This window comes from Mytilus galloprovincialis, chromosome 1 (genome assembly GCF_965363235.1).
Source record: "Mytilus galloprovincialis chromosome 1, xbMytGall1.hap1.1, whole genome shotgun sequence".
NCBI classification, from domain to species: Eukaryota; Metazoa; Mollusca; class Bivalvia; order Mytilida; family Mytilidae; genus Mytilus; species Mytilus galloprovincialis.
This window is the reverse complement of record NC_134838.1, coordinates 23,495,574-23,618,898: the sequence shown is the minus strand read 5'-3', so window position 1 is coordinate 23,618,898 and position 123,325 is coordinate 23,495,574. Positions and strand designations below refer to the sequence as shown.

The 123,325-nt window shown below is 31.7% G+C and overlaps 3 protein-coding genes and 1 long non-coding RNA gene across 18 annotated transcripts; 2 read left to right on the top strand and 2 right to left on the bottom strand.

The window, feature by feature from the left end:
• Positions 1–5,860: 5,860 nt before the first annotated feature.
• Positions 5,861–82,635, bottom strand: LOC143070043 (uncharacterized). Of its 11 annotated transcripts, XM_076244702.1 has the most exons (27): positions 82,606–82,635; positions 78,331–78,850; positions 41,367–41,495; positions 38,901–39,002; positions 37,998–38,040; positions 35,799–35,874; positions 35,099–35,143; positions 33,873–34,061; positions 32,987–33,074; positions 30,479–30,631; positions 29,680–29,777; positions 28,931–29,109; positions 27,263–27,465; positions 25,015–25,224; positions 24,262–24,327; positions 23,461–23,505; positions 22,743–23,198; positions 19,360–21,630; positions 19,068–19,109; positions 18,309–18,371; positions 17,335–17,616; positions 15,937–16,041; positions 14,950–15,105; positions 13,783–13,986; positions 10,811–10,906; positions 9,056–9,168; positions 5,861–7,815 (listed from the first exon to the last, which is right to left on the bottom strand). In XM_076244702.1, the coding sequence occupies exons 2-26, from the start codon at positions 78,823–78,825 to the stop codon at positions 9,070–9,072; spliced, it is 5,895 nt and encodes a 1,964-aa protein (XP_076100817.1). In that variant the 5' UTR covers positions 78,826–78,850; positions 82,606–82,635; the 3' UTR covers positions 5,861–7,815; positions 9,056–9,069. The 11 variants fall into 11 exon arrangements, with proteins under 11 accessions (XP_076100817.1, XP_076100827.1, XP_076100825.1 ...); XM_076244712.1 differs by lacking the exons at positions 78,331–78,850; positions 82,606–82,635 and adding an exon at positions 75,642–75,667; XM_076244710.1 differs by lacking the exons at positions 78,331–78,850; positions 82,606–82,635 and adding an exon at positions 66,032–66,184.
• Positions 22,102–65,814, top strand: LOC143070160 (uncharacterized). Of its 2 annotated transcripts, none has more exons than XR_012976522.1 (6): positions 22,102–22,146; positions 50,720–50,825; positions 51,533–51,650; positions 55,772–55,865; positions 63,316–63,404; positions 65,547–65,814. It is a non-coding gene; the product is annotated as an uncharacterized LOC143070160 (long non-coding RNA). The 2 variants fall into 2 exon arrangements; XR_012976523.1 differs by having other exon boundaries at positions 51,533–51,866.
• Positions 82,636–86,129: 3,494 nt separating the features above from the next.
• On the top strand, positions 86,130–102,827 carry LOC143069981 (uncharacterized). 3 transcript variants are annotated; one of them, XM_076244697.1, is made up of 9 exons: positions 86,130–86,207; positions 86,307–86,390; positions 89,074–89,122; positions 89,767–89,819; positions 90,472–90,546; positions 95,696–95,764; positions 96,136–96,264; positions 98,136–98,222; positions 102,080–102,827. In XM_076244697.1, the coding sequence occupies exons 1-9, from the start codon at positions 86,151–86,153 to the stop codon at positions 102,743–102,745; spliced, it is 1,269 nt and encodes a 422-aa protein (XP_076100812.1). In that variant the 5' UTR covers positions 86,130–86,150; the 3' UTR covers positions 102,746–102,827. The 3 variants fall into 3 exon arrangements, with proteins under 3 accessions (XP_076100812.1, XP_076100814.1, XP_076100813.1); XM_076244699.1 differs by lacking the exons at positions 86,130–86,207; positions 86,307–86,390 and adding an exon at positions 86,701–86,742; XM_076244698.1 differs by lacking the exons at positions 86,130–86,207; positions 86,307–86,390 and adding an exon at positions 86,777–86,874.
• A 71-nt stretch (positions 102,828–102,898) lies between these two features.
• On the bottom strand, positions 102,899–119,328 carry LOC143070017 (uncharacterized). Of its 2 annotated transcripts, none has more exons than XM_076244701.1 (5): positions 118,965–119,328; positions 107,623–107,736; positions 106,900–106,959; positions 105,276–105,482; positions 102,899–103,831 (listed from the first exon to the last, which is right to left on the bottom strand). In XM_076244701.1, the coding sequence occupies exons 1-5, from the start codon at positions 119,014–119,016 to the stop codon at positions 103,599–103,601; spliced, it is 666 nt and encodes a 221-aa protein (XP_076100816.1). In that variant the 5' UTR covers positions 119,017–119,328; the 3' UTR covers positions 102,899–103,598. The 2 variants fall into 2 exon arrangements, with proteins under 2 accessions (XP_076100816.1, XP_076100815.1); XM_076244700.1 differs by lacking the exon at positions 118,965–119,328 and adding an exon at positions 109,002–109,105.
• Between the last annotated feature and the right edge of the window lie 3,997 nt (positions 119,329–123,325).

The following is a 123,325-nucleotide window of genomic DNA, read 5'->3' as shown; positions in this document are numbered from 1 at the left end:
AAAACCGGTGGCAGGGCTAAACATACAAGAGACAAGTGCGTGTGGGTAAACTGACGTGTTTGTCAGCGCTTTTAATATAGGCTCTCAGTCCCCTAGAGGATAGTCTGTTTCCCGGCCGTTATTGAAATTCTTGATATTTGTATATATTCCGAAGGCATACTGAATGTTTTACGGAGGGGACCAACCTACCTAGAGGACAGATGTGTTACAGCACAACTGAAACTTACTAGGTCTGTTCTGACGGTGACTATTATTCTAACTATGAGTATAATATAGTCCCTGGCCTCACGGTCATAAAACTTTCAAGCATGATTTTTGTACTCAGGCTCGAAAATCAACCAATCAAATTGCTGGATTTCATGTTTCGATCATGATTTTTGTGCTCCGAGCACTGAGCAAAGTTTTATGCCTTCAGGTCTGTTTAATTTCATCTCTGGGTTAAATACAAAAGATAATTATCGTTTTTACAAGTATAGAAATGTGGGGTTTTTTTTGTGGATCGAGTCAGTCAATGAAATGGTCCACATTTGTTTCACTTTAAAATAAATGTTGACATTCTTTTCCTTTTAATGGCTGAACAATACTTTTTCATGCATAACCAATTGATAAATAATGGGTTTTTTGAAGGTCACATGAAAACGGTCTAATTATTTACTTGCATGTGAATAATTCACCAGAGATCTTTTTTGCTCATTCAGACAAAAATGAACCAAATTGGCCTCTAACAGCGAATTATTATTTTATTATTTCACTTTTATTAATGATTGAAATAAACAAAATCACATTCTATTTTTTCATATCTCGTAGCTAGTGCCCCTTTATGGTCAGCAAAACAAGATCAACAGAAAAGAGGGTTTTGTCATGAATTCTACCTATTTTCATCTACAATGTTGGAGAGTGTCCTTGTTTAATATGCACAAAGACCAAGGTGAGCGACACAGGCTCTCTCCAGACTCTAGTTTGTTTCCTTTAGTAAAATAAAAAGGGTATACAAAAAAGAAATTATACAATCTAAGGATTTTAAGAAAAAAAATCTATTCTATAGATGTTACAGACTACCAAAACAGAGTTGCAAGTGATGAACTTTTAATTATACTCAAAATGACTGACTGAAAGCTTGCTTCTAGAATTAAATCTGCGAATATAAAATGCACTTAATATGTTAAGCGTCTAATATCGGTCGTCTTTATTCCAATTTGGATTCTTAACACAACGACATTCTTTGTTTGCAATGCTTCTACAATAATTTGTCATGATCTACTAGACAAACAACTATTAAACATGACCTCATACATACACTAAATCATGCTCATCACAGCTTTAAGAAGGCCTCTTCTGAACATTTTAAGGCTCTTTCTATGAAATGTCACAGAGTAAAACTTTATTTCGTCTCGGCTTCAGGTAAGTGTTATTTAACTCATCTTTCGGTACTTTTAGCTAGTTCCTTATAAGATCTTATAACTGCTATTAAAGAACTTATCATTAACTTTTGTAATGAAATATATGAAAAAAGTGGAATTAACTACTTTTTGAGTACTAGTATACAAAATTCGCTGGATGTGTTAGATAAATTACGTTCTTTTGATGGTCCATTTGGTTCTGTTGACAGTTGTGACTTTTCAATTCTTTACACTGCACTTCCACACAATCTTCTCAAACACAATTTTTACTATTTGATTAAAAATTCGTTTAATAAATCTGAATGCAAATGTATTTAATGCAACTCATCTAAATAGATATAAAATGATGGGTGCCAACCAGACAACTCTCTATCCACGTCACAATTTATAAAAGTAAACCTTTATATGTCAAAGTGTGGTCTTCAACACGGAGCCCTGGCTCACACCGAACAGCAAGTTATAAAGGGCCACAGAAATGGCTAGTGTAAAAACATTCAAACGGGAAAAACAACGGTCTGATCTATATAGAAAAAAAAACGAAAAACGAAAATCACTTAGGAACCACATCAACAAACGACAACTTCTGAACATCAGATTCCTAACTTAGGACAGGTGTAGGCCTTTTCTCTAATACCAAATGTAAATATGATAGGTATTCTTACTGGAGCGATGATGTGTTGATTGAAGCAATTAACTTTCTCCTTGATACTATTTATGTACATTGTTGTAATACATTCCGTCGACAGTTTCGTGTATTCGCATTGGCATATCAATTGCACCCCTTTAATGGTCGACTTGTTATTGTACTGAATCACAGTTTATGACCAAACTCAGTAAAAGACCCGTCTAATTGATAAATTCAACAACATGTACTGCCGAAATTTACCCAAAGTAACTCACTTTAAAATAAATCAAATATAAACTGTAATAACTGTCCTTTCCTAGATTTAAATATTTCAGGTTTACATGGGAAATTCTCCACTAAAATTTAAGATTGTTTTTTTATGATTTTCATTTCCTATTGTTAATTTTCCTTTTTCAAATGGTGATGTTCCTTTGGCACATCTAACCTTATGTTCAGTGGTTGTCGTTTGTTGATGTGGTTCATAAGTGTTTCTCGTTTTTTATTTGGATTTGACTGTTGGGTTAACACTATTCATATTTGGGCCTTTTATAGCTTGCTGTTCTGTGTGAGCCAAGTCTCTGTGTTGAAGACCGTACTTTGACCCATATAATGGTTGATGCCACACAAATTCAAACTTGATCTGTTTTTTTGCGGAAATAAGCATTATGTATAGGTTTCATAACATTTAATTGAGGCAAAGTAAAGTTAGAGAACGGAAACCAACTTTGGCATAACGGACAAGGGTAAAACTTAATGCCTCCCAGTGGCGGATTCAGAAATTTTCATAAGTGGGGGCCCACTGACTGCCTAAGAGGGGGCCCCGCTCTATTCACGCTTCAGTGATTCCTTATATAAGCAACCATTTTTGTTCCCAAAAAAAGGGGGGCCAGGCCCCACCCCCCTAAATCCGCCTCTGCCTCTTCCGCTACAGTGGGGGTATAAATATGCACGTATTTTACCTTCAGAAATATAAGCTTGTACAAAAAGATAATACCACCACTTTATTAGGGACGACATCAAAAGTTCAACGAAGGATAAAAAACTTAATTTAAATAGTTTTTTCACTGACCCCCCTAACCCCCTATTAACTTAATTTGGGAAAAATTGATTGACCCATATGGATATATGTAAAAATCAATGTCGGATAACCAAATCTTGCAGCAGTCCAACCCCCCAAACTATTTGAATTAAGTTTTTTTTATCTTACATTGATCTTTTGATGTCGTCCCTTAGAATCTGCATGTCTCACATTTTGTGACAAAAATAAAATGCTGTACATCAGATTTAGCATTAAAACTGGTGTGGACCGTTTAGATCCTTTTCTTTGTGAGAATGTTAGACAACCAAAATACCCTTAAAAAGTTACCAGCCTTTGTTTTATGACAATGTACATTGCATTCAAACAGGATGTCAATTGTAACTTAAGTTATTGTGGAAAATAGATTGACAGAGATGACAAGTGACAGACACACTAATGCCCTTGTTAAACAGCAAAAATCTCTTTTCAAATTTGTTCAAATTTTCTGCTTTTTTAGCTCACCTGGCCCGAAAGGCCAAGTGAGCTTTTCTCATCACTTTGCGTCCGTCGTCCGTCGTCGTCCGTCGTTAACTTTTACAAAAATCTTCTCCTCTGTAACTACTGGGCTAAATTAAATAAAACTTGGCCACAATCATCATTGGGGTATCTAGCCTTCAAAAAATGTGTGACGTGACCCGGCCAGCCAACCAGATGGCCGCCATGGCTAAAAATAGAACATTAGGGTAAAATGTAGATTTTGACTTATAACTCTGAAACCAAAGCATTTAGAGCAAATCTGAAATGGGGTGAAATTGTTTGTCTGCCCTAAAATTTTCAGACAAATCAGACAACCGGTTGTTGGGTTGCTGCCCCTGAATTGGCAATTTTATGGAAATTATACCGTTTTTTGGCTATTATCTTGAATATTATTATAGATAGAGATAATGTGTAAACAGCAATAATGTTCAGCAAAGTAAGATCTACAAATAAGTTAATACGACTAAAATAGTCAGTTGACCCCTTAGGGAGTTATTGCCCTTTATAGTAATTTTTTACCAATTTTTTTCGCAATCTTTTACAACAATCTTCTCCTCTAAAACTACTGGACCAAACTTAACCATACTTGGCCATAATCATCATTGATGTATCTTGTTTAAAAAATGTGTGTGGTGACCCTGTCAACCAATCAAGATGGCTGCAATGGTTAAAAATAGAACATAGGGGTAAAATGTAGATTTTGGCTTAGTCAAGATCTATCTGCTTTATATATGAAATTTGCAGATGAATCGGACAACCAGTTGTTGGGTTGCTGCCTCTGAATTGGTAATTTTTAAGGAAATTTTGCTGTTTTTGGTTATTATCTTAAATATTATTATAGATAGATATAAACTGTAAACAGCAATAATGTTCAGCAAAGTAAGATCCACAAATTAGTCAGCATGACCAAAAAGGTCAGTTGACCCCTTAAGGAGTTATTGCCCTTTATAGTCAATTTTTAATAATTTTGTAAATATTACCAAAAGTTTCCTCTAACTAATTGGCCAAGTTCATTATAAATTGAGATAATTGTAAGAAGTGAGAATGTTCAGTAAAGTAAGATCTACAAACACATCACCATCACCAAAACACAATTTTGTCGTGAATCCATCTGTGTCCTTTGTCTAATATGCACATAAACCAAGGTGTCAGAGCGACACAGGCTCTTAAGAGCCTCTAGTTCAGCCTTAGGATAATTTTTGTACATTTATTCTCCAAGGATACATATTTTTCGAAATCTCACCAAGATTTTCTCAGAAAAAACATTGAACAAACTGGACATTTATGGTGACTTGACAAAATTTGAGATTTATCAGTTTCTGACACTACAATTTCAACAAAAGGAGGTTGGACTCTATTCTGTGTGACTAACTTTAAAACTCAATTTGTCTGTTTTGGTTAAAATGAAACTTCAGGTTTAAGCAAACTGAGGCTCAAGTAAAGTGGAATCCACCGCATAACTATGGTAGATTGTGTTATGAATGGTACTTGCTTCATTGAACCTAGATCACATGAACTGATCAGGAAAAAGATGAGAATGACAACTATCAGACACATACTGTGGATTCATTATCATTCTTTGGATACCAATTTTCGTGGATTTCGTGGGAACAAGTAAACCACGAAATTAAATATTCAGCAAATGTCAAATTTTCTATAGGCTTGTATGCAGACCTTGGCAAAAAGACGAAATTAAATATCAAAGAACATGCAAGTTTTCCTTTATTCACGAAAATTGGTACCCACAAAAATAAGTGAATCCACATTAGTTGTCTAAATGTATGTACTTTTTGGCAAACTACATTGTGATTGTTAGGTTAAAATTATGACAGTACATATTTGATTTTTTTGCCAGATTTATTTTATGGATGCTACTCCATTTCTTTGGTCTTTAATTAACAAATGTTGTATGATTGTCAGTTTGCAAAGAATTCTGCTCAAATAGGTTCTTAGGGCTGTCTAAAACTTGCAGTGAGGTGCAAGTTTTTTTGGTGTTGTTGCTTCAACTTGAAGGCCTCACTACATTTTGAGATGAAGAAGAGTTCCCTGCACATTGCTTTATGTGTTTTTTTGTAGTGCATAAACTGATTTTTAGTCATGGATACTTTCTTTCTATTATGCTAGGGTAATATGTGCTTCACAGTAAAATCTGGTTTGCAATTACTTGTATCAAAACTGTTCAAGTCATTTATTATCACTAGATGTCATTTGAATTCACATTGAAGTGACAATTATATTGAACAAACTTCTTGAATTCATAAGGCGCAATGAAAATCCAAGTGTCATTTAAAAATTTATTAATATGCTTTTAAGAATAAAATGATGTTCTGAACAGCTGCTATAATATGTGGGAAACAGACAAAATAAATAATGCCTTTTCAAGGCTACAATTAAAACAACCATAAAATGTGTGACAACTACAGAAAGTTTATGTAAGGACAGTTTAGCAGAATGACTTTCATTTCATCACACTGATAATGATTAAAATCTGAGATTACTCGTTACCATGTATCAAAAATATCAATTACTGTAACTTTTTTTAGTATAGTATCCACGCATTTTATGAAACATAAAAAAAATAGCAAAAGTATTTTGATGTGATTTTATAAACAATAACTCAATGATGACATGGGTTTGAAAATTTGTCATTCTGCTACTGAAGAAATACATTGTTAAATGTTATTTGTGAAATATACTCTTTTATGTAAAAACAAAATGTAATGAGTAAAATTAGTCCCCACTTTTCCCATAACAAAAAGAATACAGACTGCTTCAGGATAACCTGTATTAGATTCAATGATTTAAAATTAAATCTTGACAAAATTTCATAAAAAACAAATTTTTAGGAGATCAAAAGAATGGCGCAGACTTATCACCTACAAAGACAGCAAGATAGAAGGCTTTATCTGTTTTCAAGCTTCAAAATCTATGCTACATCTATTTTAAAACATAAAGCAAGTCGAAGTGAAACAAGCATTGAGCAAAATGCAACATAAAATAGTCTATATAAATAGATTTGTCAATTTACTTGGTCAAATAATTTCTTGTAGTAAAAAAAGAAATATTTTTTGACCAAAGACAAATTTACAAATTCATAAAAATTTGTTATAACTACATTTTTATACAAAAAGAACAAATTTATTTGTATAATAATAATCAACTGTGTACCGGCTGCCTCCCACACAACATTAATTCATAAATAAAATAAGCATTTTCATATAGAATTTATAAAACAGATAAGAAAATGCACTTTTTTTGTAAAAAATTAGAATTTAATAAAAACTATAAAATGATATATTCAGTAACAATATATCTATGTGTAATATTTTAATGTTTTATCATGTATTATTATTTCATTATTAATTCCATTTTCAGTGGTCTCTCATCCCTATTATCATCACAATTTTGTGTTTAATTATAAAAATCCTCATTTTTCTAAATAAATTTAACAACAAAAAATAAAAAGTTCTCAATTTTCTTTTAAAATTTAAAAAATAAATTATTTCAAACCTAAATGACCTTTGCTTCATGGATAAATGTAAACTAATGAATATTCAGGTTCAGAACCTCATTTCTTAAAAGTATCATCATATATGTCTTCTTCACAAATGTGTTGATCAACGAAAGATAAAAAATAAATGGACTAACATATATAAAACAAATGCATGATAAAAATGGATTTTTCTTTACAATTGATGAGCTATACAAAATATGTCATGATTTATCTATAATGATGCTAAAACAATAAAACTAAACACTTTCACATATAAATTATTGCATTTAAAACCAGACTGGATTAGAAGAAAATAAACAAATGAATGTTATTATGAAAAAAAATGTATATAACAATCCTGAATTATCCCCCAGAAACCACACTATTCATAAAGAAATGAAGAGAATTCTAAGCTACAGAAGGCAGTTTATATAAACAACTACACTTATGACAGTCCATGTATACTCATCAAATGAAAATATCAAACAATCAAATCAAAATGTAAAACTGCTTATAGTTTGGAATACCCATTAAAATAACACTAACTGATTATAATTAGTTTGGGGAGGGGAAGGTTGTTATCACATTTTACGATATTCTTTCTAAACCAGTCTGGCGCTGTGGTTTAGTACCATCAGTACAATATAACAGGCCAACGTCTTTATAAAGAGCAATAAAACAAGTCTTTAGGCACTAAAAGATCATCTGTCTCTTCTGAAGCACTCCTTTCAACACTTGAAACCTAAAATATAAACATAAACATTGAGTAAATGTATGTCCCTTCAAAGATCTTTAATAGAAAGGCTTACTAAAATATAGATTTTATAAACATTGAGGTAAATGTATGTCCTTTCAAAGATCCTTAATAGAAAGGCTTACTAAAATATAGATTTTATAAACATTGAGGTAAATGTATGTCCTTTCAAAGATGTTTAATAGAAAGGCTTACTCAAATATAGATTTTATAAACATTGAGGTAAATGTATGTCCTTTCAAAGATCTTTAATAGAAAGGCTTACTAAAATATAGCTTTTATAAACATTGAGGTAAATGTATGTCCTTTCAAAGATCTTTAATAGAAAGGCTTACTCAAATATAGATTTTATAAACATTGAGGTAAATGTATGTCCTTTCAAAGATCTTTAATAGAAAGGCTTACTAAAATATAGCTTTTATAAACATTGAGGTTAATGTATGTCCTTTCAAAGATCTTTAATAGAAAGGCTTACTCAAATATAGATTTTATAAACATTGAGGTAAATGTATGTCCTTTCAAAGATCTTTAATAGAAAGGCTTCCCAAAATACAGCTTTTATAGGCATTTAGGTAAATATCTGTATTATGTAATTTCTTCAATAGAAAGGCTTTCCAAAATATAGCTTTTATAAACATTGAAGTAAAAGTATGTTCTATGTATAATTATCAAAAGAAATGCTTTCCCAAACAAAGGCTTTTGTAAACATTGATCCACCAACAGCAAGGTATACTACTTGAGATTTTATTTTCAGAAGATGGTATATACAAAACAGGAGTTATTGTAAATAAATATAGGTGAGAGAGTGCTTACAATGCAATGTTCAATAAATATTACATTTCAAAGAGACATTACTACTGTAAAATTACTTGATTAGCACAGATTTTCAAACTTTTCCATAACATTGCTGATATAAACCTTTGATGAAAATTTCATAACAATCCTATATAAATTTAGTTGCAAATGTTCTTACAATGCAATTAGCATATAATCTAGATTTCCAAGGGGATTAACTCCTTAGTGGATTAGTACTGATTTTCTAACTGGTCCAAGATATTGCTTGATCTATGATTCATTTACAAAATATCTTGAAAGGTTTATTCACTTGTGAGCACTAACATTGCAATTTTATATAGAATTTACATTTTCAAGGGACTTAACTCCATTTAAAAAAGTTATCAAAACTATTGTCTATTATCAACAGATATTGAGTAAATAACTTACATACCAATGATAATGTTTCTATTTTTCCACTTCTTCAATCTGTCTCATGCATTCTATTCTTTCTACTGACAAATCTGGATTCATTTCTGTTACAGAACGGATAGCTTCTGCTAAGAGCTAAAATGAAATAATATTAAAACATCAGTTTATCGTCAGAAAAAAACCCACTAAGAAATTAAAAGTATAGCATCACCTGTAAAACAATGTGTATAAAATACATACATGATACAGTACATTTTAATCCCATTTTTTTTAAATATCTTGCATTTGAATAAGGAGTTTGGGCTACAAAAAGTTTGACCACATCATTTAAATAATTTATGAAAACATTGATACTTGTATTGAAATCCTGTACCCAAGCACATGTAGTAATATTGATAAAACCAGGGACAACATTGTATTTAAAAGTCATATGAAACGAGTGACTGGTGAAAATAATGTTTATCCAATTCTTGAACCAATGCATGTACATATCATAAACTTAGTCTTCTGTGCATGATTTTATCATTTTTGACGCAAATATATGGTGCAATTGTCAATTTTTTTTCTTCTCTCTGTCTGTTATGTTTAACAAATGGCAGCTCAATAAATGCCGTGTTTTGACTCCGAAGTTTACCAATTGTCATCTTATAGTAAACAATCAACAAAAAAGCATGGATATTAAGCATGTGTTTATAACATGTACAATAAGATGATAGTTTATTTCAGTGACAGACCCATGCGTATTGCGATCACCGGATTTTGACGAGAAGGTTCATGTTATGGGCACTTTGAATACTGAAAATATGTCAGTGAATTGCTTCCCTGGAAGCAAGCAATAAACAAGAGGCTGTCACAACGACAGCAAACCGGATTTATTAACATTTATTTGTGTCCTGGTAATATCACAAGAACCATTACTGATGAATGGTGAAAATGAAAATCGTCAATATCAAATTTGACCTCCATTTTGTCATCAGTATCAACATATTAAAATTTGAAAAGCTTAGATTGAATGGTTCATGAGTAAATGCAATAAAGTGAATGGAAACGCCATTTTACGATCTTTCAAGAACCACAACTCCTGAACGGTAAAAGTCAAAATCGTCATTATTGAACTTGACCTCTATTTTGTCATCAGTAACAACATATCAAAATTTCAAAAGCTTTGGTTGAATGGTTCATGAGAAAATGCACGGACACAACTGGAAACACCATTTTTCAATCTTTCAAGAACCATAACTCCTGAACGGTAAAAGTCAAAATCGTCATTATTGAACTTGACCTCCATTTTGTCATCAGTAACAACATATTAAAATTTGGGAAGCTTTGGTAGAACAGTTCATGCGTAAATGCACGGACACGACTGGAAAAAACATTTTTCAATCTTTCAAGAACCATAACTCCTGAACGGTAAAAGTCAAAATCGCCATTATTGAACTTGACCTTCATTTAGTTGTCAGTAACAACATATTAAAATTTAAAACGCTTTGGTAGAATGGTTCATGAGTTAATGCACGGACAACATTTGATTGTCGGCCACCCGACTGCCCTGCCGCCCGCCCGACGTACATCCCCAAATCAATAACCGACATTTTTGTCACAAAAATCCGGTTAAAAACAATAAACTTCTTTTAAATGTGGATAAATTAAAGAACTTTCTTCAGAAAAAAGTATATGACCATAAGTTAAATAATGCAAACTATCCATTTTGTTATAAAAAACATGTGCATCATTTTTTTTTATTTGAGGTTTCATATGACCTTAAAGTAAATCTTACATCATCATGATCTAAATCATCATCATCTCCTTCATCTGTTATCACAACCTTTTTCTCCACCCGTGTTTCTACTTTGCCATCTTTTTCTGTTTTATACTGCAACAAAATTATATACCATATTACAAATATTGTCACAATATAATAAGAAAATTCTCATTAAAATATACAGCAGGAAATTGTTTGTATTTCAATGTTAATTTCCACATAAAATTGAAATGGTAAAATATCAAACACTGCAAATATAGGTGGCATATAAATATAACAGTTCCTATCAATTGATATATATGACAATTAAATATTAACATTGTTATCAACATAAATATTTTTAATGATTTTTAAAATGTAACTGCTTTAATGAGGTCTGTCTAGTAATTAAAATTTTGTTTTAAAAATCATACTAAAGTGTATCTGTTGAATTTAGTACTCCAAGACTAAAACATTTTTTTAGATGGTAATGGTGTTAGGTAGAAAGGCAAGAAAGTTTTAAATAAAGTTTAATTTTCAAAATGTGAGTATTTCACATAAAACAAAACCTCATTAGATCATTATATGGCAGGGTTATATCTATTTAGCATGCTAATATGGTTATACAAAGCAATTAGCTACTAATATCTGAAAAAAAAGGAAATTTTCAAGACCTAAATCATTTGGTAAATGCATTTATAGTAAAATAACTTGAATTCTCACTAATCCTATGCAAAATAACTTTAATTCTAACTTATCCTCCGTAAAATTATTTTTCTTTTTCAATTGATAATACATAAGGTTATTGATCTTCAAAATTTTAAACATTTTTTTTTTTTATATGTTTTAATTGAATTTAAGTTTAAGTAAAATGACTAAAGCATGTAACAATAATACAGTATATTCAGAAATATCTTAGAACAACTGTTCTGTGAAATTCATGCAATATTCTGCAATACTCTATGACTGTCACATGGCAATACTTATTTACTACCCATGACAAATCAATCATGGCAGAAAAGATTATTTTTTAGAGCAAGTAATAGCATTTATCGCTATTTTGTGCATTTTTCCTTTGATCTTTTTTTGTGATAATTTTCATATCATGCTTCTCACTTGAGATGGAAAAATTATCGCTAGAAACTAAGGAGGCCACGTGGCGTTGCTAACCAAATTGACATGAAATTGACAACGTCGTCATAGGTAAAATAGCGATAAACAGATTATCATTGGTCATCTCAACTCGATTGCTTTTCTCACTTTCGCTGTACCAGCTCAAGCGAGAAAAATCAATCTCGTTGAGATGATCAATGATAATCTATAATTATTCAACATTTTCCTTGTATCTTTAAATAACACACTATATTAAACATAAGAAAATCAAAGTGCTTGTAAGCACTGAATGGTAAAGATTGCTTTAATTTATCAGTTGGAAGTAAAATAAAATATTGCATTGGTTGTAGTTGATTTAACAGCAATTCTAGACAAAGGAAGATAACTCCAATTTTTTAATTGAGATGACTTTAACAATGACATCATTTATAATTTTAGATCAGATATTATATTCCTGCACCTTGCAAGAGTAATGTTATTTTCTTGACAAGTGTAACAGCATTTTGTGCCTCAAATATCTGAGCATACATTACATTGATAATTTCTGGAAATGTTCAAGGATAGGATGTATAGAATGTTATGATGAATGCACTATATTTTGTGTATCAAAAACTAGTGATAAGTCTTGGAAGATTTAGATATCAAGTCAGTCCCATAAGGTTTTGATTGCATTTCATGCAATCTTTACCTTAAAAAAAAATATGCAATATCTAACGTTTCCATTATTTAATAATTATTTTTTAACTTTTAAAATAAGAAAAGAAAGAAGCTGCAAGTCTCATTATCTAGCATAAATGCATTTCACAGATTCTAAGAAACTTTTAAAGGAGCCAAAGAAAATAGGTATAGAGAAGGTTCTACTGTTAGCTGACCTAAATGCATAATTGAATTTTAAATATAATATAAAATGTCCAAGATATTAAGAATAGTGTCTTAATGATAGTCATTACAAATGGACTCCAAGATATAGTTTTCAAAAGTTGAGCACCTTAGAAAAGTTTCGTTGAAGCCTGATTTAAATTGCAGAAGCTCAGGCCTTTATTTTTTAAATTACAATTCAAGCTAATAAATATAGTTCTAAAAAGGAACTGCTGCAAGTTCCAATTGTTTAAGGTGTTTTACTGGAAGATAACATCATGAAAGTTTACACATGAACAGTGCTGCAAGACTATTAATTGTGGTTTTAAGTAAAATAATCAATGTCAATTAAACAGTAGTCATAAATTACATAATATTTTAAGAAACCTCCTTTATATAGAGCCTAAGCCATGTGTTTAATGTCTATGAAAAAATGTACAAATTTAAAATTCTTCCCAAATTTTACTCTTGATTAATAGCCTATAATCAAATCGTACTTTATATTTCATTTTATATTATGGTTACTTTAACCTTTAACAATGATCTAGCGACTTTAACCTTTAACAATGATCTAGCGACTTTAACCTTTAACAATGATCCATTTTATATTATGGTTACTTTAACCTTTAACAATGATCTAGCGACTTTAACCTTTAACAATGATCTAGTGACTTTAACCTTTAACTTTAACAATGATCTAGCGACTTTAACCTTTAACAATGATCTAGTGACTTTATAATTTTGAGAGATAGAAGATACCAAAAGTATTTTATTAAAGAAGTCAAGGTCATTGCTTCAAAAGAGGCAACGTCCAAGTTTGGTCAAGATCTAACAGATGGCACTGGAAATAAATGAAAGCTTAAATGCCGATGCTTTTTTAATTCTATATATATAAACATTCCAGTTTGCATAATCCAACATGCTAATTTTGTAATTGCATTCTCCATTATACTATAGGTAAAGAAAATATAAACATTCAAAGAGCAATTAAGAAATGTTAGTAAATAAGAAACCACAGTCTGCCTATAAGAACTTACTGTGGTAGTTTCAATGGTTTGTGATCGTGTACTATGGGACTGTGAACTTATCAGGATTCCATCTTCCGTTTCATAAGGATAACCGTCTTTTTCATATGTAACTGTTTGTGTTTTTGTCTTTACAAAAGGAACATTTTTCGTTGAAATAGGGATGTCATCCGTATTATTTTCATAAGTAAAACTTTCTGTAGGAATAGTTGGTGGCTGAAAAACAGAAAGATGGAATCTGCTTGAAGCTTTCAGAAGCAGCGCAAGAACCTTCACCTGAAGATAAACAGATGTACGCGGCAGAGAGACAGAAATTGTTTAATCTAAACACTGGCAACAAATGCTCATGAAGAAATGCAACTTGTAAAAGCCAAAAACAATGCATAACACTAGCCGTTAAAACCTGAAATATAAAACCATTCCAACAGCAAAAGTCAGGGCAAAATAAAACATTCCTCAAAGGGAAATAACTCTCTTTGATTAAAATCACACCTTTCATTAATTTTGTAAAACTAATTTAATTCCTTTTTATAAAATGTCATTTAATTTTGAAGGTCTTCCTATAAAGATTGAACAACATCCTATAATATTTTGTTTATTGACTGTGGTACCTAAACAGAGACAACCAATCAGGCATATGACAATACAAACATTGTGTACATTAGAAGACATGGACAGGACATGATGTCACATTAGAACATGGACAGGACAAACATTCTATATGTTATTGACATATTTAGACAACATATACATCAGAGGTTAGTGTTAATAAACATTAAAAGATCTACCTAAAAAGTAGGTATAAAAAAACAGATATTTTTTTCTAATTTCTAAATGGAAATAATAGAAGCAAATATTTTTTTTTTAATATCCCAAATAATTCATTGTTTTTAGCTCCTAAATTAAATTTATGAGGCAAGTACCGCTGGAGTCGGCTCTATGATTTTACTAATGGCTGAAAGATGGTCTTTTGATTTCATATAAATCTGCATCAGGAAGGAAAAAATGATTTATCAGAAAATGAATCTAGCTGATTCAACTAAAATAGTGGTTTAATTAGTAGACTGAAATACAATAACCTACCATCACCTTTCCAATAAAGAAACACCAATTAAAATAAACTTTACACCTAAATATGTAGAAGAAAAAGAATTGTTAATAAAAAATTAAAAAATTTACCATGTCTTGCATTGATCTGTCTTCTTCCGAAAATCCATTCCTCATGCCTTTTGGAGGAACTGGGGGTGGTACCTTTTTGCCAAGGGTATCTCCTGACGCAGAATCGAAAAATGGCATTGTTGAATTGCTATGGCCCTTCAGCGAATCTTTAGTCTCCTGAAGTAGAAACAAAAAAATCATTTGTACAATTTCAGAGAGCTTACTCTGTGATCAAAAATCCAATACTATATCAATTGTTTTAATTGTCAAATTTCACTGTGTAGCCTCACTAGAAGCTTTGCAAAGAACAATGAAGTGTTCATCTCTGTCAATATAAAATATCAAAGTTTAAAAGATTAAAAAAAGTCATTTTCCAAAAATGATATTATCAATAGTAGTTTAAGTTGTCAGCAATAATTGAAAGAACTAGAAATGTTTCCCAAAACTTGTTAGCAAATATCAATTGATAGGTTTTTACTTAAGGTAGAAAATCTTAGTAAATTTTGTTTAAAATGTTTACGATGTTGTTTTTGTTTGCTGCATGCTGAGATCTAAACAATTTCTTCTACATAGTATAATCATAAAACCATACATGTCAAGTGACATGATATTCGCGTGTAATACACGCTTTTTCAACGGTTTACACGCGAGGATTTTGTTTAAAATGTTTACGATGTTGTTTTTGTTTGCTGTATGCTGAGATCTAAACAATTTCTTCTACATAGTATAATCATAAAACCATACATGTCAAGTGACATGATATTCGCGTGTAATACACGCTTTTTCAACGGTGTAGACCCTTTTCACCACTTTACACGCAAATTTCCCATTGTCAGAGGTTGACATGTATGCATAAAACCACAGTAGGTCAAATCAGTGAAATTTATATATCAATTGCAAAAGCTGGACAAAACACTTGAGTCTTGGGTCATCAAGTTTAAAAACTGACAAATATCTTCAAGAGGAGTTGTTTGCAAATGTTTTAACTGCATGAAGTAAAATATTAACCTGTACTGGAGGTGTTACTGGGATAAATTGCATTCTTCTATCTATAGAACCTTCTCCCTCAGGTAAAACTCGGTTGATCATATCTCCATCCATACCAAGTCCGACCTAGAAAACACAGTAGTTCATTATTATTGGACGACAAGTAATGCTTTTTACTTCACAAAATTACTAATTTATCTGATCTTTTGTAATAAATCAGTCCAAAGAAATACTAACTCTTGCATGATATAACCAGTCCAAGACAGACCTTTTTCTTCATTTCCATTTAAAATATTCAAAAAGAAAGTGACTCATTTATCAATTTTCAATTAACAATTCATGGAAAACTGTAAACCCAGAAGCATATATCTTACTGCATTAAAGAATGCATTGACTAAAGAGAAAGCTGCACTAAAAAGCAAACTACTTATTTCTTACATGATGACTGCAAAAACACAAATTTGAACATTATGCATGCTTAGCAACATTTATGTTGGAGTAAAAATGATATAAATGATATACAAATATGTTTTACAAAATCTGTGTAATAAATCTGTGCAACTATTCTGTAAAATATGTTTTAGCTTTTTCAACTGTAAAATGTAATGCAATTTTTAAAGTACACATTTACAAAAAAGATATGCACAGTTTTTTCATGAGATTAATTATCATCTTATCATATACACTGTATATATTTGAGTACAATAACTGTTAACAATACACATACAAGCAAGAGATTGGTCAGGGTAATATAAGATGGTTTATAGTACATAAGCTTATATTTTAGATTTATTTGGCAAAGTAAATAGTTGGATAGTAGGAGAGTTCTAGTAATGATAAGTTTCTGCAATATACTGAACATCAAATATTCTGGATTTTAAATTAAACAGCACCATTTGTTCAAAATTTTTAATTTGAAAATTTGCATATTCTGTTAAAAATAAAAAGTTGTAACATTTTTGGTACATGTACAAATATTGGTATAATATTTTGATATTCATTATATTACAACTAGTCATATCTTATGACCAGTCAAGTCTTGTACTTGAACTAGTCTGAAAACATATATACTGAGTACTGAAAGAGCTCTCAGATTTCTCAGCACCTATTTTGACTAGAACATTTTCACTTTTTTTCATGTATGTCCCTAAAGATGTGTTACAATATACATGCAAACAAATAAATAACAGAGTTCTTACATTTATAATGTATACGTGACTTCACTATTCAAACATTTTTTTTTAAATCGGTCACAAAATTAAGACACATTTTTTTCTAAATTTAACAATACATAACTCCACTCTGAAGGATCATGCATTTCCTTTTTTATAACAAATCAATTCAATCATTCTGGTAACAACAAGCAATCTGAGGAAAACAGGCAACATTCAAATCACTCCCATGCACCATATTCCAAACCTCTGGAGTTGTAATAGCTGCTTCAGTCATAACATTTTCTTTCTTCTCTACCACATCAATTATTTCCCGTACTTCCTCAACCTCTGTCGCACATGATTCTGGAACTTTCTTTGGTGCAGATTCAGTCATTTTTTCTTCGTTCATACTGACTGGTTCCAAATTCTGCATATTTTGATCCTGCATTTCCGTGAGGTCAGCTATAGGTGCTTTGGCGTTGTCATCGTGAGTAGAGTGTGTTGAATGGGATGAGGTAGTACTATGTCGTTTAGTCTTGTCTTCATGCTGCAGGATGAATTTTAAGCTACTGACTAAAAGTTATCACTAATATTTATACTTAATACTGTCTAATGACTAAAAACAGTAAATCAGTAATAACAGAATAAAATCTCTATTGATCTATTGTGTATCAGCCGAATGCATGATCAGTACTTCATGCTTTGAGCAACCAACTACAAATATCTTTTTAAAGCATGTAATTTTTATACAATTCAAAATCAAGGATAGGACCTACCCATTCAATATAAAATTCTCCAATAAACCATTCAAGAAATGCAATGTAAATCAAAATCTACCACAGAAAAGCATTACTACAGCGGAAAATGAAAACAAAATTGCTCTCATAAAACTATTTCATGATAAAAAACCCTACAATTCATTGTCAAATAATACTGCACCCTTTATAAAAAAATAAATATTGATCAATGATTTATGATTATATCTTAATACCTCCCTAAAAATGCACTGTGACATGCAACATAACAAAATGAAATAAATTCCCTGGGAAAAGCCTTCTAATATGAAATCCAAAAGGCAGAAAAAACACTGCCACAAAATAAACAAAAGCTATGAATCCTGGTATTTGAAATGTCATGCTAGGAAGTGAATTATCAATTTCAAAACCCCAAAACAAAAACAATTGCAAATTGACAGAAACAAAGTTACTGGCTGCATGCTTTGTAAGAATGAGCTCAAACCTTTGTTCCTTTCTTCTGCAACTCTTCCATCCCTGGTAAAGCCCAACCGAGACCTTTCCCTTTCTGAAATAATATATTATATTTACATCCTAATGTATGAATATGTTTACTAAATATCCTTCACGTATTATTACTTTCCAATTAATAACAGCTACTTTAAATCAGACTTTCCTTGGAGACAAATCAAATTATAAGTATCTTAACTACTATCTAAAATTATCACAAATTAAACTGATTTCAACTGACAATTGAACAATGATGAAAAAATAAAATAATAAACAATGTCTATTTTATAAATAGATAATTCTATATAAATAGAAATGGGTACAAATTTTATATGGTGAACCATGTCGTTCATATATTACATATTACACATTATGGTATAAGCAACATAGAGTGTAGGAAAAATGACTCAAGACTAGGGTACTAATTCATTATACTATATGTTAAGACATATAATTTTAGTAAGTGGAATGAAATAAAGCAAACAGGCAAAAAGTATGGACATGAGAAGGTGGAGGGGTAATTGACAGAAAAGTGTATGTAAATGATTATAAACAGAATTAGTGCAGTCACGAAAAAGAATCAAATCAACAATGAACTTTACAAGAAAGTATTAGTGAAACAATCAGTATATTGTGAGCTCATGAGCAATATTTAGTACAATGTAAAACCCTAATAAAGGTTTGTTATACAACTATTTATTAGTAATGATTGACAAGTTTTAGTATGACGTTTGTCATGCTTGTGATAGAGCACCTGTTTGGGACTGACTTTCACCTCTTCTACTGGTTTCACTTCCTATATAATTATACACAAATACGTAATAAACTGTATTTCTCAGATAAATAAATAAATGCAGAAAACAGAAACAAAAAATTACTTTACAATTAATTTACATCATAGAATAATTTGAATAAAAAAATGTTAAATCAATTATTTCCTTTTCCAAAGTAGTACTATTTCAAAACAAAATTCAATTATTGTCAATGAACATTTTTTCACAATATTTTACGATTTTTACTATTTTCAAGAATTGAAATATAAGAACCTCCTCCTGAACTATTTCTTCTATTACTTCTTCAGGTGGTTTCTCCTCAACTTTCTCATCTTCATCAGAACTGAGTTCACCAGACGCTCCAAAACAACCCGTAGATTTATGTTTTTTCTTATTTTTGGGTGTTTTCTTTTCCTTTTCCTTTTTACTTTGTTTTTCTTTTTTCTCTTTTTTTGGCTTTTTCTGTTTTTTATTTGTTTCTTCAACTGGTTCTTCTGGTTTTGGTGTTTCCTCTTCAGCTGGTTCATCTTTCAGATTTATTTCCTCCATTTTTTCGTCTTCCTTCTGTTTTGCCATGACCATAGCTATAGCTGTTGGTACACGTTCCTCTACAACTTCCTCCACAATCACTCCCGTCTTTTCTTTTTCTGATTCTTTCTTTTCAACATTTGTATCTGGTACTTCTTCTATGCCTTGTTCTACAACTACCACAGTCTTTTTGTTTTTCTTAGCTTTTTTCTCTTCCTTTTCCTTTTTTTTCTTTTCTTTTTCTGCTTCCTTTTCCTTCTTCTTCCTCTCTTTTTCTTCCATCTTTTCCCTTTTCACCCTCTCCTTTTCTTCCTGTATTTCTCTTTTCTTTCTTTCTTTTTCTTCAGCAAGTTCCTTCTTTTTCCTTTCTTTTTCTTCTTTTTTCAATCGCATGCTCTCCTTTTTATCCAACTTTGGAGCTACATTGTCATTCCCAGCCTCCTCGTTAACTACCTGTTTAACAACTTCAGGTGTTTCATCATGTTCCTTCACCTTTTCACTGACACTATCACCAGAGCTTTCATCAATATATTTCATCTTTTCGACATTTTCCTCTAATGTATTTTCAGATTTCACAACTTTGACCTCAATGACACTCTCCTCTTTCTTATCATCTGATTCAACAGGTGCTTTTACCTCCTTTGGTTCTTCTATTTCAGGTTTTTCTTTTCTTTCCTCTGATACAATATTTCCACTATCGTTTTTAATATCTGTAACTACAACAGTTTCTATGACTTGTCTAACTTCCCCTAATTCATCTTGTAATCCCATTCTATTCTTCTTGTCTGCAGCTTCTATTTCTTTTTTGTATTTCTCAAATTCTTCAGGCTTCAGTTCTCTCCGGGTATGCGTTAAAACCTCTTTTTGAATGGTTTCAGTCTTTCTTTCAGAACGATGTGATATAACTTGACTACCCTCAGGCGATACACACTTTTGTTCAGAAACTACAACATCAAAATCCCTTTTTTCATCCACTTTTCTCTCACAATCATCCTTTTTATCATCAACCAATGTCTCTTTATTATTTAGTGTTTCACCCCGAACATCATTTGATACATATAAATCTTTCTGAACTTCAGTTTGGATGTCCTGCTTTACTTCAGATACAGTTTCTGTTTCAGTAACTTTGACACTATCAACTATATCTTTCTCATCTGTAGTCACAATTTCTGTTTCGTTCTCCATTTGTTTTTCTCTTACTGATATAACAGGACTATCTATTACTTTAATTTCTGTTTTTACTTCAAGTTGAGTTTGTTTTACTGGAATAGCTTCTGTTTCATTACAATTAAAAACTTCAACTCTACTTTCACTTTGTTCCTCTTCTACAATAGTTTCTACTTTCACTTTAGGTGGAGTTTCCTCCATGGGAGATTCTACATGATAAGAGCCACACACCTCCTCGTCATCACTACTATCGCTACTTAAACTACCAGTCTCTGATCCAACGTGATTACTGATCATTGGGAGACCAACTGATTCGGTTTTATGTACTTCTGTAGTAAATACTTCATCTTCAATAGTCTCAATTAAAGGACCATTAGAGGTTTCTTTTTTAACTTCCTCTTCGTTGTTAACTGTCTTATCCTCTATTACAATCTCCTCTTCTACAATAATCCTCTCAACAGTTCTATTTTCCTCAGACTTAGACAAATCTGCTAAGTTTTCTTCCACTTCTTTGTTCTCCATTATTTTCTCAACGTCTTTTGTTTCTATTTCAGCAGTTATTTCCTCAGTAACTACTTTTACTTCCTCAATCTCATTATTAGCGTTCCTTCCTACACAACAACCATCCACTTCATATATAACCTTTTCAGAAGCATCTTTGTTATTGACAGTTTCTACAATTTTTTCTTCAACTTTTACTTCTGGTATCTCTGTTTTCATTTCTTCTTTAGCCACCACAGTTATCACTACCTCTCTAACTTTTTCAGAAGTTTCATTAACAGCAGGTTGGACAATATTGCTGATTTGTGTTTCTTCCACTATACTGGTTTCCTTTACAATTGTCTCTTTCTAAAGAAAAAGATAGATATAATTAGCCATACAGCTAATATCATTTGTTCTATTATAGTTGAAACTCATGCCTTGAGTATTATTTCCATGCCATGCTGAATTACAAGTATGCAAATGATCATGAGTCTTTGATAGATTTTCCATTTGATAAATCTAATAATAAATTGCTATTAATTTAGACCATGCTTTGGTGTCACTTTGAAGTCCATGCTGAATGGTAAGATAATTTCTTGCTGCTTGGCAGCCAGTAGATTTGTCGTCTTGCTTTAAGTGTCCATGCATAATTTTACCTTTGTAACTCCACAGTGGTAGGTTCATTACTGTTTCAAGCTTGTCATGCTTACTCTCAAATCTATAATTAGTTGTGAAATTCTTCACATAAAATCTATGATAAAAATATACATAGTCATTGTCATATTACTTCCTTTTAAAAGTACTTTGTGATATTTCAGGAAACACGTTATCTTGTCACCATTGTTGTACTTTGTCAAAGGAAGTAAGATCATGCCAAAAACTGTAAGTATTAAAACATGCTTATTTCTATAATTAAAATCTATAAAAAAAATTAACAAAATGCTCATAACAATTATTTCTATTTTGAAATGTACTTTTCTACTGAAGAAGCAAATCTATAGGACTTATAATACACCGAGTTCCCTGCTAAGCACACTTCAAATACAAGCTAGTCAAGTAGGGGAAGTCAAAATAGATAATACTTTCAAATCTTAATACACTCAATATAATGTATCAGGAAGTCACCAACATTGATAGAAACAATTAAACAATTGCAAAAGTTTTAGAACATCTTTATAAAAGCAAAGGCATTTACAAAAACTAATTTCCCCAACAATAAAAGCAACATGGCATCAACTATTCTACAATGCAAAATGTAATATAGAATATTGAAAAGAGAATTACCATATATATCTATATATCTATATATATTGCTAGAAGCTATATCTTATGAAAAAAGTTTTAGAAATTAAAATTATAGATTTTTATGAATATAAAAAATACATGTCAAAATTATTTAAATAAAATGGTTTTAAGCATATAGCACATACATATGCATTGCCCTAATACAATTTGAAGCAAGCAGGTGTGTTTTTAACCTGATATGCTGAATCAGGGCTGGTTGGACTTCCAGGAGCAGAATCAATGTCAGTTTCCTTCCCCTTTCCTTTCTTGGAATCTTTGTCCTTTGAAGACCTGAGTCGTCCGAAGAAACCAGATTTCTTGTCTTTAGATTTGTCAGACTCTTTTCTTTTAGATTTGTCACCCTTCTTTTTGTCGTCATCAAATTTATCTGACTTTCTATGACCATCACCTCTATCCAATTTAGGATCATCATCTCTATTCATTTTAAGATCATCATCTCTATTTAATTTATTATCATTCTCTCTCTTCCTTCTTTCAGCATCATCATCATCTATGTCAGTTTCAGGGGAGGCAACAGACCTTTGTTTTTCTGATACCAACGGGGCTACAATGCCAATACCAGGCCCAGTACCCATATTGTTATAAGAATCATCAATTGTCGTCTCAGCCTTTGGCTGTTGATCTAAATCCTGTTTTGAAAATTATTCTTGAAATTACAAAATCAGGTTTAAAGAAAAATATATAGCTTTCTATGTATTTTTTTTAACTTGATGTAAAAGTATTTGAGAAAAAAAAAATGGTTTTAAATAATGACAAAATATAAATTATAATTGATGTTTTCAAAATTGCACAGAAAATTAAAATTGAAATAATAAAATGAGTTCCATCAAACAAAAAGGAAATTACTGGACTATTATGCTTGATATAATATGGGAATAAATGAATTTTAACCTTTCTTGAATCAGCTCCATCTGGTGCTAATGCAGTTATCTTCCCCTGGTATAACATAAATACATGTTAATATGATGCACAGACAACATTTTGTTAAAATCACACTACATGCTTCAATACAATTGTAACTATGCTTTGTAATTTAATTAACCTTGATGAAAGCATGTTGTAAAATTACATTACACAAGAAAATAATAATTGCTGCATTATAAATACTCATTAAAATATATCACATTTTCCCTAGATAATACGATATTCAATAAAAAAATGAGATATGATCAGCTAAGAATTTATATTTGTTGCAGCTAATGCAGAATATCTGACACTGGTTTAATGAATGTAATCTCAAATTCTGAAATCCTTTTATTCAGGATATTACTAGCCAGTATATTCAATCTATGCCTTTCCTATTTATCAGACAGAAACTTATATTGCTCACACAAGAGAGTCAGTTTCTTCTCATGCAACTAGCCTAAAAATACAGTTGTGTGTATTTAATTCTCTTTACAGATTTTATCACTGTAACTTGTAATTTTGAACTTGTCTAATTTTAGAATATTTATCAAAAATTCAAATTCTCACTTTTTAATGATTTGGGTCAGCTTCAAAGACTTTCCTTAAAACAGCAATATAAAAACGAAGGAAGCTGTGTATTTAATAAATTGATATTAAATCATAAACAATTGCTGAGAAAAATCCCTTAATAGATTGTCAAACATTTAAAAAATAAACGAACCAAACTAAGAATTTGAAGAGCCTTACAGATTTCACCTTCAATAAAATCTTGTTTAAAGCACTTACAGAATCGAGACCAGCAGATCCTGGGTGATGTTCACCATTCAAACCTAATGTTGCTGATTCATCACCCTGAAACAAATTGTATCATCAGTATCGTTAGAAATCTTAAATCTATAATAATATGCAAATTTTGATACTTTGTTCTATTGTTGTGCTGTTTACACCACTGTCAAAGGTTCGCAGAGAGTTTGGTGCCTGTACATGTCTGTTCAAAGTCAGGAGCCTTTAATCAGCAATTTTTATGTGTTGATGTATTTCATAGATGTTTTTTGTTTTGTAAATAAATCAGGCTGTTAGTTTTCACATCTACATTGTTTTACATTTATAACTTCGGGTTTGTTATAGTTTTCTATGCTGTATGGGTATTTCTTATCTTTAAATGCTGATCAGTGGCAGTTGCTAACTAGTAAATCATATAGTTTCTGGTTGAGATGTATCCATTGGCAATCTTACCACATATTCCTATTTTCATATGCTATTTTTTTCTATCACTTCATCTTGCAGACCAGGTTTGGTGATGGTGAGGAATACAGATGTAACATTGGCCTGTAATTATTTATACTTCAGATGTTATTTGTGTTTTTAAATATCTTGAAATTTACACACACAACAATTTATTAGAAAGGTCTGGCATCATAAAACTATGTCACCATCATCTTGGCAAAAAGAATGTGTTATATATATTCATAACTATTTGAATTATAGACCATACTATTTATATAGTTCATGAAAATAGGACAGCTGATCAAACCTTACCATTTTATCTGTTCTGTCTTCAGCACCTTTTCCTTGTTTTCTTTCTTTTTCTAATCGCTTTCTTTCCTTCTCCTCTTCCTTTTTCCTTCTCTTTTCTTCTTCCTTTTCCCTCTTTTCTCTTTCTTTATCTTCTTTTGACTTTTTCCCTCTTCTTTGAGCTTCTAAAGTGGCTGCATCACCAGCTCCTGGTGACCAATCTTGTGTTGCATCCTAAAATACGCAAATTCCATATAATGTATTCACACTGCGCATTAGACCATTCTAGACTGTCTTTTAGTTTTGTATGTTTAACTGTTTATTTGATAGATAGACAAGTAAAAACCCAGAAAAAATACTGTAAATTAATTTATTTTCTAGATCTTCTCATTTTCTTGTTTTACTTATACAAGGAAAGATCCAAGGATCCAAGTTTCAAATATTCAGGACAATTTAAATTTGGATTATTTTTTCAACTATTAAGTATATTTTGAAACTTTTATTTTTGTTGTAGTTATATTGGTCAACAAAATCACGTCAATACTTTGTCCCCTTAATATAATCTTACTTAAAATTGGGTTTTAGATTCTGCTACTATCAAATGAAATCATTTAATTTAATATGTTTAAAAATCATTTAAAGAACCCATGAATCTTTAAACTTAAACAGTTGCAGAATCTTGATTTCTATATTTATGTTTTTTGGCAAAAGTTACTTCCCTTGGAGAGAAGTAAGATTGTTTATTTGACAACTATATGTATCCATGAAAGATTAAAATACAAGAAAAACTATAAGTGCCCATACCATGAAGTAAGCTATTTGTTAAAGGTCCAGGGGTGAAATTACAAAACAATTTAAAATAAAAAAAAAACAATCAGCTAAAATCAATTTTGTTGTTACAAGAATTTTTCTTTAATAGGGAATTTAATATTTCTTTGCCATAAGTAAAGATTTTGCTATGCTATGTTATGTGTCTGTGTATTGTTTGTTAATAAATGTATGCTCTAAAACAATAATTCACTGTATAAAGTCACCAAATCTCTGACAGCTAATTTCCTATAGCATGTAGATGAAGACTTAGGTTAGCTTGCTTGCTTTGTTTGTATATTGTACAATTATATTGAGAAAATGTCCAACTGAATTTAAATATGATATACTGTAAATTCAGAAATTATTGCGTGCATTTATTATTGCGATTCTGTCATTTTAGACTTAAATGCGATTTTCAGAAAAATCCTGTTAAATTCATATAAAATATTTCAAAATGCGGGTTTAAATTATTGCGTTTACTACGCAGTCGCATTTTTCGCAATAATAAAAACCTTGAAATAATTTTTGAATTTACAGTATACAGGTTTAACTATGTCATATATATTGTTTGGAGATGTCAATCTTAAGGTAGCACAATACAAAGATTTTTCATCCCCAATCAGACATCTTTAAACTGATGTAATTCCACTCATCCTTCTTTGAATTTTATAAATAGAGGTACCAAAAGAAAAAAGAATGATTAATCTTTCAAATTGTGATAATTTCATTATGACATAATTATTACATAATTTATTGTTATGTAATTAGTTGCTATATTGTGATGTCCACACTTGAATGAATTTAGCTTCTTTGTTCTTCATAGCATCCCAAAATATTTTATAGATTCTTGTACAACACAGCTTGACCTCCAAAACTGTGTCTCAGATTTTTCCTATTGTATTTCATTCTCTCATAAATCTTCAATGAAGTTTGCAACATCAATTCACAAGAGACCACTAAATTCAATTGGGTATAAAATTTATTCTATTGATGTTTTTGGAAATCTGAGACACAGTTTTGGAGGTCAAGCTGTGTTGTACAAGAATCTATAAAATATTTTGGGATGCTATGAAGAACAAAGAAGCTAAATTCATTCAAGTGTGGACATCACAATATAGCAACTAATTACATAACAATTGATTACGTAATAATTATGTCATAATGAAACTGTCACAATTTGAAAGATTAATCTTTCTTCTATCTTTTGGTACCTCATTTATAAAATATAAAGAAGGATGAAATGAATTACATCAGTTTAAATGTGTCTGATTGGAAGTGAACAAATCTTTGTATTGTGCTACCTTAATTACAAATAAACAATTATACAGTAAGCCAACCAAAGTTTTACTCTACAAGCATTAGGAAATTAGCTGTAATTACATAAATCAATTCCACTCCTAATCTAGTGAAAATAATAGTATTCTGCATAATAAATCTAATATATAATGTTACAGTAACTGACCTCATGACCTGGAGTTCTGTCTGTTCTGTCCTCTGACATATTACCCAGTGAGTTAGGTTTGTCGGCTGAGGATTCTAGTGTATTGTATCCATCAGGCCCCTGGCTATCGGTAAAATAGGGAGGAGGTCCACTCTCTGTTGAGGGTGTTGTCACACCTTTCTGATCTGTTCTATCTTTCTCATCTGGGTAACCATGGTTATAACCTAGTGAAAAATACAATATTTATTTTGTTTACTGAATAGCAGGGTATTTTTATTTACTGCAATTTGAGTCATAATGAATTCATAATTGCCGAAATGTTCTGTGCTTTTTGTGTTTCCAGCAGAAAATTTGTACACTGAGTGCTGAGAAGTTTTATAACCAAGATCCTAAGTACTTACATAGAAGCCAGAAAAACTTTGAAGAAAGTCGGACAGTCAAGCAGTTATAAGACCTGCTTCTGACTTCGGGGAAACAGATAAAAACAGGACATTATGATCGGTTTTCCTGTTAAGATTCACCAAACAATATTATTTAAACAAAATATCAAGCGGATGAATGTAAGTTAGTTTGGTTCTAATTGCTTGAGGAGAAGATTTTTGTATAGTTTAACAATGAATGCAGACAACTTGCCCTGTGACCAAATGACCTGTAGATTTTAATTTCCTACAGTAAAAGAAATATGCACAACTTAATATGAATTCATCAGGAAGACACATAACTTTCCCAGCAGTCTGTCTACAAAAACATGATGGTGTTTTAACTAACCTTCTGTGTTTGTTTGTTTGTGGCATTGAGCTATATTTGAAGTGTGTTCTGTGATGTTTGTTTGTGGCATTGAGCTATATTTGAAGTGTGTTCTATGTTGTAACTAACCTTCTGTGTTGTTTGTGGCATTGAGCTGTATTTGAAGTGTGTTCTATGTTGTAACTAACCTTCTGTGTTGTTTGTTTGTGGCATTGAGCTGTATTTGAAGTGTGTTCTGTGATGTTTGTTTGAGGCATTGAGCTGTATTTGAAGTGTGTTCTGTGTTGTAATTAACCTTTGGTGTTGTTTGTGGTATTGAGCTGTATTTGAAGTGTGTTCTGTGATGTTTGTTTGAGGCATTGAGCTGTATTTGAAGTGTGTTCTGTGTTGTAATTAACCTTCTGTGTTGTTTGTTTGTGGCATTGAGCTGTATTTGAAGTGTGTTCTGTGATGTTTGTTTGAGGCATTGAGCTGTATTTGAAGTGTGTTCTGTGTTGTAATTAACCTTCTGTGTTGTTTGTTTGTGGCATTGAGCTGTATTTGAAGTGTGTTCTGTGTTGTAACTAACCTTCTGTGTTGTTTGTTTGAGGCATTGAGCTATATTTGAAGTGTGTTCTGTGTTGTAACTAACCTTCTGTGTTGTTTGTTTGTGGCATTGAGCTGTATTTGAAGTGTGTTCTGTGTTGTAACTAACCTTCTGTGTTGTTTGTGGCATTGAGCTGTATTTGAAGTGTGTTCTGTGTTGTAACTAACCTTCTGTGATGTTTGTTTGTGGCATTGAGCTATATTTGAAGTGTGTTCTGTGTTGTAACTAACCTTCTGTGTTGTTTGTTTGTGGCATTGAGCTGTATTTGAAGTGTGTTCTGTGTTGTAATTAACCTTCTGTGTTGTTTGTTTGTGGCATTGAGCTGTATTTGAAGTGTGTTCTGTGTTGTAACTAACCTTCTGTGTTGTTTGTTTGTGGCATTGAGCTGTATTTGAAGTGTGTTCTATCGAATTTTGGTTTGTTTTCAATCTTTTCCACTTCATCTCGGACTTGTTTTTGTGTTCTACCAGAATATCTAAACTTTGAGTTAAATCTAGGAAATGTTGAACTTTTCGGTGGATCTGATTGATGTAATCTGAAAAACAAGGGAACATATAGCATATTTAAAAACATATTTAATAAGATTCAAATTTCATAATCTATATAATAACAAAGAATGAAGGATCCTTGAATTCAAACATTAGAAGATAAAAAAACTTCAAGTTTACAAAAATGTTACTTTATAGGCTTTCTGAAATTTAAATCTGATTAAAATAAGATCTTTTATCGGTTAGAATTTTTAGTACAAAGAGATTGTACAATTGTTTTGGTCGTACAAATACATGTGCAACAAAATGAAATATCTACTATTTTGAAATCTACATCCTCTTCAAATTCCTGCCTTTCCTTTCCATGTAAGTTAAGTTACTTTTGTTATGTGTAAAAAATGCATGTTCTACAACCATTTTCAGAAATTTAGCTACAAAGAATGAGTTCTCTGATATGGGTTTAATCTTTTTTAGAAAGAGACATAGATAGATAAGATGCTAATCTAGTTTCAGACCAACTTTCAATTTTTCCCAAAAGGCTTTAATATCACAATAAATTACTTTTAATATTCTTTATAGTAAAAAATTGTTCATATATTATAAATTTTAATTCTTACCTAAAGAAAGCATGGTGTTCTACACAGGTTTTCCATAATCTTTTTGCCATTTTATGATTTTCTAATTTAAAACCAATCGTTTCACCATCTTTTTCATTCTAAAACAAATATGTTTTATTATGTTTATGCATTTTTTTATAAGCATTCTTGTTATAAAGATTTAATCTTCATAATTCTTATATTTTCTACAAATAACTTACTAATGTCATTCAACAATTACTTTTAAATTATGGGGAAAAATGTTTCAAATTGTGATGCAATATTTTAAGGGAACTTGTATAGAATTAAGTGATGGCAGACAAATTTGTAAACAAGCGTAAATATGCCTGTACAAGACCAAAAAGTATTTATGTTATATTGGCTTCTTAAGATTGATTGTTGCAGTTTGATTTGTATCCATGTGGCAAAAATTTCATGCATATAAAAGTAGGTTGTAAAGGCATAATTCTGAAACTAAGACTTTTAAAGAATGTTTCCCAACTTGCCAAGAAGTTTCTAAAGTGATCTATGATTTTTTTTGGCAACATTTAACTTTCAACCAACATCAGCAGTATATATCTATATATTTTATATAGTATCAAACATCAAATTATGTAAAAACCTCTAATGAATCTCTCTTTTTTTTTTTTTATGTTCATGTTGCTAAGTCTTTAGTTTTTTAGATGTGCCTTGTTTACTGTTGTTTTTTATGCCATGGCATTGTCAGTTTGTTTTCAATGTACGAGTTTGAATATCCCTTTACAGTCTTACCCCTTTTTTCCCTCATAGTATCGTGTAAATATATAATGCATTATCATACCTCTGTAGGTCTTTTCTTTACATAAAAGTTATTCCTTTTGTATGAAAGTTTTAAAATGGCGGGCCACACGAATCTGTTAATTCTTAATTTGTCTTTATATACTTGTATACCACTGGCACAAACTCCTAACATTAACTTTACTCCTGTGGAATCCTGGAAAAGAAATATTTGGCATTTATTAAAAAACACTAACCTTTATAATCTATGGTAATCATTTATTGATAAAACTGAAAATCATCTAAATAAGGCCTTCAAATATTTTGAAACACGATGTTAAATCAGTTTTCAAAGGGTATATAGTTAAACACTGTAGAAGGGGAAAATACACCAATTTTCATTTATAAACCTATGAATATGACACCATCCAAATTCTAACTTGATCTGTGTTAGGTGGTCATAAGTATTGATCTGTGTTAGGTGGTCATAAGTATTGTGCTGTGTTAGGTGGTCATAAGTATTGATCTGTGTTAGGTGGTCATAAGTATTGATCTGTGTTAGGTGGTCATAAGTATTGTGCTGTGTTAGGTGGTCATAAGTATTGTGCTGTGTTAGGTGGTCATAAGTATTGATCTGTGTTAGGTGGTCATAAGTATTGTGCTGTGTTAGGTGGTCATAAGTATTGATCTGTGTTAGGTGGTCATAAGTATTGTGCTGTGTTAGGTGGTCATAAGTATTGTGCTGTGTCATAAGTATTGTGCTGTGTTAGGTGGTCATAAGTATTGTGCTGTGTCATAAGTATTGTGCTGTGTTAGGTGGTCATAAGTATTGTGCTGTGTCATAAGTATTGTGCTGTGTTAGGTGGTCATAAGTATTGTGCTGTGTTAGGTGGTCATAAGTATTGTGCTGTGTTAGGTGGTCATAAGTATTGTGCTGTGTTAGGTGGTCATAAGTATTGTGCTGTGTTAGGTGGTCATAAGTATTGATCTGTGTTAGGTGGTCATAAGTATTGTGCTGTGTTAGGTGGTCATAAGTATTGTGCTGTGTTAGGTGGTCATAAGTATTGATCTGTGTTAGGTGGTCATAAGTATTGTGCTGTGTTAGGTGGTCATAAGTATTGTGCTGTGTTAGGTGGTCATAAGTATTGTGCTGTGTCATAAGTATTGTGCTGTGTTAGGTGGTCATAAGTATTGTGCTGTGTCATAAGTATTGTGCTGTGTTAGGTGGTCATAAGTATTGTGCTGTGTCATAAGTATTGTGCTGTGTTAGGTGGTCATAAGTATTGTGCTGTGTCATAAGTATTGATCTGTGTTAGGTGGTCATAAGTATTGTGCTGTGTTAGGTGGTCATAAGTATTGTGCTGTGTTAGGTGGTCATAAGTATTGTGCTGTGTTAGGTGGTCATAAGTATTGATCTGTGTTAGGTGGTCATAAGTATTGTGCTGTGTTAGGTGGTCATAAGTATTGTGCTGTGTTAGGTGGTCATAAGTATTGTGCTGTGTCATAAGTATTGTGCTGTGTTAGGTGGTCATAAGTATTGTGCTGTGTTAAGTGGTCATAAGTATTGTGCTGTGTTAGGTGGTCATAAGTATTGTGCTGTGTTAAGTGGTCATAAGTATTGTGCTGTGTTAGGTGGTCATAAGTATTGTGCTGTGTTAGGTGGTCATAAGTATTGATCTGTGTTAGGTGGTCATAAGTATTGATCTGTGTTAGGTGGTCATAAGTATTGTGCTGTGTTAGGTGGTCATAAGTATTGATCTGTGTTAGGTGGTCATAAGTATTGATCTGTGTTAGGTGGTCATAAGTATTGTGCTGTGTTAGGTGGTCATAAGTATTGTGCTGTGTTAGGTGGTCATAAGTATTGATCTGTGTTAGGTGGTCATAAGTATTGTGCTGTGTTAGGTGGTCATAAGTATTGATCTGTGTTAGGTGGTCATAAGTATTGTGCTGTGTTAGGTGGTCATAAGTATTGTGCTGTGTTAGGTGGTCATAAGTATTGATCTGTGTTAGGTGGTCATAAGTATTGTGCTGTGTTAGGTGGTCATAAGTATTGTGCTGTGTTAGGTGGTCATAAGTATTGTGCTGTGTTAGGTGGTCATAAGTATTGTGCTGTGTTAGGTGGTCATAAGTATTGTGCTGTGTTAGGTGGTCATAAGTATTGTGCATAAGTTTTATTAGATTCGGTTTAAAGGAGGAAAGTTAGAGAGCGGAAATGGAAAATTCACCAATTTTTCCATTTGTAATTGAAGAGAGGTAAGCCATGTCACCTAAATTGGATATGATCTGTGTTTGGTAAAAATAAACAATATGTTTCAGAACAAATGGTTGTGGCAAAGTTGGTAAACAACTATTCAGCATTTTTTTTATTTATTTATAAAGGGTCATAACTCAATAACGATGAAAATGAAGCTATCCAAATTCAAATCTGATTTGGTTGTAATAAGCATTCAACATATAAGTTACATAACCTTTGGTTAAGGCAAACTTAATAAGAGGAAACCAATTTAAGAAAATATTACTCTCTTGAATGTCTCAAAGTATAAAGAATTTTATTCTATAAATGAAAACTTACTCTAGCTTGATGTAGATCAACACCATACATAGCTAATTTTTTGGCATTTTCTAAATATTGCAATTCTGCTTCTTCTGGTGTTAAACCTCTGAAAAAACAAAAAAAATTACATTATTTGGTTGTTATAATATTCTTAATTCCTTACCTTTTTTTTTTTAATTTAAACTTATTTTTTTCAGAAATAATAATACAAGTTGAAATTAAGATTTTGTTTAATCTTTTGTTTAATGAAATTTATTAATTTTTTATTTCTGAATTCAGAAATTTGAACCACTTCAAATCTTGAAGTTAATTATCACATATAGTGTGAATTTATAAACAATTTAAGATTGAATCAATGACAAAAGATAAAGGTTGTGGTCAATTTAAAAATATGTGAGTCTTCTGCAATCTTAAAATAATATTGCTCAAGTGGCTGTGTTAATGTTTTGTTATGAGAAACCCCAAAATGTCTCCAGTTAAAAATATCAAATTGTAGGTACACAATATAATTTTCTGTGTAAGAATTGACCAAGTCGTGATGAACCATTTTCAAGATTAATATAAAGTGTGGCACTGACAACATGGACAAAATCAAAGTAAGATAAAAGAAAAAAATTCTGAGTGTTGCTAAAGCTGTTGGAAAACACATTAGAAACCTTTTAGGTAGAAGTGTTCTATTGCATATTATTTTAAAATAGCATTCTTGACTTTTTTTACAGACCAAATTATATAAGGTTACAAATCTACGCGAATTTTAATTTAAGTTATCTTCACTGCCTTTTAACCCACCCTTTCTTCAATCATCCGATCAGATCAGATCCATTCAAAAGACAAACACTTTTTTTTACATACAGTATTGACCTACTTACTTATGTGTTTTGTGTAATTCGTAATATTGACTTACTTATGTGTTTTGTGTAATTCGTAAACTTTGGATCTCATTTCTGGAGATTTGTCTGGTGCATATTCTATTTTATCTAAATAACTATCTCCTGGACCGAACTCGTACTCATCAATGTTGTCATAGTCACCAACCTCTGCCTGGACCATGTAAGAGCCAACAACAGCCAAGGTGGTAAAGGAACATGGTAATCTAATAAAATATGATTCTAATCATTAAAATTATCATTACTATAAACAGCAAACAAAATATATTGAATTTATAATCTATGACAAAGCAAATCAATGACTAGTTTGTGGAATGAAATCTTCAATCCAAATTTTACAATTTTTTCTTGCTCAGATTTTTTTTGCCTGGCAAATTTCTTGGTTTTGTTTTTTCTTTATATTGTGCAACAGTGGGTTTTGTTTATTTTTGAAGGCTATGTGGTGACTTATTGTTGCATACATCCACATCATTTGTATTTTTGTGGACAGAAGTCTCATTGGCATTCATTGAACATCTACTTATTTCTATATAGTATGCTAAATTGTTGATATGCATCTTCTGACATCAGACTCAGACTTCTCTTGAACTGAATTTTAATGTGCGTATTGTTATGCATTTACTTTTCTACATTGGCTAGAGGTATAGGGGGAGGGTTGAGATCTCATAAACATGTTTAACCCCACTGCATTTTTGCGCCTGACCCATGTCAGGAGCCTCTGACCTTTGTTAGTCTTGTATTATTTTTAATTTAAGTTTCTTGTGTACAATTTGGAGTTAAGTATGGCGTTCATTATCACTGAACTAGTATATATTTGTTTAGGGCCAGCTGAAGGACGCCTCCGGGTGCAGGAATTTCTTGCTACATTGAAGACCTGTTGGTGACCATCTGCTGTTGTCTTTTCTAGGTCGGGTGTTGTCTCTTTGACACATTCCCCATTTCCATTCACAATTTTAGTTAATAACTTATTTGGTGTCTTAACCTCAAAACTATAAAACTAGCCATTAAGCAAAAAGATGTTAAAATGTGGTCTTTCAAAACATTGGTAGTTGAAAAAGAAACAAAACATCCTTAAAACTACCTGACTTGTCTATAGTAACACTTGATATTGTTTTTCTCGTTATTCTATTTTTTTCTTCTTTCAAGGTTCATTGAATTCTATTCATGTTTGACGCAAATGTGTGTACCATCCATATATTGGCTATAAAGCATGCTATATTGGGAGATTGTTAAAACTACTTACTTTCCATTAAAGATGTCAAATCTGACTTGTAAACAAAGTTGAAATCTGAAACGTTATAAAAAAAATTATGGAATGTCAAAAATGATAGTAAATGTAATATAACATTAAAACTATTTCTAAATTTTACCTACTTATGATGTAAAACTAGAATAAAAATATAAATATAAATTGTTAAATCAAAATTGCACTGTAAACATACAACAAATTCTATAACATGTTTGCATAAAAATGTGTATGATTTATGCAATCCTTTAATGTGAATATGCCTCTAGTGATATTCTCTCATACATAATATATCAAATGTACTTTTGAAATTTGTGTAGGTGTTTGAAGTAAAACATATGTAGTCATGTGTAAATCTAATATTCAGCTGTAGTGTGAAATTATGCACCACCCAATCACATTTAAATTTTTCAATTTTGTATCATTAAAATTACACTAGTTTTCTTTACCTAGGCTTTTTTGTGTGTATGTGTGATCAGTTACATTTAAACAATATAATGATTCTATTAGCAGCTATATAATTGGATTCAAATGAGATGCACTTGTGAGATGAATCATAAACTTATATTACATAATATTTCTATAGCAAACTGCTCTTAAAACTGAAATAAGGCATCTGCATGTTAATTCACTTTTCATGTATGCTTCTCTAGCAGATGATAAAGTTTCTTTTTAAAGCTGATGTAGATTATCTTACCTAGAAAGGTCCTCTAACATAGCCAGGGGTTCTGGGGGATAAAACTTCACTGAAAAGTCAAAGACACTGGTACCGCCTGTAAAAAGTGCAATAATATTAGTACTTTACTACAATTTTCTTTTTCTTTGAAGCTATTAATATATATTATGAAGAGTCCACTTTAAATTTGCAAAAGTGCTGAGGAGAAAAGACAAGTAAGGAGGAGGCCATAGAATCTGTTTTAAGAACAAGGAAGTAATAAATTCAAGTTTAATAGCAGGAAGTCATAGAAAAATTAGTCTTCAAAACACTTGGTTCAAGTAATTTTAAAGTTGAAATAAACATATGGAAGACCATCCAGTTGATACCTTTTAAGTAGCAAACAAATTTAAAGTTAAGCCAGTCAAACTACATAGTAATATAACTTGTCGTCTTTTTAACTTTTTTATATTTCACTTGAAAACCCTAAGTTAATTTATCCAGGACTGGTTAATTTCGATGAAAAATTTTCTTCTTTTTATTATCAATATCTGTATAATTTCTCCCCCTAATTCATATATTTTCTGTCATATTCGTAACTATTTTACATAGTCAAACTTTATGCCTTGTTTCATTACAAGTTTTATCTACCATACTTTATTATTTGTTTTGATACCGAGTGTCATACATACAATTAACATGTCGTTAACCTTATTTTACACATGTATTTTTATACGAGAACACCTGAGACAAAGAAGGTATAATGTCTATTTTATGTACTGTATATAAGACAAAGTAGGTCTGATGTAAACTTTATGTAGTACCGGTATATTACAGTAAGATGATAACAGACAACCAAGGGGAAATGTTTCCAAGTGTTGAACATCGTTCATTCAATAAAGAGATAAGAATATAACACCACCATTTCAGCCTTTGTATATAGAATATAATTGGTAATTACTAATAGGGAATACTATAATGTGACCTTCTGAACAGTCAATATTATTCCTTCAAATCAATACCAATTATCATGGATTTCATTTGGGCTTGTTAAAACTTTTTCTGGAATTCCAATGACATTGCAGCAGTCAATCAAATTCAACTGACACGAAATGTACATATTTCTAGATGGAATAAAACTTTATAATCCAATCATAATAAACACCTAATTTTAATTGACAGAATTTTTGTGTTGTGGTCATTTATTTTATATTTATAAAGGTTTTTTATTTCATCAAGCTAATAAAACAAACTGTTTACTCAATTAATACTTCAAATACAACTGAGACAATTATACCATTAAATGACCTAGATATTATAAATACATTAAAACAATGTAAATATTGACATTATGTGTAGGTCAATACAATCTTGGCTTGAATGAATACCTGTGATCACTGAAGGATGACCATTTACGATTGTATTCCAGACTATAAACAATAGGTTAGGCAATCATAAATAATGTACTGTTGACAACTGATACCCAGGGCAGATTTTAATACACTAATAACAGTATAAATCATACTGTGATCTTAAATCTTTATATAAATCTATGGGAGACCATTCAATATTAGAATACTGTATCTCCTAAGAAGATTGTATTTTAATTGACTATTTCATTTAAATCTGGACTCTAACTGTGATGGCATTTCATTTCATTGAGTCTAGTCTAAATTCAAATGTTCAGATCAACTGGATATTCTGCAAGTCATGTGTTAATAAATAGGTCAACATCAGCATGGTGTCAAATTTTAAATAACACACACTGCAGGACAGCAAATCTGAGCATAAAACTTAATCTTTTCTTTTTCTTTTCAAGAATAATAACTCTCAATTTATATAAAGCAATGTTTTACAAGTTGAACAGTATTGCCAGAAGTTTTTGAACTTTCATAAAAAAACCTCTCTACTAAGTTTTGTTGAAGACGGTTTGCAAATCAGAAATCGGAAAATATCTTCTGGTGTTGTTGGTTTTGTGTCATTGATGGCTCATTTTATTTATCCATCTCTTTCAAAAAGAACTCATCTAACTTATAAGAAATACTTAAAATATCACTTTTTAGTTCTGTCCTTGAGAATTTGAAATGACATAATCAACTTCAAGATCAAGATAAGCTAATGTTTAAAGCTACATGTAGCAATAGTTAATGGAAATATGAGGATGTACTTCACTACCACAGCCACATTTCCTTAAGCTTAATTCTATGCTGAATCTTAAAAATCATAACTTTCTAAACTTACCCTTGACTTGTTTCAATATTTTCTTTTCATTATTCAACCAGAACTGAAAATAAATATTTTTTATCAATTAAAAATATTATTACCGTATATACATATACATTAAAGACATTCCAATATACAAAGAACAAGTCACCTATGCATGAAATATAACTTATGTTGACTTAAGTTTTTTAACTGACTTTGGTTTTTATTCCAAATAATATAAACTGATGAATGTTATACCTCTATGACATAAACTTGAATTAACTTATTAGAACTGTGTCACAAAACAAAACTATGATATTGACATGAAAATAATTAGGGATCTTTCTTTAATGATATGTCCATGACTCCATATATTCAAGTATGGTAAACATTCTAGGTTATGTTCTGAGGTTAATACCATTGTCTGAAATCCCTTTTCTGTTGCATTAATCTTGATTGAAGATAAATGTAGTGATCTCATAATGAGCATGATTAGGAATAAATGTAGTGATCTCATAATGATCATGATTGAAGATAAATGTAGTGATCTCATAATGATCATGATTAGGAATCTTTCCCTCGTTTACATGTGAATATTCATTCATGTAAGGTTCTAAGAGTTTCTTTATGAAGTAAAAATCCTTTCCTTTACCTATAAGATGAAGGGTAGAGATCTAACTCTCATTATATCACCCAGAAACTGTGATGAAAGGAGAGACAAACTGACCAACTGTCAGATAGATGGGTCAAAACTATGTATCACTGCTACTTCACAAGTTTTGCAATGAAAACACAATAATCAAAGCCAGTTTCAGTTACATGATTAGCATGTATGAAAAAAATACCAAAAAAACAACATTCAAAAATTGTTTTTCTCCTTCTAATATCATCAGGCTAGTTCATGTATCTCAGTACAAACTTGTTCTCTTGCATACTTACTTTAACATTGTTATTCTGATACTGTAAACCAAAATAATCTTTCTCTTGTAGTGTTAAATAAGCACAAACTTTATCAAACAATTCTTTGCCAGTTGCATTTTTCTGAAAGGAAAAAAAATATCATTCACATCTAGAAAATAAGAAATATTGTACTTCTAATCTATACTATTAAACGAGAAGACCTCATTTTGTGTGTCGCTTCTCTTCCTTCCACAATAAATTAATCATCATGCCTCTGTGTTCTTTAGGTAACATGCATAGTCGCATTTGTCATCCATTCTTATGATTATTCAGATAGAGTTATTTTGGGAGAAAAACGACAAAATAGGTGTCCGGATATTGTTTCCATTATCAGACTGACTTTTAGTCATAGATAAGACTTCCGGTTTTAAACATGCACAAGAACAACCAATCGTATGATATATTACAAAAATGAAAAATAAATAAGCCAATCAGAGCGTTCTCCATATCATGGTTTTTAGATCGCAAGAACCATAACTATTATACCTCCTTAGAGAAAATTATGTTTTCGCATTTATCTACCTGTAAACTACGATTATAGTACTATAATAATATACAGAGACTCTCTGTATTCTGTCTACTTTTTTCTGAAATATTTACTATCTTAGGGGTCATACCAGTTGCATATATATTGAAATAAATAAAACAAGTGGAAACAAGAATGTGTCCATAGTATACGGATACCACATCGGCACTATTATATACTATGCTTAGTCGACCGTGAAATGGGGTAAAATCTCTAATTTGGCATTAAGATTAGAAAGATCACATCATAGGGAACATATTTACTAAGTTTGAGTTGGTTGGACTTCAACTTCATTAAAAACTACCTCGACAAAAACTTTAAACTGAAGCGGGACAGACGGAAGGACGAACGATAATTTCAGGATGAATTTCGTTAAAATACGCACCTCGGGATTTCATGTTTTTAAGCCCGGGATTTCGGGATCAGGACCCCTCAGACCACCCCTCAAATGAGCCTTAGTCATTTATACGAGATTCAAATCTTACCATTGGCATGTTATCAGGGCTCTCAAAAGGAAAGCACTGATGGATTGTCATAGAAGCACATGTTATTAGAATAATAATGGTCTATAAGCTCAAAAGGAAAAGCACTGATGGATTGTCATAGAAGCACAATTTATTTGAATAATAATGGTCTATAAGCAGTTTCATTTATTTCATGTTTGAAGCGGTGCAAATTTTTAATTTAATTTGACTTTTATCAAAAATGGTGTAGCAAAGGGGAAGAATAATTGTGGTATAAGCCCAGAAACACGAAAAAATATTGAAATTAACAGAATGGAAACACATAACAGACTTTTGAAAAAAGGGAGAGGGCTTTTGATACATTATATGAAATTCTCCAGTCATAATATCTTTTACAAAAATTCATCCTACAACAGTTAACAATCTGTATATGCCCGCGATTTCGCGGGTGTGTTATAGTGTTTTTTTAAACTTTGTCATTTTCTTTTCAAACTATCACACATGTTACATATTTTTTAAGAAATTATACATGTTTTTTCAACAGCTAAAGTGCTAAATTTTAGAACTTTTTCACTACCAAATATTCTGTAATAATAATTTTGAACAGGACAGGCTAAAGCCTCAAATACTATATGTACTACCAAAATTCTTTAAATAATAAACATTGGACTGTCAAAACATTGTAAATTATCTTAAATACAACAAAGTAGGATAATTTTTAATTTTGATGAATGTTATATTTTGGTGTTTTTATTTTGGCATTTTCATCTCAGGCACTGCATTAGCTAAAATATGACTAGATATGTACAGTACAGCAAAATCATCAAAATTTATGGTATGCTACCTCACGTTCATAAGTCATAAATCCTGCATTAAAGTCAGTGTAAAAAAATTAATTCAGAATGAGCAGTTGTAACTTTCTACTGAATCTGTCACACCTGTCCTTCAAATGTACCTTTCACCTGTAGTGAGATGATATATGCTAAAACAGAATTTTCTGAATATATACAATGTACATACATGTATGTTCATTTTTTATGTTCCGATAATTTCTACATACTGGAGATTCATTACTGCCACCTGTAGTGTGATATACTTAAACAGAATATGTACATACCTACATGTATCATTTTATATGTTCTAATAATTTTTACATACTGGGGATTCATTACTTGTGTGATACCAATTCCCATAGATTTAGATGGACTTTAAAGATAAACAACCAATCTGTATGTTCAAAGCATTACCAATTTGCTACAGGATTGTATGCAGACTTTGACTAAACCCCAATTTGAAATATCCATGAAAATATAATTTCCTCAATCCTTGAAAATTGGTATCAACGAAGATAAATGAATCCACAGTATATTTCAATAATAAAACCACTACACATATTTTCCTATGGTTAGTTTTCCATTTTGATCCTTTAAACCAAAGCTAGCTACAAGTACTCACTGTAACATCTGTTTCATATAACTGTCCATCTAAAAGATGAATTTTACAAAACACCATTTTGCCAGATCTTGGCTTGGCCTTTGATGGTGGTTTTGTGGTTTTAGGGCAGACTTCTTTTTTCTCTTCTACCTGCAAAATACAGACAACTTTAAAGTCAATTTTTCAAAATCTGTCAATTCTTTTCAAAATAAATAATTATAATCTCTTAATGCTGGAATGGAAAATAAAATAAAGAAATAAGCCAAGTCATCATGACTTGCATATTTATATTACCTATGATACTACATGTATGTGATTTAAATTAATTCTCAGCAAAAGCCAATAGTCTTCCATGCTAACCTGAGAACACAGATATAATATCCTAGTGCATTTCTTTTAGACAAAAAGGAAATTACAGCCTCATACCGCCCACACTAAGGAGTCTATTTTTTTAGACAAATCAAAAGAAAATAACTATTGTCAGATTGTCCCTGAACCTGCTAAGCCTGTACAACCCTAGGTTTGCCATATTTTCATTGAGCCTGTATTGATTGATTGTTGGTTGCTTAACGTCCAGTGGCAAATATTTCATGCATATTCAGGACGAGAACAAGTTTACAATAAATACAATAGGTAGGTTGACACAATAAAGGCCATCTGGGATGATGGTCGGTGAAATTTGGACTGCCACTAGAAAATATGGATATATTGGATAGGGACAGAAATTTTGCCTTGCAACAGGCCACCTACAGACCCCTCAATGAGTTGTTGCAAGGGTTCTTAACGTGCAAAGAGCGTGGCACTCTCTTTACACGAGGCATCGGATTTAACGTCCCCCTTCTGACCGGACGTGACTGCGAACTTGATACATCCCGCACAGCCAAACGGACGCCCCACTTCGGCAAGCGTTTTACTGCCGGTCGGAAGAAGACCAAGAGACCATATTTCTATACCCCAGTCACCCTTGGGGCCTGTAAGAATTTCTACTACAGGCCCATCATCCAATTGAACCTGTAGAAACTTTATTCTACAGATGATCATTCTACAGATGATCATAGGAGCTTGTGGCTGCAAAAATTTAGCATGAAAACTGCCTAAGGCCACTTTTTTTTATTAGTTGGTTTACAGGATTCTTCTTAAAAAAGGAAGGGTAGGAGGTCGAAAAAAAAAATAAAAATAAAAACATTGAAAAAATATAGGGTAGGAGGTCGAAAAAAAATAAAAAATAAAAATTGGAATTAATACTGTTTTATTTTTTACCAAAAATAGTGAGAAACAAACAATGACATTACTCTATATAATAGTATTATACTAACCATGTATGCAGATCGTTTCATAATTTGGTATTAATTCTTGCTGTTAAAAGTGTTTTAATTTAAATTAATGTGTTACAAGGAGTCCAATGTCAATGTAGATTGATGAAAGCAAATATATATATATATGTTCCTAATGAAAGGGAAGTGTTTTTTCCAATTGCATTTCTCTTTGTTCTGTGTATTTATTTATCAAATTTAGATCAGGGAGTGACAAAATTCCTCATAACACAATACAATCTTATTGAGGAAATACCATATGCGCTCTGCATGTCGTATGCCTTCATATGTGGTACATGAAAACATGTCCTTTTTATGCTTTTTATGCTATTTTACACTGCTAAGTATTAGCTTATATCTTGAAGTGTCCTGTGATTGTCCCTTTTTATAAATGTCGAAGTGATTTTAATTGTCAGGCATTCTATGACAGTAATTATACATGTTCTGATTTTGTGTTGGGATCTTGTTCACCATATCCCATCTCTGTTCCATTAAATCTTAATGGGTACTGTGGGATGGTATTTAGGTATTTATATAATAAGGCCAATTAATCAGACACCCATCCCTGGCAGCAAGTTAAAAGATCCTTCCCTTTGAGGAATCCGGGTCCGTTCGCGCCCATTCACGTTCGCACCCACTCATGTTCGCCCCCTTTCACTTTCGCACCCTACATGTTCGCCCCCAAAGTCCGTTCGCACCCTACATTTCACGCCCAATTTTCTTATAAGTATATTTGTTCAAAATAAAGTGAGACAGCATTTTTTTGTGTTGAATAAATCTTAATTATGTTTTGGATAGTGTATTGTTAAAAAAAAAATAATAATCCTTTCTAAATAAAGTGGGATTCTGTCAACGTTTTATTTTGTGTTGAATAACTCTTAATCATGTTTTGGTTAGTGTATTGCTATAAGTTTGTTTCATTGACTTGTTTTTCATTTAAAATCAAAGTTTTACTCATACCAAGCTAAATACATTCAGTATTTACATCAAAGCAATTTAAAACAACAATCATGATTTTCCAATTATTCAACTGGAATTTAATAAAAATTGGGCGCGAACGTGCGGAGTGCGAACGGACCTTGGGTGCGAACGTGCGAGGTGCGAACGTGTAGGGTGCGAAAGTGTATTGGGCGCGAACGGACGTCATACCCCTTTGAGTGACATCTGGCAAGGCTATTTAAAAACAAATCTGGGATGCCAGAAGCCTTGCCAGACGTCATAATTATTTGGACTATTACCTCATATGTGTAATGGAACAAAAACAGCCCCTTTCGACGGGTTTCAGACTTTCTGATCAACACTTGAACCAAAGTTGACCCGCCGTCAACCTCACTGATTGTCTGAAACAGGGGTTCAAATTAGCAGTGGTCCGACCTTTTAAACCAAAATTCCCAAACGATTTCAAAAATAATTTTCATTTTTATTATTCATGACTGCGATGTTCATTTTGTTCAACCGCTAGATTTACACCGAAAATCTCCAACAATTAATGTGTAAATCTAAGTAAGTATAAGTAAGTATTTGTAAAATCGTATCTGGTCCTCCATTTTCAACTGGTTCCTTTCCACTGCATTAGATCATGATGAAACATTGACTGAACAGGGAACCGACTTTCAACTGGTTCCTTTTCACCACATTAGATCATGATGAAACGTTGACTGAACAGGGAACCGCACAGGATTTTCGAATCCACTCCGAGGGTATTCCGACTGGAAGAAGAAAGACCGATCTTTTTTATTTTTATTTGTACTTCTTCAAACAGAAAAGGGTCGGCGGAATTAAAAAAAATCTTCAAAATCGTTTTTATTTTTATTTTAAAATCGTGAAAAAAAGGGTCGGCGGATCCGTAAACCAACAAATAAAAAAAAAGTGGCCTAATGAATTAGTACCATATACCATTCAAAAAATGTCATGTACTGTACATGTACCATTCCAAAACTTGAGTTCCCCTTTTCCATATAACACCTATTAAATAAACAGACACACAAAATTTTCTTAATAAAAAGTTTAAAAGTGTTAAGGCTGAATATGGCAAAGGTACGCTGTTCATGTAACCAAGGATCCAGAAATTTTTTCACCTTATTTTGGTCATTTTGAGATAACTTAAAAGTTGGTGCCCTTTTTCAAAAAAAAGATTGTCAAAATCACATTACTGGATAAGCTCATACTCGTAGCCTCAACAAACTTGTTTTACTGTCTGGTACATAATCCTCAACTAAATGCTGGATCCTTTATATATTTCAAGTTCTTCTACAGCAGCTGACAAAACTGATTATGAACAATATTTATTTGGAAGAGAGTACTCAGATTCAGGAAATACATGTATATTTGCAGTTTTTGTACTTGCTTCTTTATCAATCTTTTCTGTATTTTTGATACAGAACCTTTTAGATTTCAAAACTGAAAAGTATTGATCGATGAAAAAGGTGGCTTGATAACATTGGACAGCAAAGAAAAGCAAAGAAGACATGCACATGAATGATGAAGTAACAGAAAGGAACATGACTTTTTCACATTCCTGACACAGACATAAACCTGGTTAGGGTCAATCAGTTACATGTATACAGATTTTTTCGAACATGTAAATGAATGAATTCATGCAACCACTCTACCAACTCAGCTTATACACCAGTTCCAATGGTACAGTACTGTAGTTATATGTCATGTGACTTTCATCACAATGTGACAAAAATGTAGGCATTGTCACTTCCAACACATGTTGAGTAAATTGGTAAAAAAAATATTTCTAGACTACCGTGCAAAATGATGATCATGAAAATGCTGATACATGTAGGTGCAAGCTAGGCTACATTGTGTACATGCCCCCTTTTTCTTACTGGTAAATTACAGTATAAGTTCATGTGTAATTGATGATCTTTTCTGGTGAAAGGTACCAACTGAGCTACAATTCTGCTTTTCAAGCAGAAATGCGTAAGATTTAGCAGAAATTGTTAAGAATAAAGAGAAAAAAAAAAAATTGATCACAGGAAAATGTCGGCAGATAAGCATGAAAATGTGTGGCAGCCCTAGAGCTAAGACCAAGAGTAAGCAACCAGTGATATTGTTTGCCTCAAATTACATCCGAAATTCTGCCTTTTCCCCTAGAGAAAATTCCCAATTACTTAAAAAAATGGCTTTGAATTTCTCCCAAAAAGTTTTACATTTTCCCAAAACAGTGATGGCATTGGTAGTAATGTTTGTAAATATTGTATTCATGTTATAATTTGATATTAGAAAGCACTTTTGAGATCCAGTTTTCTGATCAGAATCATCCATGTCATGGTGTTTGTAACACATGTAGTTTTCAATGCATTAAGTACCATCATTGTTTCTGAGTCTTTCCCCTCTCCAAAAAGTACCTTTCACTTCGAATTCAGGATAAAAATGTCTGACAACCAAAATATACATGAAAAAACAGTGTAGAAAAGACAGTAAAGGTCAGCAAAAAAATAGGAGATGTGTTTAAAATAAAATATATAAATTTCCCAAATTCAATAAAAAATATGCATTTTTCCCAATAAAAAACGGTAGAGGTAGTTTTGAAAAAAGACAACAATATCACTGGCAACAGCTCTACATTTTATGTTTTTAGGATGTTTCACAGAGTTATTGTAGACAGTCATTCGGTAGCCTATATTTGCTTTCATCAACTTCAATGTCTTCATTCATCAGGTACAAAGTTACATATGGATAGTCGACCCTCCAATGAAGGTGGTAATGCCTTAATGAAGACTTAGAGTGCATTTGTTTCTAACCCGAAATTTTGTCATCGATGACTATCGTTTAATAAACGTTAAGCTGCTAGAAACAAATACGTCGTTTAATAAACTTTATCGACCCCGCGTAGTCAGACAGAAATAGATTACACTCATGCACTGTAAACAAACAGGTAAAAGTGCGGGAAATAAATAACCAGGACTTTATGAAAACAACACGTGCTCATAATTATTTAAACGACAGATGCAGAAACAAATGTATCGTTTACACGTCTCAACGATAAACGATCAACGACTACGCGACTATTTTGCGCGTACATCGTTTATGTGAACGATGTCAACGTTGACCAAAAACTGTAAGAAACAAATGGATTAAACGACTACGCGCGTAATCGTTTACATCGTTTAGGTTAGAAACAAATGCGCTCTTAATCGTCTCAAACAATGTTTAAATTTTGACGTCTTAGACGTCTATAATGTATTGTCATGCATCAAAAATTAACGTTAAAATTAAGGTTAACGTTAATTGGTAATAATTTCTACGATTATTCTTCATTAACGTATACCCTTACGACCCTCTTCAATGGATAGAAAAAGTGCCTGTTATACATGTGCATGGCCATGGATACGTAAATAAGAAAAAAGGGGGAATATATTGCAAATAATTTGTCAATTATTTCATTCTAAATGGGACATCTTTAACGCTTTTTCAGTTCATTCTTTAAAGGGGCGGTCATTTGGCACTTCTAGTTTTGTTTATCTGCAATAAAGACGAGTAAAAATTGACCTTTTCTGCCGCCATTTCCCACTTTTCAAATTTCTTCAGATAAACTGGGTCAAGTGCAATGACATGTCAAGGAAGAGTTAAATGCTGATTTCCTGTGATACTAACACAATAGTTAGGACATAAGTATGTTAATGTATTACCTATATAGCTGTAACACAAAGTGAAAATACACACAATGTTCCGTGTTCGAAAAAATCATGGAAGCCTCCAGTACACAAATGATATCACACACGCACTTCCTTCCCACAATTCCCCGAGTAGCTATTTTTAGGCGCTCAAGGTAAAGTAAACAAACAGGTGGATGAAAACCCTGTTACCCATAATATAATTTGTTACAAGTAAATTATTGTCGTTTTGATACATTAACAAAATTTAGTTAATTATAAATATAGTTCCTCTTGAATAGGAAATAATTAATTATAGATTATATAGAAATTCAAATAATAAATCAGGATAGTTGTATATTAAATTTCTTATATTTGTTTTAACTGTTTAACTTCAATATAATCAATCATATCTATTGGCATTGACATTAAATTTTGAATGCTCCACAACAAGTAGTGTGTAACAGAGGTGAAAAAAAGGGGGAGGGTCTGCTGGAGCTTAAATGGTTAATTAACACTTAATTAACACATTTTTATTTTTGTTAAATGACCCCAGGTCAATTGATCAGTTCATTCATGAAATGGAAATAGTAAACTCTTCTAAACAGCTATATATATTTCATTAGAGACATTATACCATGTATTATATGTCTCTCTGATGTCTCCTTATTTTATACAAGGATTTGTATTGTCTTACTGTACAAATCCTTGTTTCATATAAACAGATAAAAGTAAACTAGATATACTTTCTTCAAAAAAAATAGTGTGAGGTCATTTCTGTTTGGATTTTAATCAACATGATCAACTTGGTACCAATGTAACATTAGAAGCTCGATTGGCACTAGTTTATTTGTTTTTTTTATGGTTTAGGAAACATTATCATTTTCTTATGATTAAGATTAAGTTTTCTTAAAGTCATATGAAACCTCAAATTAAAAAAAAATATGCATATGTTTTTTAAAACTAAATGGATAGTTTTCATTATACAACTTATGTACATATACTTTTTTCTGAGGAAAATTCTTTAAATGTCCACATTTAGAAGAAGTTTACTTATTTTTAATTGCTTGCTGCCAGGAAGCAATTCGCCGACATATTTTCCGTATGCATAGTAACCTAAGTGTGACCCTCCTCGTAAAAATCCGGTGATAGCAATACGCATGAATCTGTCATTAAAATAAACAATTACCTGATTGTATATGTTAAACACGTGCTAAATACCCATGCTTTTTGTTGATTATTTACTATAAGGTGACAATCGGTAAACTTCAAAACACGGCATTTAATGAGTAGCCATATTTGTTAAATCATAACAGACAGATAGAAAAAAAATTGACGATTATACGATATATTTGTGTAAAAAATGATAAAATCGTGCACAGAGGAATAAGTCTATGATATATACATGCATTGGTTCAAGAATTGGATGAACATTATTTTTCACCAGTCACTCGTTTCTTATGACTTTAAATTGTATTTACAATTTATACTTGACCCTTATACTGTTATAAGTTTAGAAATATTTGTTTTGATGGACATGTAAAGATAATAGAATTTTTTAAATACAAAATATTGGATTACACAACTTACTGTGACAAATTGATCTGTAAGGTTTAAAAAAAAAGAAAGTACATATAGATAATTCAAAGGATGACAAGACAACACTATGTTCATTTTCAGAAGCAGATTTTTAATTTTTTTTTTTTTTGGTGGAGGGGGGGTAATCTGGCCCCTCTGTTGTGGGAAAATTTGGTTGATTATATAGGGAATCACTGAAGCATGTCTGGAGCGAGCCTCTTCTTGCCAAGGCAGTCTCACCCTGTATGAATATGTCTATTCCACCTCTGATTAATTTTAAAGTGTACTTCAAATAAGAGTTTTAAATCTTGCAAAGTTTTAGGGATACAAACGTCACAAGCTTATGATAGGTTGATAAATATGACTTAACATCCTAAGAATCCAATTTTTAAATTACACATCTCCATAATGATTGAAAGAGTTACATTGTCACAATAACGCAGTCATTATTTTATTTTGCCAATGACTTGTTAAGATGTTTAACAACAACTTTTGTGAAGGCATTCCTTTCATTTTCATGTGTCAGGCTAAATTAAAAAGAATTAGAAGCAGAAATAGTGAAGATTTACATGTTTTGCCATTATTTTCATCATTCTGTCAGTACAGAAGCCTTGGATTTTTCAGCAAGTCATTAAGGAATTTGTTCTTGTGTCTGTTTTTTATTTTACGCCCCTCTCTTAAATATATGTATTTTCTGTCAGAATTGATGCAAGTCATGTTGCCCTACTATAAATAAGAATCTATGTACAAAGAATCTTATACTATAAAGATGCTTTCTGAGTGGATCAATAACTACATATATATCTATCAAGTGAACCATTTGGGTGTAACCATTTTGGAATAAAATATTGAAGAGCTGCAAGATTTTTATGACTTTTGCAGAATTAAAAATGTTGTATGATTGATTGATTGATTTTTGGGTGCTAAGCATCCATTGGCAAATATTTCATGCATGTTTTGGACGAAGGTACATTTATAACTAAGCACCAAAGTTGGAATAAAGTTATGTTGATCAAAGGAACATACAATTTAAGCAGAGTACACAATTTGTTTTTTTTTTCAAGTACAATCCTTCTCCAAATTTTATAAATTTCACAAACAGGTGAAGAAATAAGGAACTTGTCGTCTCAATTTTTATGGTTAGATAATAGTCCCAAGATAAAGAGCATTGATAGTTTGTGTAGTGTATCATATCAATTGTCAACACATTGTAATGTTTACTGATGTAATTGATACACCAATGATTTAAGGTAGATCATAAGTAAATATTTTTTGAGACAGAATTTTCTTATTTTTAGCCAGAATGAAGATTTTAATATGCTCTTTTCAAAAATATAATAAAAAGGAGGGGTCACCGTGCTATTTTTCAAGCTATTAGTCGTTAAAAAGTGCCTAAATTTGGTTAGATTGTTCATGGAAAAACACATTTGTGTGCATAAAAAAAAATCTATGAGATAGAATTTTGAAATAAATTGTGAAAAGATAGGTTTTGTAATATGTTTTAAGAAAATAAAAAGAAAAAATGGTGTCACCGAACTTGTTTTCTTGCTACAAGTAAAAAGAAAAAAATTCCCTATCTGTCCAGTATAATTTTTGTACTAAAAGAGTTATCTTCCCTTAAATGACTCGTTTGAAATAAATGATTTTAAAAGCAAGAAAATTGATATTTATTTAAATATTTGGGATTATACAATAAATTGCCAAGTTTTCTTTATATTATTAAACAGTATAACCTTTAAATTGCAAATCTGTCTTCAAATTTGCAGATTTTGGCAAATAACTAGACCGATTTTTTACTGTGATTGTTCAATCCAAGATGGCGGTATACCATGAATCTACCTTAACTGTCCACAGGTATTGTACTTAATCTTTACAGGTAAATTAGACTTCCTACATGGTCATCCTTCAGGGCAGAAAGATGACAAGATGCTTGTCAATCAGAGATCTAAAGAGGAAGTCAACCAGTGAAAAACAGGTTCAGGGTATATACTTATGATGTAAAATATAATTATAAACCTCTTAAGTATGGAAACTATATTTTCTTAACTTTTTACCTTGATATGTTTACATTATGTTTTATATGGGCATTCAAATGAATTGATGTATATCTTTAGAATAACAATATGTCATCTATTTAAACATATTACAGATCTATGCTAAAAATATGCCATCACGATCTTCAAAAAAAATCTACAGAAGTATTTTGTATAAATATAACACATTTATTTAAAGCAACTCAAGTAATACAATAAAATGTCTACTCTCACACATAGTTTTAGAACTAACTTGCTTTTATCCTCATTTTAATGACAATTGGAATATTACAATATAATGAGATACAATTTTATAATTTAGTCAATTTAGTGTTGAATAAGAAGGTCACAGTAATTTGAGGGTCCTGAAACTTGAGACACACTGTAGTGTATACGATTTGATTTTGGCAAATCTATGTACCATATTACTGGTAATATTTTCTTGTCCAAAGAGCTGTATTGCCACGACTAAAAAGAAGTGACTATTTTTATAGGCAATCTTTACTTAAGACAATGGTTGTTACAGAAATATATATATGGGTTTCAGAAGTATGAGAGTAAACTGAAGAATGATGTTTACAAAAATCCAACAGATGTAGAGACAATTTGTTTTTTGTATTTTTTTTACCATCTTTTTCATATTGTTTCCTCAACAGAAAATAATGGTTTTACATGACAACATCTTTAAAGTACATTGTCTGATGATTTGATAATAGTGAATCTGATGAAATAAATAGAGCACCACTGGCAGACCCAAGGACTTTTTGCTAAAAGGTGAGAGGGACTCAGTAGAAAAGAAACCAGAATACTCCCCTAATTAGAGAGAAGAAAACAGGTCCCTTGTCTGTCCTCCTTGGATCCCCTTATTACCACTGTGCACAGAGTTGTGATTGTTCTCTGAGAAATTGAAACTAAAACATATTACTTGATCAAGAGAAACAGAAGATAAATAAGACAAATAAGACTACAGTTTGACTTTAAGACCTTGAGGTAACTATTATTTCTGTAGTGAGTTGATAATGTGAAGATGTCATATTTGTTCACACTTTACATCCAGTAGTTGATGACATTTTCTGATACCATACGATAAAGTGTAGAAGTTATGTATACCATAGAACTACATATGTATAGCTTACTCATTGTATAATAATAACTACTTTGAGATCTCCCCTGTCACTTTTATCATTTGTTTACATAATGCATTGACATCATAGAAATGACAAAAGATATTTTACCTATGATTCTCTGAATAAATTTCACTTAAAACTTGAGTCAGAGTTATCCAGGATGTGGGTGGGAAGTTTAGGTTAACCACACCTGTTTCTAATCAGAGCAATGTCTGCACCTTAATTTATGGTCAAGATGACCACATAAATCTGAGGTCAGTTTTGTTTTTAGATATCAGATCTAATTACAGGTAATTTTTAACATGAAATTTTAATGACTAAGGCTGTTTTTCACTTCTTCAGATTGTGAAATTTGTTTCAAAGGAAAATTAAAAATCTATGTACTGTGATAAAAATAATTTAGTTAGTTCTGAGTGAGTGCCCATATTTAAAACAACATTTTGACATGCATTCGATCTATATACACGCTTTAGTAAAGCAGTGAGGCATTTTAATGATAAAAAGTAAAAACTCATTTTCGTTGACAAGTATGATACGACATTTGAATTCACACAATTGACCTTTGTCAGCTATAGGTCACTTAATGTTTTTTGGCTACTGTTCAAAGGTCATGTTGATGAATAATTGTTGAATTTGTGCCCAATTAACCAATAAATCAATAAAAAATATCTGTTAAGAAGGTTTTGAACCTCTAGAATTATGTTTTAATGAAAGGACATATTACATTGAATTTTGGCTGCTTTTTTTTTTATAAATTTTTTTGGAAAAGTGCAGCACTTACTACATTGATATATTATTTGACTTGATTACAGCCTTTGATAAAATAGAAAAAACCTGTATGATTTAGACTAATTATGATTTAGTGTTGAATTTTAGTGAAAAGGTATAAGCATAGATCTCAAAGGAACACTGTGTAACATTGTAGAAGGCATATTTCTAAGGTAACACTTCAGTATTCAAATAAATTGAAATAAACAAAACAGCTCTAGAAATATGAAACCCAAAATGATACCTTTAATAACTAAGCAGACAGATGGGGAAGTTTTGTTTTTTCATAGTTGTTGGAAAATTTAGAAGAGCCCATAAAAATCTCTATTAATCATGAGCCATTTGGTTTTGTTGATTGACAAATACAAAAAGTGGCATAAAAGTATAAGCAGAGGTTAGAAGTTGCAGTTTACATGTTATCAATATTTTCATGATGAAAGAGAGAGATCTGCATGCTAGTAAAGACAGAAATTGATTGAATGATATCAACTTAGTTCAGGAACAGGTCAAACAGTTCTAGTAACTTCCAGGGATTCTTATGGCATGTCATTCATGTAAACAAAAGAATAATTAATTCCATGGTTTTGATGTAAAGCTAACACAGAATCTCCACAAGGTTATTTTTACAAACAGATTTTGAATTTCTTGACATTTCAATGTTTGTTTACATTTTCTGGGGACTTGAGGATTAAGTAGTGATTAACAAGATCCTTTCCCTTAAGACAGTGGCATTACATACACACCATATGTTGGAGTAATTACCTCTTTATGGGAATATAATTGACAGGATGACATGATTATCTACTATAATTAATGGATATAATTTATCTCTCAAGTGAAAGTATTATCTCACAGATCAAATACATTTTGATAAGAATTTGATACTTGGTTCCTGTAATTAGAAGACATCTTTGATATGTCAAGTTCTTGTTGTAAAATGGCAACGCTGGACGAGATACATTGTAGTACAACATTTATATGGCTGGACGAGATACATTGTAGTAAGATACATTGTAGTACAAACATTTATATGGCTGGACGAGATACATTGTAGTACAAACATTTATATGGCTGGACGAGATACATTGTAGTACAAACATTTATATGGCTGGACGAGATACATTGTAGTACAAACATTTATATGGCTGGACGAGATACATTGTAGTACAAACATTTATATGGCTGGACCAGATACATTGTAGTACAAACATTTATATGGCTGGACGAGATACATTGTAGTACAAACATTTATATAGCTGGACGAGATACATTGTAGTACAAACATTTATATGGCTGGACGAGATACATTGTAGTACAAACATTTATATGGCTGGACGAGATACATTGTAGTACAAACATTTATATAGCTGGACGAGATACATTGTAGTACAAACATATATATAGCTGGACCATTAAACATGTAAATCCCTCATCCCTGGTTTTACATTTTAAAGTCAATAAACTATTTTCACATCATTGCAAAGAATTTTAGATACATATATTTATGTGAAATTGGAGATACAATAATGTTTAATCAAGTGGGAATTCTAATGTGATCATGGTGATGCTTTTAACTTGTAATGTACTTCCATATTTAAAAATGAATGAAAAGGAGGAAAGATTATTTTACCAATTTGAACCTTTTAATGTCTTGGATTTTAACATGAGACACAGGTTCAAATTTTATTGCTTGAGTTGTTTGTTTATAATAAATTATAAATATCTTAAGAGTACTATAAATTATCAGATAAAATATATAAGTTACCAGTCATACCACACAGACTTAGGGAAAATGATTAGTAGTGATCCAAAGTTATCGTTTTCTCTTACTATTGACTCAGTTTTCCATTAGCATCAAAATTAATGCCTTTTTACTATAATCACAGTTATAATATTGAATTTTGATTAAACGCTACATTAAAACACAATAGTCCATATTGTGAAGTTTCTAATGTTAGAACAAAGACCATCTGGGAAATTGGAATTCTAGCCTCCTTTATATAGCCTGTCTCTAACATTATAAATCCTGTTGATAGACATGAGGGTTTACATAGGAATTTCTTACAAAAGTGAATTTCTATACATGAGGTATCCCAATGTAAAGGAATAAGATAAAAGGGAAGGGATTCGCTGTTGGGCAACAAAATTACTAATATTTCCAAAATACAGTCTTGTTTCTTATTTCATTTCTTTCCATATCCAGCTTAAGTTGTGACAAAAAATGAAAAGTTTGAAGAATATGTTCATTTATCAGCAAAATTTTCTAAGAGCCATATTTATAAAGATTATATTGTTTATATTTATTGCTTAAAAGTAATTTGCTGATCATATTATTTAGTTTGGGGATATTATAGAAAGACAATTTATTAGAATTTTGAAGATAATTTGATATACTAATTCTATTCTGCAATTAACAGTGCACATATTTGACATATTTTACAGATGCACATTTGACATTATATAAGTTGAGACCTGATGTCATTATTAATCCCCTATTGAATAGCATCCTAAGCATTGGTATGCATATGGAACCTCAATTGTAAGCCAGTATTAATGCAGAAATGATTGTCTTTTTATCAGGTTTATTTTCCACACTCCATTGATTGTCTGTTATTTTATATCAGTTTAAGCATGGTCTGTTACCAGAGCACATGCTGTAGTTTACAGGCTGTTGTAACAATAGTCTTAAAAAGATAATCATTTTAATCATACTGATTATGATTACTTTCCATTGGAATTGTATTCAGTTTCTTCCAGATAGTATATCACCAATAAATATTTATCCATTGATTTTGTTCCTCATATTTTTTTTTCACATAGATTTATGACTAGACCATACTATATAGATCTTCAGTTTTCTGATAGGCAAATATACATTAATATGTAGATAAAAAGAGGCTGTTAACTGCTTGACTTAAAACACAGGCTGTATCATTTTGTATAGAAGGCAATACACAATGGATCATTTCAATCAATTGATGATATTTTTTTTATTTTCAGAGAAACTGTCAAGCATTTGTGTGAGATAAGAAGCCACACTGTCTGAAATGATAACCAGTTTATAAATGCCTTTCGATAGATGATGAATACCAAAGTAAGAAATATCTGATATGAATTAAGAATATGTTATTCAGGGCAATCATCAGTATATTATAATAAACTCTTTATAACACAGAAAAAATATTCCAGCAATTATTGACATGAAGACCAACTAGAGGTGGGAGGGGCAGTTGAGTTGAAAAATAATGTCGTCATTGAATCAGTTGTGCAGTTTATTTCCTCCAACCCAGGGCTTGAAGCTGAACCTTTCAACTCAATTTTATGGCATTAACACTGTCCCTGTTGAATACGAATATAAAATCTTGCAAAATTGGTATTACTTGGCAATCTATAGCTGGCTACAGTGATAAATATCAATTACTTTTATAATAGAAGTACATTTAGGTAATTGAGGAGTTTTTAGGATGAAAAAATGTACCAAAAGCTATCTATAAATTTTTATCAATATTGCTTGTATTCACTTTTTATTTTTTCATGGGTTGAATTTCCCCTTTTCCTTAGGTTTAGCCATGAACATCAAGTATTAACTTCACTCGCTTGTCCTTGTAAAAGGCCATGGTAGTTTGACTAGCTTCATTGCAAGTTTACATGCATTTCCCTGTAAACAGTCCTTTTTGATATTGTATTGCTATTTTCACATAAAAGATGTCTTTAAACAGGGACTTATGTGACTGGCCCTAAAGCACCTGATACAATAGCTTATCTTTTGAAGATTGTATCGCTATTTGTTGTAATATTTATTTGAATTCAAAGAACCTTGACCCTGTGGTAAAATATGTTAAATTTATTACTCATATTTATTTTACAGCAAAAATGCAAAAACTGTATGTACTAGGTATTTAAATACATATTTACATTGTGAAATTCATAAATATATATAGGTACAAAACCTACAATTAGTTACCTGCTGATATAATCTTATTGTTGTGTCATTTAACCCTTTCCTCTATTGATTTTATTTTTTTGCATACTTGATTCGCATAAGGATTTTTCAATAAAATGCTAAAAATATGCTTTAAAGTAGTAATGCATTGCAAAAAACAAATATTTCATCAAATAAATTAAAGTCAGATATTCCTACGATATTCCTTTTCATATTGGATACAAATTTTATTAAGTCTACTGCAGACACTTTGTAGTCAAAACGTTTCAACTGAGGTACTACACAGGCGTCAAAAGGCGTCATTATGGAGTAAAGGGGGTGGCGTCAAAAGGCGTCACTATGGAGGAAAGGGTTAAGACTTTGATTGTGTTTGATAGAAGTAAATAAAGAACCTTTGGTAAAATGTTTTTATGAGTACTGTACAACATGTATTGAACATACAAAAAAAGAAAGATAATTTTTATAAAATAAAAAGTGGAACAGATTATTGTGTGTTTATAAAACTATTTAATCTAAAAGCATTTTTTTTAAAAGTACATTGATATGATTTGATTGGATCAAATTAATGAAATTTTTCCTTAGATTTTTTGGTTATATTAACCAAGGATTTGTATAGTGTATTTACAAAGTTACAAAGCAATCTTTAGTTTCACTAGTACCATGAGTATAGTCAAACTTACTTTAAAGGTCACCTTTTTTAAGTGAAAACCATCTTGCAAGGTCATACTCTTCATATCATGATGTTGTAATATGAATGCATTTTAAACCTCAATTAGAAGATCAATTTCCTCTTAATGTTAGTTTCTCTTGCTTTTGCCCCTCCCCAAGGTGACTTAAATATGCAGCTTTAAAAGATTGAGTATAAAACTTTTTTTCTCACAGTGTAAATAAGCCTGCAGAACTTCATGATTTAAAATACCCTTACCTAATTTATAGTCCACGTTTATTATATCCTCAAATCTTAAATAATAGCAAAATAAATCCGGGAGACATGTGGGTGTTAGATTACCTGACAGGTAAAAATGTTTCATCAAGTATAACCAGAAAGGTACACACATTTTATTAAAGTTTTGAAATTGATAAAAATTACAAACAGTAGGACTGCATTCTATATCTGTGTGCTGCCATGATTAATGAGATTGAAAGCATAACAGCTGCTGGGGGAATGATGAATTTTATTATCAAAATCTTTTTGAGAAACTTCATCTTGTGCTTTTGCAGGATGTTCTTTTAATAAATGGTTTGAGCTACCCTACATATTTCTGTCAATTAAGAAAATTTATATAAATAATGTTCAACTTTAGTAAACAGTGTGGTTTACTTTGAATAAAGATTTGTAAAACTTTGTAGTGAGGTAGTTATAAATAGATTTGCCAGTATCTTAATGTCAGAATTCCCATAGAGAACTGAAGCATTATATCAAAAGTATTTTAATCATTTAGGACTGCACCGGGAGTTTGTAACCACTGACCACAGGAATTTAGTCTAGGCTACTGGATATTCAGAGTCATCTATCAAATTTATGCAATTATACTTCTGCTGATAGAACTGAACCCTCAACAAACTTTCAAACCTTTAAATGCATTTACTGCAACTTAAAAAGCCTTATAATGCATGCTTTATAAAAAAATAAGATGTGGAATTATTGCCAATGAGACTCCTATCCGCCAGAGTTCCAAATTAAGTTGATGTAGCGGTATGCAACTATAGGATTATTTACCTATATGCTCGAACTGCATGCATATTGAAGGAACTGATACAAACAATGTTAGTAAATAGGTCTTAGAAAATCCATTTTAGCAAAGTATTATGCTCAAATGTGTTTGGAAAAAATGCATGGTATACCGTAGTACACACTAATTTGGAGATAAGGGTCATAGTTCATCACCATGCTTAACATTCTTAGTAGGAACACTCAATTTAAATAATAAATCTGCAAAAAAATTCAAACTTCAAAAGCACTTTAATCCACCCTACACCCACACCTCTTAATTTTTGCATTTAGAAGACAAACAACCAAGGTAAATTTGATCATTTCAGTGTGCATGTTTGGACAAAAACTGTCAATAAATTTCAGTTTTTTTTATTTTTAAAGATTGTTTCCTAGCAACTTGATGTATAATTTAATACTAAACATCCGAATGCAACATAAAAATTTTGTCAAATATCAGATTTGACAATGTAATATTTTCTTTGTAACAACAATTTTATCTCGTAAAATGTTCTTTTTTTTCCATTTGGTTCACTCAGTTCATTTGATGAAAATGTTTGCACGAAGAAAAACGATAAAATAAAATATGATTATCTTCATTTCCCCCTCTCTGTGAAAAACATATGTACAGTCATGTTTAAGATTTATTTGTATCGCAGGTTTACATCTTTGTAATTAATACAGGTTAACCAAGAAATAATATTTGTGTGTATGAATAATCATTTGCAGCTTTAAAAACATCAAAATAAATGAAGTCCGTGTTTGAAGCATAGGTCCATAATAAATCTTGCAATCAGAATTTATCCAATTTTATGGTAGTATAGTTATAAAGGGGGTGACACACTTTTGGATGTGGGATAGAGGGGATAAACAAAATAGGGATGTTCTATTAAGGGAGTATAAAAAGAGGGATCTATGAATAGAGAGGGGAAAAAATGGAAAAAGAGCCTACAAAATTTACAAAAAAAGAGAGATTTGAAATAAGCACCTCTATGTCACCCCTCAATTATGAACAAAAAGAAATAGGTCCCTGAATACTGCATTTCCAAGAATATAAATGCACATGTGAAAGTCTTGTCTTTTAGATATACATGTACCTATTTAAAAATAAGAAGATGCTATATGATTTTCTTTATACAACTTTCAAAGACCATGTGCCAAGAATGTAAGCATGTTATATTGTGGGCCCTTCAACAATGAGGAAATTGTATAATAATTAAGCTATAAAAGGGCTTGAAAAGATAACAAATGTGAAAAAATTCAAATAGAAAACCAATGGCCTAGTATGTTTTGTATAGTATGTTGAAAGATGTGTTGTAATGTTGTTGTTCATCAAAATATTCTTAATGTTTTTAATGTGCATAGTTTATGTTTAAAAAGTAGACATTTTTGTAATTATTTTGCCTCTGGTCATGTTTTTCTCCATTTTCACTAAAATCTTTTATAACAATCTCTTAGTGCATTATACTAAAAATATCTACAAGTTAAACCCTCTGGTCTATAGTTATCTCATTTAGAAAGAGATTGCTTGTATACATAAATATGCACTACATTTGACTACCACAGAGTTCAGTAATTGGGAAGGGTCTTGCAGTTTCCAAGAAGATTTTGCTGCCTATTTTCAAAAGTGTGTTTTTCCTCCAAACATGACTTGGAAAAGTTATAACCTGACAGTTTCCAATCCAATGCCTCACGAGGCAACTATGAGAGTTTTATTCCTGGATCTTGCCACCAATATCCACCAAAGCCAATGAAACTTCTTTATACAATTTCACTTTGTTTACTAATTACATAACACATCTAACTGTGTCATTCATTTATATCAAAGCACTTTGGGTAATAACTTTTTTACTGCATGCAACCATAGATGTAATACATCTATGATGCAACCAAGCTGGTTAGAATAATGATTTTTTCATTACAGATTGATATAGGTTTAGTTATTAAAACGTGATATGCTGTGTTGTATTAGTGACACCCTACAATGTGAAATAATTACAGGAAATTATATATAGATTGTAGAAGGTGATGATAATCAGTTATTTCATTTAATGACAGTCCTATCAATCATTGTATTACATTAGGTACCAGATTAATACACTGCATACAAATACAGATTACCCTCAACCTGAGGACAACATACACAGGTGAGAACAACATACACAGGTGTTGACAGGTGATTTAGATCACTTCCCTGTTAGGGTGTTATTCCTCTTCTCTAATAAACCTATCCTATGCTGTTGATGCAAGAGTTGAAAACAAAAACAAACAAAAACAGGAAAATACTACTGCTTCATAAGAATACTATTGTTCAGAGATGGATCTAGGATTTTTAAAAGATCCAGAACTAGGCCATGTTAAGGGTTTGACTGACATGTAAAAGGTCTATGTTTCAGTGGCATACAGAGCGGGGTTAGAACCCCCCTTTTTTTGGAAGATCAATGCATTTGAATGTGAAACATATTGTTTGTACCCCCCCCCCTCCCCTTTTCTGCTGGGTTGGGACCCCCCTTTATAAATGGCTGGATCGGCCTGACGTATAGCCCATTTATGATGTTCCACAAGGGGGGAAAGGGGGGGGGGGGGGGGAATTTCCTGTTCAATAAATCAGCCTCCTGTTATATGATTAAAGCAGAGATATGAGAAATTACATCTATAACATAGAAAACCGAGGACATTTTTTGACCACTCACATTTTAAATGGCAAAGAAACAATAACCACACATACTTTGTGGATCATCTCTCTAAAGCCCTAAAGGGAAATAATTTTTTGCTTCTTTTCACTTGTAAAATTAATGATCAATCTTAAGTTTAAAGAATGTGTATGGCGACAGAAAAGTTGACAGTGAAATGGAAAAACTTACATAAGTATTATGTTGTTATAAGAATTACATGAAATAAATAAAGAAATTTAGAATATTTGTGGTTATTTTAATTGTTTTTGCATGATACATAAATGATAAATGGTTTGCAAAAAACTATGCCTTACTATCATGACTATAGTATATACATTAGAACCAACATAGATTTGAAATCCAAATGGCCTTTTTGAATAAAACAATATGTTGGGTCTGAACAACACAAATCAATTAGAAAATATACCCAATGGTCACTACTCAATGACCAGCAGTGTACAAGCATCCACACCATATAGTAAGCTCTTTTCTGCAGTCTATGTACAAACTGTGAGAATAATCCAACAGCGATGACAGAGGCGGATTTAGGGGGGGGGGACCCAGGCCCCCACTTTTGGGAAAAAATTTGGTTGCAGCAATGCTTATATAGGGAATCACTGAAGCGTGAACGTGAACCCCCCCCCCTTAGACAGTCAGTGGGCCCCCACTTATGAAAATTCCTGGATCCGCCACTGGATGACCATACATCTGACACTACACAGACACCTAATTTTCAGTAAACAAATAACAGGCAAAAACAAAAATTTCCTTTCCTTGTCATATAAGGAATTCAAACATATATCTTGTAAGTCAATTTTTATTTCAAGTGAATATTGATTTTTTAATCAGGTTATCTGACTAAAAATCCAGTTAATCAGTTTGAGTTAGTTTGGCAACTGGACAGGCTGATTACAAGAGTTAGACACTTTAGCTGTTTACATGTAATAACAAGAACCCTTTATTTTATTTTATAATTTGTGAACCATAGTTCAAATGTATTTCAAATTTTGATATTTTGTTTCTCATTATAGAATAGAGGTCTAGTTTGTTATTGACAGTTTTGGAACTTGCTGTTCAAGAGTTATACATGTAGTTCCTGATTGATTGGAAAATGGCACATTATGTCTATTCCGTTCAATAATTTCTGGATAATTTGATCGAATTAAATTTTTGAAATATACTGTTTTTGCATTACAAAATGAAGGTCAGGATGATTGTAATATTTTCACTTTTGCTATTCAAGAAATATGACTCTTGATTAATTATGATATAATTTATGTAAAACAAACTGTTTTGATGTCATTTTGACAACATCTTGTCATGTATTGAATTTATATATATCAAAGTTTGTTAAAATGGTCTTTTTGATAGGTAATGTTCAGTGCTTCCATATACAAAATAAGTGGCCACTTTAAACCTTAATTTTAAACAAATAGATTTTATCTAAATTATACCAGTGCAGTGATTTATAAAAGGAGAAGTTGAAATGTTTGTAAAATTGTTTTAACCTAAATGCTAGAATATAATTTGTCTAGCTTATAAGACATTGATATCCAAAATTTTTGATAAACCTACAAATACAAATTTTTGTTGTAGCTTTTAAAAACCTCTATTATTCATATTGACTAAAACCAGCTGAGATTGTAATAATTTGACCTTGAAATGAATATATTCCAGTTCAGTGGATTTTCATTTTAAATGAAGACATGTAAAGTTTATTTTTCTTCCAATATAAAGATTAAAAAAAACATTAAACCTGTTCAAAAACATTTCCATTTAAGCTGAAATCCAAATATGGTAAACAGTTAATCAGCACACACATATAGTCAAACACTTTAGTTATATACTGATGCATTGTCCTGCATTTTTCTGCCTTTGAATATTATAGAGTGCAATAAGGTTTTGAAATATGTCATAGAAAACTCTCTTACATGAAAGTATACAAGGGGAAGAAATAAAAAAAAAAAAAAAAAAAAAAAGAAACAAGCAGCCTAAATAAGCAAGAGTTTCAGCATTTATTGAAATGGAGTAATTACTCCTGTTAACTGTCAAGAAGCCACAAGGTGGATGGTGGATTCAAAAACCATAAGGGGAAGTAAGACAGACATCATAAGAGAAAATGTAAACAGAAAACTGAAGTCCACAAAACAAAACTTAGAAAGGTGAATAGCACAAACCCTCATATTGTTCTTAAAGATTAATTTTGTTTTTACAGGCAGAAAGGATCAGCTCTTATCAATGGGAATACATAGAGTAATAAGACATAGGACCAGTCCACGTACCAGTAACTCATTGTCAAAAGAGGTGAGAAAAACTTATGGTCATTCAATAACATAACACCTTTTCTCAGATCATAATATGTTCAAACTGTCAGATCATTCAGATTGTAATATTCCATGTATAGTCAATGAAAACGGACTGTGACCTTTGATTATGCAAAACGGATAAATTAGATTATTCATAATAATAATTTCACATATCCGTTCCTAATTCGTTTTATATTTAAGTGCAGATAATTTGCCTTGAAAGCATAAGTTACCTTTTATGAAATAGACATTGACATTTAAGTGTTGTGATTTGTTATAGATAGTTGAAACCTGCTCATGAATTTTAAAGAGTTGGAATAATAAACAGATTTAAATAAAATATGAGTTGTGCATATTATTGTCAGAATTGGTTATGTTTTCCAATTTAGGTAGAAATATCCATATAACTTTTAACTAATGTCAGTATGAAAAAAAGGAGATGTGGGATGGTTGCCAATGAGACAAGATAGGTGTTAAGCATTCTTATGTATAGGATGAATGAAAACAATGAGTTGAAGCCTCAGTCAAGGCAAATGTTGTAAACATATTATGTGTTTAAAGGAGGTGAAAATATTAAAAAGTTCTTATTTAGAATTTACATGGCTGTGTAATCTGGTGATTCTTATAGCATTTTATCATTACAATCTTAGACGTAAAAACAAGACTGAAGTATGCACTTAAATTAATATAAAAATTAAAAATGTAATTTTAGTAGTTTCACTTAAAAAGACCCAGAATTCTAATTTAAATTCAAAATCAAGATAATAAAATCAACTCTTGCCCTAAATCTAATATTTGATTTCCATCTGATAAGTGTCATTATGACCATAACAGTCAGTGCCCTCAAAGGCCATGTTATCTTTATTGGTGATAAAACTGGACAGTGGGTATTTACCTTACTGAAAAACAGGCCTCTAATATGACAAGTCTAATCTGTTATGAGATGCTTAACACAGATTATTCAGGGCTTATTATTAAACTGGCCTGTCATAATTCAAGATGGAGGAGAAAAATAATTCACAAAATTAGAATTTCACAAGAATAATTAACAGGAAATAGTTAATCACTGTTTAAATATAGATAGAGCTATATTTTGCATGTATCATTAGCTGGTTGGTTAACTTCTACACCATTACTGTCTCTGGTGGAGAGTTGTCTCATTGGCAATCATTACACATCTTATTTTAATATTAAGATCAATTCAATGTTACTAAAATTCATTAAGTTTTTTTACTGTCCCATAGGCAGTTTAAATATGAGAAGACATTTTTTTGTATTGGAAACCTGAAATGATGAATGGGCTATTATTATTTAGTCATTGTATATTAACCAAACTAGTATGCCCTCACAGTGTTTGTACAATAAGTATTTTGTTTTATGTGTTTTTTACTTTGTGTTGAACTAACTTCAGAAATAGGTTTTCTTTAGAAATATAAACATATATTATGTCCCTGCTTCATAGTTATTAATTTCATGTAAATATTTCCTCATTTCTACCTTTAAAATTTTGAAGCAGCTACTTTCATTTGTATGGTGACATCATATTATATGCATTTGTGTAGTCATCACTTGTCACCACAAAACAACAATATATAAATCACAATTAAACCTAGCTATAAACCAAAAATTTACATAAAGTTTCATACTATCTGGATGTACTTAATTTTATGCTGAATAAGATAAGTCAGTGGATAAATACTATGAATGGATTGCTTCTACTTGTAAGTACAGCAATGATCATGAAATATTAGGATATTGCTGGAAAAGCAATAGTTATTTTATGAATGGAAATGCCGTGAAAAATATAAAAAGGAAGATGTGGTATGATTTCCAATGAGACATCTCTCCTTAAGAGACCAAATGACACAGAAATTAATAACTATTGGTCACTGTACGGCCTTCATCAATGAGCAAAGCCCATCCCGCTAAGTCAGCTATAAAAGGCCTCTAAATGACAAATAAAGTATAGTATTGTCTCAGAGTATAGTGGTAGTAGAAATTACTGTACTTTTTTTGCCAGTGTGAAAAAGTGATAATTTTGGAGAAGCAAACTTAGATCATAAAGTAGATTGAGGTCAGTCTAGTCTATATATTTGCCAAAGAATCAACAATATATAATTCCCACTGTTATATTTTGTAGGAGGTAAATCCCAGGATACTACTGAGTGAAAGAACATGGACATGTTTCTGATCGTATCAACATTAATAATAATGCCTGGAGTTCAGTTATTACCTTAGGAACAACAGTTTGACATATACTTCCTAGGACTCCCACATTAGGAGAGTTTTTACTTCCTAGAAATCCCATAGAGAGCCATTGTAGCTATTCAATTTAATATACAGATCATCATATTGAGTACAGTACAAGTTACAAAATTCAATAAAAAAGCAACTTACCCTTATGTTTTTATATATATAATACGTTTTTCTTATGGAATTTCCAATAATTGATTGATGTAAGACATTTTTGTACACAAATCCTTATACTTTATTTTTGTAATAAATCACAGAAAACTGGCACTAATCCAGTCCTAAAGTAATGAATATATGATCAAACTGTAAAAAGGTATTAATTTACTTCCTAATGGGAAACATGATATTTAAGGTCTAATTAAAAGTACTTACCTTTTTGTAATTATTTCCCACACCTGGGAATTGTTCTTTTAGTTGTTTATTCCTCTAAGAATTATTATCCTGTGTGACTAAAGTATTTTAACACAATATCTGACTAGACTGATATTGACAATTATTTCATGCTCTAGGGGGTTGTGTCAAAGTGTATGTTGTTAAATATCTATCCAGGTAACCTTTTTACAAGTTCTCAATGAGAAAGTTATCTCACAACTGAATAGAAAATTTGAAAAATTATATACACATTTTATTAATTAAATTTTTTAGGAGCAGAAATTTGCGTCAATAGTTGCTGATAGAGCAGAACTATACAATTTATTTCCCCAGGCAATCTAAAAGTTTATTTATCTAGAAACATCAATAGATATTTTGATCTTGACATGATGAAGTTTTATGAGCCTCCTGTTACTCTGCATGATTACATTTTTTAACCTTTTCTCATCTGGAGAAGAGTTCATAAAACGCTACTCATTTCTGCTGTAGTAGCATCTGTTCATTTAAATCACCAATCAAATTAACAAAGTTAATAGAATTTCTACACTTTTGCATTTATTTATTACTTTTTGAGAGATGATCACAATGCCTGGGCAATTCATGGTAATTTATAAAATCAACTTCTTCGCCAGAACTGATGTATAGAACATTCTATTACAATTTGTGTGATGTTTACCAAAATTTATTCAAATTATAGGGTGCAATAATAGATCTGAGTACACTTGTTCATATATCTGAGGTTTTTCAAACCCTTAGCCTCTAGAAACTTTAGGTCACTTTTATTATAAACCAAATATTTTTGAAACAAGTCATATATTTTATAAATGAATATGTAGAGGTATTATGAAAGACCTAAAAAAATGGTCCTGTATTTTGCTAAAATTTCAATACTAAGTATTCTTTAAACAAAGACTGGATAGATATAGTTTGCCTAAATGCAGTTGACATTTATATATATTTGAGTTTTGACCACTTCCACCAATTCTGTAGTATTTTTATTTGAGTGTAAATTTCAATTCTATTTTGAGCTAAATAGGACCCTTTCTCTTAAAATCCATATTGGGTTAGTAAGTTAGTACAACTGTCAGCAAAATCTATTGTATTGCTATTTTTAACATTGAGTCTGTTCTGTATGCATTTTTACTTTTTTTTTAGATATTGATCAGAAATTATAACAATGACAAGTATGTGATATGGTAACACATTTCACAATGGAATGTGGGATTTAAATATGTATATATGTTGTACTTGATTATGGTTATTTTATATATATGTATGCACATATTTATAATCAAAATCATCAATTTTGACTAGAAAGTGTACATTTTTTATAAAACACGTTTTTATGCCCCACCTACGATAGTAGAAGGGCATAATGTTTTTCTGTCTATGCACTTGTTCGTCTATGCACTTGTTCGTCTATCCGCACGTTTGTCTGTCTGTCCTGCTTCAGGTTGAAGTTTTTTTTTATTAAGATAGTTCTTGATAAAGTTGAAGTCCAATCAGCTTGAAACTAATAGTACACATGTTCCCTATATATGATCTTTCTAATTTAATAACAAACTAAAGTTTTGACCCCAAATTCACAGTCGACTGATTTTAGTACTATGGACACATTCATGTTCTTTGATATTCAATCTATTACATCTATTTCAACACTAAAATTACATTGCAAAAAATTATATTTTTATATGTTGAATATGATGCATCATGATGATCATAAACTCAGAAATTTCAGGCCAAAGAGGGAGAGAAAGAATTGAAGTGTTTTGATGATATGACTCCCAAAAAAGTCTGTTAAAGGATTATTTGTTAAGAGTTCTTTCAAAAATTAAAATATCATTAAAGAAACTTTAAATCCAGAGAAAAATAATTTTTCACATTTTCACTTTATTATTATCAACCTAGATGGAAAGCAAGCAGACGGATTAATTTAAAAAGATGATACAACACTTGTCATAACCAAATGTTACGAAAACAATTGTGTTTGGAAAAAAATCTTGAACAAACATAAATTAGGCTGTTAGTTTTCTCATTTGAATTGTTTTACATTGTCATTTATGAGTCTTTTATAGATGACTATGTGGTATGGGCTTTGCTCATTGTTGAAGGCCGTAATGTGACCTATAGTTGTTAATTCCTATGTCATTTTGGTCTCTTGTGAAAAGTTGTCTCATTGGCAATCATACCACAAATTATTTTTTTTATATGTACACTAAACCGTTATAGCTATGAGTAGGATTTGTTTTTTTTTCTGGATTTAAGTATGAGTGTGCAGAGGTAACATACATTATCATATATGAGCTCCTTGCATGTCAAGTTAGAAATCATATAAATGAAACCTTTGGTTTGCATGTCTGAGGATGGGAATATAAATATGTACAATTAATAGGATTTATTTAAATGTATTTTGAAACAAAAAGAAGAAAGGAGACTTTTCTATAAATGTGATTGTACATTGATCCTGAATAGCTTTCTTGTAAACATTGCTTTGTTTGAATAAAATACATTGTAAGTGAAAATAGATGTTCACAATGTTTCTTATTGATCAGGTTAAGATTAGCATGTGTGTTTAATACAATTTTAACAGCAATTGATTGTTTCCATCCTCTTTCTTTTCTTTGAAAATAATTTGATTTGCATAGATTTTGTTTTATGTAATAGAATTATGAGATACAATTTTTAAAATGAATTAATCAAAAGAAATCCTAGCCTCTGTCTGAGACAATGATAAATGTATGTAACAATTGTAGATTTTGAGACTGATAGATTTTCCATTCTTTCACATTTCACAAAATTGTAAATAATATATTAAGAGGATTAATACATTAAGACTGTTTTTTGTCGAGCCTGCAACTTTTGTTGCAGAAAGCTCGACATAGGGATAGTGATCCGGCGGCGGCGGCGGCTACGGCGGCGGCGGCGGCTACGGCGGCGGTGTTAGCTAACTTCTTAAAAGCTTTATATTTTAGAAGGTGGAAGAACTGGATGCTTCATACTTTGTATATAGATGCCTCATGTTACGAAGTTTCCGTCAGTCACATGTCCAATGTCCTTGACCTCATTTTCATGGTTCAGTGACCACTTGAAAAACAAGTTCAAATTTTTGGTAATGTTGAATTCTCTCTTATTATAAGTAATAGGATAACTATATTTGATATGTGCGTACCTTGCAAGGTCCTCATGTCTGTCAGACAGTTTTCACTTGACCTCGACCTCATTTCATGGATCAGTGAACAAGGTTAAGTTTTGGTGGTCAAGTCCATATCTCAGATACTATAAGCAATAGGGCTAATATATTCGGTGTATGGAAGGACTGTAAGGTGTACATGTCCAACTGGCAGGTGTCATCTGACCTTGACCTCATTTTCATGGTTCAGTGGTTATAGTTAGATTTTTGTGTTTTGGTCTGTTATTCTCATACTATATGCAATAGGTCTACTATATTTGTTGTATGGAATGATTGTAAGGTGTACATGTCTAGCGGGCAGATGTCATGTGACCTTGACCTCATTTTCATGGTTCAGTGGTCAAAGTTAAGTTTTTGAGTTTTGGTCTTTTTATCTAATACTATATGCCATAGGTCAACTATATTTGGTGTATGGAAATATTTTATGATCTTTAAGTCAGTCGCGCAGGTTTTATTTGACCGTGACCTCATTTTCACGGTTCATTGCACAGTGTTAAGTTTTTGTGTTTTGGTCTATTTTTCTTAAACAATAAGTAATAGGTCAACTATATATGAAGCATTGTTAGCTGTACATGTCTGCCTGGCATGGTTCATCTGACCTTGACCTCATTTTCAAGGTTCATTGGTCTTTGTTTAGTTATCTTGGTTAATGTTAAGTTTATGGTACAGTTGTTATAAAGCTTAGCTTTATACTTAGGACTATCAACATAATATCAATGATTAGTATAGAAGGCGAGACATTTCAGCGTGTGCACTCTTGTTAGATGATAAAGATGAAAATTTTACCAAGGATTTGGGATAAGTTCTTATAGGATTACCTTTTGTATGACTGTAAATCCAACTCAGACAGTTTCCTGATGATAATTTAATATTCTCTGGAATAGGACCTTAAATAACTTTGCAACATTTCTATTTACCATGGCATGAGGTGCAGGTCAAAGTTTATTTTCATTATTATCAAAATAATGGTTTCAGAGTTATGTCCCTTCAATTGATTCAGACGGGTAACAACAAAGTGAAAATTCTTAATCTTCTTTATAATCTATGTTAAAAAACTTTAATACTAAAAGAGTTTGTGTTTATCATTACTCTTTCTTTTTTGTACTGTAATACTTGCTTCAACTTTTTTGTACTGTAATACTTGCTTCAACTTTTTTGTACTGTAATACATGCTTCAACTTTTTTGTACTGTAATACATGCTTCAACTTTTTTGTACTGTAATACTTGCTTCAACTTTTTTGTACTGTAATACTTGCTTCAACTTTTTTGTACTGTAATACATGCTTCAACTTTTTTGTACTGTAATACATGCTTCAACTTTTTTGTACTGTAATACTTGCTTCAACTTTTTTGTACTGTAATACTTGCTTCAACTTTTTTGCAATCCTCCTAGTGTTGTGTTTGGAGGCTAATCCTGCTTACCTCTTTGTAAGGAAAAGATTCTGACAACCAATTCTATTAGTCATTAGGACAAACAAAACCCAACCATGTTATAAAACATTTTTTTAAAGGTAGCCTTTGAATTATCCTTAAATGCTCATTAAGGGACCCCCTACCCTGTTATTTCATGACTTCTCTATTATAATAGCTTTTAGGTATTACATAGTGACAGATTTTGACAGATTTTTTTCAACAATCAATTTTATAACTAAAACAATTTTAGTACTCGTATTGTGTGTTAGGGTGCCCTTTAACCCTTTCCTCAATAATGACGCTTTTTGACGCCACCCCCTTTACTCCATAATGACGCCTTTTGACGCCTGTGTAGTGCTTCAGTTGAAACGTCTTACCAAGGAAAAATCTTTATCAGAACTTATAAAATTTGTATCTAATATAAAAATGATATTCAAGAGAATATTTGACTGGAATTTCATTGATGAAATATTCCTTTTTGCAATGCATTGATACTTTAAACCTGATGATTTTTTTTAATTGAAAAAATCCTATGCGAATCAGGTATGTGTAAAAAAAATGTCAATGGAGGAAAGGGTTAATGTACTCATGGCTTATCCCTATAGTAAACAATAGTTCCACAAGGTTGTCTCAGGTAATGCAACTATATATCATGCTCTACTAAAATGAGTCACCATGGAAAACCTGTCATTTCACAGATTTGACAAAGTGTTTTGCATTCAGTCATTATCTTTTGTAAAATGTTTTACCTGTAATTTGTCTCGGTCAAAAGCTAATTTGCAGTGATGAATGTTTTATTCTTTCCCTTTGTTAGCAGTCAAATGTCAAAAGGTCATTTATCTTTTCTGTACAACTTTTACTAATGCTTCGTTAAATATGATGGGAACAATAACTGGTTGGTTGTTCAACCCCATAGAATTAACTCATTTATCTTTTTTTTCTACTGATATATAGTTTAAATCAAATGTTATATTGATCTCTTGGGTATTAAATTGTTTCTTAACTTTGCCAAGATTTGTTATAAATGACTTGGATAGTTATTTAAGAGTGCATATATGTTACAAATGAAAGTGATATCACTATAAGCACATCCCACATACAATAATCACAGTGATGAAGTACAATTTTTCTTAGCACAGATCACGTAAATGCCATTGCAAATTGTGGCATACTCAAGTAAAACATAATTATTGAGATTAGTTGAAATGTTGCAAACAAATTATGTTATAAAATTGAAAAAGGCAATTTCCTGATTTATGCAAAACCTATATCAACACAATTTTAAAGCATAATGTATTTTATGGAGTGGAGTGTTGGAGTGGAGTATTGGAGTGGAGTGTTGGAGTGAGATTTTGGAGTGAAATTTTTGGAGTGAGATTTTGGAGTAATTTTTTTTTGGTGAAATTTTAGAGTATATAGTATATTATTAGTAGAATGTCAGGGGTTAAATGTTTTGTTTAATTTTGAACAAGTATTCATTAAAAATAAATAAAGAAAAATTACAGTGCTAAATATTGATTAAAATTTTGATCACAGATAATCATGCATAATTATTTGGTCATGTTCATTTAAAAATATGAAATATGCTCCCCTCATTAACTCACCTTGTGGGAGTGTCATTTGACTTGTGGTGACAAAGTGCATATTGAATTGCACAGAATTTCGAAGTCCTAATGGGCAAAAATCTGGGAAAACTCATTGAACCGGAATATCATAATAATGCTCATATCTTTGTGCAAAGAATAAAATTCGTAATAACTAGTATCTCAATTGTTTTTAAAACAATTGAAAGGTCTTTCCTGTAAAAGTGATGTTTTCGTAATGTTCTTTGTACGACCTTTCGTTTGATATACGACAAGCATACCTTCTGAAACTTTTCGCTTTTTACACTTAATGACCTCATCCGCCTACATTTTTGAGATCCGAAGTATGATATATGTAAAACAGGGTAGATGAGCTTTCATTTGATATGCGACAACGCCATGTTCTAAAAAGTTTGATTTTTGCACTTAATAACCCCATCCAACCAATTTTTGGAGGTTGGGAATTTGATATTTCAAATGTACACATCATGATCTTTCATTTATTATTTTCTGTTAACGAATTTTCATTTATTATTTTCTGTTAACGAATTTAATTTTTTTTTAAATAGTTTTTTATATTTTTCTTGCATAATTTCTGTTATCTGTATATTCATTTTCTTTTTTTCTTTTATAAAGTAAAAATTTTCAATATCACATATTTTTAAATTTTTTCTATATTGGTACAACCCGCAAATGATTTACATAATATATTATTACCTGAAACCTGTGATAACCCAGTTCACACGCTAAGAAATACTGCAACATTATAGTAAAATCTGCTGAAACTATATTCTTGTGTGTCAATTGATTCTAATGAATTGATAACTGTTTCTTCTAAGTTATCAATGTTCATAGTTGTGTACATCGACGTTACATCATAGGCAATAAGGATGCATTCTTTTGTGACCTTGTGTGACTCTATTTTATTAATGAAGTCTTTTGTTTTGTATCTTGAATGTAAAAGTTATGCCTCTTCAATAATGGTTTTAAGATTAGACCCAGTAATCTTTCAATGCGTCTTGTGGGAGAGTTACACTTATTGATGATTGGTCGGTAAGGAATGTTTATGTTTCCAACTATTTGACCAGTTCAGAATGCCTCATTAATTATTTCTAGATTAATTTTATGAATTTTTGGAAGAAGGTACATGTGTCCGTGTTTTGATTCATTATTATTCCTCAAGAAATTATAAGTTTGTGAATCTATTTCTTTTTTCCTATATAGATTTTCAACAATATCTTTTATAGATTTGACAACAAGGTTCATTTATTTTCAACTTTTATTATATGCGGTTCCTTCAACCAACATACGTAATGAATCTCAAGACTTATATATTTTATTGAGACCATAATTATTATATGCCTTATAACTACAACTAAATACTATTTAGTATATAGTTTTGTAAATATTGAAATTTGACCAATCTCTCTTGTTAATATGTATCCACATATTGGAGATTTATCATATATATATATGATATGATATTACTATTGATGTATCTATACCAGTGCCTGTATTAAAAATTACCATATTACCTATGTTTTATATTTATATTTATAGCTCAGCCTGCTACGAAGGTTTAACCACACACCCCAGGTGTAACAATATTTTCTCAATGTAAATCCAGGAAATAACAGTTCATCTTTTATTATTGTGTTCTATTGATACCAAAATGATAGCTGGGTAATACCAATTAATAACTTATTTTTTCATAAATCCAAATTTCATCTAAATTAAATTCAGAAAATACTTTCATCATTGTTGAAAACATTTAAACATTCTTTTTTATTTAAACAGAAGCTCAAGTCAATTAATTTGTAAATCATTTAAAAAACTAAAAACAACAGTGCAAAAACAATAAATATGATACTTTTAAACATGATAATGTGAAGATTTTTTGTTCATTTTACAAAATAATATAATATAATTAAGAATGGAAATGGGGACTAAACCTAATACACGAGCATGTAAAATTCTCCTAATGAGGATGCTGCCAGATTCTTAAGAGATTGGGAAATCACAATGCTAAATAATTATATAACTCTTAGTTATGCATCAGTAGATCAGGAGAATTTGAAATTGTTTATAAAGGACTGTTGATATGAGGTCGTTCACATTATTATTCGAAACATTATTATTCGAATACTTCACTGCATGCATTTTTTTATTTCTATTTCAGTATAGTTTGTTTTTAAATTATTCACTACAAAATTTTTCATCAAATTTCACTCCAAAATCTCACTCCAAAAATTTCACTCCAAAATCTCACTCCAAAAGTTCACTCCAACACTCCACTCCAATACTCCACTCCATACAATACATTATGCCTTCAATTTTCAATGTTCATTTAAAATTGTTCACACCATTAATGAAATGGGACCATGCAACTGCTTCTATTGTTTACGTTTTACCTGCAATGGCATGGATTCAAAAGTAATTGACACCTAGCATACTCCTTTTTTATAAGTTCTTAACTAATTCAAAGTCCATTCCTGTATAAGAGGATTGTGTTTGTAGTGCATAAGGTGAATCGGGAGACTTATGTTGACTGAATGAGGGTTGAGGTTTGAAGAGATGCAATTATTTGTTAACTTAAGTTCACTTTTCTCTGACCTTTATTGAAAATCTTTGGTATTCAACATATAGGCAACTGTGTATGGGATAGTTATAAATGAATTATCTGACCTTTTGAATCTTGTTCATCAACACCTACCTAAACATTGGATTGGTTTATGTCAAGTAGTCTATAAAGACATTAAAGCCAGGATTAATTAATTTAGAGATGATTTATGCACAAGTTTGTTTAAAATTGGCCCGATGGTGATTAAAGACCAGATACACATACTTTTGAATAGGTAAGGTAAGTATCCGAGGAATGCTGGCCATTGTATATAGACCTATAATAAGTTTACCATGTGGACATAATTTGTTTACAAAATGATATGGATTATATGTAGATTTTAAAATGTACAAGTGCTTAGTATAAACTTATGAGAGGGTTGTTATAATTATTGGACAGATTTTTACATTTTTCTGTTAAACGCAACAATGCAAAAAATATCGTATTTTGCAAATTATACTTTTCTTTCATTTTCATCTTTAAACTTATGTAATAGGTGCATGCCTCTCATACACCTTACATCTTATAGTATATCAAAATTATCATATTTTAAGGATTATACTTAGTTTACATTTCACGTTATTTAGGAAGTTCATGCCCCTCATCCACCTTACATCTGATAATATAACACTTATTATGTAAATCTGAGGATAATGTCTTGTTACAGCTGATTTAGATGAAGTGAAGTATCATCTTATGAAGGCTACGAAAAAAACAAACACCTTAATGAAAACCTATTAAAAGGTGTTAAACGTACTGAACAATGGCAAAGTAATACCTTCAGATTGACAATAGTGTCTTACCTGGCCTTGATTGTCTGGTAATATCCTCACCGATGTGAGAAAGGGGAGGTGTCTTTTGGTGGTTCAATCAATAACCTAACATTAATCTCAGTCAAGTCTGTCCAACATACAATCATCTTTTCCATAAGTTACTTTTAATAGAATTACATGACTCCACAGGTATATTGATTCATACAATTTATATCTTTACTGTATTTTCTTTTTAATTATATAAGGCGGATAAAATTAGTGGATTTCAAAAACTTTCGACTTGAAATATTCTCAAGGTCGACTGACTGAAAGAATGTAAGGTAGCTTTCCACCATTGGTAGATATATGGTTAAATCCTTGGTTTGGAGACCTTCATTTTTTAAAATCATTTATGGAAAAAATGAGGCTTTACGTGTAAATGCAGGGCTCTTGAAAGGGGAATATTTCTCGAGAGAGTAATATATAGAGAGAGATACCCGCCACTGGCACATGATGGATTTACTCCAAATCAATTAGCTGGTTTATGGGTCTATTTTGATACTATGCAATCTAAAATCAAAGATGGCTGTGGTATCTAGAAAAGTTCGATATAGATCGACCTGTATTGGAAACACTTGCAAAAGACTCCTTGCTATAGTAAGGAGGATGCAAAAATAGATCTGAAGCACACATATTGAAGACCCACTGGTTGCCTTTGGCTGTTTCCGATCTTTAGTCGGGCAAGTTGTAGTCTCTTTGACACATTCCCCAGTTCCATTCTTAATTTTATCTCATACACACCAACATATTACTATGTCAATGGAAGATTAGTAGTTTTCCATTATTTAGAAATGAATGGGGTTTTTCAGTGATTTGACCATATGTCATGATTGAAAAGTATAATAAATGCAGGGTTTCCAATTTCATTTAAAGACATCTTGGTGTAACTTATGATTACTAGTATATGTTTTTTTTTAATGATTTTACTGTCGCAATGATTTCGAACTGTGTGTCAAAAGTCATAATACGTATTAAGTGTCAGTCTGACATTCACGGATCTTTAACATCTATATGTTATAGACAATTTCAAATCAATTAGTCTGGTATCTTTTTCACTTTCAATTTGTCAGTTCAACACCTACACCCAATCACATGTCAGTATTTAATTTCCCACTTAAAATAATGCAAATTTCGCACATTATCATTGATAAAATCTTAAATTAATACTTGATTATGCTACAGTCTTGAAAGCAAGAAGTTTGAATTGTTGTAGAGCATAAGATCAATCTTTGGTATACCCTTTCTCTTTAATCTATGCCCAAGTGTTATTTCATTATATTGTAAGACATTAATGTAACTGTCGTTATATTTAAGAAAAGATGAGTTATATTCCAATGTCATATCATAAAGCAGTCTATTCATAAAACATATTGTTGGTGTGAATATAATTATCACGAGCGTGCTGGTATCTGTAATTATTATTACATGTAATTACAAAAAAAATCCATAAACAATTTCTGCAAAGGTACCAATTATACAGGTCTTTAAATATTTTAAAAGGAACTAAATTATAGACTTGCTTATTTATAAAAGCTTTGCACAGGTTCAAATCATCTACAGGTCTATAACTGACAATCGTTTTGTTATTGTAGTCACATGTGACATGATTATAAGACAAAGATCTACTCCGGTCATATCTGTAGGAATCACTGAACCTTGTGTATATCTGTGTAACATAACTAACTTCAAAAAAAAGATAATTCGAAGATTATAGCCAGATCTCATATAGCAATCATCATTACAGACCTGGCTTCTTATCAACTGACAGTACATTGAACGATCTGACATTGGTAGATTAAAGAAGGTATTTTAATGGCAGTGATTTTAGCTCCTGATGTCAGATAAAACATATCCTGTGGCTTTGTTTTTGCTTCCTAGTAATTAGGAAAAGCTACCTAATTTCTCAAGTGTTAATTCAACCTAGAATATTTTGACCTATATATTTTATAGTTTATAACGGCGTAGTTTTTGTTGGAAGAAAATGTATTAACTGTCAACAGTCAAACTAATGTTGATTTAGCATAACATAGGGTAGTACTATTTGGCAGCATTTCCCTGAATATTTTAACGCTCTCTATCTTTTAGAATTAGATCGTATGGTGTCGTTTGTTTGTCATTGATTGCTAACTCCCTTGGCCGTGTTTGACTGTTATTTCGGTCATCTTCGGGTTATTTTTGTTATAAATGTCGGATTTCCACGCATGCTGGCCTTCATCCCCATCAAAGAGAGGTTAGTTGTAAAAAATCACATATATGACGAAACAAAATTCAAACTTTACTATATTGTTTCATGTGTTTTGGATGGAATGTATATCATTAAAACAGATTGTATACGTCGATTTTTAAGATTTTTAACGATCAATGCTTTTGAATGGGAGACATATGGTTGGAACCCCTCCCCCTTTTCCCTGGGTTGGAACTCCCATTTAAAAAAATGACTGGATCCGCCCCAAAATTTTGTGAAACACAGAAATAAACAATTAGACACAGCAGCAATTCCAAAAGTAACAAACATTAAGATGAGTAGTTTGAATAGCGAGTAGGTACTTTGTACTTTGCATACCGTACAGCAAGTTCAAAATCTATAGACGCGTGTACAATATGCATATATTTTGCACATTCTTGTGTATGTTTTCCATTCTGAAACAACATCTACGACAAAACATTTTATTATACTTACTGATCCATTGCCAGTTTTCACGATCCCTATAGGTACATTCTGTTCTGTGTCTTGCTCTACCGCAACATTTGAAGGTGTTTCAATAGACTCTATTGTTTCTTGTGGTTTACTTGGATTCACATCACTATTGTCAGCTAAAGAAGTAGAAGGGCTCTCTGTAGTGTTGTTTACCTCTTCAATGTTTGCAGCTACTTCCTGAGGTATTGACTGAGTTTGGATGTTATTTTCAGCAAGTTTTGTACTATCGTCCATATCATCATGTTGTAAATTATCCTGCGAAAATTCCATAGAATTGGACTCTGACGTCTCAGTTTTGAGGTTGCTGTCAGATTCCATTGACTGAGAGGGTGAAACACCATCCATAACTGTGGGCTCACAATTTATCACTTGTTTCTCGAAATTTTTCTCAGCTTTATTATCATCCACATTGTCTGATAGAAACTTTTCTGTCTCTGGAGAATTCATTTCTTCGATTTTCTCCTTTTCTTCGGCCATGGCTTTCCTAGCAAATACTCTACTCCTAGAAAAAATGTACATATAAACTTCTTTATGTCAAATCAGTTAATTCTGTGAAGCATGTTTGCCTAAAACACTTGATTGTCTTTTTTCAGAATTAATGAAGTACATGTACTTCGTATATGTTCGAATATTCCTAATCCAGTTCTCTTTATCTGCTTTAAATTACTTCAGTAAACAAAAAGACACAACTATTTAGCCACCATCTTTTGTTATGTGATCAATGGTAAGATTGTCACACTCCATATAATCTATTATTTTGTCCAAAAGAAAGAAATGTCACTCGGATGATACTTCAATAGTAATTTAACAATACGGGTACATATAGTATCATGTCAAAGTTACATTAGTGTATCATCTATGTGCAACTTTGACAAAAGATCCGAATAGTTCTTGTTAATATAATAAGAGAATGACATGCGTGGAGCGTAATAGTGGCAAATATCATGACAAAATTCTATTTAACAGATCAATTCTGTAATTGTGTGCATCAAACAAAGGGAATGGATTTCAGCTCATTTTACGTTTTCAATGTTTACATTGTTTCCATTTTAAAATTTAGCTGATGATTATATTAAATTTGCATATTATTGATGCCTTAAGCATTTTGTTGATACAAGTTGCATAATCAGAATTGTGACAAAAAAATGAGTGAAAGAAGGTCGATTGGCGCTGTGCACTAATGATCTGAATGTCTGAAAGCATCGATTACGTGACTGTCGTCTGCCTCTAGGAACTGTGGAGTTTTATTATTATTCCTTTCAGTTCCATATTTCCTTAAATTTAACTTCAGATATATTTGCATTTAATTAATTGATTACTGAAATATTGATGATTTGATAACGATGACATAAACCGTAATCTAATGGGACCTTGATATTTACAGTTATATCGATCCTATCGATTCCAGAGGCAGGCACCCTTGTATTTGTGATAACTGACTTCGAAAAGGATCTGATTGTGGGAACGAAAAGAGAATATGTTCGCAGGAATATTTCTTTGATACAGAGATGCATTCTCATAAAATACACACATACCTTGGTATCTTCATTCCAATTTAAATTGTTGGTTGAATTCATTGCCATCTTACCACTAACTACAGAGCCTTTATCAATTAAACTATCAAAAAAGGTGTGTTTAAAATCTAGTTTTGACATTGGAAAATTCGTTTTAAAGTGTTATATTTCGGTATGGAATCAATAGCTCTCCTCGTGCAATATTGCAATAGTTTCTATACTCTCTGTCATTTAAAGCAACCAGCAAACTTTGTTTCTTCTAATAGACATGTGCACCTACATTAATCTTGTTTTAAAATTCGGTTCCTTTTATGGTGTATAGTTAGTTATATGATTGGAATATAATAAACATACATTGTCCCTATCCACACTTTAAGCATATATGTATTGAATATCCAGAATAACTGACCTTTGATATTTTCTGTAATAGAATGTGTTTTAGGAAACCACAGACCTGACAACCTATTCCGTTTATAAATCGGAAATTGATGTTTACACACATTACCGTACTACAAAATGGTAGACAAATATAATTGCACACTTCCCTCATTTTCAGATACACTCTGACCATAGATGGATGGGTTAATACATCTATGCTCTGACTTTGCAAGCTGTGAGGTTATAGTATTTTTACATGTAACTCTATGTCTCGCCAACAAAGAAACATTACCCATGAATTGTCTAACCAATGATTTAGTCTCGTACTCAAATTTTTGATTTTCTAAAACACTTTTCTGGGCTATATATTGAGAGAGATGATAGCACTGATTAGAGCTATGAACACAACGACAGGTTGTTATAAGTGTACAATACCGAAGCGACAATACTACACGGGAAAAGAATACTAGTAATTCATAAAAATAATGAAATTCTTTGTCCATGTAAAAAGTAAGTAAATTTTGGGCAATGATACCAATCAATGAATAAAACGATGTGTAGGTTGTAATTCTTCATGTGTGATATAAAGTTAAACCCTATACAACAATCTGTATATTACCCTAACAAGTTTATTAATAAATATAGCCATGTCAAGGAAGTCACAGTGTTACTTCACAACATAATTTACATTTTGTATTTATACAACATAAGACTTAACAGTATACGAAGTAAACACGAGAAAAGTACGAAAAAAGTAAGCTCAAGAAAGGAAAATTTACTATAAGGATAATCATCTTATCTGCATGGTCTTTGCTCTATAGTTTCATGTTCAACAATCAATAGGATAAGCATTAGCCTTGTATGTTACAACATATAAACATATAGAGGAATAATATATGACAGAGTTTTGCATATTAACAGTATTGGTTGAAATTTCTAGAAGTAATATCAAACAGCATTAGTAGACAGATAATTGCATTAAAACTAGTACAAGAAGGTCATACATGATGAAAGCAACCTGACAGTGCTTTTCCCCCAACTGTTCAGCTTTAAAGTTATAAGTGGAATAAAATATCCGAAAATCGGGAGTTAGTTGTTTTGCACATGATAAAAAGCTTATTGAAAATTGAAATACACCATCAAAAGGATCAGAATAAATGTGACCTCAATTGCTCACTCAATCAATAAAACAGATATAAAATGCTGCACTTATCTCGTTGTCTGTATGTATTATAAAACAGTTACGATAACACATGTTACGCAATGTATCATGTTTGACAGTTGTTAAGTTAATTATAGAGATACAAAACATTTCGTTTCGTTTCCAAAACAAACAAACAAAACATCAACAATGAGATGTTTTGTACGCCGTTACCAAAGTAACAATGATAAAAACAAAAAGATGAACAATGTACCTTCTTATTTTAACATTTTAGGTGACATGAAATATAATGATATTGAATAGTCATTACATTGACTATCAAAAAGATATGAACCACGGTAAAAAATCAATCACGTTTATGTACAATAGACCAAATATCCCACGGGAGAGTGCAACTTTCTGTAAAATTCTCTAGAAATGTGCCCAAAAATTCAGAGTACAATTTTGTCTAGTAGAAAGAACATGTTTTTCTTCAGCAATATTTGTAAATTACATTGTCTGTATGTATTGTGCTGCGAGGACGCCTTTAAAACTTGATGAAAAGCATATAAACACATCTAGCGCATTTAAGCAGCTTTATAAAAATATAATTACGTGTATTCTATACCCAAAAACTTAATAAATTATGATAAGAAATTTTAACTTCAAGACTACAATTGCAGTTTAACGTGACAACAACAAAATTTCACTATTGAAAGTTGTATATGTAAGTCTTTAAAATATGGCATTTGTCTCCAATGCTACCATGCATACCACATCTCCATATTATATTTTACTGATATCATGTCATAAATTATAAGAGTTTTCCCTCGGGTATCAGAGAGTGTACTTATTGTTAACTTGCCTCGCAGAAAACATTACCAGGTGCAAAAGTTAATTCATTGATAAAATGAAAACATACACACATTAGTTCATACACATTTGCAGATGGAACAGATTTTCTGGTAAATTTTCTTATCTTTTATATTCAACTACAGTACCAGGAATATTTGGTAATATGATCACACATTTCACTCGTATACTTACAAGAAAGTTAATACGAACACATAATATTCCTTAATCTTTATGCGATGTAGACCTATAACTGGAATTATACATTTATTCAGTTTACAATTGAATGTTATTTTTTTAAACAATTTTTGCCATAATTATATGACAAATATAATTATTTGACATGAGAACTATAATTAGTGCGCCACTCACCTCAGTTCATCCGCCTGCTAGTCAAATGTCTGATAGTAGGGATGTTCAATCATCAACACATATCACATTTCATAAATCGCTTTGCTTCCGTTTTGTTGCATAATTTAGGTGCACTGTTGATTGCCAAATTTAAATGTTTACTTTTACTTAATAAAAATTAAATTAAACTCTTCGATTTCAGTTCCAGAAAAAAAACTTTGAAGATAGATAAAACTTTCTTTTAAAAAAGTTTTGTATTGTTAAGATGTCGAGATGGTGTATTTTCAGAATAAGCTGTTATCATCAACAATACTGTGCACCATTGTGTTATCAGATATTTTGAAATAGAATTGACATAGAACGTGGAAATTCAACATCCACGGATTCTCTGTTAGCGACAAAATGTATCCCTACCAATATTTATCAAAATGTCCGTATTCAAACTAATACCATGAAAGCTCAAGAATTTGACATTTTCGTATACAAGTTTGGCAGCAAAAATTTGCCTTGTTTAGTAAATATCATGTACCGGTATGTATTAGTACAGCTCTGACCTCAGTGACTTATTTTCAAATTGTGTTTTGTCACTGATATTTAATGAGACCAGGGCTGGACTACAGTATGTATCAGCTCTTCTAGACGAACCCAATAACAAATAATGCAATAGTTTCTCACCACAGACTTTGTAAACACGCAGAATTGGATTTTTGTCAGTAATCATGTTTTGTAATAGACTATGTAACTTTTTCCAGATGTGAAAGACTTAAATCCAATTTAGATACGTTTTTTTTTCTCGTGTAGAATTTTGAGTGCATGTTCACTTATTATTTTGTTTAGATTAATTGATTGTTGTCTGAATCAAGACTGCCACTGTATGGAGAAAGAGGGATTCAACATTTGCCTTATAAAAGGCCAGTCATGGACCTCTCAAAGAGTATTGCAAGGGTTCTCAGTTAACAGACATCGGATTTAAATCGGTAATTCTGAACGGATATCGCTGTGTATGTCTTTATACTCTATGCGTTGTTTAAATATACTTTTTTCACTTTTTTGGTCTTTTGGGAAATGTTGTTTGTGCCGTATTTAGACCCTTCTACAACGAAATTTGTTTTGTTTAAATATACTTTTTCACTTTTTTGGTCTTTTGGAAAATGTTGTTTGTGCTGTATTTAGACCCTTCTACAACGAAATTTGTTTTGCATGCACACGTATAAAAATTGCAGTTTTTATCCAACGCAATCATAGGTTTGAACGTAGTTTTCAATTTAGACTTGTATATATATATATATATATATATATATATATGACTTGTATATATATATATATATATATGGTCTTTTGGAAAATGTTGTTTGTGCTGTATTTAGACCCTTCTACAACGAAATTTGTTTTACATGCACACGTATAAAAATTGCGGTTTTTATCCAACGCAGTCATAGGTTTGAACGTAGTTTTCAATTTAGACTCGTTTATATTTTTTCGTTTGGGCTTGTATCATATTTTCCCCCCGGTTTATGTGATCCGTTCATCCTATATTGACTCTTAAAATTCAATAGTCTATCTAAAAATGAGGGTACATTTTATATGGCCTTCCAAATACCGTTTCGATCCCTAACATCACTGAAGAGACGTTTATTGTCGAAATCCGGATCTGGTGTACAAAAAAATATTAACACCTTATGTTTGTGGCATAACATCGTGGCCACTGGTTATTTGTTTTCTGTTTAGTATTAAATTTATATTAAGATCTATTTTGTTACATCTTGTGATCAATTTTATTTGGCAATCGCCAATGGCAGTCAGCAAGGTTAAAGAACATCAATTGTTCGACCTGTTAGTCAAATGCGTTTTGTTTAAATATACTTCTTCACTTTTTTGGTCTTTTGGAAAATGTTGTTTGTGCTGTATTTAGACCCTTCTACAACGAAATTTGTTTTACATGCACACGTATAAAAATTGCGGTTTTTATCCAACGCAATCATAGGTTTGAATATTTATATATATATACGAGTCTAAATTGAAAACTATATATATACATATATATATACAGTCAAAATAAGGAGGTCTCATATAATCTCCTTGGTCAAACGGACAACCTCTTTAGCATATGTTGTACGGTCTAAGAGGGGAACACAGGCGACCCTATTACTTTAGTATACTCTTACTAACCATTTCTCTCCGAATTAAAAAAAAAATGCCATAGAATAAAAGAAAGTATTTAGTTGGTGAAATTCCTGTTTATGGGAATTTTTTACATTGAATGCAGTTTATATATTAAGGATCGAGCAACCCTACCTTGAACCAGCGCTTTTAAAAAAGTTACATCAATAATAGAAACACAATTTCGTGCAACGAAAGATAACCTATTGGAAAACCAGGAATATTTTATGGAGAATAAATTAACACGGTGTTTATTCATTCCCTTATATCTGGCTTAAAAGTTAACTCGAGTCTATCATGTTTAAAGGAATGCCAAATTTACTATAAACCATATCATTATTTGTGCAAGTCATTGTTTATGCACATCTTTTGAAGCATATAAAATATTTGCTTATTTATGTAAAGTGCATATGATCACTAATTAATGATGCACACTAGTAGAGTTAAGTGCTTTTCATGTACTGGATGTGGATTGTATGTACTTGAGTTTAAAAAGACGAATGGTTGAGATCTTAAAAACAAAGTGTTTCCCTGGTCAGACACCTTGTCAGTAGTAGTTTGTTGTAGATGACAGATGTTGTTAATGTTATTTACATTTATAGACTGAAGTTGATTTAGAGCTTGATTTATTGTATACACACCAGTATATTGTTGAACACTGTTTATATACTGCCTTCTTAAATATAATTTTTGTCGTTGGGTAGCTGTCTCCTTGAACGCATACCCCTTTCTTCTCTTGTATTCATAAAAAAAGCTGTGGTATTCTTTATCTTATTTGTAAGACCCTTCAATGACTTTAAGAAAATAATAGCAATAATATCGCATTCATAATCAATTAAATAGTTCCTAATCTTGAATATACATCCATCAATTAAACTGAATCTACAGAAAATCGCACGGCCAGATTTTTCATTTGGAAACGTCTTTTTAACACACCAGTTACACAAGATTAGTGACAAGTAATTTTTTAACATCTATAGATGATGTTTGTTTTGATTAATCTTTTATATTATCCAAAATCTACCACATTTTGGGAAATATCGTATCATGCCTAAAAACTTCACGCTTACGTCTCTTATATTTGTGGACATTTGTTCAAAACATTATAGAGGGGTGAACTTTCCTGAAAACTATCCTCAGAGAAACTACCTTTAGCCGAATAATTTGATGACAGTAGAGATTTTATTTTTACCTTTTCATGTAAATATGTATTGACATGCATGTGTCACGACGACTTAGTTTTGAAACTTCGAAAATAAATATTAACTTTGTATTTGTTTTGAAACGTTTCTGCTAATCGGAAATCAGAAAAACAAACAAAGAAAATCGTTTTCATAATGCTAATTAATATTTTTATTCTGAAAACTTTTTCTGTATTTTGTATATTGAAAGATGACACAAAAGTTATGGCAGATATAGGAACACTGAGATTGCTGTTTTTAGCAGCAAATCTGTTTTTCTGGGTAAGATCGGTTAAAAAAATAATTTGAGATGAATGCTTGATGCAAATAATGTCAACTTATTCAAAAATGTATATATAAATATATATATATTTTTTTTAGTTTATTGGTGGAGGACTTCTTGGATTCGTAGGATGGACATTGAGTACATTGCCAAGTACATCCGGGTTTATGTCCGGTAGTTTTGTGAGTATTATATATTACGATCCGGGTTTATGTCCGATAATTTTGTGAGTATTATATATGACGATCCGGGTTTATGTCCGGTAGTTTTGTGAGTATTCTATATGACGATCAGGGTTTATGTCCGGTAGTTTTGTGAGTATTATATATGACGATCCGGGTTTATGTCCGGTAGTTTTGTGAGTATTCTATATGACGATCAGGGTTTATGTCCGGTAGTTTTGTGAGTATTATATATGACGATCCGGGTTTATGTCCGGTAGTTTTGTGAGTATTCTATATGACGATCAGGGTTTATGTCCGGTAGTTTTGTGAGTATTATATATGACGATCCGGGTTTATGTCCGGTAGTTTTGTTAGTATTCTATATGACGATCAGGGTTTATGTCCGGTAGTTTTGTGAGTATTCTATATGACAATCCGGGTTTATGTCCGGTAGTTCTGTGAGTATTCTATATGACGATCAGGGTTTATGTCCGGTAGTTTTCTGAGTATTCTATATGACCATCAAATTCTATTTTACCACAATGATGATTTCCTTCTTTGAAACAAAATATTTTTTTCTGTTAAAAATTGCAACTAAACCAAGATTTCGTTAATATATTTGATCAAGGATTGTTGAAAATATGTATTATTTGAACTAGCACAAAGTACAAACAAATGCCGTTTCCTGTTCTAATCAGATATTTCTGGTTTTTGCTGATTAAAGAAATTCTTTAGATTTCCTTGATTTTTCATGGGGAAAGTTGAATCATTACAGTTTTTTTTTTGGTTTTTCTATTTTTATTCCTTTTATATCCGATTCTCCATGATTAAAAGTTGCCTTTACATATATACGTTGAATAATCGTAGTTAAATAAAAAAAAAAAACCTAGTATATACTGAAAAGAATTTTTTAGACCCGCTTGTTAAAACGATGTTTTTGTGTTTTTTTTTGTTTTTTGTTTTTAAATATATGATTGATTACTTCCTATAGTATTTATTTTCTCAAATCGCCTCCTAAACAGCGTCTCTTAAACGTGAATAATATCTGCATTACTAGTAACGATTACAGTCATTAATGAACTTAGACGTTGTGGTTTACACTTGTACATGTAGTCATCCTCTGAATGAAGTGTGAAGAAAACGCCCATACATTGCCTTTCTCCTTTCTCCTTAAGAAATGTGAATATAAAACAATATTACAAAAGTTATTTACTAATAAACCAACTTTTTTTCGAAACATTTCAGAATAGACAAATATAAGTGAACATGTTTTTTTCTATATAATATGAATAATGCACGAACAAAGTAAGTAAATCTCGAACACACATCGCCGTCAAAAAGAGCGAAAAAGAATTTTCGTAAATAATATTAGTTATCTTGGTGTAATCAGGGGTGTACAGAATTTTACACCGTTGTTGAAAATTCATACACCCTGAGGCGCAGCCGAATGGGTGTATGAATTTTCAACAACGGTGTAAAATTCCGTACACCCCTGATTACACCAAGATAACGAATTTATTTCTTATGAACATTTCCTTTACTCATTTTGAAACCAGGATGTAAAATTGAAAAAATGGTACATGAAAAATTTACAGTGTAACGTTTTTTTCAATGTCTTTGTTGCTGCGCATTGTAAAATACTTTTTACTTCATTTTTGGAAAAAATCAGAAAAATTTTGTGTTCTTTGACATGTTTGAGTTTTCCGGAAAAAAAAATTTTTTTAAATTTTTTTTTTTTTTTGAAATTTTTAACATTTTATTTCGATTATTATTTTTTTTTTTATTTTTTTTTTTTTTTTTTCTTGGCAAAAAAAAATAAAAAATTCTGAAATTTTTGGCAAAATTTTATTTATCCCGGGGTGAACCAGGGTGGGGGGTTATTTACACCGGGGTAATTAACCAATCAGATTGCAGTATTTTTGCTACATAAGAAATAAGTATTTTTACAGTATTTCATGTTGAATGCAAGTCTAAAGTAGAAAGAATTTCACATGCAATACTGTAAATGAAACACAAACTTTGAACTGGAAGGTCAAATACATTATGTTATCAAACAATAACACAAATAGTAACCGGTAAGGTTTTATTACATATACAGTTAATTATTGTTCGGACAAAGAAATTGAAATATACCATTTCAAGCATTGGAATCGAAGATATTTGTAGGAAGATAGCAGATTTCACCATGCATTCAAAATTGCATGGTCAGTAGTTCTATACAAGATACCAGTTGACTCATTTAGCTTACTTTATCGCAAGAAAGCAATGCATGTAAGTTATATATGAAAGATTCTAAGTTTACTAATATATATAAAGTTACATAACACTCGGAAAAAAATACTTGTTTAAGGGGGTAGACCTTGGTTCAGGGTGATAATTCTTTAAATCAGTTAAGCGTTTGTAAAAGTCAAGTTCATCAATTTATTTTAAGCATTTACCTGAAACAGATTGAAAATAATCTATGTAACCTAGAAGCTTAGAATATATTTTTGAAAATGGTTGACACAAACGTACTGATGATTTTAAGAGTTATTTCCCTTAACCTAGGTCTACCTCCTTAATAGTGAATATAAAAACATCCAAATCAACATATCTGACTCTGACTTTTGTTCGTATGCCTACCACACATTGCACTAAAATCTATTTTAATAATATGTAGTCAAATTTTTTTAACAGAATATCACAATGTGTTTTATTTCAGTTAGTATTTTATGCCGGCATAGCCATTGGTGTCCTAATAGCTCTTGCTGGTAAGTTGAAAACAAGTACTTTACATCATAAAGATGATAACGACTATAAAAAAACAGATTGAAAACAGATGTGTGAACAAATTTCTGCAGAAAAAGAATGGTAAACTAATTTTCACCAAATATTAAATTTTGAAGTTATTCGAATCTTACGATGTGTCACTTTTTCATTTGTACGGTCTTTATTAACAGTAACAAGAAGAATAGGGACCAAAGGAGATCAGGGTGGTACCAGAATGATTTACTTTTGAGTTATTCCGCTTTGTCCCAGAATAACTTTTGAACATCTGCTAGAAGCATTTCAATAACTAATAGAAATATTTTGAATTATGATAGTGCTAACATGAAAACTAGATAGCAATGAGAGACATATAATAAAACCACGATAATGAACATCTAAATACGGATTCCACGGAAAACCTTCCTTCGAAACTAAAAGAAAACAAAACTAAGGGAAAAATTGATAACAAGGATTGGATATAAAACCATTAATAAATGATTTATAGTTTTTTTTAACGAATGTTAAATGCTCTATTGTTGAAACATAACCTAAAAAACTGTAAACTTTATTCCACATTTGAGTAGATAGGGGTACACTTATTGAAAGAAAAGACTATTTTCTTTGAATTTTATACTTATTATTGTAGGACTCGTAGGATGTCTTGGAGGAATGTTTGGGAGCATGCTATTATTGAAAGTGGTAAGTTTACATTAATAATAAGTGAATTTTAAAAAGGAATGAAATATGTGCTCTGGTTTTGGTATATGAGAAATCGAAGATTATTTTGAAAACGTTTTTAACCGATTTTATGGTCATTCTATACTTATGTACATCTTATTGCAGAATATTTAACAATGCTACATTTGCTTACTTTCAACAGTAGTTCAACATGTCCGGGTTATATACATGGCCAATCCTACCAAAATCAGTAACACCACCCATTTACTGTTCAAAGATCTTTAAAACACACTTTGTTCATAAGGGAAATGAAACCTGAAAATCACCTTTTCAACAGAAAACACGCTTAAAATGAATAGAAACATTATTAAAAAAAGAGGGACCTGCATAACACATTCTTTATATATATTCTGTAAAAAAATAAAATATCTTCATACTGAGGAATCCAAAATTCCAAATGACAATCCACAAAAAGGGAGGATTGAAAGTACACCAAACCATTCTACAGAAGCATAAACAGATGAATCTCCAATCTGTTATGTGACGGACTACTCACACCTAAAGTTGATTGTTAATTTTTTTGGTAAAGCATTTATGAAAATCTATTTGTTTAACCTTATTTATTTACCATTCAAAATAGTATGTAAATAATAACATGTTCTTAACATTACAGTACCTTGGACTTTCAATGACGTTTGGAATCATAGAGATTATTCTAATTATCGTAGTATACACGCAAAAAGATCAGGTATGCTTCTTTTGTTAAGTTTTGTTGGTAAAATGATTACAAGATTAACTACTGTGTCAGAGCATTCAAAGGCTCGATGAAAAAGCTGAAATAAATAGAATACTAGTACATTTTGTGGGAGGGAGATGGGTCCGTATGAGCACCAAAGTCATGGCAGAATAATCAATACGGTGATTGTGACCATTATCTGGTAGAAATAGAACTCGATTACATAAAGAATGTTCATAAGTTTGAAATCATATAAGAATACAAGAACTTAAAATAAGGCAACATCGGGAACTAACAGTCAATCTCATTCATCTACTTCAAAAACCTAATTAAGATTAAAACATCACAATATTAGTCGCCGTTACGACATAATTTGGGGTAAAGTGTATTGCTCTGTCTTCTTACTATAGATATGTAGATTGCCAGGTCCATCTCGGTGCACTAAATGGGTTAATTTAAAGAAGAAGATGTGGTATCATTGCCAATGAGACAACTCTTCAAAAGAGACCAATTGACACAGAAATTAACAACTATAGGTCACTGAACGACCTTCAACATTGAGCAAAGCCCATACCGCATAGTCATCTATAAAAGGCCCCCGAAAAAATTCAAATGTAAAAAAAATGTACCGGCCTAGTTAACGTACATTTATCTCCTCGAACTAATTATTTTATTTATGGTAAACTTCAAAATTGTGAATACTCGAAAAAGCAGAAATACATCTTCTACATGAAAAATGTAAGAGTCGGAAGAGCAGAGCAAGACAAATCACCACTACCCTCAGTCCACCCTTTCATTATTAATTGCTGGCATATTATGTTTTGTGAAAAACATATACCTTTCCTCGCGTATATGATTTTGTAATTCTTTATGATATCAATCGATTTTTTTTTAATTATTATTAATACTTACAAATGGTGGTATTCTGCTTTTCTACTGTCATATTCATTGACTGCTCATCTTTCCTCATATCTGAACCCGGACGCTTTCTGTCGGTGCTTTGATGTCTGCAGATGGTGCCAATCTTCACCAGATGTTTCGACCCTGCACTATTACATCCTTCGGGTCAGTAGAGGGAACCAAACCTCTATTCATCAACACTCTGCTTAAATCTCTGATCATCCCAACGATACCATAACCAGCAAGATGAATGTTCTGCTGCTTCCTCTTACTGTCTTATTGATGTCTTCCTTGCTTTCCTAACTATTACCATTGACTTTCAACATCACCCATACTGATTGTGCAGGAAATCCTGTGCAGCCTACTCCGACCAGGAACAGCCACGCTTTCCAACCTCTCTCTACATGATATAATCAGCTCTGTACACCTCTCCCTTTTCCGCTAGTATGCCTCTTCACATCTCTCTTCCCAAGAAACTCTTAGTTCTACTGCTATTATTATCTTTGACATCTGTGACTAAACTACAATGTCTGAGCGTAGGGTTGTATGAACAAATTAAGGAAACTTAAGCTTCTTGCCAATGTCAGTCGTCATTTTCCATTCACTGCCCTTTTCCGAGCTGTTGTGACTTTGTTGCATGACCAGTATCTCCCTCTCTAACGAATCAGATCTGCTTAGCCTCTGTTATTGTTGGTCTATTCTTCCGTCTCTCAGCATCAAGGACCTCTGCCAAATATTTTGGGATCTCGTTGTGCCGCCATCGATATCTTCCCTGTGACAGCCCAACCCTACATCTTGATAGTATGTGTGTCATCGTACCTCTTTCTCCACATAACTAGCAGCCTGGTTCTTCGATCAGTCCTCACGGGTGTAAGTTTAAATGGAAATAAAGTGTATTGCAGACTAACATAAGCATACATGAGATTCTAAATGATTCAATTCTCCATAACTCTGCCCATGTGATCTTTCTTTCTGTCAACTTTCATCGATGCTTGCTGACGGCTAAACTCTACTGCTTTTGCCCTTCTTTTTTCTTCTTTTATTTGTCTTGTTTCTTACCGCTCTTCTCTTTTGATGTTGCCTTTGACCACTGTTGGACATTCTTAGCCCTGTTTCCTAGTTCAGGTGTTGTCCACTATGTCTTTATGATGAAGAAATCTTTCTGCTCAATCTACTTCAGATTCAAGCCTTACTGATCTTACTATCCGTTGAGTCTATCAGAGTCATAACTAGTCTGCTCTTTGATAATTTTTATTCCTCTAAAGTTGACGTAAAAGGTAGCTGGATTTGTGCTGATCGACTGTAAATTAATATTGCTGTAAAATTTGGTGGTACTCCTAAGGGGACTGTTAATATTTCTTTCTGTGGTTGCAACTGTTGTTGCTGTCTTCTCATAGATCACGAGAAGCCATGCCAGTTTCGGTATTCCCAAACCTTAAACTTCTCAGGCAATCAACCCTTGTCTATCTTCTAAAAAAGCCATTCTGTATAAACATGTGTCTGTACTGTCTTCACATTGGAATTGTCTTTTAGGGTGTCATCAAACCATTTTCCAAGGCACTTAATAGGGTTATATACGATTGTTAGTATTTCATATCTTTAGGTAGTCACCACCTCAGTTTAATTATGTTTATCTATTATATAGTCGTTTTATAAAATTTAATGTTTGCATTTGTATGTATTATTCTTGATAATAATGATATTTTTGTGGATTACCCTGGCCGTATTTGTCACAACGTTTTGGAACTTTTGGTCCTCGACGATCTTCAACTATGTACCTGTTTTGGCTTTTAAACTTTGTTCATCTGAGCATAGTTTTTGTATGGATCGACATAACGCAATCTGGCGTATAATTTTTTTTAACTTGGTACCTTTTTATGGCTATTATTCGTTCGTTTCTCTGTCCTATATTTTCTCCCATTTATTTACTGTAGCACTGTCGTGTAATGTTGTCATTTTAATGTTATAATTAACATTGCCATTAAAGCGGGAGGTTTAGCATGCCACAAAACCAGGTTCAACCCACCATTTTTCATAAAATGCCCTGTACCAAATCAGGAAAATGGCCATTGTTATATAATAGTTCGTTTCTGTGTGTGTTACATTTTGGTGTTGTGTTTCTGTTGTGTCGTAGTTCTCTTATATTTGATACGTTTCACTCAGTTTTAGTTTGTAACACGGATTTGTTTTTTCTCTATCGATTGATGAATTTCAAACAGCGGTATACTACTGTTGCCTTTTTCAGATCTTTAGCTGGAACCTTTGCTGTTATCTGATCTTTTCTGATTATTATTGATCTTAACTTCATTGGCTTAAAATTCATCCTGGCCCACGTGACTACTTCTTTCATTGCCAAAAGTATCCATCTCGCTTGAATATCGGATGATGTCGTTACTGAAAGGTCATCCATGAACCCTCTTGTTGATGGTAGAAATTTTCAGCTGCCTTCATGATGATATTCATAATGAATAGTATCAGTGAGATGACATTTTTACCTATTATGTCCGTTTGTTTTATTCACAAATCGTTGTCATTATAAAGGAATGGTATGCAACTATCATAATAGTGAGAGGTTTAGATACTAGTAGCTTTAAAACAGGTTTTATCCGCTACTTGCTACATTAGAAAATGCTTGTACCAAGTTATAAATATGACAGTTGTTAATGGATTTTTTCCGTTTTAATTTTCCTCGGCGTGCGGTATTTTTGTGATTCTACTTTTTGTGGTACAACCCGTTACTATTCCTTTCTCTAGCTTCTGTCATGCTGTAGACTTATTATATAAAGTAAATCGCAGCAAAATAATTTTTGACTATTTCCTGATGTGATCTGGAAGCTGGTAGTGATCCATTGTCATCTCTATCAATTTTTTTTGGAACTGGTCCATACGCATTAGTCAGGTCTAACCATACAACTGTCAAATTCCCCATTTTGACTATCGCCTCATTATGTGTTTGCTTATAACACTAGTATTTTCTACATACTTTGAAAAAACTGCAATGCCTCATTTCTTCATAGATGTATAGATGTAACAATCCTCTACCTTTACCTAGTAAATTGTCCTTACGTTGGTCCCATAAGACCACAAAAACTGAATTAAAGCCAGACAAATTATAATTATTTATCAATCTGTGAAACAAGTGTATAACATATACAAACAAAACATGAGAATGCATCTAAAAGTAACCAAGAAACTGAAAAGTATGGGAAGTCCCTAAATTTATATTAAGTTAGATGACAAATCGAATGTGTAAATTATTCGCTTATCCTACAGAATATACAGCTTTACCGGAACAAGGGTTTGGTCTTCTATCAACAAAAGTTTTGTATCCTGTCACTGCATATATAAGTTAGCACCACTTAAGGTTACATTCCTATTATAAAGTTCAATTGTTTCTGTAACTATAACACCGGAAAGTTCTGTCAATGGCTTTATGATAGTCTAAGTATAAAACTCTAAAACAGACACATTGGTCAGTAAAGTTACTCACTTCAAAAACAGATCTGCAGGTATTAATTAACCCTTATCTTATAGAAATAGATAAAATCATTAAAGTAAAATATTGTCAAATTATCAGTCCTAACACTGTTTGCCAATACAGAATAGTAGATTTCCCCTCTACGATCAGTATTGAAATTGTTCTTAATAAAATTAACGGTACCAATTTTCTTGCACCAGATGCGCATTCTGAACTGTGAAATGTCTTTTGAATCTTTTTCCTTTGGTAAGAAGCATCCTTCTGGTTTTTGCAAGCCTTCTGGAATCGTCTTTTTTTTAAAACATATATAGCGAACGGAATAGTTGCCATAGTTGTATACATTGTATATGGTACACCACTGTATCCAGTTGTGGATCTTCTCCCCGAATTTTTTACTATCCCTACTAACTGCTTCCCATGTTGGTTCCTTTGTTTTAAATTCTATTGTTGGTTGTTGTCCTTCTTCTTCAACTCTTGAACAATACCCCAATTGACCTCTCTCTCTCTCTCTCTCTCTCTCTCTCTTTGTCGGAGTATGTTCAAGCAGATACGTTTGTACATCTTCCGTTACAATGCAGATGTTTAAAAGATATTTTCCGTGTTTTAGAATTAAACTAGAAACACATTTGACCGAGTCGCTTTGCAGCATATAAAATTTTGAAAACCATTTAAATTATGGAATATTATATATCGCTCGGTTACACGGTCTGTTTTATGCTGTTTTTGTGCCCTTATAATATAATAAAAATGCTAATAGGTCTTTTTCTTATTGTTAACTTTTAGATACCTTCCATATTAGAAGCCACATGGGACGAAGTGAACGATGAAGCCAGGTACACAATTCAGACAAGTGTAAGTTGATACTACAGTTTTCTAATGATCTTGGCGTCCTTCACGAGAACTCTTTAACTCTTTCAGTTTTGAATATACATGTATATCGTTTTGATATTTATTTTTCTGCTTATATATATATCAGCTGTTTTAAAGCATTCTGAGATATAAGTTTAGTTTACTATTTTTAATTCTGATAATTTCATATGCCATATGTTTCTTTTTAAAATATTATAAATTGTAAACGTACTGACTTACGTGGTAACAGTGCTAAGTTCCTTATTTCTTCATTTATGTTGAGGATTTAGTGTGTATGTAAGGTAATGTAAAAAAAGAAGAAAAATTAGGTAAGTACGAAGATTAGATTTTGAATAGTTATAGATCTTTTTTAGTTGAAATGTTGTGGAATAAAAAGTTATAGTGAATATGGCAGTGATTATGCAAGCTTTCCTGACAGCTGCTTCAAGGTATCGGAGATGTTCGGAACAGTAACTGCAAAACGAGAATCAACACTCTATACTGTAAGTATGAATTACCACTGTTTACTGTCAGAAAGACTCAAAACATTTTAAATATAGTATAAATCATCATCCTTTACTTAAAATATAGAGTTAAGACGGTGTGGCATGATTACTATTGAAACAGCTCTTCACAAGAGACCAGATGACATAGAAGGTCACCATACGGCTTTTAACAATGAGCAAAATCCATACCGCATCATCAGCTATAAAAGTCCATGAAATGACTTACTAGTATGTAAAATAATTCAAACGACATAACAACAAATATGATATATAGACACAAATGACAACCACTGAATTACCAGTTCCTGACTTGGGCGAGACACATACCTAATATGTATATAAACCAACACCCTTTACTTCAAGTACGAAACAAGTAAACTCGCAAAAATACTGAACTCCGAGGGAAATTCAAAAAGGAAAGTCCGTAATCAAATGACAAAATCAAAAGCTTAAACAGATCAAACGAATTGACAACAACTTCCATATTCCTGACTTGGTACAGGTATTTTCTTATGTAGAAAAATAGTGGATTGAATCTGGTTTCATATCTAGCGAAACCTCTCACTTGTATGACAGTCGCATCAAATTCCATTATATTGACAACGATGCGTGAAAAAACCCAGATACAATAGGTAAAAATGTCAAAAATAGGGGTACAATCAATACATTTTAGTTCAAATATGAATGAGCACCCTTTACTACAAGTATAAATCAATATTTGTTACTTCAAGTATGTATACACAATATGTACCATATATACGTATGAAAGCAACACGTTAAAAATTAGATGTTCAAAACAACACTTTGCGTTTTTCTATATATATTTGTTTTAATCAGCACGCATTACTGTACGTATGAGTTAACAACTCGAATATACATTGTACTCAAGTATTTATCAACTCTTAATAGCAAGTATGAATTAAAACTGAAAACATTTTTTATTTTTCTAAAAGAGTGTTGTTTTTTTTCCACTTGATTATGAATTAACATAACCATATAAGCGGGAGGTTTGGTTAGCCGTAAATGTCCTGTATCAAGTCAGGAATATAGTAGTAGGTATATATGTTATATACAGTCCGTTTCTATGTATATATGCGTCTGTGTTTGTTTTTGTAAATGTTAAGTGTTACTGTGTTCTGATGTTTTCCTCTTATAATTGATGTCTTTTCCTCGGTTTAAGGTTGTTACCCATATTTGTTTTTGTTTAATAAAATTATGGTTATTGAACAGCGGTCAACTACTTTTGCCTTTTCTTATTAAGCAAGAACATTGACTGCTGTACCCCAATTTTGAAATTTTAACTATAATGTTTCTTTTGTTTTACTCACACATTGTTGTCAATATAGTTGAATTATATACGACTGTTATACAAGTGATAGGTTTAGAAAATATAAAACCATGTTTAATTAACCCATATCTACACAGGTAAATGTCTGTACCAAGTCAGGAATATGAAAGTCACGGACTTTCCGTTTTGAATTTTTCCTTGCAGCTCAATATTTTTGTAATCTTACTTTTCCATATGTATTTTTACTATATGCTTTATCCTGTTGTCATACTTTTGTTTTATTTCAAAATAAGAATAACATTTTATAAATTATACATGTCCGAAGCGATTTTTTTGTATTCAATTTCACTGGGAAAGCCCAAACCGACATATTTGAAATTCGGGAATATACAAATATTTGTACACATTAGGAGGTTATCAAACTACGCAGCAAAGAAACATCAAAATTTAATGCAATTTGTTTTGTTTGTTCTCGTATACACCTTCTTGGTGTAATCGATTGGATTTATGTTTTATTTCGAAAAAATGTACTTTTTCATTAGATTTTGTATTTAGAGTAAATATTTACATTAATTTTTAGATATCGTGCTTATCTGCAATCCAAACATGGCTTTCAGACAATATGGCAATATGGATCGCTGTCCTCGTTGGGATCGCTTTAGTACAGGTAATTATATACATCACCCCACAGTTTGTAAACAGACAAAACCTAATCTATTTACTAATATATTTTAGGAGAACCATATTAATTTTAATGAATCTACTCGAAAAATATTTCCTTAATGAGATAATTCATATACATATTCTGGAACTTTTAACATTAATATTATAGAAACATAATATTATTTCTAAAGAATCAACTTGATTTGCAGAAATGCTTGTTACTGAGACATCGAATATACTTCAGTTCCAATTGATATCGTTAATAAGAGCAGCAGTAGTTTGCTGATGTTCAAATAAAGTTAATACGATCAAAATATGCAAATCAAGGGAAACAACTGAATGAATTGCACAAGCTATAAAAGGAGTAAGACCTCGTTCGTATACAGGGTAATCGTCGGCTAGTTTGTAGGCATCATCCGTCATGTGAATTTAGAAACAATAAAAATGTTCCACTTCAAACGCGGGACACTCGGTAGATTCACATAGCAGATGACAAGATATATTGATATCGCCAAACTTGTCTCTTGTGAATTGAGACACCAACACATCGTATCGGTCAACCAATTCATGGTGATGATAATAGCTCCTGTGTAGTATTGTTTCTTAGTTTTTCGTTCTCATAACCCTGACGGATCAGGTTTTCATTATATGTACAACCCTGTTAATGCAGTCTGTATGATGTGAAAAACCTTTACGTTACGTTTCAACTGATATATATCTGAACGTCGCACGATGGCGTTGATTATTTGTGCCACAGAGAAATTGGAAGTTTGCAATGTGGAATCTTAAATCGTCATGCTTGTCAGAGGTGCAAGTTCAAATTGCGTCTTTGAAGATTTAAAAAGGTCGAAAGATACAAAAGGAAAATTTAAAATCATAAGTTGACAAATAAACTGACAATGCCATGGAAAACGAAAAGACTAACACAAAACACAACACAGCATTGATAACTAACGACTGTACAACACAAAAGCCACCAAATACCGGGGGTAATCTTGGAAGGGTAATTATATCCCGCTTCACTTGTTAAACTCGTTATGTTAATCATGTTAGTACAAATCTAGTGATAAGTCTTAATTCGATATGTCACATTCGAAGAAAAGAGGACGAGACTGTGGTAGCGACAATTGGAACATATTCCTCGTCTTCTGTGAAACAGATATTCAAAGATTTTTTACATAAATAAGGCCGTTAGTTTTCTCGTTTGCATTGTTTTACATTGTCTTATCGGAGCCTTGTATAGCTGACTATGCGGTATGGGTTTTGCTCATTGTTGAAGGCCGTACGGTGACCTATAGTTGTTAATTTCTGTGTCATTTTGGTCTTTTGTGGATAGTTGTCTCATTGGCAATCATACCACATCTTTTTTATATATTCCACAATGTTCCGGAATTTCGTGATACAATTTTCGAAGGTATGATTTCAACTTCACCGTTTGAAACACTTAGTTCAATAGCTTTTGTAATTAGTTTTCAAAGGTAACAGGCTTATGATTTTATACGCCAAACGCGCGTTTCGTCTAGTGACAGTCTACATAAGACTCATCAGTGACGCTAAGATCAGTATAGTTAGAAAGCCAAACAAGTATCAAATTGAAGAGCATTGAGGACCCAAAATTCCAAAAAGTTGTGCAAAATACGGCTAAAGTAATCGATAACGGCAACAGTAGTATACCGCTGTTCGAAAGTCATGAATCGATTGAGAGAAAACAAATCCGGGTTACAAACTAAAACTTAGGTAAACACATCAACTATAAGAGGAAAACAAATAAACAACAGACACACTAAGTGTAAAATAAACGACAATGCAACAAACACAGAAACGAACTATAAGATAACAACTGCCATTTTCCTGACTTGGTACAGGACATTTTAAGAAAAATAGAGGGTTGAACCTGGTTTTGCGGCTAGCCAAACCTAGCGCTTTTATGGCAATGTAAAATATAACACTTAACTGACATAATTACATGACAGGACTACGGTACTAATAAATGCAAGCACATTCAGGACAGAGAAATACACAAATGAACATTACAATAGGACATTTCGACATGCTGATAGTAATCAAAGGTACTAGGCTAATAATTTAATACACAATACATGCGTTTTGTCTTCATAAGACTCGTCCGTGACGCTCAGATCAAAATAGTTAGAAAGCCAAACAAGTATCAAGTTGAAGAGCATTGAAGACCCAAAATTCCAAAATGTTTTGCCAAAATACGGCTAAGGTTATCTATGCCTGGGATAAGAAAATCCTTAGTATGTCATGCTATGAAACATAACAAACAATATTCTAAAGACAGCAGTCAAATGGCTACCAAAATTTTAAAGGCAGTATTATATAAACTAGTTGATTGACTTTATTAAATCGTTACCATCGAGTACTGAACGATAGGAAGAGGGCATGACATTATAACAATTCTGACAGACTATAGTATATTAAAGACTTGAGAAAAACGTTCTTATTGGAGTATGGTTTGATCATAAAACTGTAGCAAGAGTCCATGGCAAAATGATGATATAAATCAAAGACAGTGTTATTCACATACATGAAGATAAAAAAAAACTTGCGTACGACATTTGCGCGTTTCGTCTTCAGAAGACTCATCAGTGACGCTCGAATGAAAACATTAAAAGGTCAAACAAAGAACGATAGCACTCAGGCCTAAAATTTTCGAATGTTGTCCAATACAGCTATGATAATCTATTCCTTGAGTAGAAAATCATTAATAGTTATCCCACGAGGACGCGGTGTGTCAGTGTAAGATCATCCCGATGGCCGGAGGCCAGAGGGTGATCTAACACTGACTCACCAAGTCCGAATCGGATAACTATTTTACATCCCAGCTGTTTTAGATTAGACGAAAAACCATTTACAATTCATAAAATCTAGTTGCGAACGCCACACAACCATTATAATATACTTTATATATTACTGTATGATGTGTACCCTTAATGGCCCCCGAACACGATGAGTAGATATCAAATAATGTCAACTCGCCCCACTGGCCAATCGGCCCACACTATATCGCCACTTTATAAAAAAAAATGCCCCACTCTTGTTTACCGACTCGCTCAATTTGAAAAAGTGTAAAATCAAATTACACGATCAGTCTGACAACTCACTTATTAACGAAAAGGGTTTGAACCACATTGAATACAGGTCTGCCAACTCGCCCCACTTATAAAAATATCTTGCTTCCTTTAAGTATGTTAAATAACTGATAGGTTGTATCCAGTCGTTCTGGTGTAGTGGAATGTGTCGTGGCTTGATATGCTAAAGGTCTTGAGTTCGAATCCCAGCTTATACACTGGATTTTTTCTACGTGAATTTTGATAGATAGTCTTTACCGTATAATTAATTATAAGTTTTAAAGTGGATTTGGCATTCCCGCCAAAATGTTACAGAACAAAGGAAAGCATGCATAACAAAGAAACTCAAACTGGGGTGATCTGGTAGGGGTGATCCGGCTCAGATCGCCCCTGTTAGAACAAAGGAGCTGGGATATAATCTCATTAATGATACTTGGCTAATAAATTACAAAGTTTTGTAAAATATTGATTATTTGTACACAAATTTTGTACAAATTATAATATGTACATGATTACAAATTATTCAAATTTATATCCAGTAGGTCTGTTTGCATATACATATTGAATAACGGAATATTAACTCATTATATCGGAAATTCTGTTTCAATGGCTGGAGGCATACAAACAGGAAGAAATGGAGCATAGCTCTGTCGGATTCTTCTGTTATGTTTTAGGTCAAATTATGATATAAATATCAGACACAATAAATGACAATACCACCATACGATAAAACTATTTACTTTTTACTCCAACCTTGTTTTGCTTTTAGATAGTAAGTGGAATGTTGTCTTGTCAAGTCTTCACTCGTCTCCACGAAAAGGTAAGAGTAAGACCGATGATGGGTGAGGATCCGAACGAGCACAATCTAGCAGATTCAAAAGCCAAACAGGAAGAATTGAATGATTTGGACTCGACCGAAAACGAAAGAAATATAGATGGCGCTAGTTGTAATTCTACATCTACGATAGAACAAGAGGAAGGCCATAACAGAACAAACGCTGGCATTGTTGCTATGGTCAATTTAGAAACCAAGGACAATATGGAAGATTCTATGTCCGAAAAAGATATAAACAATAAGGAGTTTGAGTTCAAATCTGAACCACAGTTAAATGCTGATGACCTTGAAAAAAGTTTACACTTTACTGAGCAAAATGCTGATAGTGATGATGAAAATGTTCAAGAACAAAAACTGTATACAGAGGGTACTAAAGAACATTGTTCCTCTCCTGTTGTGAGTAAGGACGAAGCTTGTCGATCTGGATCTGTTATCACAAATGACTCAAATGACGAACCGAGTCGAGATAAAACGATTGACAATAATGAAAATTCTTCTGTCCGATCAAAGTCAGCTTCATCTTATAAACATATGTCAGATAGCAGACGACATATCAGTGTTTCTGATGAAAATAATTTTGAACCAGAAGTAAAGTCTTAGAAAATCCTTAACTTAAAAATACACTTTATTAGATATTTCATTAAGTAATTAAAATGTGTATAAAGATAATATATGTACATGACGACGAGAACGCTATACTTGAATCAAACAACATTACTTTGATGAATCTGGACAAGAAAAATGATCAATGTATACAGTTCTTTCGTTTATTAAACATGATAAAATATTAGAAAACTTAAAAAAAAGTTTCAACAATTATATAATCAACTTTTTGATAATTCTTCATAAATAAACAACCATCAAAGCACCATGGTTACATGAAGCATCAATAATATCAATTAATAAATACTATTACTTAACAAAAAACCAAGCAATGCCAGGTTCTAATTGCTCTAACATTTTCATACATGATTTTGAAGACAAAACATTTCAATTGCTAAAATTGAAATCGTTTCTGACAAATTGTTGCATATTCATGTGTTTCCGTAAATCTGAAATACGTTTGATTTGATCATGAAGAGATTTTATTCATCACGCTTAATGTCACACATTACTTGACATTTTACTGACTAAATATGTTACTACAGACAATTTGTGTAGCATATAGGTTGTAATACAATAAAACATTCCCTCTTCAGTTAAAAGTACACAATTCTCGTCTTTTGATCGGGAATTAGATTATTTACTTGACTTATGAAGAAATGATATTCGCATCGACAGAAGGAAGTAAATCCAAATCACTGACGAGCAAACAGATGCTAACAGATTTTGATTGGTGCGACTGGAATTATCCATTTTAGTACACCTTGATTGATTTAGTATATTAATCAGTATTTATGACAAATAAATAAATATATATATATATATATATTACTACATTTCAAGAATATAGTTACACAAACGCACCCAAATTGTCAGCCATTAGTTCGGAGTACCATGACCTATCTTCGTATCTACAGTATACTAAACTGATGACCAATAAAAATATTGCTTTCAGAATCAGTCCAGTTAAGATAACGGAAACCAGTAATAAGGAGTACCAGTAAAGCATTGGATCGCAGTAGCTCATATTGTTCGTTTCATTAACATTCACCTCTCTAACGATGCTAAACACCCATACTGATCCTACAATAAAAAATCTATATTCTACAACACATTATATTGTATTTAGGATCATTTTCATAACAGCGTGGACATGACCATTTTTTGGTGAGCTCATGTGATCAAGTGTCTGTAACACCCAGTTGTCATATCGTACGTGTTATAGACATTACAACTGTGAGGTCGCAAAAGGTTATAAACGCATAAATCAAACAATACTGATAACTAGCAGAGGACTAGACATTATGTGTTGATTTAAAGGTTGAATACTTAAACATTATTGTTTTCTTCTCTTGCATCTGTATGTACTTTACTCTTTTATTTTGTTTAAATTCCCACTGGAAGGCCTCTTACAGACTGGGTGAGCAAACATCACTGTTATCAATAGCCGATGACAAACAAGTTAACGGTAAATGATTCATTATTATTACCACCATAAGTATTGCAGTTGTCCATATAAAATAGAAGATATGTGGTATGATTGCCAATGAGACAACTATCCACAAAAGACCAAAATGACACAGACATTAACAACTATAGGTCACCGTACGGCCTTTAACAATGAGCAAAGCCCATACCGCATAGTCAGCTATAAAAGGCCCCGATAAGACAATGTAAAACAATTCAAACGAGAAAACTAACGGCCTTATTTATGTAAAAACAATGAACGAAAAACAAATATATAACACATAAACAAACGACATCCACTGAATTACAGGCTCCTGACTTGGGACAGGCACAGACATAAATAATGTGGTGGGGTTAAACATGTTAGCGGGATCCCAACCCTCCCCTAACCTGGGACAGTGGTATAACAGTACAACAAAAGAACGAACTATAAAAATCAGTTGAAAAAGGCTTAACTCATCAGACGGACAAAAATACAAGTGGACGTGGCCCGGTACTTATACATCCCGACACCAAAAGACACAATGAACAGATCTGAGAGTACTCTCAGTTATCTGACAGCTAGTTCAAAGCCACTAAAAACTAATCAAAAAAATCATGCAACTAAGACTAAACTATCAATCCGTACACATCCAACATCCAATGGATTTAGTGTAAAGACGTCATAAACAGCCAGAGAAAAACATGACCTTGTGCAATGCCAAGTTACAGGTATCAACAGATTGTAGATCCATGAATATGTATATGCATATAACCACGCTGTTATGAAAATGATTCTATATATAGAAAAACAACTTTGTTTAGAAATATATGTTGATTTTCATCATATAAATAAACAACGAGACACTTCAATGATGCAAATAACATTTGCGTTGGTTATTTGCGTTGTTGACTGTTTTTTTTTGTGCTCTGGATGTCGGTTTCTGGCTACCTTTTCAGCATAGTTAGTTCAGCACCTTATTACCGTTAGTGTCACGTGTACATTTTCTCTAAAAACTATAATTTTATGACATGCATTATATGATGAATGTTTTACTGTGGTTTATTATGCTTAACGTACCTGTGATGGTCCAGAAAGCAACAAGGACACCCGATATCTTGCTTAATGTTTGCAGTGGAGAACATTCAGTAGAAGAATCGTCCCGCTTTGTTTGTGTACATAATTTTCCAGTTTCAAATAAAGTACGAACACACATCGCAGAGCCATGCACAATAAGGAATATCGGCAAAACTGGTTGGCATTGACAAGTTCCTATGCGTACAAAACCTGAAAAAAATAATGTGTGTTAATGAGTGTAAAACGTCTTTTTACCTCTTGCAATTTATGGCAAATCTTTACTAATGAAGACCTTCTTTGTGCAACACATTTTTTTTTTTTAACTTTTCACAATTAATGATAAAAAGTTATATGATGTGACAATCATTTGTTACTACACGACCTTCATAAATCTGTATTTCGATTCTGTTAATTTTGGTTGTTTTTTTTTTCTACCGAGAGTCCTCTCTTTTCGTTCTTGAATATAAATAAGATAAAAAAAAAAAAGAACTAAAATGCCATCAGAAAAACCCAGAAGGGAAACTCATAATAAGGTACAAATAAACAAAACTAAAATTGAACAAAAGCCAACAAAATTTCGTATCAAGAAACAAAGTGTAGTATAATGTACCAATGTATGAAAAAGAAAAAAAACAACAACCTCCATAAACATGAACTCAATAACGGCTATAAACAGGTCAGCTCCTGTGCCGCTTCTGAATTTCGCGGACGTTATTAAAGAGGTTTTGTTGGTTTTCGCGGACGTTATTAAAGAGGTTTTGTTGGTTTTCGCGGACGTTATTAAAGAGGTTTTGTTGGTTTTCGCGGACGTTATTAAAGAGGTTTTGTTGGTTAGTTTTTCTCTGTGTTTTTGTTTTGCTCTTCGAAAAGTTTATGTTTGGCATGTCATAGGAATATGGAGGGTTAATAGCATCGATATATTAAACGCAATTTTTCTTTGAATCCGTTGGAAGATTTCTATATTCTCAGGGGCGGATCCAGCCATTTAAAAAAAGGGGGGTGTTCCCAAACTGTCCCCATTCAAATGCATTGAATTGATCGTCCAAAAAAAGGCCGGGTCCAACGCCCGGACCCCCCCCCCCCCCCCCCTGGATCCGCCACTGATTCTTTATAGTGAAACACATTAAGTAAAAGTCACGTATAAAGTAAAACAATTGACGGCAAAAGCAAATGCAAAACTGAAGCTAAGGCTAGTAGAATACCAAGTATTGCACTCGACGATAACCAAACAATTCTTCATCATTAATAATCATTTATTTGATAATCGAGTAAAACAGATATTCCATCAATATGCATGTATTTTACATTCCTGCATGTGAGCAAGTATATCAAAATTAAGCTATCAATATTTTTACTAGATGCTTTAATCGTTCAATCAAAATAAAACGATCGACACTCTGTCCTTTTTTTAAATTTGACGATGGTCATGGGAACTCCATTATCGAATTTCAGACGTTCTTAGATACATCAAAAATAGATATAAATAATGTAAATATATTTTAACCTTTATTTTTTTTTTGGTTTTTACATATTTTGCTTTCTGGCGACATTTGTGTGTCGTCTTCACTTTTGAATTTGAATTGGGATTTTTTTAAACATTCATACTGAAAAAGTGCGATAAACTTACCAATGGCAAGAGACATAATCGATAGAGCATAACTGAGAATTAACAATACTGCACCAATAGCTAAAAAATAAAAATAAAATTAACAATACTGCACCAATAGCTACAAAATGAAAATAAAATTAACAATACTGCACCAATAGCTACAAAATGAAAATAAAATTAACAATACTGCACCAATAGCTACAAAATGAAAATAAAATTAACAATACTGCACCAATAGCTACAAAATAAAAATAAAACAAATGATTTTTCTTTCTATGACCAGCTTATTTGAAATCTTTTGTGATTTACTTTTCCGATTGATGTATTACTTGCATTTAAAATAATTGTAATTGATGATTCTGTCAAGAAAATGGGAAATGTCCGAACATAACATGTGGTAACATCTGTATTAGAAGTTAATTCTTGGATTAAAGAAAGTGAGTATGAAACAAGACAGAAAAGCAGTTCAGAGATTTGTTATCTTGTCACTTGCGTCACACAAAAATGGGTTGATTGATTTTGTTCACGTCATTTGCTAAAAAACCCACCACAAAACATTTAATGCAGCAAGTGGTTTTGTACTAAGCGCTGCTCCATGAAGGTTAGTTTATGACATACCGGTAGTTATAACGGTGACATCGTTGAAAAGTCACTTTATCCTAGACTTTTTTTTCAATGCACATCTAATATTAACTCATATTTACTTGTAATATGGTCCAACAGTTGACCGGTGCATCTTACCTGATTTGCTAACAGTTGATTCAATTCTACCAATATAATGAAGTAAATCTTCTTCTTCAAGGAATGCTTCCGATGTGATTTGGCATATCCAGACACAACATTTTCTCGATTTTGCTGAAAAAGAACAATCATTGAGAGAAATAATTGTATTATTGTTAACGTTTTTATCGAAATGTGCCATATAAACAATGGGGATGAAATCAATGTCGGAAAATAAAAATAATGATGGTAATATAGGTTCTTGTATTCGATTTTCTTTTGTACAATTTCTATGTATAAAGTTCTATATGTGCCATAATAAGACAGATTGCGTGTATTGGTCCTCTTTTACTGACCAAGAGTTCCACTAATAAGCTGCACGATAAAAGAAGGTAGGGTGACAAGTCATTATTTGATCCCTGAATTCGCAAAAATCATAAAGTTCTACGACTTTCTTTTTTAACCAAATACATCTTAAGTAATCTATACCTGTGGTTAATAAATTATACAATTATGATGACAAAATTCAGAATATTTTTGTACCGCCGGAGAAAATATGAAATGTAATTTTCATACCTTCTTTACGTACATTTTATCTATTTTCTTTAAGCAATATTCTTTTTGTGAAATGATAATTGACAAGTTGGAATAAAAAAAGTTAAGAAGGCCAAACTTATTAATAAATGTATCCTTAAAATTGTATTGCCATCTTGTGATTTTGTCGAAAATAATAAAAAAAAGAATGTATTTACTTCAACGTTTGTTAATTTCTGAAAGAGGATGCACTGTTCCGGTTTTGTTATATACACAGAACTGCATATAAGAAGAATGCTTTATTCCTTATATTTGGTCTAAAATGGGTTACATGAAATGAAAATAAACAAAAACACAAACACTGAAAGCAAAAAATTACCCGATTGATAGAGTTACAAAAATATACACATTTATATTTATAAATATAATAATCAATAATTTACATATTGTTATAGTATCAGGCCATTAAACATATATACAATAATACATAGATGAGGTCACGATGTATGATCATAACAACTTTCAAAGTGAGTTATTAATTACAGATATTATGGAATTTTGATAGAAAGCAGAAATAATATTGCAAAATAAAAACAAAGGATATGGGGTTTTCATCTATAACACACAATCAGTACATGCACACAAACAACACAAAGAAAGCAAAGGAACAGTCCTTTTATTATGCACGTATAACAACCAATAAAACTCTTATGTAAAAAGGGTTATCGAAATCGACTGGTTCCCACAAATGAGAAGGAGTTTATAGAGGAACGGTAATTGTATCTACTGTGCTACACAAGACTTGAAAAAATACTAATAATGTACCATTTTCACCACCAGCACGTTCGAAATATGTATTTCTATACCTTTAAATGCACTTTCCTTAGTGTCAGCCTTATTAGTACAGCTATTCATTGCTCTACCCATTTATGAATTTAGTCCACATAACATAAATGCCTTCTTAATTTTCACTTGTATTACTCTTAACATATTCTGTGTAAATCGTGTTAATAGAATATACACTATCAGTATGTCGCCTGACAACATTGTAGAATATACACTATCAGTATGTCGCCTGACAACATTGTAGCAGATGTTACTATCGACATCTCATTTAGTCCGTACTTGCTAATGCTGTATTATATTAAGAAGCATCTGATTTAGTCCGTATTTGCTAATGCTGTATTATATGAAGAAGCATCTTATTTAGTCCGTATTTGCTAATGCTGTATTATATTAAGAAGCATCTGATTTAGTCCGTATTTGTTAATGCTGTATTATATTAAGAAGCATATGATTAACTCGGTATTTGTTAATGCTGTATTATATTAAGAAGCATCTGATTTAGTCCGTATTTGCTAATGCTGTATTATATTAAGAAGCATCTGATTTAGTCCGTATTTGTTAATGCTGTATTATATTAAGAAGCATCTGATTTAGTCCGTACTTGCTAATGTTGTATTATATTAAGAAGCATATGATTAACTCGGTATTTGTTAATGCTGTATTATATTAAGAAGCATCTGATTTAGACCGTATTTGCTAATGCTGTATTATATGAAGAAGCATCTGATTTAGTCCGTTTTTGCTAATGCTGTATTATATGAAGAAGCATCTTATTTAGTCCGTTTTTGTTAATGTTGTATTATATTAAGAAGCATCTGATTTAGTCCGTATTTGCTAATGCTGTATTATATTAAGAAGCATCTGATTTAGTCCGTTTTTGCTAATGCTGTATTATATGAAGAAGCATCTTATTTAGTCCGTATTTGCTAATGCTGTATTATATTAAGAAGCATCTGATTTAGCCCGTATTTGTTAATGCTGTATTATATTAAGAAGCATCTTATTTAGTCCGTATTTGCTAATGCTGTATTATATTAAGAAGCATCTGATTTAGTCCGTATTTGCTAATGTTGTATTATATTAAGAAGCATATGATTAACTCGGTATTTGTTAATGCTGTATTATATTAAGAAGCATCTGATTTAGTCCGTATTTGCTAATGCTGTATTATATTAAGAAGCATCTGATTTAGTCCGTATTTGTTAATGCTGTATTATATTAAGAAGCATCTGATTTAGTCCGTTTTTGCTAATGCTGTATTATATGAAGAAGCATCTTATTTAGTCCGTATTTGTTAATGCTGTATTATATTAAGAAGCATCTGATTTAGTCCGTACTTGCTAATGTTGTATTATATTAAGAAGCATATGATTAACTCGGTATTTGTTAATGCTGTATTATATTAAGAAGCATCTGATTTAGTCCGTATTTGCTAATGCTGTATTATATTAAGAAGCATCTGATTTAGTCCGTATTTGTTAATGCTGTATTATATTAAGAAGCATCTGATTTAGTCCGTACTTGCTAATGTTGTATTATATTAAGAAGCATATGATTAACTCGGTATTTGTTAATGCTGTATTATATTAAGAAGCATCTGATTTAGACCGTATTTGCTAATGCTGTATTATATGAAGAAGCATCTGATTTAGTCCGTTTTTGCTAATGCTGTATTATATGAAGAAGCATCTTATTTAGTCCGTTTTTGTTAATGTTGTATTATATTAAGAAGCATCTGATTTAGTCCGTATTTGCTAATGCTGTATTATATTAAGAAGCATCTGATTTAGTCCGTTTTTGCTAATGCTGTATTATATGAAGAAGCATCTTATTTAGTCCGTATTTGCTAATGCTGTATTATATTAAGAAGCATCTGATTTAGCCCGTATTTGTTAATGCTGTATTATATTAAGAAGCATCTTATTTAGTCCGTATTTGCTAATGCTGTATTATATTAAGAAGCATCTGATTTAGTCCGTATTTGCTAATGCTGTATTATATTAAGAAGCATCTGATTTAGTCCGTATTTGTTAATGCTGTATTATATTAAGAAGCATCTGATTTAGTCCGTATTTGCTAATGCTGTATTATATTAAGAAGCATCTGATTTAGTCCGTATTTGTTAATGCTGTATTATATTAAGAAGCATCTGATTTAGTCCGTATTTGTTAATGCTGTGTTATATTAAGAAGCATCTGATTTAGTCCGTATTTGTTAATGCTGTATTATATTAATAATTCCACCTCATGTATTAATGCTGTTTTTTGATTGGATGAAAGACATGGTATTTTTCACCAATTTTCTATTTATGGAGATTTTTTTCTCTGCCGGGGAATTTGTCCTTAGGGAATTCCATGTGCCGGGGAATTTGCTAGCAAATACCATGGCAGATGGAAAATACCTTGTCTAAAAATAACTCGACTTTCGAAGACCTCTAGACTTTACCTTGCGATATCGATAAGTACACATACACAAGATGGAAGACATAGCAGACGACGCGTCAACAAAACAAGCTCAAAATCGCTTTGGAGATGCTTCTGAAGATGAAGTTTATCATCTTTTAACCAACATTAATTCTAAAAACACTGCAAAGTCCACAAAATTTGCTGTTAAATTGTTACGGGATTATTGTTTGGCAAAGGAACTTGATGTTGAATTTGAAAATTTGCCGGTGTCAGAATTGTGTACACTCTTGAAAGGATTTTATATCAACTTGCGGCGCCACAACGGAGAACTCTATACTCGTAGCAGTTTCTTAGTGGTTCGTCAGAGCTTGAATAGGTTTCTCAGAAATCCGCCAGTTAGTAAATCTTTTGATATCATGGCAGATTCTACTTTCAATAATGCCAACGATGCATTCAAAGCCATGTGTAAAAAAAGGAGACAAGAAGGAAAGGGAAAGATTCAACATAAACCAAGTATTCAGAAAGGTGATATAGTCAAACTTTACAATCATCCTCGTGTATTTAATCCTAACATACCTACTGGACTTCTTAACAAGGTGTTCTTTGAACTCATTTTGTATTTTTGTCGTAGGGGACAAGAAAACTTGAGAGACCTGAAAGTGTCCGATTTTGACATTTTAACCGATGATTCTGGTAAGCGTTATGTTAGTAAAGTTACATCAGAGTTAACTAAAAATCATCAGGGTGACCAAACTGAGGAATTTGAACCCGAAGGTGGTAGGATGTATGAAACAAAAACTGCAATGTGCCCACTGGCATCCTTTGTTAAATATTTAGAGAAAAGAAACCCAAATTGTTCTGCGCTATTGCAAAGACCTAAGGATGAATTTGATGAGGGTGGTAATAGTTGGTTTCAAAACAAGCCATTGGGTAAAAACACACTTGGTGATATGATGACTTCTATTTCTAAAGCTGCCAGTTTGTCCAAAGTCTATAGTAACCATTGTATTCGTGCAACTTGCATTACGCTTTTGAATGAAGCAGGATTTGAAGGACGTCACATTATCACTATATCTGGCCACCGTAGTGAGGAAAGTATCAAATCTTATTGCCGTGACACAACAAACAAACAGAAACGAGAAATGTCTAAATTTGTGTCTGAATTTACCACCGTTACTGAAACTCAAAGTGAAAATCTGACTAGAATTCGACAACAGTGTGACGGAGGATGAATTGGTTCTTTCCGCTTCACAAACTGATGAAATTATTGATGAAATTGTGCAGGGAGAAGTGGAGCTTCAACCGTTATCCGATATCACAAATATTCCAAACAAAAATCAACAGGTGAAAATTGACTCTAATGTTGCACCTAATTCAACAGGATCTGGTTTCATGTTTCACGATTGCAATGTTACCATTAATATGGTTCAGCCATAAACATTTAGACGCGTCTGTTGACTTATTGACCTAAAGGGCTATTAATTTGAAAGTTTATCGTTGGAATTTTAAATTTTACATTTACAAGTTGCTGACTCGTTACATGTATTTTAATTTGTTGAAAATATTTTGAAAATATTTTGAAATATTTAATATCAATTATCAAACATATATTATGATTTGTGTTATATTGTGCCTAAGTGTCAAGATATGAATTCGAAATCAGAAAGTCCAAATTTCGTCTTTGCAACTCGAATTTACTTATAAAACATATACAAAGAAAGTCATGAATGTATCTTTTATTGCTGTTCTTCGTCCAGATGTCACTGTTAGTTTGGAGTACCTATATCCAACAAAAATTTCAAGATAGTATCCTCAGCATGTGCATTGAAGATATTGTTCATTTTTAAAGGTTTTTTTTTTGCTTTTCTTCATCTTGAATCACATTTTGTGTTGGTAGGATTTTGTGTCATTTGAGCCTGTCACACAGTAGTTAGTAAGTTTAATTTGTTTAAGTCACGATTGTTGTCCGGCTTTGTCATAAGTTTGCCCCACTAAAAATCCATTATGTAATACAATTAAAACTTGCTACCAGGCTATTAACAGTTTAGTTTAGAAACAGGATTATTGTACAGTGAGGAACACGGAACAACTGATTACTATATATACATATACAAGTAGCAAATATTAAACAGTCAAGCAGGACCTGATTACAAAAAAAAAAAATCTGCAGTCAAGACTGATACTGATACAAAAAAGCATTTGGTGTAGCAAATATTAAACAGTCAAGCAGGACCTGATTACAAAAAAAAATCTTAAGTCAAGACTGATACTGATACAAAAAAGCATTTGGTGTAGCAAATATTAAACAGTCAAGCAGGACCTGATTACAAAAAAAATCTGAAGTCAAGACTGATACTGATACAAAAAAAGCATTTGGTGGAATTAAACAATTATATCATGCTTACGAGGGGTATTTTTAAGAAACACCGGTTTCGAGGTCAATTCTGAGGTCAAAATAGAAACAAAGGACATTCGGTGGAATTAAACAATTATATCATGCTGACAAGGGGTATTTGCCAAAAATACCGGTTTCGAGGTAAACAAATTTCCCTCGCCTAACGGCTCTGGAAATTTGTTTACCTCTCAACCGGTATTTTTGGCAAATACCCCTTGTAAGCATGATATATTTGTATAGAAGCATCTGATGTAGTCCGTATTTGTTAAGGCTGTATTATATTAAGAAGCATCTGATTTGGTACGTATTTGTTAATGCTGTATTATATTAAGAAGCATCTGATTTAGTCCGTTTTTGCTAATGCTGTATTATATTAAGAAGCATCTGATTTAGTCCGTTTTTGCTAATGCTGTATTATATGAAGAAGCATCTGATTTAGTCCGTTTTTGCTAATGCTGTATTATATTAAGAAGCATCTGATTTAGTTCGTTTTTGCTAATGCTGTATTATATTAAGAAGCATCTGATTTAGTCCGTATTTGCTAATGCTGTATTATATTAAGAAGCATCTGATTTAGTCCGTATTTGTTAATGCTGTATTATATTAAGAAGCATCTGATTTAGTCCGTATTTGTTAATGCTGTATTATGATAAGAAGCATCTGATTTAGTCCGTATTTGTTAAGGCTGTATTATATTAAGAAGCATCTGATTTAGTCCGTATTTGTTAAGGCTGTATTATGATAAGAAGCATCTGATTTAGTCCGTATTTGTTAATGCTGTATTATGATAAGAAGCATGTGATTTAGTCCGTATTTGTTAATGCTGTATTATGATAAGAAGCATCTGATTTAGTCCGTATTTGTTAATGCTGTATTATATTAAGAAGCATCTAATTTAGTCCGTATTTGCTAATGCTGTATTATATTAAGAAGCATCTGATTTAGTCCGTATTTGTTAAGGCTGTATTATGATAAGAAGCATCTGATTTAGTCCGTATTTGTTAATGCTGTATTATGATAAGAAGCATGTGATTTAGTCCGTATTTGTTAATGCTGTATTATGATAAGAAGCATCTGATTTAGTCCGTATTTGTTAATGCTGTATTATATTAAGAAGCATCTGATTTAGTCCGTATTTGTTAATGCTGTATTACATTAAGAAGCATCTAATTTAGTCCGTATTTTGTTAATGCTGTATTATATGAAGAAGCATCTTATTTAGTCCGTTTTTGCTAATGCTGTATTATATGAAGAAGCATCTGATTTAGTCCGTATTTGCTAATGCTGTATTATATTAAGAAGCATCTGATTTAGTCCGTATTTGCTAATGCTGTATTACATTAAGAAGCATCTGATTTAGTCCGTATTTGTTAATGTTGTATTATATTAAGAAGCATCTGATTTAGTCCGTATTTGCTAATGCTGTATTATATTAAGAAGCATCTGATTTAGTCCGTATTTGCTAATGCTGTATTATATGAAGAAGCATCTGATTTAGTCCGTATTTGCTAATGCTGTATTATATGAAGAAGCATCTGATTTAGTCCGTTTTTTGCTAATGCTGTATTATATGAAGAAGCATCTGATTTAGTCCGTTTTTGCTAATGCTGTATTATATGAAGAAGCATCTGATTTAGTCCGTATTTGCTAATGCTGTATTTTATTAAGAAGCATCTGATTTAGTCCGTATTTGCTAATGCTGTAGTATATTAAGAAGCATCTGATTTAGTCCGTATTTGTTAATGTATTATATTAAGAAGCATCTGATTTAGTCCGTATTTGCTAATGCTGTATTATATTAAGAAGCATTTGATTTAGTCCGTATTTGCTAATGCTGTATTATATGAAGAAGCATCTGATTTAGTCCGTTTTTGCTAATGCTGTATTATATTAAGAAGCATCTGATTTAGTTCGTTTTTGCTAATGCTGTATTATATGAAGAAGCATCTGATTTAGTCCGTATTTGCTAATGCTGTATTATATGAAGAAGCATCTGATTTAGTCCGTATTTGTTAATGCTGTATTATATTAAGAAGCATCTGATTTAGTCCGTATTTGTTAATGCTGTATTATATTAAGAAGCATCTGATTTAGTCCGTATTTGTTAATGCTGTATTATGATAAGAAGCATCTGATTTAGTCCATATTTGTTAAGGCTGTATTATATTAAGAAGCATCTAATTTAGTCCGTATTTGTTAAGGCTGTATTATGATAAGAAGCTTCTGATTTAGTCCGTATTTGTTAATGCTGTATTATGATAAGAAGCATGTGATTTAGTCCGTATTTGTTAATGCTGTATTATGATAAGAAGCATCTGATTTAGTCCGTATTTGTTAATGCTGTATTATATTAAGAAGCATCTAATTTAGTCCGTATTTGCTAATGCTGTATTATATTAAGAAGCATCTGATTTAGTCCGTATTTGTTAATGCTGTATTATGATAAGAAGCATGTGATTTAGTCCGTATTTGTTAATGCTGTATTATGATAAGAAGCATCTGATTTAGTCCGTATTTGTAAAGGCTGTATTATGATAAGAAGCATCTGATTTAGTCCGTATTTGTTAATGCTGTATTATGATAAGAAGCATGTGATTTAGTCCGTATTTGTTAATGCTGTATTATATTAAGAAGCATCTGATTTAGTCCGTATTTGTTAATGCTGTATTATATTAAGAAGCATCTGATTTAGTCCGTATTTATTAATGCTGTATTATTTTAAGAAGCATCTGATTTAGTCTGTATATGTTAATGCTGTATTATATTAGGAAGCATCTGATTTAGTCCGTATTTGTTAATGCTGTATTATATTAAGAAGCATCTGATTTAGTCCGTATTTGTTAATGCTGTATTATATGAAGAAGCATCTGATTTATTCCGTATTTGTTAATGCTGTATTATATTAAGAAGCATCTTATTTAGTCCGTATTTGCTAAGTTGTATTATATTAAGAAGCGTAGCATTAATCAAATCTTACACATACATAATGCGACTAATGTGTATATATTATTTCCTTTCATGTCTATATACAAACTTTTAGTATAAGCAGAAATTTCTTTAAGATGATTAAAATTTTCCGGTAAGAATTTACGCCATACAAATTGAAATAACGAGCGATTCACTGGAAACTCACGAGCAAATATACAGTTCTACATAAAAGCATTGATCTATGGTTAAGAAAACATTAGCATAGGTTGCTGTTTAATTGTCAAGGGTTATATTGGCATGTGTATCATATTCTAAACTTTTCTCATCTCGGAAATATCGGCAGTAAAATCAATGCCAAAGAGGGGCGTTCGTTTGCCATGTAAAGATACGCAGTCACGTCCGGTCGCAATGTGGACACGGTGAAATATGATGCTTTGTGTAGATAGAGTTTCACGCTAATTTCATGTTAAAAACTCACACAACAACTCCTTGAGGAAACCGAAGAGTATCTTTTGCAAGGACGAGGTTTTTTTCCTTATCCAACTTACACTCGTTTAACAACGGAAGATAAATTTATCGCAGTGAAAACGGTAAGAACCTATTGGATTAAACTTAAATTGTTATCGTCCTGAATGCTATAGTTGCCATTAAATAAAGCAATCAATCAAACCACTTTTCTTTGTCAACAAGGAGATATTGCTCGGTGGTTAAACTACTTTAATGCAAAGAAGTTGAACCTAAATTTTAGATTAAGATATATCATTTCTTCAAAATGGTCTTTTACAGCTATGATACGCAATCATTGAAATTTTGAAGCTCTGAACATATTGGTGAATGGTTGCTTAACCTTTCAAATCAAATTCCATTAGGCTGTAACACCTTATGGTATTTCCCCTTATCCATAGCATGGCTGTCAAACGCTGATGGATCCTGGGTATGACTATCTTTTGTTGTCATACTGCATTACTACAATTTAGTTGATGTTACTGCTGACGGATCCAGAGTTTTTCTAACATCGTGTCAATGCTGTACAACTACTCTGGTTAATACCACTATTGTTGGATCAGTAGTAGTATTACCACCATATAGACGTTAATGGAGATTGTTATAAATGCTGATGTTGCATGTTAAATTCACATCAGTGTTTGGTGTATCTAGGATTTTGTTATTTTATGTATCGAATACAGTGTACCCACGGCAACTAATTTTTTGAAGTGCGAATGTTTGATAAAAAAATAATTTTCGAATCTTGGAATTGTGTGTACATGAAATAAAATGTCTACTTAAAATATCCAATATATCATTTACATCGTGACACCCATAAACGTGATTGTAGACTAATCCTTACAAGATTCAATCGAGATTAAGATTATGAAAGTATTTATTGAAATTGAAACATTGAATGTCCCGCAGGAGTTCATAATTTGATTCAGTGCAACAACCTTTATAAATTATGTAAGTAGTAATGTCAATCTATATGTAATAATTAAAAAAAAAAAAAACACGTATCAGTACCAAAGAACTGTCTACTGGGCATGTCGACTCGTACAGACCGGTTCTGTCGGTAAATTAGCAGATGCTGATGCTATTGGTGGTCTAACAATTGTATGTTACGTTCAACTGTTAATTAAAACCACAACGTTTCGACCCCTCCTCTTAAATAAAATTAAAAAGGGGACAAAGTGTCCATGCAATGGAAATCGACACACTACCTAACAAATGGAGTGTAGTGAGAACTTTTCTCGAATCTTTTTTTCTTTTTGCTTTAGATCTAAGCCATTTTATGCCAATTGCATCGGATATTAAAACGGTAATCACTTCATTTATAATATCAACATTACTGATATTCCAAGGACACAGCATTTCACTGGAAATAAAACGATAATTAATTTTAAAATAATATCAACATTTGCTGTTATCTCAACGACCATTTCACTCGGATTAAAATGATACCTATTTAATAAAATCACTATTTGCTCTTATCTCAGAGAAACATCATTTCATTCAAATTAAAATGGTAATACTTAGTTGTTATTTTTCGAGGACAGGATAGAGATTGACCAAGTTTTAAGGGTTGACAAAGTAATAAAATGCAGAAGATCTGTCTATTTGACAATTAAGAACGGCATTGTGAGATTTTACTACTAAAGGCAATATATAATGACTAATTACTTCAATGCATCTCAATCAAACGTAGACTTTTGTAAAAAAAAAGAATTTTATATTAAACTCAGTTATAGATATACAATACTTACAAGATTTTGTGTCATCCTTAGATGTTTTTGGTATTAAATCCTCACTAGCCATTATGATTGTATCGTCAGATCAACGGCCAGTGCCATTTTTACCTGCAACAGATGTCATATAAAATCACACAGTAGTAAATTAATGATTATATTTCGTTTCCTTTATGGCGATTCCTAGGAAGCTTTGTCAAGATTCATTAATTACACACGTGGTCTTTGAACAAGCAGTGAAAACAAACAGGTAGAATATGAAGATGTACAACGTAAATCTTCCTTTTAGCAAACACACGTCATATGCTATGTAGAAAAGGTGCCTAGGGATACATAAAATGTCAGAGGATACATATATTATAGATTTCAACCAGTTTATTTAATTTTTTGTGTAATCCATGCAAATAAGTTTTGTTACACAAAACTTCCTCCGTTGCATTCAGAATTTGTTGACATATTTTGAAATTTATATCAATATGGTCGTTTTGATTGTATAATAATAACCAAATCTTGCATAAGTGTTTTCTGTATAAATCAACCAATTATTATAGTTTTCGAATCTGCATGTTATTTGAACGAGTACTTAAATTGTAAAACAGATGTAAATCCATTTGTACTGATCTCCATGTCGGATTGTTAATGAGCAATTGGACTTTTTAATGGAAATCCATTACTCTGCAGTAAAATTAAATAAACTTGCTGTGAATCGTGTTATTGTTCAAGAAGTCCAAGAAGCAATCTATTTCCAACTTTGATAAAAGATAATGTAAAACGTGACAAGTCACACGAAGATCAAAAAGAAAATAGTAGAAATCGACATATGACAGTTGGATTTCAATTATAAACCTTGTCATAAGTCGTTATTTCAATTATAAACATAACTATTAATAACCCACAGTCCATTGTGCTGAAAGGAGTTTTCAACATGAAATAATGATATAAAAACATCAATTTGATAAACACATTCCCAGTTCAATATTACAACAAAATGGAAACGTTTAGCAAATGCAATAATTCCTTGTCAAGAACCATCAAATTGCACGATGACGCTTATCTGTCATAGTTGCAATCAAAGCATCAGATGACAGAAACACTTCTTGAACGATTTTTCATGGAGAAATAATTATTTGCTAAATAATTGCTATTTATCCCAAAGTGGAAATCTTTTTGCAGTTTGCCTCAAATTAAGATATCGTAATCATTGATTTCTTTTGTTTTTTATTTTTTGTTTTGCTTGTTTATAAAAAAAGAAGATGCGGTGTGATTGCCAAAGAGACACCTCTTCACAAGAGACCAAATGACACAGAAATGAACAACTATAGGTCAACATACAGCTTTCCACAATGAGACAAGCCCATACCACATATTCAGCTATGAAAGGCCCCGATATGACAAGTGTAAAACAATTCAAACGAGAAAACTTACGGCCTAATTTATGTACAATAAAATGAACGAAAAACAAATATGCAACACAGCAACAAACGACAACCGCTGATTTACAGGCTCCTGCTTGGGACAGACACCTACGTCGCAAGTTAAACATATAAGTGGAATCCCAACCCTAACCCCTGGAACAGTGGTGTAACAGTACAACATTAGAACGAACTATACAAATCAGTTGAAGAAGGTTTAGCTTATCAGATGAATACAAATAGAAATACATCTAACAAAAACACAGAGTGGACGTGGCCGGATACTTGTATATCCCAACAATAAAAAGACACTAAGTACTGATTTGAGAGTACAGTTACTGACAGCTAGTTCAAAGCCACTAAAAGTTTGTTTAAAGCTTTTGATGTAAATGACGGCATGTTTGTGCTTTGTATAGAATACCACAAACAAAAGATGGGATGTGAAATACCTGATACATACAGAATGTGACGAACATCCCAAATGTGTGTATGTTTGTTTGTCTGTCCGTTTATTTTTTTGTTTGTTCATTCGTTCCTTTATTCATTCGACCATTGTTCATTCTATTATCATTACTTCAAGACAGTTATGCACCTCTTTGTTCTCTCATCGCCGGGATTCGAACGCATGCTATTGGGATAGGCTAGCGTGACAACACCGCTTGCACTGGGTCCATCGATTTAGGTTCATTTGGTGATGCAGCTCTTCAACTGCTTTTTTTTGTACATTCGTGGCTTTCAAATATTCGGCTTTTAGCGTTCCTGATGAAGATAAATCCAGAAAAGCGCTTCGAATGTTTGCAATTATAAAGTGTTATTTTCATTTTTACAGACCTATATAATAATATATAAATTACTAACTTAGTCATAAACAGTAGCGATCCATACCATATAGCTGAAATTTGCATAATAAATCAGATGTCGCTTAAAAAAAAATAGCTCATAAAATATTTATCAAATTCTAAAAATTATTAGGATAAAAATCTATTAATTATACAAATTTCTATCAATTATTTATATTTACAATTATATAGAAATATAATGTCAATTAGTTTTTTTTAAATTAATAAAAGGATGGCGGCATGAAACGACAAGTTTTTGCACCCTTATATTCGAAATACCTATTTTGTGATGCATATTTGCATTAGGGCTTTGAAGTCAGATGCATTTCGTGGAAAACAATATAGCTCCATAAATATTTCGAAGATATGAGCAACAGTTTTATCCAAAAAGAAATTTTGTTTTCAAACAAATTGGTAACATAGGACCAAATCTTTCAGCCAATAAAAGATCAGAATTAGTATGAAATGAACATCTACTATTAATAAATTTATATGTATACATTTGTGAATGTAATATGATTACATTGTGAATGTACATTGAAGGAGTAAAAACAATATGACATCTTTTTGCTGCAGGCTTTTAATTATATTCAATATTCATGAAATTAAAATATTCAAATATAAAATGCATTGAGAGATCTTTTGACATGTACTGTGTAATGAAGAGTCTACTGTATAAATTATCTTTTAGTAAACCTGCTTGTATATGCAAAATGAATATTTGTTACGGAACAAAATCATTAATTGCACAAAACAACCTGTATGATTTCATTCTCCTTAATCCAATTGCATATGTAACTTTGCTTTTCTATTTGTCGAATATGTATTGTTTTGAACGCATACAGTAGTCGCATCGCATAAGGCATTCCTCCTACAGCGCTTTCCATTTTGGTTGAATTTCATGACGGAAAGAAAATGTCCGAAATGATTGACGAGACATACTGTGAAATTTGAGAAAATAAATGCAAATCGTTCACTTTTGTATGATATTTGTATCCATATTGCATACAAACTTAGGCCCTAGTACATTTAAACATAGATGTAATATTACATCTATGATTTAAACAATAATCATGAATATAAAAAAAAAATCAAATTTGAATTGATATTGTTTATAAAGTCAGTAAAATCAGATGCCATTCGTGTAAACTAATTGATCCTTTCAAAGTAGCAAAATCTTTAAATATTGTTATATTAGTACAACATTCATGTTGTTTTTGAAGAATGAAAACATAACTAAATATATCTTTCTTTAAATGTATACAGGTAATAGAACTCATTATCCTTCATCCGGTCGTGTGTTACTCTGACTGTGTAAAGTTACGCTAAATCTGTGGGATGTGAATTGATAGATACTTTTGTCTGGAAGAACATAATTTATTACTTAGTTGTATAATGTAATTGAGTTTGAACTAGCTTTCAGTAATTGTGCGTACTCTTATGTCGGTGTTTTGTGTCTATTGTTTTTATGATAGTTGTTTTTTGCCTCGTATCTTTTATCAATCGGAAGTGGCTTTTGAAAACCAGAATTTGATAGATGATAGATATATGTGCAGTAAAATTTTATCAAGAGAAAAAAAAAACCCAGGTTTAATCCACCTTTTCTACTTAAGAAAATGCCTCTACCAAGTCAGGAATATGACAGTTGTTGTCCATTCGTTTGCCAATTGATAAGGGACTCTCTGTTTGGAATTTTCCTCGGAGTTCATTACTTTTGTGATTTTACTTTTTTGCATAATGTATTTTATTTTTAAAGTAGGTGAAAAATGTAATTTACCTGTAGATATCGTCCATATAAACACTCAATTTACACAGATTCTGAAGTTGCAATCAACTATATCAAACATACACTTATTTCCGATTTCTATTTATATTATGTCATGCATAATTTAACAAACAAGTTTTTCAACTTAAAAAAACATAATAAATTTATTTGGTGTATCTGAAAGGATCATTAAGGTTATTGTGGAAATGATTTTACTCGTATTCAAGATAACTTTTTTTTCTTGTGAAATAAATTAAATCCAACAGTTCTATTTTATCGATAAGATATCTTGTGAGCATTTAACAATATCTTTACTAATTGATTGGGCAAATGCAGATTTATTTATCCTTACTACCTTCTATA

What these genes read in the sequence shown, in the direction of transcription:
- LOC143070043 (XM_076244702.1), bottom strand. Translation starts at nt 78,825, where the DNA reads ATGGCCGAAGAAAAGGAGAAAATCGAAGAAATGAATTCTCCAGAGACA. An exon ending in GAATTACACAAAACACATAA is followed by an intron (nt 33,075 to 33,872) that starts GTAAGTCAATAT and finishes TTGTTTTTTCAG; the next exon opens with AGGTTTAACACCAGAAGAAG. An exon ending in GATCTGCTGGTCTCGATTCT is followed by an intron (nt 23,506 to 24,261) that starts GTAAGTGCTTTA and finishes ATGTTATACCAG; the next exon opens with GGGAAGATAACTGCATTAGC.
- LOC143069981 (XM_076244697.1), top strand. Translation starts at nt 86,151, where the DNA reads ATGGCAGATATAGGAACACTGAGATTGCTGTTTTTAGCAGCAAATCTG. An exon ending in GGTTTATGTCCGGTAGTTTT is followed by an intron (nt 86,391 to 89,073) that starts GTGAGTATTATA and finishes GTTTTATTTCAG; the next exon opens with TTAGTATTTTATGCCGGCAT. An exon ending in GGTACACAATTCAGACAAGT is followed by an intron (nt 95,765 to 96,135) that starts GTAAGTTGATAC and finishes GATCTTTTTTAG; the next exon opens with TTGAAATGTTGTGGAATAAA.
- LOC143070017 (XM_076244700.1), bottom strand. Translation starts at nt 109,062, where the DNA reads ATGGGTAGAGCAATGAATAGCTGTACTAATAAGGCTGACACTAAGGAA. An exon ending in TAAGGAAAGTGCATTTAAAG is followed by an intron (nt 107,737 to 109,001) that starts GTATAGAAATAC and finishes GTTCTTTTTCAG; the next exon opens with CAAAATCGAGAAAATGTTGT. An exon ending in TGCTTTCTGGACCATCACAG is followed by an intron (nt 103,832 to 105,275) that starts GTACGTTAAGCA and finishes TTTTTATTGTAG; the next exon opens with GATCAGTATGGGTGTTTAGC.